Source organism: Gordionus sp. m RMFG-2023, chromosome 1 (assembly GCF_954871325.1).
Source record: "Gordionus sp. m RMFG-2023 chromosome 1, tfGorSpeb1-WG-v2, whole genome shotgun sequence".
Classification (NCBI taxonomy): Eukaryota; Metazoa; Nematomorpha; class Gordioida; order Chordodea; family Parachordodidae; genus Gordionus; species Gordionus sp. m RMFG-2023.
Genome location: NC_088775.1, coordinates 52,570,209 through 52,714,387, shown reverse-complemented (window position 1 = coordinate 52,714,387; position 144,179 = coordinate 52,570,209). Strand labels below are relative to the sequence as shown.

At 26.4% G+C, this 144,179-nt stretch overlaps 3 protein-coding genes and 1 long non-coding RNA gene across 5 annotated transcripts; 2 read left to right on the top strand and 2 right to left on the bottom strand.

Annotated features, from left to right (window-relative positions):
* Nucleotides 1-5,731: 5,731 nt before the first annotated feature.
* LOC135922501 (uncharacterized) lies at nucleotides 5,732-6,192 on the bottom strand. 2 transcript variants are annotated; one of them, XR_010570935.1, is made up of 5 exons: nucleotides 6,160-6,192; nucleotides 6,070-6,111; nucleotides 5,980-6,021; nucleotides 5,890-5,931; nucleotides 5,732-5,841 (listed from the first exon to the last, which is right to left on the bottom strand). It is a non-coding gene; the product is annotated as an uncharacterized LOC135922501 (long non-coding RNA). The 2 variants fall into 2 exon arrangements; XR_010570934.1 differs by lacking the exon at nucleotides 6,160-6,192 and having other exon boundaries at nucleotides 6,070-6,151.
* Nucleotides 6,193-19,066: 12,874 nt separating this feature from the next.
* LOC135927191 (uncharacterized) lies at nucleotides 19,067-19,633 on the top strand. The gene has a single exon (XM_065463147.1). It carries the CDS (start codon nucleotides 19,067-19,069, stop codon nucleotides 19,631-19,633), a length of 567 nt encoding a protein of 188 aa, XP_065319219.1.
* Nucleotides 19,634-53,484: 33,851 nt separating this feature from the next.
* On the bottom strand, nucleotides 53,485-102,598 carry LOC135927181 (uncharacterized). Its single transcript, XM_065463136.1, has 9 exons — nucleotides 102,574-102,598; nucleotides 101,495-101,686; nucleotides 101,206-101,402; nucleotides 95,501-95,621; nucleotides 85,821-85,861; nucleotides 75,443-75,670; nucleotides 58,621-58,820; nucleotides 58,199-58,277; nucleotides 53,485-53,785 (listed from the first exon to the last, which is right to left on the bottom strand). Exons 1-9 carry the CDS (start codon nucleotides 102,596-102,598, stop codon nucleotides 53,687-53,689), a joined length of 1,182 nt encoding a protein of 393 aa, XP_065319208.1. The 3' UTR covers nucleotides 53,485-53,686.
* Nucleotides 102,599-110,595: 7,997 nt separating this feature from the next.
* LOC135927173 (uncharacterized) lies at nucleotides 110,596-111,141 on the top strand. The gene has a single exon (XM_065463129.1). It carries the CDS (start codon nucleotides 110,596-110,598, stop codon nucleotides 111,139-111,141), a length of 546 nt encoding a protein of 181 aa, XP_065319201.1.
* Nucleotides 111,142-144,179: the final 33,038 nt, after the last annotated feature.

Genomic DNA, 144,179 nt, shown 5'->3' with positions numbered 1-144,179 from the left:
AAAATTATCATTTGCCTAAAAATTTATTAAAAATATAGTTATCATAAGGAAAGAAATTAAACTCCTCTTTATTTATAGAAAATCTCAGTTATTGAAGATTCACAAATTGTATTATCTCCTCATCCAATCCCCAGTTCCAGTGAGGTGTTTACTTTATATGATGAGGTATTTAATTAAAATACGAATTATATGATAACTTTTGAAAGAAATAAATTATGATTATGAGGTTAATTAAATATTTCCAACTTTATTAAAAACTTAATTATAATGTAGTTTTGACTAAAATTTTATTAAAAATATAGTTTTTCATAAGTAAACAAATTATACTCTTTATAGCAAATCTCCAATATTGAAGATAATTGTATTATCTTCTCATCCAATCCCCAGTTCCAGTGAGGCGCTTACTTTGCATGATGAGGTATTTAATTTAAATACGAATTATATGATAACTTTTGAAGAAAATAAATTAGGACATTTAAATATTTCCAACATTTATTGATTAACTTAATTATAATGTAGCTAAGAATAAAATGACCATTTGGCTGAAATTATATTAAAAAATATTTTCACAAGTAAACAAATTATACTCTTTATTTATAGCAAATCTTCAATATTGAAGATTCACAAATTGTATTATCTCCTCATCCAATCCCCGGTTCTAGTGAGGCACTTACTTTGCATGAGGCATTATATTTAAATAAAATTTATATAATGACTTTTGAAGGGAATAAATTATGAGGATATTCAAAGTCCAAGTCTTATTCTGCTATACAAAAAAAAGGAACCAAATGACCCTTTTCACTTTATATTATTTAGGATGACAAATATTTTGATAAATTTCATAATTGCTGTAGGCCCTTGTCAGCCATGTACAAATAAATTTCAATATCCTGTTACTAACAAGAGGTTTTAAATAATATTTATTTTCATTAATTTTTACCCATCCATTATTTCTATACCAATATATTTTTTTTTACTTTTTAAACAGGAGCATGAATATAACCTATTATAGAAAGGTTAATATAGATGGTTCCCTCAACCCCAGAAATTGGCTATCTTATAGCACTACTTTAGACAAAGTCTTTTGTCTATATTGTATTATGTTTGGTGGCCCTAAGTCCAATACTTTTTGGACTCAACATCGGGTAAATAATTGGAAAAACATAAAGCGTGACTTAGAGAGACACGAAGCATCTTCTCTTCATAAAGATTGTGAATATGCAAACATGACTTGGCTTGCAAATAAACGCATTCAAGATCATTTGCTATCAAATAAGCTTGATATAATCATGGAAAATCGTAATATAGTTCATAATATTATCAATGCCATTATGTACCTTATAAAATGTAATATAGCCTTTTGGGGTTCTAATTCGAATGAAGGTAATTTTATGTGTCTTATAAAATTAATGGCAAAAACGGTTCCAACTTTACGTGCATACATGGATAACAACGAAAAATTGCGGAGAAAAAAATCAGATAAAATTTCGAGACCTTATATAAATTTACTGTCATATGGCCACGTGAAAAAAATAACTGAAATTATTAAGATAAAAATAACAAAAAGCATTATTCAAACAATTAAAGAGAATCGTGCCTATAGCATCATATTAGATGGAACATATGATCTAAAAAAGAATGCATAGCTTTGCTTGTACGGTATATAGAAGATGATCTGCATCCACATCCTGTAGAAAGGATCATACATGTTTTTACAACATCAGAAACCACTGGGGAAAATATAAAGAAACATGTTTTTTCTAAGTTTAATGATCTTGGTCTTCCTCTTGATTATTTGGTTGGACAAAGTATGGATGGTGCAGGGAATATGAGAGGAGTATACAAAGGAATGCAGGCTTTAATATTGAAAGAGGCTCCAAAAGCCATTTATATTTGGTGCCATGCACATCGGCTAAATTTAGTAGTTGCTCATGTTTGTGGATGCAAAATTTAAATGAAAAAGGCAATGGGAATATTAGATGAGTTATATAATTTTATGAATGGAGTTAGACGTCAAGGTGTGTTTGTTAAATATCAAATGAGAAAGTCCAAGAAATCTCTTAAAAGAATTAAAAACACAACAAGTTAAATAAAATATTTTTAATGAAACTTGAAACTTAGAAATTGGTCATCATCCTACAAATCTGTAGAAATCTTTTTAGATGTTTATGAACATATTTTAGCATCATTAGTTGAATTAAAAGATTCTAATGACCGAACCTCTTCCATTGCCGATGGGTTATTATCAAGAATTAAAGATGAAAATTTTATATTAAGTCTTTTTATTTTGAAAGAAATATTGAAATGTACACATGAGGCTTGTATTGAAATGCAGGCAGTTGGTAATGATTTGGCTTTGGTAACCAAATTAATACAACATACAAAAAATAAATTACAAAACTAAAAGGTTAATAGTTACTATTTCTATAATAATTTTAAAATATAGCTAATGGAGACAATATATTTTTAAAATTACATTCCTTATCTAATAGTTTTTTGAAAAAGAATAATGTAATAACTGATTTGTATAATATGAAATCAATATTCAAATTGGATCAAACAGAATTCAATAATTATGTTGAACAAAAAAAAAACAAGTTGAATAAATTAAAAAAATTTAAATTATTATTTATTATTATAGATATAGAACGGAAATATTTTTCCCTGTTCTAAATGCAATAATTAATCACCTAAATGATCGATTTAATTAGGATTGTTTAAATTTTTTATCACAGATATCCATTTTTACTCCCGCTGGAATTATGGATAATGAAAAAATAGAAGGATGGCAAATATCCGAAATTTGTAATACTTATCAATTGGATGTCCAAAACATTGTTGATGAATATAATGATTTTCGCTCTTTATATTTGGAGTCTCAATCAATCATTTTTTGCGAAGATCTTTTAAAAGTTAAAAAGAATGACGCGTTATATATTGATGAAAGTAATTTATTGATATTTTATGTGTAATTGTATATAATTAAAGGTATTGCAAACGATCAAATTACCAAAGAAAATATCAACAGCGAAATCATGACCAAAATAAAAAAATGGATAAAATTTTCTTTTATATTACCATACCGACCTTTAAATCAATTAAATTCTTATTCAAATTTAAATTTATTATATAAATATTTATTAACCCTTCCTACAACTTCCTGTTCAGCCGAAAGAGCCATGAGTAAAGTAAAAATTAACAAAACTCGAATGCGGAATAAAATTTCGGACCCATTTTTGGAAAATTTACTGTTAATATCCAGCGGAATTGATGTTTTTAAAAAATTTACAATTGATGATATTATAACACAATTTGCTTTAACATCAATAAGGTTATCCAAATTATTAATAAAATAATTAATGTATCTTTTTCACAGAGAATATAGGCTTTTAAATAATGTATATTTAATTTAACATTTTATAATTTCAATGCAAAATATACTATAATTCATTTTATTCTAATATTTTATATAATAGCTCTATTTACAATACATGTTTTTAATTATGTGGAATCAAGCTAAATATACCTCTTTAAATTTATTCGTCTTATATTTTTTACAATATTTTAGATCTTTTTCATAGAAATATTAATATGTTATCTCATTTAATTCCCTTATATATATTTTATGAAAATAAAGTGAATACCAAATTATGAAAAGATTGCATTATTTAAATAAAAGTTCATTATCACTTACAAATTTTTAAATTTTTTTTCCCTAAATAGGCTTGAAAGATTGTAAATAGAATTATGTTGTAAGGTTATAAATCGTGACAGATAAGATTTTTTAAATAAAATCACTATACCATCGTAGGTCTGTAAATTTCGCGGCCGAAGGCCGCAGGATTTTTTTAGGTGGGTATGGGTAGATTTTGGAGGGGTTTGCCTCCATCAAATTTTCTGCCATGTAGACGCTGCGGAATTCACATGTTTTTTTTTACATCTCCTTCATGTGATGATAAATCAATTAAAAATTACCTGACACGGAAATATCTTTAAAACAAATTATTAAGGGTTGAGCTGGGCTGGATAAACTTTTATAATTATATGCTTCCTAATATTGTGAGGGATCTAGCATGACATCTATCGTAAAAAAATGAATAAAAATCATATTTTAATTTTTTTTTACATTTCTAATGATATGTTAATTTCCTACTAGGAACTCCATTAATAAAATTTTTATCGTAGAGATCTATACTTATTATTCCTATAAATATCAGTTTTACTCATATTTTAACTTTTTTTAGATTTCTAATTATTAATGGGAATATGTTAATCTCTTTTCCTACTAGGAACTCCATTAATAAAATTTTTATCATAAGGATTTATATTATTCCTATAAATATCAGATTTACTCATATTTTAATTTTTTTCAGATTTCTAATGATTAATGGGAATATGTTAATCTCTTTTCCTACTAGGAACTCCATTAATAAAATTTTTATAGTAGAGATTTATACTTATTATTCCTATAAATATCAGATTTATTCATATTTTAATTTTTTTTTAGATTTCTAATGATTAATGGGAATATGTTAATCTCTTTTCCTACTAGGAACTCATTAATAAAATTTTTATCATAGGGATTTATACTAGTTATTCCTATAAACATGAGATTTATTTTGTTAGAGGTTTCTAGTCATTTATCTTACTAAGAAATCTATTTATCATACGTATTTATTCATATAAATATCTGATTATTAAGATATTACTTAAAAATATTGTTAAAAGGCTCGATTTGAGTCGAGTTTTTAAAAACGGCTAACTCAAATTTTCGCTAGCAAAATATTGACTAAGCCTCGAGATTTAGCTAATATATGCCAAACCTTTATGCCATCTCTGAGCAAGGTCTGCTGGCTTGCCTAATATTTTTTCGGATAAAATATTGAGTTAGCCGTTTTTAATCGGCTCAAATCGAGCCGTTTAACAACATTACTTATATGATATAATGAATAAGCATGCATGTTGTAAGAATAATGAAATATAAGCCTAACAACAATTTTATTATTACTTTTGCAATTATATCAATAGTATATATATAAATATTATAATTGATAAATATAAAATAATGATTGCAATTGTATAATAATGCTATATAAAATAATAATTGCAATTTATATATCAATATTCAATAGTATATAAATTTATATTTATTGAATATATTGATGAAGATATATAAAATAAAGATTGCAATTTGCATATCAATTATAAAATTATATTTATCAAGACTGTATATTGATGGTGGTGTATAAAAATTTGTATATATTGCAATTGAATATTAATTGTATATAAAATGATGATTACAATTTGTATATCAATAGGTGATATATAAAATAATGATTGCAATTTGTATTTTAATAGTAATATATAAAATTATGGTAATTACTTTTTGCATATCAATATTATATAAAATGGTGTAAATTTTTTATAAAAAGCATTAAAAAATGAAAATTTTGACAGCATGATCATAATATTGATAAAGAGTGATGTGAATTTTTAGGTAAAAACCTAATAATTAATAAATATCTATGTATGCATATAATAGTTTTCTCTATTTTGAGAATATAAATAATTATTAGAAAATAGTAGATTTTTATTAAATTTAGATTATTTAAATTTATATTGAGCATTTTGCTTTAAAAAAATTAATTGATTTATTGAATAATCTTCAATGGATATAAAAGATAATTTCCAGATAAAACTAATAGCATATTTTAAATTTACCTTGATTGGTTGGAGTTCCTGAATAGATTATAAATGATGCTAAGAATAAAATTTCCAGGTTAACAAGATAGCATATTTTAAATTTTCTTTGAGTTCCTGAATGGATTATATCAAGTGATGCTAAGATTAAAATTTCCAGGTTAACAAGATAGCATATTTTAAATTTACTTTGGTTGGTTGGAGTTCCTGAATGGATCATATCAAGTGATGCTAAGATTAAAATTTCCAGGTTAACAAGATAACATATTATAAATTTACCTTGATTAGTTGGAGTTCCTGAATGGATTATATCAAGTGATGCTAAGATTTAAATTTCCAGGTTACCAAGATAGCATATTTTAAATTTACTTTGGTTGGTTGGAGTTCCTGAATGGATTATATCAAGTGATGCTAAGATTAAGATTTCCAGGTTAACAAGATAGCATATTTTAAATTAACCTTGATTAGTTAGAGTTCCTGAATGGATTATATCAATTGATGCTAAGAAGAAAATTTCCAGGTTAACAAGATAGCATATTAGTAATATATTCTATAATTTACCTGGGTTAGTTATGGTCTAAAATGATGCTGGAGAAAATATTTTAGATAAACTTTCTAAGCAGGCATAAGCTATAATATGATAATTTTATATAAGATTAACAAAAAATATACCAGTGCATTGTTTGGATATATAAAAGATATTGTTTTTAAATATCCCTTTACCCACACATGATGGCCTGGTGCATTAGTAATACATAGTAATATTATAACTATCATATTTTCTAAAATGTGAAGGAATCATAAGGTAATATTTATATATTAAGTATATATTGAGCAATCAGCTTGTTATATAGATCATACAAATTTTAAGCTTAAGCAAAATTTAACAAAAAGTCACGCGACAAAACATCAAAACACAAAAAATCATAGGGCACGATACCAATGTTATTAACTGATATTGGTAAAGTTACAGAGCTATCAGCTGCCATGGATATATTGATTACAACTTCTTCATCTATAAAACTTTCGTCCAAAAATTGTAAAACATGGAGATCATCCTCTCCATCTTGTTCATGATTAATCACAGAAGTCACAATCTCTTCATTTCTTCCCATCGATTCTTAAGGAAAAATATATTTAAAAAATTTGATTAACTATAATAAAATTAAAAAGAAAATATTTTAACAAAATTTTGATTAACTATGATAAAATTAAAAAGAAAATATATTAACAAAATTTTGATTAACTATGATAAAATTAAAAAGAAAATATTGACAAAATTTTGATTAACTATGATAAAATTAAAAAGAAAATTATAACAAAATTTTGATTAACTATAATAAATTAAAAAGAAATATATTAACAAAATTCAGATTAATTATAATAAAATTAAAAAGATAATATATTAACAAAATTTTGATTAACTATGATAAAATTAAAAAGAAAATATATTAACAAAATTTTGATTAACTATAATAAAATTAAAAAGAAATATATTAACAAAATTTTGATTAACTATAATAAAATTAAAAATAAAATATATTAGCAAAATAAAATATATTAAAAAAATTTTGATTAACTATGATAAAATTAAAAAGAAAATATTAACACAATATTTTGATTAACTATAAAATTAAAAAGAAATATATTAACAAAATTTTGATTAACTATAATAAAATTTAAAAGAAAATATTTTAACAAAATTTTGATTAACCAAAAACACTTTTAGCAGCTTCTCTAATAGTATTGATCATCGAGGATATCGACTCCTGACCTCCAGGATTCCAGAAATCCTCACAGCACCTCCATCTTCTTGTTCATGATTAATCACAGAAGTCACAATCTCTTCATTTCTTCCCATCGATTCTTAAGGAAAAATATATTAAAAAATTTTGATTAGCTTTAATAAAATTAAAAAGATATATTAACAAAATTTTGATTAATTATGATAAAATTAAAAAGAAAATATATTAACAAAATTTTGATTAACTATGATAAAATTAAAAAGAAAATATTAAAAATTTTTTGATTAACTATAATAAAATTAAAAAGAAATATATTAACAAAATTTTGATTAACTATGATAAAATTAAAAAGAAAATATATTAACAAAATTTTGATTAACTATAATAAAATTAAAAAGTAATATATTAACAAAATTTTGATTAACTATAATAAAATTTAAAAGAAAATATATTAACAAAATTTTGATTAACTATGATAAAATTAAAAAGAAAATATTAGCAAAATTTTGATTAACTATAATAAAATTAAAAAGAAATATATTAACAAAATTTTGATTAACTATAATAAAATTAAAAAGAAAATATATTAACAAAATTTTGATTAACTATAATAAAATTAAAAAGTAATATATTAACAAAATTTTGATTAACTATAATAAAATTTAAAAGAAATATATTAACAAAATTTTGATTAACTATAATAAAATTAAAAAGATTAACAAAATTTTGATTAACTATGATAAAATTAAAAAGAAAATATATTAACAAAATTTTGATTAACTATGATAAAATTAAAAAGAAATATATTAACAAAATTTTGCTTAACTATAATAAAATTAAAAAGAAATATATTAACAAAATTTTGATTAACTATATATTAACAAAATTTTGATTAACCAAAAACACTTTCAGCAGCTTCTCAAATAGGATTAATCATCGAGGATATCGACTCCTGACCTTCTTCCAGGATCTCAGAAATCCCCACAGCACCTCCATCTTCTTGTTCATGATTAATTAAAGAAGTCACAATCTCTTCATTTCTTCCCAATGATACTTAAGGAAAAATATATTTAAAAATTTTGATTTTCATATTATTTTGAAAAATACTTCCTCTTCTTGCAGTCAAATACTTGCAAATATCTAGAAAATAATAAATTGCATCTTGTATATTAAAATCTTGCATATTAAATAATTACCATTGCATTCTGCTGTCATAGTAAATACATTATTTAATGTAAAACCTCTACCATGGCAGGTTGGAGAAGTACAAATATAATAAATTTTACATTTATAATTTTAGACTTTCGGTATGAAGTTGGTATCATTATTTATGATTACCACAATTACAGTATTGAAGTAAAGACTTTATGTAAATTTTCTAGGAAATTTTTCCAAATATTGAAGCGAAATGGTATAAGACAAAAGACAGACAAACGGATCGGACCGATACCTTTGCGATAATACATTTCGCGCTAAAATTTTCGCGGTATTGACATGTAACCATCTATAAGAGGGTGTTAAATGTTTAAATATGGAAATATATTCTTAGGAAGCCAGAATAATTATTGGATACCGCTTTTTTTATATTTGAGTGTAAATACATGTGAAAAACCTAAAAAAAAATGTTAAAAATATAGGTTTTTATGACATTTAATTAATGAGTAGGTTTAGAATCGAAAAATAATAGAAAATTTGTAAAGCACATACTGCTGGCGTTATTGATCAAAATCTCTTTATTTTTGGTTTATATATGTATATTTAGGTGTTAAGCGTTATCCTATAAAATATTTTGAAAATATTATGATTTGACCAAATGCCGAGCTCAAAACCGACCACTTACTAAATATTCGATTGACCTTGGTAGTAATATTAACTGGAAAGAGTTCATTTTTGGTTTATTTATCTATAAATACGTGTAAATCATTATCCCAAAAAATATTTCAAAAATATCGTGATTTGATAGATAACCGATTTGAAACCGGGCCAATGAATAAATATTGCATTGCTGGAGTTATCCATGGATAATTCTTCATTTTTGGTTTATAGGTGTACAAGAACGTGGTAAGCATTATCCTAAAATAAATTTTGAAAATATATGATCCGAATGCCGAGCTCAAAACCGACCACTTACTAAATATTCGATCGACCAAATTTGGTAGTAACATTAAATGGAAAAGGTTCATTTCTGGTTTATATACCTAAAAAATATTTTAAAAATATCGTGATTTGGCCGATAACCGATTTGAAACCGAAATACTGCATTGCTGGTTATCCATGGAAAATTTTTAATTTTTGGTTATACGTGTACATTAACGTATTAAGCATTATCTTAAAAAAATTTTGAAAATATTATGATTTGGCCGAATGCCGAGCACAAAACCGACCACTTAATAAATATTCGATTGACCAAATTTGGTAGTAATAATCATTGGAAAGAGTTCATTTTTCTGGGATAATGTTTTACACGTATTTATGATATATAAACCAAAAATGAACATTTTACAATTAATATTACTACCAAATTTGGTTGATCAAATATTTAATAAGTGGTCGGTTTTGAGCTTGGAATTCGGTCAAATCACAATATTTTCAAAATATTTTTTGGGATAATGCTTAACACGTTAACACGTATTAACCAAAAATGAAGAATTTCCAATGGATAACGCCAGCAATGCAGTATTTCGGTTTCAAATCGGTTATCGGTCAAATCATGATATTTTTAAAATATTTTTTGGGATAATGTTTTACACGTATTAGTTAAATAAACCAAAAATCAGCTCTTTCCAGTTATTATTTCTACCAAATTTGGTCGATCGAATATTTAGTAAGTGGTTGGTTTTGAGCTCGGCATTCGGTCAAATCATAATATTTTCAAAAAATTTTTTAGAATAATGCTTAACACGATATAAACCAAAAATAAAGAATTTTCCATGGATAACGCCATCAATGCAGTATTTAGTTATTGGCCCGGTTTCAAATCGGTTATCGGTCAAATCACGATATTTTTAGAATATGATTAGGGATAATGAAATAAACCAAAAATGAACTCTTTCTAATGATTATTACTACCAAAGTTGGTCAATCGAATATTTAGTAAGTGGTCGGTTTTCTGCTCGGCATTCGGTCAAATCATAATATTTTCAAAATTTTTTTTAGGATAATGCTTAAAACGTTAATGTACACGTATAAACCAAAAATTAAAAATTTTCCATGGATAAAGCTAGCAATGCAGTATTTCGGTTTCACATCGGTTATCGGTCAAATCACGATATTTTTAAAATATTTTTGGGGATAATGTTTTACACGTATTTATAGATATCTAAACCAAAAATGAACATTTCCCAATTAATGTTATTACCAAATTTGGTCGATCGAATATTTAGTAAGTGGTCGGTTTTGAGCTCAGCATTCGGTCAAATCATAATATTTTCAAATATTTTTTAGGATAATGCTTAACACCTAATAAAATACAGCTATAAACCAAAAATGAAGAGATTTTTATCAATAACGATAGCAGTATGTGCCTTACAAATTTTCTATTATTTTTCGATTCTAAACCTACTCATTAATTATATGTCAAAGAAACCTATATTTATAACATTTTTTTTAGGGTTTTCACATTACACCTAAATTTAAAAAAAGCGCTATCCAATAATTATTCTGGTTTCCTAAGAATATATTTTCATATTTATGCATTTAACACCCTCTTATAGATATATATTTGTTAAATTTTTTAATTGAAAAATAAAATTTAAGTTGTAATAAGCTAGTAAATATATTTTTTTTCTAATAATATTAAGTAAAAATAGAATTTTAAATTATTTGATATTTAATCTCAATTTTTTACTTTATAAAAAATTGATTTATGTACATTAAAAAAAATGTTTCTGAAAATTATTTAAAAAAAAATATTATATAATCAAATTTTGATTGATTATGATTAATTGTTATTTAGCAATGCATTTTAGCAATGCAGTTTATCAATGCAGTATTTAGTCATACATTATAATTTGTTTAATTAAAGATAGATGCAATAAAAATTAATTTACATATTTTAGAATATAAATAAAATTATGTTTGTATAAAAAATATTATGTTAGTGTAAAATATGAATATAAAGTATATAATTTAATTTTAGAAAATAAAAATATGATATTAAAATAAAATTAATAAATTCAATTAACAACGAGGCCGGTCACGCATACTACACATAGAAATATTCATATCATAATTTAGAGTTGTGGCAAAAAGGGTGAGAGATGAGGTTCCGTTTTATCATATTATTGGGGTACCCATTTAGTTGCATAATATTGTTATAATAGAATTATTTAGATTTAGACACCAGAAACCTCATTTCATTGATTGGGGGAAAGGGACTGAGAATACATTACATTTATATAAATTAGCTTGCAAACGTTACTTCAAAAAATAAACGTGTTTTTTCGTTATCTTAAAAAAATAAGTCGCGTTATCGTCATTAATTATATTTGGTAAATACGAACGTCTCACTCTTTATGCATAAAAGTAACGCGTCTCTATTAAATATTATATATAAAAAAAATTTCCCATAGATAATAAAATAAAATTTTACATAAATAATATGCTCAAAACAGCTTTCGCTATGCTAAACACTTTTAACTGGCACAGAGGATTGAAGGGGTGTATTATATTTAATTAATAAAAATTATAATTGAGGGAATTTATTAAAAATATTCAAAGAATGATATTTATTTTCAAAAAAACTTATTAGATCTCATCATTACAAGAATCTTCATTAGAACCACATGGTTTTCTATCTATCAGAATTAAATTTGAATTGACACTGATATATATTTGTATTTGTCAAAATCTTTAAACTGAAAATAAGACTTAATATTCTTAATTTTCTTTCGTATAAAAATGTTTTCATCTAGGGCCAGGACAAAGTTAAATCATCTTCCTCTGAAAAAATATGTGCTATTGACTTTAATAAAAGAATTATAATATTAGAGAGTATAAATTTACATACATTGATTGATTCAATATTAATTAGATTAACCATTTGACTATATAAAATTTAATAAATAAAGTAGTTATGAAGAACTTTGGGACTTATGTTGGTGTCAATGGTACCATAATAACAAATTTGTATTTAAATTTTTTTAGTTTGGATCGCTACTACCACATATGATTAAATATATATGTAGAAAATAGCAGATTTCGAAAGGCGTCTATGGCCTACTCGGTGAATACGTATATCAGTTACCTCTTCGGAAACTAACTTTGTGGTTGGGTGCTATAAAGCATGATATATACACTAGATCGGAAACGACCGTATGAATCCATTTGTTAATATATCATCAACTGAGAATTAGATTATTCTATATCCACTTTTTGTCAAAAATGACTTTTTTATATAAATCAAATTTACACAAAAAAATTCGAAATATATATAAAATAAGTTAGATTATGGCCAATATAAGGTTAAATATCCTATTGAAAACATTTTATTTTTGAAATTGTCCTGTAAAATTACAAAAAGTGGAGATGGAACAATTTAATTCTCAGGCGCAAGATATTGAAAATGGGTCTACTCTTATTACAATTTAAATAAATTTGGTCATTTAGCATATTACAATATGATAACTTGGCACCTCTTAACATTAGCTGAATTTTGGGTGGTTGATCTGAATTAAAAACTCTGGTTAAATTATTTATAAAATTTAGAATAATTTTTTTTTCCATATATTTAAAAAAAAATTTAAGGAACGAAATTTGCGTTACTGCTACTCAAAGAAATATTATCGCCATTAGTAACTATGTTACTTGACATCACTAATTAAAAATAATGACTATTAATAAATAAATTTTTTGAAAAAATTAGAAATACAAATTGATGGACACAACTTCTACATGACAAGATATTTACTGGAAGCAAACACCCTCATTATAAATTTTTGCCCACATTATTAAATTATTATAATGGTATTTCATACTTAAATTATCACCAACTATTAAAAAATTGTGAATATAAAAAGAAATTTTTTTAGAACATGAATTAAATATTAAAAAAACCTTCATTTACAATGAATGCATTATTATAGTATATAGTTTGGCATGAATCTGAGTTTGCTGATAGAATGTTTCCTTTTAAATTGCATTTAAAAAGATGGAAGAAAATTATCCAGAAATAAGTTTCATTTAAAAAATAATGACTTGGTATGTAGTGTTGCTAAACGACTTGATTTGAGCCGATTTTAAAACATGGTCAATTCAATATTTTTCCAGAAAATACAGGCCTAGAGATTTTGTTCATAAATGATACAAAGGTTTCGATATCTAACAGTGAAATCTCCAGGCTTAAATAATATTTTTATGGCTCAAATATTAAGTTAGTCGTTTTTAAAATCCGGCTCAAATCGAGTCATTTAACAACACTAATTGATGCAATTATGGATTTGGTCAATATTTAGTAATAGCATTGTATTATAATAGGTCTATAATAAAAGTATTAAATAATTTTTTGCAGAAATATTTCTTGTCATATTTCATCTAAAAATTTATTAGATAACCCTCCAATAAATGTATCCTATCCCTCGCCTACCTCTCTTAAATGGCTAACTCCCTATCCCCTCCATCTCCCTTTATAAAATAGGAAGCAAACTGCACTTACCCCTCCCCCTTCCCCTCCGGCTTATCTAGACACTGGATTTACAAAGATAAAAAGATAATAAAAATAAAGTTACCAAAATATCTCAAAAATGAAAAAATACCAATTGTTGAATATCCAATCCATAACATAAGAAAAAATGAATAAATATCATAGCCAAAGCAAAAATGATAAATAAGTACAAAATATTTTATAACATTTTTTACTCCAACATCTACCAATGGACATTTTTCTCCTAATAACTTTTTTACCCTAATAACTTCCTTTTAAAAAAACCTTGGTCCATAAAATTCAGACCCAAACATTAAAAACCAACGAATTCCTTTTCTTAAGACAATACATATAGAAATATTTAAATATAATTACTGCTTTTTTAGGGGCTCAATTATGTTTTCATTGTCCACCATTTTAACATAATTTAGCCTTTTATTTAGTGCTGTAAACGTTACTATAAAAATGAAACACTTTACCGTTACTCGTTACGTCTCAAAAAAGTTTCCTTTTTAAGAAAGGAAGGCGCGTTACTGACTATTCAAAAAAGTAATGGTTACGCGTTACTTAAAAAAATTAAATATTTTATACAAAAATAATATATTTTTTTTTTCTACAATATATAATAAAATAAAACTATACAAAATGAATATATAATAAGATAAGATCTTTTAAATAAAAATTTCATATATATAATTAAAATAGACATCTTTTATTAACAATTTTTCATTTATTTTTAGAACAACTCGTTAGGGGAATTTATTAAAAATATTTAAAGAATTATCTTTATTTTGAAAAAAACTTAATATATCATTTTCACAAGGATCTTCATTCATTTCCTCATCAAAAAAATTAATCTTTATCAGAAAATATTCTGGTATGTGTATTGGATAAAGGAAGATCTTGTCATATTTCGTAATTAACACTAACCATACAATATTCATCCATGAACGACTTGTCATTATCTGAAAATTTCTGTAATCAGATTTATCACAAGATGCGTCAAATTTTTTACAATTCTCCTTTATAAGACTATCTATTAATTTCACGGAGTTATAAAAAGAGTTCCAACTTGTTATAATCGGTTTAATCAGTGATCTTCCCATGTTTTCCTTAAAAATAGCTGGACAATTTGAAGATTGCCATATTATTTCACATAGAAGATGTAATATTTGAAATGGTTATAAAATGGACATTGTTACCTACCTTTTCAATGTCAATACTTGCAATGAGATTTAAAGTATGTGATGAACAGAAATGATGCTTAGTTAAGTATACAATACTATCATTAGTATTTTGATTTTCAAATAGATCAAATAATGGCAGAGGCTACAACATCCGATTCCTCTCCTTTTTCATACTCTAATAAATAAATATATTATTAATTTTTTTACTTGAAAGCTTTTATATTAGCATTGTCGGTAATGCATTGGGTCACTTTATTTTGTATCTTATATGTGGTAAAAATTGTAAAGATTTTTATGTCAGATAATCATATGTGTGTTTTTGTTTAGCCTTTTATAAGCTAAGCAGGGTGAAACTCTCTCAAGAGTGTCTGAGTGGAGCCAGTGTATCATCATCCCTAAATAAGAACTTTTTTAAAAGACAATATTATCAATCTATAAAATATATATTTTATATACCGATGATGACCAAGAATTCAGTTATACAGACAATTTTTGGGATACACAAATCCACTAATTTCTTTGTAATGGTGTCATATGCTTTGTTAATTTTTAATGCGAGTGTAAGCCTAGACATCACATTTTTAGTTGGCTGCAATTTTTTGATAATATTAATAAATGCAGTGCTTCCTACAATTGAAAATGGTTGTAAATCTTCAATTAAATTAAAAACTAATTCATCAACAGCTGATTGTGCTATTTTTATCTTTGATGTGGATGGATTTTGCATCTCAATGAATGTGAGTTGATTGGCTTCAATTATTTTTATTATTACTATTCAAATGTTCATTAATCTCTTTCATTTTTGAGGCAACAGTCAATAATTTTTTAATTAAAATATTATTAATTCCTGAATTTTATGCTAAAAAGAACTTAGCGTTTTCAATAATTGAAGATAAATCTTTTAAAAATTTAAGAATAACATTAAAAATTGATATTATGATTGCCAAATATAATTTTTCAATTTCTTATCTTTTCAGAATTATCATTTAAAAAGGAATCAGGAAAAATATATAGGTCCAGTTCTCTAAAACAATATTGCTTCATAGTTTTATTCTATATATATGTCGTATTGGGGTATGGAATCATGGGTTCCATGTCAATTCAGCGAAAATTTTATCGCGAAACACTTTTTCGCGAAACTTTAATCGCGAATGTCGTTTATCGCGAATGGATTTTATAGCGAAACTTTTATCGCGAATCCATAATAGCGAATACTATTCCGCGAATACAATATAGCGAAACAAATATCGCGAATTTTTTATAGCGAAACTTTTATCGCGAAACCTTTACTGTGAATACATTACCGCGAAACTTTTATCGCGAATCAATAATCGCGAAAATTTTATAGCGAAACTTTTATCGCGAAACATTTTAAGCGAATACATTACCGCGAAACTTTTATCGCGAATCAATAATCGCGAAAATTTTATAGCGAAACCTTTATAGCGAAACCTTTATCGCGAAACCTTTAAAGCGAATACATTACCGCGAAACTTTAATCGCGAAAATTTGAAACCCAAATCGCGAAGACAATGTAGCGACAATTATTTCGCGAAACATATATCGCGAAGATATTATAGAGAATTTAATATCGCGGTAATTGCTAATAATGACTAATTTATTTTGAATCATTTTTTTATAATTATATTATTTGAATAATATTTTTTTAATTCACATAGTTTGTAATTTTCTTATAACCTTAAAAATTTTTTACAATGATTAATTAACTTAGACTGGTTTATGAAATTTGTTATTGAAATACACTTTTTTCGCTATCCTATCCTTTCCTTCGAAGTTCTTATTTTATAATAATCGCGCACAAGGAACTCAGCTTTATCAATATATTAATCATTGAGTTTATTAGTTAAATCTTGATATTTATTGGCGAAATTGATATCTGGGTAGCATTCCTATTTATTGTCTGATGACTTAATATTTATAAATTTATCAATCAATTTTGGCCAGGGTTAGCAAGTCAGTCAAATGACCAGTCAAATGACTAGATTTTGACGGGTCAATTGAACGGGAGAATATTTGACCTGGTCAAGTGGCCATATATTCTATAAGATCTGAATATAAAAATATGTTTGAAAAAGAAAAAACGATATAAATACATGTGAAATGTGATCACAATGCTTATTGAGTTCCTAATATTAAGGAGAGCATTTTAATCATAGTGAATTTAATGAAGTATGTAATATAATAAAAGAATTAGGCATACAAGGTGGTGATCAAAATATTTCAAGCTATATCATAAATTTCAGAAATAAAAGCGGCTTGTTTAATAGAAAATCATGGGGATAGCAGTAACTTCCATAAGAAACAATCAGATTTCAAACTCAAGCAGTGGAATTAGCTTTGACCACCATGGCCATTAAGAGAAGTGACATTACTAACAATTTCTTGATCTACTTCTTCTTCAGAAAGAAATTGGTCTATTTGTGTCAATAATCTTACTAGATTTAGACAAAAAGAAAATTGATTAAAAAATATTAAAGAAAATGATGATATTCAATATAAAATAATATTTATTTGATTTTAACTATATTTGACCGGTCAAATGCACAACCGTGGTTTTGGCAGTCACTATTCATAAACAGTGTAGATGAATAAAGTCTACAACATTACTGTTTAGAATATCAATTTTGAATGGCAATTCAAAAATAAATTACATCTAAGTGAAATAAGGGATTTCCCCAATTTAAAATATTTATTAATTTTATTATTTTCAATCTTTATAGATATCTATTTATCTTTTCTGTTTATTTGAAGGGGGGGGGGAGGGGGCGTGATAAAATTTTTAGTTTAATAACTCGGCATTAATTTAAATATAATATTTTGATATGGGTTCTTATTGAATCTTAAATAATTTTAAAATATAATAAAAAAAATAGCTACACTAAAAATTAACAAATAATTAATGACATATTTGATAAATTAGAACTATTTAAAAAAAAAAGTATTGCCGAAATTTAAAAAAAAAAATTTTCCCGTCTGGCTGGTGCCATTCCTTTGGTTATAAATTATAAATATTTTCGCCATTCTTTCCTCTTTATTTCGGAGTCTTATAAAATATGTTATCAAGCAAAAATAAGGAGATCTTAACCTTTAAAAATTATTTGTTCCGCCTGGATAAAGTAGTCTCAGATACTAATTATTATAGATGTATCAATCAAGATATTTTTAAATGTCCCGTACGACTCACAAAAAAAAATGGTAAGATAAAAGATAATAATGAAATACACAATCATCCAGAAAATCCAATCGAAATGGAAACCAAGAAAATAATCAATTCAATTAAAAATGAAGCTTTGAATAATACTATGGAAACTCCAAACTTTATTGTGGCGAAACACGTATCTCAATTAAGTGATTCTATATCAATGGCACTACCATCACCGAATCTTATGAAACGTATAATTCACCGAACGCGGAGTTCAAACAGTTTTGCACCTCCGAATCCTAGCAGCCTTATTGAGCTGGTAATTCCGCATGAATATTCAATTACGGATAAATATGAGGATTTCATACTTCATGATGATGGTCCGGTAAGATTTTCTATAAATTTTTTGAACAAATATAACTAAATCCTTCATTTTTGTTGCGATAAGCTGCCCGATAAGAAACACTTTATTATAATTGCTTATTTATTTATCATGTGTGTCAGGTTCCCGACCGTGTTATCATATTTGGAACAAGAAAAAATTTGGACTTCTTAGCTTCATGCGAACATTGGTTTTCTGATGGTACATTTAAATCGTCGCCACCTTTATTTATGCAAATTTATACAATTCATGGGATTAGAATTACCTCTCATATATATATTGACCAATAGAAAGGATTATAAAACTTATAAAAGAACTATTATAGGTGACAACTTAATATCAACTCCAAAAAAAATTATGACGGATTTTGAAATGGCCAGTGTAAAAGCTTTCAATGAAGTGTTTCCCAATTCGCAACACAAATGTTGCTATTTCCATTTTGGCCAATCCTTTTGGCGAAACATTCAAAAATATCCAGAAATATCGCATAAATATAAAACAGATGTAGAATTTAATATACAACTTAGAATGATGGTTTGTTTGGCGTTTGTGCCACCCTTAAATGTAGTTGAAACATTTGAATTACTAATAAACTCCGAATTTTATTCTAATAATCAATTGTTACTTCAGCCTCTAATTGAAACTTTTGAAAAAGCTTATATTGGTAAAACGTTTGGAAGAGGCAGACTACCTGCTTTGTTTAATATTGAACTCTGGAATTGTTACCAATCAACACTGAACGGGGAAGCGAAAACCAACAACGCGGTTGATAGATTAAAATGCTATTTACGAGAACAAGCGTATTTGCGAAGTTAAGCGCCTGTATATTGGGTGGGGGGAGGGGCTTTGGCTAATAATTTATTTGATGAATTGAATTTCTCTCCACATAAAAATAACACAAAATACAAATCAATTTTTGATTATTAATTTATTAAAAACATAATTTAATTTTATAAAAAATTTAATTTTTATTTATTATAAATTGAATATAAACTTATGTATTCAGGAAATGAGTTTGGCCTTTGGAACAACATATTCTCATCATTCCATATGCAAATTAATTCCAGTGATATCAATATGTCTTTAAAATTAGAATATAATCCTTTAAGATTGCATAAGATAAGTTCTTCAATTGGCACTTCTCTGCTTTAATATTTATTAATATAAAATGGTTTTTATAACATTCCCAGTCTTTATAATATTTGAATTGGATAAAACACTCTTTTCCTTGACCAATTTTAGGCTACCCATGACATGAATTTAGTCGTAAAAAATTCTTCTTGTGGCATAGATGCTTCAGTTCCCTCCTAACAAGTTACCATCCAAACATGTGGAAATTTATATCAAGTTATCTTTATATCTATTATTTTAAAATGATTTAAAAAGTATAAAGATTTACTAATAAACTATATAATTTTTCCTAGGCTTAAAAAAACAACAAGGGTTGACAGAGTTAAAAATTGCTCAATATAATTCTGGTGAAACACCCTCTACCCCGAGAAAAAAATATCGAAATCTACATGCGAGAATAGTAACAATTGTTTCTGACTTCGAAAATCGATCAAGATTAGATTATCTTAAAGGAATCGCTATTAATATAACATTGAATGTTTAATTTTTTAAATTTTTATCTACAATAATAAAAATTTTGTTTGTTTTTATATAATAGTCTCAAAATTTTTATATTTTCATTATTTTTTTGTGACAAAAATATAGGATACTTTGGTATAAAATTTAGCTGGTTACATAAGACTCATTCATCAAGATATAGATTTTATGAGGGTATTTACAAATTCTTTTATATGTGTGTGACACATTCTTTATCTACCACATCAATCCCACGATTAATATTTCAAAAATAACTACCTTTCGTCATGCATTATAAAATTATTTTAAAATTCATATTCCTAGCCCTTGAGTCATATAGTTGTTTCCCCTTACAAATATGATCATTTTTGATGAGCAACATTATTAGAAAAGTACTATTAAAATAATACTCAAGTATTACACTAAAGGGCAAAGTTTAAAACGAGGATTACATTTTCCTTTTATTTATTAAAGCATATAAATTTATATCGGGGTGTTTTTGTCAGATTTTTTTCCCATGGTTATTTTTAACCAGTCTTTGTTCAAATCAGTGATTCTTTTAAAAATTTACACTTCAGTTATATATTTAACAAACAAACCTATTGGTTTAGACGATATGTTATGACAATGCTCTACTTTCATATTCAATAAAAAAAAAATTATTTTTTAAATAAATGATATCAACCCTCTCAAAACTTTTAACCTCCTGCCAAATATAAATAATTTTTAAAAAAATACCTTTCACCACTTTCCAATTTTTCAAATAATGATAATTATTTCATAACTAACTATCCCCCCTCTAATTTCAATGATGCTCCTCCAATGAGTTCGCAGTTCAAGTTACGATATTGACCTTGCTATAAAAATTTGGGAAAAAATTGGTTGTATTAATTTTGTTATATAGCTTTAAAATTCCTTAAGGTTATTAATTATTTAAATATTGGAATTTGGTTAAATTTTTTTAATATACTATATTTTCATTTGATTTGATAACAATGTAAATGAGCTTGGGTGGCTTCATGTCATGTCATGAATAATAAAATTAAAATACATCATTTTTTTTGGTTATATTTTTTAAAAATTATTTTCTAAATTTTTTTTATTAATAGCTCAACCTATTCGCGGCTTGATGAAAATAATTAGCTATCCTAATTGATTTTACCATAACCAATCCATCTCATTTTGATATAACATTTTCCAAAGTTGCCGCAAGTTATGTCATCTGTCGGAAAAGTTTCCAAGCTTAATTTTCTTTTGTATAAAATATCGAGTTAGCCTTTTATCTTTATCCTCATATTTTGAAATAAGGAAAAAAGTTGATTTTATAAATAATGATAATTTCATTTAATTTTTTTATTATAATTGCTTTCTTTAGATTCTTTGTTCAATCTAAATTTGATAATTTTTAAAATTCTAATAACTTTTGGTTCATACTCAGGGTTGCCAGGTCAAAATTTTCAAATTGAGGGAGATGTGGGAGAAACATGAAAATTGCGGTAGAAATATAAAAATTGCTAAAAAAAAATTTTTTGCGGGCGGCCTTCGGCCGGGATTTTGAATTGATTTAATTATCCGCCTATTATTTTTTATAATTAGTTATATAAATACGTCGGTAACTATTTTTCAAAATACAATAAAATCTTGATTTATTAAATTATATTAATTTATAAAAAAAACCAACGATCTTTTTTAAATATAAAAAACGATTTTAATTTTACAATTAAAAATATATTTTAAGCGAATGTCCCTCAAAACGACCGCAATTGGAAATCTACCGTGTGTGTGTATAACATTATAGGGATAGGCGCTTAATTATCAAGTATCACGTTTAAATACATAATAAGGTACTCCAAAATAAGATATAATACAGATGCAACTACAGTTGCGTCAATTGTACTTATCTTGTAGTACAACATTCACAGAGATACTTATCATCACAATGTTGGTAGAATCTTTTTTCCATAATATTTAACGACTCTAATATAAATGAAAATTATACTTGTAGAACAAATGAGCAAGGCTATCATTAATGTTTTAAGACCTAAATCCAGGAGGTCAATTTTTGACGATTTGAAAGATGGGCATATATATGCAATTCTAACAGATGCATCTAAAGGGATTTCCCTTGATCTTCCGCTATTTCAACAAAATTAAGGTCATTTCAATAAAACTATTAAATTTTTTTCCCTCAAATAGTGAAAAATCCAAAGACATAGCTAACCATATAATATCAGATTCGAGATGATCAATAAATTGCATGTCAGCTTTCTGATCTGTTAATGCCTCAGTGAATTTGGAAAAAACAGAGTGTATTTACAGAAGCGAGTCTACACAATGTTGGTTGAGATATGTTCCTAATATCGGCCATCGATAGAATTTTAAAATTTTATAAACCTTTAAAAATTATTTCTTACAATGAATGGCAGAGGTATATTTAGGAATGATTTTACATGTAGAATGTGCAGTTGCAATCGGAAGAATCTTAACAAAGATTCACAAAATTATGCTGCAGATGTGTCCATCTTTACAGTTAAAAATTGACAATAAATTTTATGGCGCCCTTGCTAAAACATAATTATATTTTATTTGAGATTTAAATAATAGAACTAAATGTTTATCGTCGTTATTGAGATTATAATATTCCTGGCATGACATATTATACATTATTTAACCATTAGCTCGTTCTCTAATGTTGTTAAATCCGATTTCTCTCCTTTTTTCCAAGCAGTCCTCTTCAGGCTAAAAATGCGCTCGGATGAGTAGAATGAGGTAAGGAGAAGTTTTGGCGAATCATAAAAAATAGAGAGAATTAAAATCTTTTCAAATAAGACATCAATGTCTTTCGGTATTTTTAATATATTTATTAAATTACAAAAACCTTAATTGATGGTTTCTGTTCCAAGGTCATAATATTTATACAATTGTAAATAGAGTTATTAAAATCAAATTTTGATTGTAAATATTCTAAAATTGTCTGAATAAAAATATCTGCATTATTTAAATATGTATTAATTAGAGTATTATTTGAACATTTTAATATAATATTTTTAGCAATAGCGCCATAAAATTTATTTTCAATTTTTAAATAGAGAGATGAACAGAGCTGTTAGCATAATTTTGTGAATCATTTTTAATAAAGAATATTCTGATTGCAACTGAATATTAACTGCATGCAGTAGATTTCTACATGTGAAAAGAATCCCAAATATACTTCTGCCATTTCATATTAGAAATTTTTTTTCAAATTTTAGGACAGCCTTTAAAATCTTTATTTAAGAAGTATTTTTTTAAGGGTTTGTAAAATTTTAAAATTCTATCGATGGCAGGTATTAATGACAACCACCTGATAGGTATATATCGCAACAACTCACACCATTCCAAGTCAGACCACTTAACCAACTCTTTTAATTCATTAACTCTTTTAGTTGAACTAAATTCGTTAAAATATTTCATCACAATTATTTCGACATCCACAGACAGTACATTCATTGCCTTCTTCATATACAGCCAATTGGTAATAATTCATTTGTGCTGCCTCAATTCGGTAACTTTAGTTTTGGCCCAAATTTACAGAGGCATTATCAGCGCAGAAAGCTGGCATGCAAATCATTGATAACCTTGAATCAGCTATATTTACCCTTATGTGGCTAGCTACATCGTTGGATTTTTCACTATTTGAGGACTTTTTTTTAACAGTTTTATTGAAATGTTCTTATTCTTGTTGAAATTGCAAAGGATCAAGGGAAATGTTTTAATATTTCCATGATTAGATACATTTGTTAGAATTGCATATAAATGCCCATCTTTCAAATCGTCTAGAATTGACCTCTAGGATTCAGGTACCAAAACATTGTGATAGCCTTGCTCATTTTTATTGCCACAAGTAAGGTTTGCACTTATATTGGAGTCGTTAAATATCATGAGAAAAAGATTCTACCCACATTGTAATGATATATATAGAGCTCTGTGAATGTTGAACTACACAATAGGTGTATACGATTTCCGCAAATATAGTTTCATTTTGAGAATATTTTTGTATTGCAATCGATGTTGATATACTCCCCTGTACTGACTAATATTAATGAAATAATGTTGATTTATCATTGGATAAAAATAAAACAGGATAGAAAGAAATTTACAAACTAGACATGTTTTTCGAATAAATATTTAAAATTTAATTTAAAAATATAAAAATAATCAATTAATGTCTCAAAATTATTATTTACATATTAAAAACGTTTAAAATACTTTTTTTTAAAAATCGCGGGAGAAATTAAATTGCGGTAGATTTTTGCGGGAGATTTCCAATTGCCGTAGTTTTGCGGGAGAGAGATATTTGCGTGTAAACTAAAAAATTGCGGGAGTCCCGCTGATGGGGAGAGACATGGCAACCCTGTTCATACTTAAAGGTTGCTACTGTCTATTTCTCTTATTAAAATTAGTTTTTGTTTATTGACTAGAAAAACGGATTGATGGAATAGTAAGTACTAATCTGGCATTTCTATGGTATGAGCTCACCCAAAAATATTTGTTTTTTTTCGCATGTTGCCAATCGTGGCAATTTTATCTTATTTTGTCGAAAAACTATCTAATGAATTGAATAATCAATGTAATAAATTTCAATTATTGATTTAAGTTCCAGATTAAATGCTTCCAGAAATTTGGTTGGTTTTACGCTTTAATGGGAGATATAGATTTTATTTCTCTTATAGTACGATTACCTTTTTGTGTGTGAAAAAAATGACTGAAGAATTAATAAATATTAGCGCAAACCAGCTATTTTCCATTCTATCAATAATGCCAAATTAGGCAATTTTTCTTATTTTGCTAATAAACTTTTTCTTTATACTGTCTCTTAAACGAATTAAATTATAATTAATACGGAACATCGATAAAATTTTCTGAATAAATTATTTCCGTCGCTTAAATCATAGATTTGCCAAAATTTTGTTACTAATAGTTTTTTCCTTTTACGAGCTACTATACTCGTTTAAATACTCAATTGGTACAAATAAAGCAAGAAATAATGATATAATTTACAATTAGTTCGTAGAACTATTCAGCCGCCAAATTTAACGGCGCTGATATTAAAATATATAAATCTTGTTTATTCCTCTGTGATACACAAGTTGAAGCATAAGTTACTCAGAATTATCAAACTATTATGGTAATTATAGATATAAATAGCTTAAACCTTTGATTTTGAATGATACGATCAAGTTAGAATATTTAGAAAGAATTAAATAAAAATGTAAATATAAGCCTAAAAAATATCTAAAAATTTATTTTTAATTCTACATTCAAATGCTGGCTCAGAAATGAGTTTAATGAATATGATTAGGCGAAAAAATTTTTCTTCGGTCTCATTTGATTTATTAGAGGCCGAATTAATGATAAAGCAGAATTTTGACATGAATTGCGAAGAGTTAAAATTTATTTCATATATAATAAACTTTTAAATAAAATAAATTCCTTCCGATAAATATGTAGATTTGGATCTAATTTTTATATATTTTGACTTTATATTCAAATTCAAAATTTGTAAATTATAATTTGAAAAAAATTATTCTACCGGGCGATTTCAATGTCGTTATATAAAACTAAATGCATCATATTTTTTTACGACTAATAACGGCTATCGAAATAATTTTGAACCCACAATATTATGATAAAAATGATTCGGATTTTTTCAATATCTATAAAATTAATTCAAATATATGGGTTAGTGATTATCATGATTTACTCGATTCGGCACTGAGTATAAATGTTTGGGCTGAGCAAATGCATATACGTGCATCAAGGGCAGCTCTTGCCGAACCAATTCATGTATTTTGCCCATCAAAATCATTAAAAGCTTTTAACGATATCCTTTATGGCAGGGGAGTAGAGAAAGCCTCATATTTTAATCATGTGGACATCTACCATATGTCCAAATGATATATTTAATTTGAGAATCAATCACTTTGTATCTCTTATACCAAATAATTATAATAATACATTATCTATAAAACATTAATCTAACAATACTATAAAAGATTTTTCATTTTCGAAAATATTCTAAAAAAACCATGTAGCAAAAGATATCCGAATAAAATCTTTACCATTTTGTTCAAACAATATTATAGCCGAAGGAGGTCGGTTTTTTTTAAACATTGTAAAATCCATAAATATTTTGCTTCCTCCTAATAATATTTTGTACGAAATACCTTTAGGTATAAAATATAATGTGTATTTTTTAATTTCTAATAAGAATTTTACAAATTGTAAGAATAAAAAATTATATATATGATTGTGGACCATGGACGGGTTCAAAATCAAGCTCAAATAAATTATATTATAATATATATAACGATAATGTGAAAGGTATATTTTTATAGATGGCCTATTTAGGCAGGACACTCACCTAGGTGGTTCTAGAATTTCAAAAAAATAGAACTTCAACCTTTTACCAAAAATATTATTGTTTTTTATAAATACTATAGTATTTTAAAGAGAAGTAAAGAGTATAAACGCCGCATTTTAAAAATTAATTTTATTGAAAACCCTAATCATGATGTTAAAGATATATATTTAGTATAATATGTAGGACAATGGCCCGGTCCCGCTATGGGAATTCCAAAAAGATTGTAAATCCTTATGTACGGACATCAAATAGTTATTATCGAATATTAAAAATCAAATAAAGGACAATCAAACATGTCGCAATATTTATAATAAATATATATTTCAAAAAGATCCTATTAAACCAAAAAATTTAAAACAAATTATAACTTAAATTATAAGCTCAAAAAAGATACAATAGTACCTCTAAATTTTGCGGATAATATTTCACACATTACTAATGATCTACATATTTCGCCATTTATCCAATTAATCATTCATATCAAAGACAAAACACCATTGATAATTTGCTATATTCATTTTAATATTAAAACTATAAAGTTTTTGTCAAACCAAGCTGACTTCTGTATATTAGGCGTTGATAAAACATTTAATTTAGGTGATCTATATATACCTTACTGCCATACTATTTAAACGAGATATAAAACAGACGAATCCCCAATATTTTTAGTAAAAAATAAAACTATAGTAAAACCGATTCGGGAAATATTTAAATTTAATACTCATTTAATATGCACGCGCCATTTAAAAGACAATATAAGAAAATATTTGTCGGAAAAACAAGGTGTAAATGCTGTTATGTCTAAAAAAATTATACAGGATATTTTTTCTTTTTTAACGGGCTTGTATTTTCTCGGAACGACCAAATATATAATGAAAAATTAAATGATTTATATAATTATGGTAATAATCAAAATTTAAATATATTTTTGCCATATATAAAAAATAAATTTCAAAAAGTAATTTATGAACATGTTTACATTCCCCTAAAAAACCAAATAATAAATTGTTTATGGACAAATAACAACTGTGAATCTATGAATCACGTTTTAAAATCATATATAAACTGGAAACAACGTCCTTTAAAAGAATTAATCGAAAAAATTAAAGATATAACAATGTTACAAGAAAAAGAATTTGAAAGATCCTTCTCAGGAACAGGAGAATATTTTTTAAATAATGAGTATTAACTATTTAATTCCCGAATCGATAGATTGTCATGATACATTAAATAATTTACTTAATAGTAAAAACAAAGATAAAATACATTCATTAGATAAAACTTTTTCTGTTTTAAAACCAAAAGGCTCAAAAAAACCACATCACCGACGTAGAATTAAAGCAGATCGAAAAAATTATATCAAATAAATAATATTTTTCTAAGGGATAGCTTTTTAGTTGTAAAATGATAACGTTTTATCTTTACATGATTATTAAGTGAAGTATATTATATGTATCATAACAATCTACTGATTCGGGTATTAGAAATTAGGATAATAATTATTTAATAAATATTCTTCTCACTCTCTGTCAAATTCATTCTCTTAGATCATTGTAATATCTTTAATTTTGTCGTATAATTTTTTAATTCATTTTTACAATAGTTGCATAAATCACGTAAATTTTTTATTATGGCCATCCATTAAAATAAAAATTATGTTATGTAATTTTTTAGACATAATAGCATTTACAATTTTTTTTTATTGGAATATTTCTCGAATCGAGTTTACTCGCTTAGGGGTCCTACACTTATCTGTTTAATGCTTTATTTCTTATCGTTAATTTATTTTATTATTTCACTTCATTAATATATTTAAAATGTTATGAACTCACTACTTAATATTTTTTAAATTTCGTAATTATGAAAATATTTATTAAAATTTTAATTCCCTATTTTTTCCTGATTTTCGCATGCCCTTCGCCCATTAAAGTAACAGATATATTTCATCAAGGTTTATAATATAGTCAAGTGAACTTGTTGTTTATTTTCCCGACCTTCGCCTGCCACTTCTTATATTTCTAGAATAACTAATATTATTTATTTCGTCAATTATAATTATATTATCTTAAATTTATATTTTAATCCTCTCTTCACCGATGCCGAATAAATTATATTTTATTTAAATAATCACTTATATTATAACAGCATTATTATATATATACTAGTTGTTAACCCATCAAGAATGACGGGAATAAAAAAATCAAGAACTATTACAGGAAAAATTTTTTTGAGAACATTCAGTGAATTTTCTAAAATTTGGAAGTAAATTCCATTAAATAAGGAGATTGAAAGTATTTCTTTTTTCCATTATCTATATAAAAATAGCTGGTATTAATTGAGGTATCGTTAATAGCCTGGATAACCTGATCAAACGCATGTCGCTGTAAAACATTTAGATTGGCTAACATTACCATTGCGACATCTGCTTCTATTATAGGGTCATATAAATTAGATTGAGTGATAGGGTCAGGAGATGGAAATGATTTATAATTATGCATCAATAAAAAGAATTACTCTCGTTATTAATTACTCTGATCAATGGAAATGGTAAAATTTAAAAAAGACTACTAATTAATTTACTAAAATATAGAAAAGAAAAAAATATTTCATCTAGAGGATAGAAAAATATTTTTTTACTATCATGAATGTAAAAAAATGAGTAAATTTTATTTTATAAGTGTATTGAAGCTATAATATCTGAAACAGAATTATAGCTTCTCTTAGTATTTCATTTTTGATAGGGAGGAACAGTCTCAAACTTAGTACAGTGGAAGGTTGATTTAGGAGGCCAACGTGGTAGTATTTCGAATTTAAAAAAAAATACATTAAACCCATTCATTATTTTTATATTTTTGGTAAAAATTACTAATATTAACGCCATCTAGCGGATAGAATATTATATTTTTTACTTTTATAAAAAAAAGTGATTAAATTTAATTTTATAAGTATTGATGCTAAAATATCTAATAGAAAATTTTTTATACCTGTCCAAACACTTATCCTATTTATAAAAATTAATAATTGTCAATTAATTTAAGAAAATGAAAGCTCACTTAGAATATTATCATAAATATAATATATTAATAATGAATATTTATAGCCGAGCTATATTTCTCAGCCGAGCGATATTTAGTAATAAATGATTTATTATGTCATTAGACATTTTATTTATTATGTGGTTAGCCGAGCGACATTTCTCAGACGAGCGATATTTAGTAATTGATTTATTATGTGGTTAGCCGAGCGACATTTCTCAGCCGAGCGATATTTAGTAATAAATGATTTATTATGTGGTTAGCCGAGCGACATTTCTCAGCCGAGCGATATTTAGTAATAAATGATTTATTATGTGGTTAGCCGAGCGACATTTCTCAGCCGAGCGATATTTAGTAATAAAATGATTATGTGGTTAGCCGAGCGATATTTCCTAGCCGAGCGAATTTTCAGCCGAGCGATAAATAGACCCACCGCAAAATTTATTTTAAAAATGATAGTTTTATTTTGGGAGAAAGAAACAAAGGGAGGGATTGGTTATTTATTTTCTAAAATAATAATTTTCAAAAAATATACAAAAAATTGGCGGTGCCAGCTAAGCGCTAAATTCATTCAAAATTAAAATAAGAAACAAAATAATAATATGTGTGTTGTGATTTGATTTGTGACTAATAAATTGAATTTAAATGTATTATTTTCCTTTAATCTTTTTTTAAAAATATAATTGTAGAATTTTTAGATTAGAAATCCTATTTCTGGAATTTCGATTAAGTTCATGTTAACAAAATTTCAGTTAAATAGAGTTTTAAATTCCTGAACCCGAATTAAATCCTAATTTGGCAATCTAGCAGATATTCTTCTCTTAATATTGTACAAAAGTTAAAAATAAAATGTTAAGATCTAAACATGCCCATTAAGAGAAATACGATGGTCAAAAATTTTATACGAGTAACCATATTTATTTTTTACCCCCGCTCCCAAGTCAAACTTATATACACCATATTTAGGTAGAACTAGACTTATTTGATACCAATCCATCGTATCAATAATTGGTGCCTATAATAATCCTAACCTACGTAGTAATTGCCATAGAGAGGTGGCTCTTGGTTTGCTAATTATTCAATAGTTCTAATTAGCTATCGATTGATGCCTCTAACATATATTTATATACCTTAATAAGGTCAAGAAAAAACAACATAAAATATATTGGTTGTGCTTGTGGTTTCTGCTCATCGCTAGTTTAGTCGATTTTTAGACTTAAGCCACAGATCTGGGTTTTACACAATTAATCAATAAATAACACTTATATACGCAATTGACCTTTGAAGTTTAAGTGATTTTTAACCTTTCTAGTGAAGGGTTAAATCGAAATAAAGTATTAAATTAAGCAATTAAATATAGTATTATGGAGAGGGAGCGCTTGGCTTGTTGCCTATTTGGTTTTTTAAATTATCTATCGATTGATACCTCTAATAACCATAGATTTATATACTTTAATAAGTTCAATAAGAAATATTAAAATATATGTTATATTTAAAAATGAGTTATTTTGAATAATATATATTTTTTTTTATATATAATTCATAGATGCTTATAATATAAATAAATTAGAAGATGGTGTTGCTTCAATAAAAAAAAAATTTCTAAGCGTAATGAAGTAAACCTTTATAATTAGTTGAACCGAACCTAACCTTTATAAATTTCTTCTCAAGAACCGTAACCATTATAATTTTTTACATACTGAACCGTTTCGGGTCCCTGCTTAAATGTTCAACGAAAATTGTTGCAATAATTCGGATTTTTTATAAATATATTTATTATTATTTTTTAAAACAAAATAGTCTTAACCTCATCCCTAAGATTCCATATCCCAATACGATATATATATATTTATTTTTTAAACAAAGTTTTTTAAAATCACTATTTTATTCTTTAAATTTATTAACAATTTGAAGTTAAACCAATACCAATATTCACAGCCCTATAATATATACTATTATCGTGGGTTTAGAGTATAAGACAACAAGAAATAAGACAAAATTTTATTTTGAATTTATTTATTCTAAAATACAACTATTCTATTTACTAAATTTCATGTCTATATATACTTTTCCAAATTCAATTTAGTGATAACAATCAATGAAACTATTAATATTATGTAAAGTGAAAGAAATAATTCAATAAGTTCGTAATGTAAAAATTAAGTTAATATAATTTAAAATATAAAATAAAATCAGTCCAAATATATTCACATTCTCCCCTTTGTTTTCTTTCTTCGACCTTCTCTTATGTTCCTCGCAATAATCATAGAACTTGCTTCCAATCGTTTGTTGTACGTCATCCTGTGATTCATTCTTGATCTCGTCGTTCAAATCATTATCATAAACCCGTCATTTGTTTAGTAATTAGAATAATTAATTGAATGTCGAATATTGAATGGTATAAGAATAATAAAAGGAATTTATCGAATATAGAATATAATTAGAATAAAAAAATGAATATGTCGAATATTAAATTGAATAATATGTAATTTTTTATATTAATAATGATTTCCACGAGGTTAAAATATGCAAATAGAATATTATGCACACTTCCCTCTCTATTTTTTAAAGTTTAAATTTAACACATTTGTTTTTTAATTTAAAAAGCGTCTTACTTCAAATTATATTTTGTAAAAAATAATTTCATTTAGAAAATGTCTCTTTATTTCCTCTATATGTGGTTTTTTGAAATTTAAATATTTAGTTTTAATATTATTTTCTATTCTCTTTTTAATACGTCATAAATTTTTTATCATTTTGAATATTAATTGAATCACCTATTTTTTTGGGGTTCCACGTCATTACAGAGAAACCATTACAGAGAATGTATTTTACAGAGAAACTTTTATAGAGAAATCAAAAATAGAGCACTTATAGAGAAAACAATTATAGAGAATGTCGTTTATAGAGAAAATTTTATAGAGAATGTTTTATATAGAGAATGACGTTTATAGAGAATGCACTTATAGAGAAAACAATTATAGAGAATGTCGTTCATAGAGAATAATTTTATAGAGAATAATTTTACAGAGAATAATTTTACAGAGAATGATTTTACAGAGAATGATGAATGATTTTATAGAGAATTACTATATAATGAATGTATTTAAAGAATTATTTTATAAAGAATGTATTTTATAGGGAATTAATTTATAGAGAATTATTTTATAAAGAATTTTATTTAAGAATATGATTATTTTATAATAAAATGTTATATATAGTCATTGGAAAAAAAATAACAATATTTGACATAATATTATATATTAGAATTACCTTATATAAGAGAATAATTGGGTAGTTTTTGAATTATTACAATCGGTAAATTATTTGTTTATCTTTGCACAAGGCTTTCGATTATTAGATGAATTAATGGTAGAACAAAATTTTGACATTGTAAGGAAAATCATATAGTAAAAGAATATAAAAAATTTTTACAAATTTAAATTTATTATTTAATTATATTTATTTAAATTAAGTAACTAGTTACTTTTGACAGTTACTTTCTAAAAAATGTAGCCAGCACGTTTTGTAAATGTAACTAGTTATAAATATTTTTTAGCTAAAGTGTAGCTAATTAAGGGTAACCACTTAATTTGACAAAACTAATGTAGAGATTTTCATTTATAAGCTTTTTTTATCTTCAGCAAAATTTATTTAGTTCTTTATATTATTATTCTTCCAAAAAATTTTCAATTATAGATGGGACACACACACCGATAATCCATTCTTAAGTTAAAAGTTATTTGTCACTAAGAGATAAACAAATTTTGACAAATTTGTAAGGAATTTTACGAAATTTATTTTAAAGATAAGAATACAAAATAAAATATATAGTGTTGTTATAATACTATTTGTATATGAAGTTTTTATAAGATAAACCTTGATAATATACTGAGCTTAGCAATATTCATTTCGAAATATCAAATAAATTTTTATTCATAAAAAAATCCAAATAAACAGTATAAATAATATAATACATGATTAAATTAAATATTTAAATTTAAATTATGGGATAAAGCTCTTAAATAATCCAGCATGGTTCTTAAATAGAAATTTTCAACAATTAGAAAAATCCTTTTGGATCTTTCGCGATATTCTTTCTTTGACAGCGGAGCCAATAGTCCTAAAGAATATTGTTCCAATTTGTAACAATTCAGGCTATCTTCGTCTTTGAGAGCTAAATATTAAAATGCTAAAATTTATAATATAATATAATTACTAACTCTTTATAAATTTCCAGATCGTTGGATGATGGGAACTTATATTAGACAAAAAACTTCTATGCCAGTCTTCTACTGAATTATTTGTATTCGGTTCACGAAATAGTGTCGATTCGTAGCAATTTCATAGAGAAATGCTAAATATTGGCGACCTCCTCTCCATCGCTATCATTTTTCCAATCCACGTCTCTTCAAAGTATTCTATCAAGGGGGAGAGAATATCCCTATTTTCTTGATAAAATTTTGAGAATCCATGAATTACATCTGAATTGGTACATATGCCAGTGACATTAACATTTTTATGTACATAGCAAAATTTGTTTCGGTTTTGTATGCGTTGCAAATTAGAGTATTTTTTTGAACCGTGAGCCATTTGCATTGAGACATATGAAACAGGCATCCGCGCAAAAGTAACTGGTTACTTAATTTATATGTATATTTCAATAAATATAATTAAATAATAAATTTAAATTTGTAAATTTTTTTAACATTCTTTTACTATATGATTTAAATCTTAGCAAATGAATTTATATTAATATAAATATATTCGATTTAACGTAATTTAATCGATCCGGCTAGCATGAATCTACTATCCACTAAAAATAAATGTAACTAGTGGCTAGTTATATTTAAAAAAAGAAAACTATTAACTGTAACTTGTTATATTTTCCCAAATTTAACTACTGACTTAACTAGTTGCATTCAGAGTTGTTAAACGCTACTTTTAAAAGTAACGCACTACCGCTATCGCTATTTGTTAAAAAAAGTAGCGAGCTACCGCTATTTGAAAAAAAGTAGCTCGCTATTAGCTACTAATTTGCTTTAGCTACTTTTTAAGCTACTTTTTATAAAAAAAATTTACAAACAAATTTTTTATTTTTTGCTTATAATGTTATTGTATAGTAAATATATAAAAATCAACATTTATAAATATTAAAATATAGTTAGTTTTGATTATAAAAAAATTTATGTAATAAAAATAAATATTTATGGTAATTTGTTGCATTTTAATAATAAAATCATTTCAATATTATCATCCCCAAGTCTAGAGAGACGATCAGAAAGTATAAGTGGGTAAGGGCGTATTTAATCTTATATACATATTTTTAATATAAGATAGATTATCAATAATTTAATTTGCAAGTACATCTTATGTCTGGCATCCTATTATCATTTTGAGGGCTAATGCCACAGATTTTCTTTTTAAAGTTCTAGGGTCTAGCCAATGGCCTGTGAATTTCAAATAAGCTCAAAAATATTTAATCAGATCAATTTATAAATATAAATAATTTTTACCTTCTGTTATGTGTTCAACTATCTCCCGTGGTACATATATATGATATCTCTGATAACTCTACTATTAGAGCATCTTTCATCATTTTAAAGTTATCTGCTATTTTATTCATTAGTGTTTGGTGACATAAAATTGTTTTACCAGGGAATAGAGTTTTAATCATCATGGTAAATCATGGATTATCAACTGACATTGGCTGAACTGTATAAATTATAAAATCAATAATAACTTTATCAGCCAATTTCTGAGAAATATTGTCATTTGCTTTTTAATTTGGTTTGAATTGAATTAGTTTTTCTGGATGTAGAGTCGCCTATACCAAAATTATTTCGATGTTTCTCCATCTCGTTAAAACTCATGAACAGTCTTATAAAATAAATATTATTAGAATGTAAAAATGACAATTTACCTTTAGGTGTTTCTTGAGGTATAGCTACTGGATTGATTGGAGGAAATATTTTTTTTTACATTTTAAACAAATAAATTTGAAAACAGTTTTGGTTATATATTTATTTTAAAAAATTTTCAAATCTAGGGAATGGGAAATTTGTATTATAGCTATTAAGAACATTTTCTTCCCTGGTATCTTCCATTTCATTAATATCATTGTCTGAATCACTTTCAACGATTTGGATATCCACAGGCGATGACATTTTAAATTATTAACACGTGATTTAGGTTTATAATACAAATGAAAATATAAATTACAAATTGAAATTATATTTTAATTTCAAAATTAATAAATCATAAAAATTATAATTAATTATGATATTATATTTAAATTTTCATGTTTACACTTACCTTCATAAAAGTAGCGAAGTAGCGGCTACTTAGCTACTTTCAAAAAAAGTAGCGTGCTAAAAAATTAAATAATTACAAAAAAAGTAGCCGCTATTAGGTATAGCTACCAAAAAAGTTAGCGTGCTAATTAGCGCGCTACTTTAACAACTCTGGTTGCATTACATTGCCAAAGTAACTTTTAACAAACACTATCTAATTTATTTTGTACTTATCTTTAAAAATAAAGTTCGTAAAACTTACAAATCATGTCAAAATTTTATTCTACCATTAATTCATCTAATAATCGAAAAACCTTGCTTATATAAGGTAATTCTAATATTTAAAATTATGTAAAATACTATAACTTTTTTTTCCTATGACTATATATACATTTTTTTTTATAAAATAATCATATTTTTAAGTAAAATTCTTAATAAAATAATTCTCTATAAAATACATTCTTTATAAAGTAATTCTCTATAAAATACATTCTTTATAAAATAATTCTCTATAAAATCATTCTCTGTATGTAAAATCATTCTCTATAAAATCATTTTCTATAAAATCATTCTCTATAAAATAATTCTCTGTAAAATCATTCTCTATATACGACATTCTCTATAATTGTTTTCTCTATAAAAAATTCTCTGTAAAATACATTCTTTATAAAATAATTCTCTATAATCGACATTCTCTATAATTGTTTTCTCTGTAAAAGTTTCTCTATAATTGTTTTCTTTGTAATGGTTTCTCTGTAATGACGTGATACCTTTTTTTTGTTACTAGTTTTACTTTATATTCTATAATGTGATTTATACATTTTAATTTATAAGACTTTATACAGTCTTTATATAAGAATTGTAAAAAATTACATTAAAATTTTTAGTTATTATTTTTAGATTTTTATATATTTTAGTACGAAATATGTCCTATATTTTTATTTTTAATTTCACAAAAAATTTCCTTGTTAAACTTATTAACGTCTTTCCAATTTTGATAAGAATCTGAATCAAAATCAGACATAAATAAACATGGTATTTTTTCTAAATCAACTAACTTATTTGTCTCAGTAATTTTAAAGATTTATTTTGAGTTTTGATATGATAATTATTATTATAATTATAAGTTTTAAATTTAAAATTATTATTGTTATTTTATTACAAGCGATAAATGTTAAAATTAATATTAAAACAATTATAGAAATGATGAAATTATTATCGAATTTCCCAAATTCAATAATTTTTATTCAATAATAAAAAAAACTTAAAATTTTATATCCAACTAGAATCCTATAAAGCAAGTCAATATAAGGACGAAAAATTTAAAAAATAAAAGATTTAGAAATTGATGAGATGATAAAAACTGGATGTGAGGCAGAAGACATCGAAACTAATATTACTTTTGATAAAGTTATCACTAAACTAGATACTATAGGTTTGGAGGATAAACCAAAAGAAGAATCAGAGCAGAGATACAAAAATATTAAAATCACTTTATTTATTTGTTTTTTTATTATATATATTATATGTCGTAATTTTTAAAGGGATCAGAAATATCCGAGATCCTCAAGGGTTTTAAAGGGATAACTAAAAAATTAGTGTTTTAAGTTAAGGAATGATAATACGGTATTATCACGTTTTAATCGTGATAAAGAGGAATCTTATTTTAAAACAGGGTTGGCAAGTCGGTCAATTGACCGGAAGAGTATATGACCTGGTCAAATACGGTCAAATACTCTAAAAATATCTAAAGAAAAAAATTAAGAATATGTTTAAAAAAGGAGAAAACGATATAAATACATGTGATCACAATGTTGAATATTTTTTGGGTCCCCAATATCAAGAGGAGCATCTCACTAGTAGTGAATTTAATGAAATATGTGATATATTTCAAGAAACCATTTTAGAAGGTGGTGATGACCAAAATATTTTAAGGGATATAATTAATTTCATAGGCAAAAACAGCATGTTTAATAGCAATTTATGTGGAAACAGTAATTTCCATAAGAAACAATCAATTCCGACCTCAAGTTAATAGATTAAACTTTGCCCACCATGCCCATTAAGAGACTACAATTCCTAGTTCTGCTTCTTCTTTAGAAAGAAATAGGTCGATTTGGGATAATATTCTTATGAAAATAGAAATCGATTGAAGATCTCGACATCAGAAATATTGATTAAAAAATATTAAAGAAAATGATAATATTGATTATGAATCAGAACAAGACTCTGCTATGGAAAGCTGAATGTTAGTTATTGAAAGACAATGAATTTAGAAAATTAATAAGTTAATATTGACTTGAAAAAACATATATTTGAATTTGACCATATTTGACCATATTTAACCAATAAAATATCGGTCAATTGACCGAAACGTATTTGACCGGTCAAATGCACAACCCAGTTTTAAATGCATTTTACGCGCGTTTCGTTTCGATTTTTAATTTTATTGTTATTTATTAATTTTCAATGTTGTTTTTAGGTCTTGGGGGGTCAGGAATATTTTTATCAACACAAAATATCGATATGAGTATCAAATAATAGCTAATTTTAATATCTTTTGTTAGTGCTGTAAACATTTATAAAAAAATCGAACGCGTTCGCGTTCAACGTTCATTGACAAAAATCGAACGCGTTCACGTTCGAATTCAAAAAAAGGAACGCGTTCAAGTTCATGAACGCGTTCAAGTTCATGAACGTGTTCAAGTTCATGAAGGCGTTCATGCGTTCAAAATTTTATGATAAATTTTTTTTAAAATTTAATTTAATATAAATAAATGCCTTATATTTTTCAACACAATATATTAGCCATGATAAAAAATAATAGTTTTATTTTGATATTATAATTATAAATACAATATAATAGAGCGATAAAAAAATAAATTTATAAAAAATTTTTCTTATTAATTTTTAATAATAATTGCTTTTCAAAATTTTCATCTGATAGGCATGAACGCTTGGCAGTTAATACAGCGTTAGCTATCTGGCTCAACAGGGGCAGATGAAGGGATTGCGGTGTTATACTTGATAAACAATTCTTTTAAAAAGGGGAATTTATTAAAAACATTTGAGCTATGTTATCATCTTCCTATCTGCCCTCTGCTTCCTCGTCAAAAAAAAAGGATATCTCGGAATTGATTTTAAAACAGTGAAATATTTTTGATAGGGCCATGGTAATTCTTATTCATCTAATATTGAATTTTTATTTTCAGAATCTGATGATGAAATATTTATATCCTCGCAAATCCTAATCTATTAAATTAAAATATAAAATATTCAAATTAATAAACTTTGATCTTATCTTCTCTAGCAGTAGCACATTGCAATATGAAAGAGGAAAGAGGAAAAAGTAAAAACAGCTGATTAAAAAATATAAGACTTTTTTGTTAAAAAATTGGATTAAATATTAATTTTTCAAATAAATAAAAATATAAAATTTTTTGTTAAAAAATGCGGATTAATATTAATTTTTCAAATAAATAAAAATAAAAAGTGTTTTTAAAATTGAACGAACGTAATTGAACGCGTTCATCAAAGAAAAGAAACGCGTTCACGTTCAAAGTTCGTCAAAAAAAAAGAACGCCGTTCATCACCTTTTTTCAAAAAAACGAACTTCGTTCACGAACCCTATCATTTTGAACGCGTTCGTTTACAACACTAGTAAGAGTTGGTCTGGGGAGAGGGGTGTAAAAAATAATTTTTTTTGATATGGGTATCAAATAAAAGGTAATTAAAATATTATTTTATTGTAATAATAATAATCGCCTATAGAGTGCCGGTCTAGGTCTTGGGAGGTCAGGAATATTTTTATCAACACAAAATATCGATATGGGTATCAAATAATAGCTAATTTACATATCTTTTACCTGAAAGTCTTCATTTTTGTTCTTGATGGGCATGAAACGGCAAAGCTGAGTCGTCTTAGCTGCGACTCGAGCCTAGTTTCTAGTCGATAAAACGACTTTGACTCGAGTCGACTGGTCGGCTCACTTAGTCGGCTCCGTTAGTCGGTTAGCTTAGTCGGCTCATGAGTCGACTCTTGAAGTCGGCTTGTGTAAGTCGACTCGCTGGGCCTTCTCAATTTTTTAGTTTTTTTATAAAATCTGGTAAATTGCTTAATTTTGGGTTAGTGATTAATGTGAACAAAATTACAATAAGAATATTCATGTCGTAACTAAAAATGGCTCAGGGCCCGAATTCGGCTTCAGGACCTAATTTTTATAACACAAAAGTGTAAAAATATAATTTATATTGTAAAGATGTTAAATTAAAATTTCAGTGAAGATGTACCTAGATAAGTGACAATTGTCATAATCGTTGTTTTTAAAATTTTTTAAATTTTTTTGACGTAAATGGGCTAAGTATGTTTAATTAAAATTTTAGTGAAGATGTACTAAAGATAAGTGAAAATTGTCATAATCGTTGTTTTTAAAGTTTTAAATTTTTTTGGTGTAAATGAACTGAATTAAGTATTTCTAACATGTTAAAATAAAACTTCAGTGAAGATGCACTCTAGATACAGGGTTTTCCATTCAAAAAAGGAAAATCGTATTTTTTTAAATTTTTTGTCAATTTTTCTTAAACTTTTATTTATTTTTGTTATCCCTTCTTAATTTATTTCTAAATTTTTGCGATTTCTTTACGTTTTTTTCTTACTGGATCTTTTCTCAATTTATTTCTAACTTTTTGCGATTTTTTTTACTTTTATTTTTCTTACTATATCTTCTCTCAATTTATTTTTCTTCTCATTTTGATAATTTATTTATATTTTTAAAAATAATATATAAATTTAGGTCCATTTTTTTAACAATTCTTTACGTTTTTTTTTCATCATACATACAATATCCTTTTTATGATTTTTTCATTGTAATCTTTTACATACATTTCTAACCTTTTCAATCTCGTCATTTTTAATCAGTATTTTTTTGAGCATTTCTCAATTTTTTTCTTCTCATTTTTGATAATTATTTTTGCTAGTTTAGTTCAACAGAATCCTAGTAAATATAATTTTGTTTATTAAAGACCATTTAGTTAAAACATCTATTTTATATCTGACTTTGATAAAACTAATTTAAAAATTTAAAAAAAAAATAAATAAGGACGCATTTTTTTTTACTATATATAATCTTTATCTATAAAATAACATACACTTAATAATAATTTTCTAATGCGTTTTAATAATAAGAATTTAAAAATGATTATATTTTATTAATTTAAATATCGTTTGGTATTACAGTTCAAACTTATTTAGTTTTAAAAAGGTACATCATTGGCGTACGCAGCGGGGGGAGGGGGGGAGCAGGGGGACAAATCCCCCCCCCCCCCCCCCCCCCCCCCAAAGCCAAAAATGCAGATGCCGGATAATTTTTTAAAAATATTATTGTTTATATTAATTTATATTTGTTAATATTTATTCCTATCTAATATTAAATATATATTTAATTACATTTATTATCACATTTATCTACTAAGTTATTTTATCAATTGATTTCGATTTCAAGTTTTCCGGCGTAATATATATTTATTATTTTCAAATTTTTAGTGGCGTAATATTTATCTACCATTTTCAAATTTCTAGTCAAATAATTATTATTTCTGAAACTTCTTGTCCAACAGGGAAAAAGAAATTGCAGCCTTGTCCAACGAGATAGAGTCTTTATATCAAGCAGTAACAGCTTTTAAGGAGTTAGAAGAGCCAATTATTTGCTATTACTGAAATATGACAATGGCCTGAAAGAAATATTTCCTTAGAAGCAATAAAATTATTGGATTCAATGCTTATTCCAAATTTTATTTCTCATTAGAATGTAATATTTAATTATACAACTATTTTAAATATTACTTTTCAAAAACATGACATTGACTTGATTAAGAAGATGAGAATAGCTTAGAGCATTTTATCAGAACTCAAGGAAATTAGGGCTAATGTTGATGAAGAATTTCATATTTTATTGTTGAGTCAAAAGCTGAGCTATACGTGTTTAATATTTGTCTCCCTCGACTTGTAGCAAGGCAAGCTCATCGTTAAAACATTAATATAGGATAGTATATCTTAAATATAGATACATTTATAACGCAAATAAATGAATTTTTAATTCATCATGCACCACTTACTAATCTGCAAATATTACTTCCACAAAAGCCTTCCCAACCTTTTTCAGATGGTGATAGAAAAAAAAATATTTGTTAGATTTTTATTATGAAGATGTTAAAGTATCTTATGATGCCTTACTAGCTGAATAACTTTGTTTATAAGATTAACAATGGTTGATATAGTCCCAAAAAATGCTATGGATGCTCTGCATTATTTCAAACAAATTTTAGATTAAATTCCCAATGTATTAAAAGGGTTTATAAACTCTTCCCATTAGTAAGCTAATGAGAGAACATTCTCTTTTTTAAGAAGAATCAGAGGCCTACAGAAGTACCATTTGCAGGGCACGGCCCGCATTTTTTTAAAGATTTTTTACGGCCCGGCCTGGGTTTTTTTTAAAAAATTTTCAGGCTTGGCCCGGTTTTTTTTTAAAAATTTTTAGGCTCGACTCGGCTTTTTTTAAAAAAATTGCAGGCCCCGCCCGGCTTTTTTTTAAATGTAATTTTCAGGCCCGGCTTGGGTGTTTTTTAAAAAAAATTTCGGGCTCGACCCGGGTATATTTAAAAAAATTAAAATACTGTCCACCCGGGGGGCCGGGCGTGCATGTCTCTAAATAACATACCAAGAAGTACAACTTCTGAAAGTAGATTGAAAGGTTTGGATCTTTTGAATATTCATAGGCATTTGACAACAAGCAAGGATGAGATAATTGAAAAATTAGCTCAATCACAATGAAGATTGGATTTTAATGCAATTATTCCTAGGAAACTTTTTGTGTAAAGGCAAAAATTCAAATTTCTATTTTGGGTCATTTAAGTGATTCTTTGCATATAATTTTTTTTATAATTCACATAAATTTAAAATTGTGTATTAGAAATAGTTATTAGTCCTAATAAATTTATGCTTGATATTTTTAAAAAACGATAATATTTCTTAAAAAATTTTATTTCCCCCCCCTCCCCCCCCCCAGACCAAATTCCTGCGTACGCGCCTGAGGTACATTATAACCAAACGATTAATTTATAATTTAGCAATTGTAATTCTATTGTCTGCCAAAAACATTAAATATAATTTTAAAAAATAATTATCAAAAATGAGAAGAAAAAAATTGAGAAATCTTAAAAAAAGATTAAATGACGAGATTCAAAATGTTATAAATGTATGTAAAAGATTACATTGAAAAATCATAAAAAGAATATTATATGTATGATGAAAAATAAACGTAAAGAATTGTTAAAAAAATGAACCTAAATTTATAAATTATTTTTAATACAAAAGAGTTATCAAAATGAGAAGAAAAATAAATTGAGAGAAGATATAGTAAGAAAAATAAAAGTAAATTGCATAAAGTTAGATATAAATTAAGAAAAGATAGTAAGAAAAAAAACGTAAATAAATCGCTAAAATTTAGAAAGAAATTAAGAAAGAATAACAAAAATAAATAAAAGTTTAAGAAAATTAACAAAAAATTTAAAAAAATTACGATTTTCCTTTTTTGGGACTTTTCCTTTTTTGAATGGTAAGACTGAAGTTTTATTTTAACATGTTAGCAATACTTATTTCAACCCATTTATGTCAAAAAAATTTAAAAAACTTTAAAAACAACGATTATGACAATTGTCACTTATCTAGGGTAATCTTCACTGAAATTTTATTTAAACATGTTAGCAATACTTATTTAGCCCATTTACGTCAAAAAAAATTTAAAAACTTTAAAAAACGATTATGACAATTGTCACTTATCTATGGTACATCTTCACTAAAATTTTATTTAAACATGTTAGCAATACTTATTTTAGCCCATTTACGTCAAATAAATTCAAAAAACTTTAAAAACAACGATTATGACAATTGTCACTTATCAGGGTACATGTTCACTGAAATTTTAATTTAACAACTTTATAATATAATTATATTTTTACATATTTGTGTTATAAATATTAGGTATATAATCCCTGAAGTCGAATTCGGGTCCTGAGCCATTTTTAGTTACGACAATTCTTATTATAATTTTGTTCAGGTTATTCAGTAACCCAAAATTTAGCAATTTACCAGATTTTATAAAAAAAAACAAAAAATTGAGAAGACCCAGAGAGTCGGTCGACTTACACGAGCCTACTTCATGAGTCGACTATACGAGCCAACTACATGCGCCGACTAAGAGAGTCAGCTCATGCGGCTCCTTGATTGGCTTGAGTCGGAGCCGTTTTTTTAAGAATTCGACTTTTTAACAACACTAGGCATGACTTGATCTGGGAGGTGGGGGTGGGGGTGTAAAAAATAATTTTTTTTGATATGGATATCAAATAAAAGGTAATTAAAATATTTTTTTATTGTAATAATCGCTCAGAGGGCGGACCTAGGTCGAGGGTCAGGAATATTTTTATCAACACAAAATATCGATATGGGTATCAAATAATAGCTAATTTTAATATCTTTTGACTGAAAGTTTTCATTCTTAGCCTTGATGGGTATGACTTGGTCTGGGAGTGAATGGAGGGGTGGTGGTTTAAAAATATTTTTTTTGATATGGGTATCAAATAAAAAGTAATTAAAATATTTTTTTATTATAATAATAATAATCAGGGAGGGTCTAAGTCTTGGAGGGTCAGGGGTATTTTTAACAAAATAAAATGTCGATATGGGTAACAAATAATAGTTAATTTTAATATATCTTGCTTGTAATAATTATACTCTAAGTAGAGGGAGATCTTAGGTGGTCAGGAATATTTAAATAAACACAAAATATTGTATTTTAAATATCTTTTGACTGAAAGTATTTATTATCTTAAAGGGTTGGACTTGATCTGGGAAGGGTGGGGGGGAGGGTTAAAAATTAAAATTTATTTTGGTATCAAATAAATAGTATTTAAAAAATGTTTTGATTATATTAATTTTATCAGGTTAAGCGTGCATCTTAAGATGTTATTGTTACATGTTTGTAACTTTATGGGATGTTAACTTGACTTGTACTTTAGAATTTACAGGAATTAGTCGGGATTTAGCTCAATATAAATAATTTAATTTAAATATAAGATCTTAAAAAGATTCTTTATTATAAAAAAGTTAACTGATTAAAAATAATATATCTTTTTTTTTTTACATACAACGTAAATCCTTTATCTAAAATTGTATAACATATAAAATCACATTATCCAATTTAAAACATATAATATAAAAAACTATCGCCTTAAACCTTCTAAAATAAAAAAGTATAGTAATGAATATTATTAACGCAAAACATAAAATTGGTATTAAATAAAAGTTAAATACAAAATATTTAGATTTCGATATTAAATATCATTATAAGCAGGGGTTAAATATAGTCATTGCTTTTTAAATACTCATTGTATCCTAATGATATAATTATTTGCTAGCAACTTAATCTTATTTGTAATATTTTTAAATTTAAAAATTTCGGCTATATTTGAAACCATCGAATCACAAATTTTAAAATGACATTATAAATTTTTCTTATTGCAGTTATAAATTATTAAACTTCTTTATAAGCAAATCATCTCTATTATATTTTTATAAGCCATATAAACAACACATATTTTATTGATTTTGATAATTGAAATTTAAAATATAATTTTGAACAATTATTTATTATTTACACAAATAATATTTAAGTGACATTTTGTGGAACAATTAAAGCCATATTTAAAACATTGGCATCTCTTATTGTTGCAACTTTTTTGGCAATTGCAAATTGATTTACAATTACCATAAGTAGATATACATCTTGATGCTGTTATTATGGAGATGGTCTTATTAGGAATGTTCAAATTGGTTATTGATTTATGAACGTTCGTTTTTAAAAATAGGGAATCAATTTTTCCCAAATTAGTTCCAACCCATAATTTCTCGCCCTCCATTTGGATAATTTCAGCTTCAATATTTTTGGGGCATAGATGTGATCTATCATTTTTATTTATTGAGATCAGTACGTGATCCCCAATGAAAAATTTTATTTTTTTAATTTTATTTTTGTAAACATTATCTTACTTATTTCTATCTCTTAAATATGCAATAAATGATGGCAGTCTAGCTAAAATATTTTCGATGCTATTTCCTATTGAGTTTGTAGTATTTTTATCTATCCATAATATTGTGTTTCCAATTTTTATTTCGTTCTCTCCAAAAGAATATATTCAATATTGTAAAATGATTCGTATAAATTTCCCCTTTTTATTTTATGAGCAATAACTACACCCTCAGGTTTATGAGTACTATTATTGTTATAAAGAAGATATAATTTATTGCAAATCGGATTAGAATCTGTGGTGAAATTTGGTTTAAAATAAAAATATATAAAAATGAAGAGTTAATTTAGTAGGCTAGAGTTAGTAAAATATTCAATAATTTTGTTACTTTCATCAGAAAAGGAATAATATCAATTGTCATTATATGATGAGCTTGGTATAGAATTTTGAATTAAGCCTTTTAATTTTAAGTTTAAAATATTTATTAGCATTTATTTTTTACTCATCTTATCGAGATTAGAATCGATCAATAAGTCATCATTGAACGGTGAGCTCGGTGTAACATTATGAATTAAACCTTTAAAAAATTTAGGAGTTAAAATTATATTTTAATTTAGCATATTTACTGATTTCATCAGGATCATATACTATCAATGAATTTTCGCTTGTTGTTAGTCTCGGAAGAGTATTAACCAAACCTTTATAGAATTAGGGGGTAAATATATTTAAATATAAAATATTCATTTTTTATTTAGAGATTGGTGGAGATGCGGAGGTTTAAATTTTCCGAAAATTATTCATTATTTTATAAATTTTTATAGATTATTTTTTAAACTGAGCCCTCTTAAATATTATGGTTTTTTATTCATTTCTTCATGATCAGAATCCACATTAATTATTTCTTGTGTCACTTCAGGTTCGCTAACCGAATAAGGTGTTCCAGCAAAAAAAACATTAAATGGGGTGTTTTTAGTTCTAGAATATCCTAGATTGATATTAAATGCAATTTTAGGGAGCGTAGTGGCCCAATCATGTTTTTTTGTCTCCAGCATGTACCTGCTTATTCTTGACTCTATCGTTCCATTTGCTCGCTCAATTAAACCCTTGGTTTCTGGGTGACGTGGTCGCGAATGTGCAAATATTACCTTTGGAAAATCATCCTTTAATATAGATTTAACTATTTACAAATTTTTTTTTAGACAAATCAATAATTTAATTTACTTTTAAATTCTCGTCCATTGTCACTTTGTAAAATTTTTGGAGGACCAAAAGTAAAAAACAATTTTAGTAACTAATTCCCCTTTTTTTGATATAAGAGGCTTTGCGTATGTAAATTTAGAAAAATGGTTTTTAAAGTGAATTATGAATTTAAATTCTCCATCAGGAGTGCTGCTAAAATCAATAAGATCCATTATAACTCAACCCCATACTGCCGTTAACTTTAAAGCATTACCAGTTGGAGCCTTTGGCAACGCCGTCTTCAATGAACATACCTCACAATTTTTTATATATTTTTGTGCAATTTTACAAACCGTATTTTTCTATTCGCATTATTAACTAATTCTTAGTACTCATTCGATTCGTTCATATTAATATTAATTTAAACAATTTGATTAAATAATATTACAGTTAATATTCTATGAATTTTGAACTACTGTTAGAATAAACATAGCATGAATATTCAAACGATAATATATTATTATCATAAAAATATTTAAAGAAATGGCAATGATATAAAAATTAATAAGTATTAGCCAGCCTGGCCCGAACCCTAAATTTTTTTTAAAAAAATTTACCTGCCCGGCCCAAATTCATTTAAATATAGAAATTAATCTTTATAATTACTCATAATAAAAGATATATGTTATATGGCATCTAGTTTCTAAAAATAAAATAGAATATTTTAAATTTAAATAAAAAATTAAACATAAAAATAATAAATTTAGATATATTTAAATAAAATTCTAAGGCCCGAAATTTTTTTTAAAAACTATTAGGCCCGACCCAGCCCGAACGTGATTTTTCTTATATTAATATAGGCCCGGCCCAAAGTCTGTTCGAACCGGGCCTACTTTTGAAGCTCTAACACACATATTATAATTTTTTTTTAAAAATAAATCTTCTTAAACTAATATTTTATATTTTACATGTCAATAAGTACACATGGTTCAGTTGAATTCAAGTTATTAGGCCAAAATTTTAAAACGGTTTAGTTATTGATTTTGTTTTTACATTTCATTTTGGTAATGATGATATTTATTTTATTGAACATAAATAATTTATTCTAGTGGCGAGTTATTATTTTTACATATATCATTTTATTAGTATTTATTTTTATTACTACTTTTTTAAAATTCTATTGAACCTGCTCTATACAAAAATTAACCTAGTTCTCCCGAACATAAAATAATAACCTTCATTTTATAGATTTTTTGTTGATTTAAAATTTGTCACTTATTCTGTCAACAAATTCCTAATTAGATCTTATTTTATTCATATAATGCGCGGATTGCTAATAAGATCTTATTTTATTCATACAATACGCGGTATTTTATATTTTTTTAAATAATTTTTGCACTATATTTAATAATTCCGCATAATAATGACAGGGACCCGTTAATTTCCCTATAACACTTTTTCAAATGATTTATATTTCTTTTGGGGAAATTGTTATTAGTTTTTTTTGTTACGTTTCTATTATAAGTTTGGATTTTTTATATTTTCAAGACAATAAAAACAGAATAAAATTAAAGATAATAAGCTGAAATTCGTTATATTTTAGTATAAAACTTGAAGAGAAGTAACAAATGTAAAAACCATTTATTTTTTAATTATATTATAAATAAATTTAATTTTAAAAACCTAAAAGTGTGTCTTGGTTCAACTCATTTTAGTACTTATTTCTTTTTATCACAGTTAGACAGGACACTCTATTTTTGTATGTTTTAAATGTTTGATGGCATTGTTTTTCCTTGTGTTTTTCAATTTGTTTCTTTCGTTTTTGTTTAAATCTTACTAAACTGTTTAGCCGAAGCTATTATAGTAGTCCGAACAGCCGGCTGTTTACCAATAAATCGAACGAAGACATACTTTAGGTGTCCAAGATACGATGCAACCAATTTTTTACCTTAAATTCCTAACCCCAACATAATTGACAAAATTCCAAATCAAATTAGAAATATAAAATAGATTTACCCTGAAATTTATTTATTTTTTGTATATTATTAGAAAATCAAAAATTATTCTATTATAATCTTTAAAAAAATATTCTAAAATAATCTAAATGAAAATTGCAAAATTATCTAACATTAAAATTATAAAATAATATCCATGATTTATTGATATTAGAGATCTATCAATTCATGGTCCCCCCCCCAGCCTGGCCCGGTGTTAATTATAATTTCGGGCTGGGTAAGGCCTAATATTTTTAAAAAAAATTTTGGCCGGGTCTGGCTGTTATCATTCAATTTAATGAAATAAATTGATATATTTTAAAATTCTTGAAAGAAATAAGTCGTAATATTTTTATTTGTAGATTTTTTTTTTTTTACAATTAAAAATATTAATTTTTTCTATATTTAAGTAAATTCCTACCGAGCCGGGCGGACAAATAATTTTTAAATGGAGTTGCGTTTTTCTGGACACATATAAGAAAGGGGATAGTAAGAGTCGAACAAATTTTTTAAAATAAATGGGTCAGGCTTAAAAAATTAATCATTAAATTTAAAATTGTAACGAAAAACCCACATGGAAAAATATATTTGAGACAAACTGAAATAAAAAATAATCACAATTTGACTGGTTGGGTCGGGTTTGGCTAACATCAAATAAACTACAAAATTGTTTATGAAAATAGAATAATATTCAAATATTTTTTAACTATGCTAATAATACTAGTGAATATTTATTTAAAAGAAATTATCGAATACAAATAAAATGTAATTCAATAAACATTTACCTGTATGATTCTTATCATTGTGATGTGTCTTAAATATTTCACCCAATTCGGATAATATAATAATTGGCTTGCTTTCTTTCTTTCTTTCTTTTTTTTTTTCTTTCTTTCTTTCTTTCTTTCTTTCTTTCTTTCTTTCTTTCTTTCTTTCTTTCTTTCTTTCTTTCTTTCTTTCTTTCTTTCTTTCTTTCTTTCTTTCTTTCTTTCTTTCTTTCTTTCTTTCTTTCTTTCTTTCTTTCTTTCTTTCTTTCTTTCTTTCTTTCTTTCTTTATTTCTTTCTTTCTTTCTTTCTTTCTTTCTTTCTTTCTTTCTTTCTTTCTTTCTTTCTTTCTTTCTTTCTTTCTTTCTTTCTTTCTTTCTTTCTTTCTTTCTTTCTTTCTTTCTGTATTATTTTTTAAATAAAAATGTCCTTTAATTTTAGATTAATGTATAGTTTTTCGTCAATAGAATTTTTTTATAAATTTGATATTAGGTTTGATTTTCAGGCAAAACTAATTGGGACATTATTAAAAATATTAATATTTTGAAATTATTAATATATAAAAAATAAATTTGAAATTAAGTATTAACTATAAAAAAAAATTCTAAATCTTAACTTTTTTATTTTCTTTTATAATAATTTTTTATCTTTTCATTCTATTACAAGAATAAAGTCTACGAAATATATTTTTTCCAAAAAAAATTGATATCATTAATCATTTCCTTAAAAAATAACAGATATCTTCTAATATAATGTTAAATTCCAAAACCTAGAACCCATTTAGAGTTTAATTATTATTACAATAAAAAATATTTTAGTTACCTATTATTTGATGCTTATATAATATTTTTTTTACCCTCCAAAAGATATTTAAAATACCTTTTATATGATTCCTATATCAATACTTTGTGTACCTAAGACCTCCCGCCTACTTAGATTTCATGTTTATGATATAGGATTTCATGTTTATGATATAGGATTTTATGTTTATGATATAGGACTCTACCTCGTGATTCCGTATACATATTAAATTAAATAATAAATGGGGGGTCATATTACATTTTAATAAATTTTGATCGATGTTCAGCAAATTAGGTTGATTTCTTGTCATAAAATTATTTTTCCAATTTCAAAATATGCCTTAAAATATTAACCAAAAAAATACAAATGCTTATTTAATAATTGTACATGGCATAATATAAGAGATGATAAATTCTTACTACCTCATATACTGCCAAGACTTCTCAATACCATATGAGAGATCCATTTTATAATATAACCATTTTATCAATGAAAATTTTTTTATCTAAACGATTAAATAATGATGATATTATAAATTTTTTCGCTTTTTCTTCCTCTAATTTGTCTAAATTATTAATTTAAAAATATTATTTATTAATTTATATTAAAACCATTTTTTCGAGTATTTAATAAAGCATAAAAGTAATACTGGTGAGTAAACCTTGCGGTGAAGGACGCTATTTTTTTTAGAATGAGGGGGTGGGGGATAGTGGTAGATTTTAGCGGGTGTTTGCGTCCAATAAATTTTCGGTCATGTTTACGTTACTTAAATAATAATTTATCATTGTGATCATATTACTTATGATTTGCTTTTTATAGAGTTGTTAAAGGATAGAATCTGGCCGATCTTGGATTCGATCCTATATTAGTCATTTTCACGGATTATGATCCTGACTTAAATTGAGGACCGTGATCGAAATCGTTTTTTTAATATTCGATCCCGATCCTTTTAAAAATTAATTTTTTTCTTAAAAAGCAATAAATAAAATAAAAATTTTGAAAATTAAATTAAAATATTATTTTTTTTTTAAATTATCTATCTACAACATATTTTTTCAACTACCATGCCACCATATTTTATATTTCAACAATTAAAAAAGCCACATTATATTGAAAATAATTTCTCAAATTCTTTTGTTTTGCCCATATATCTTGGGCAGGTAATATTGCAAACTTGAATTTTTAGAAACTTATATGACCCTTTTAACCACATGTAAATAACATACTTAAATATGTTTAACAAAATAGGTGTTGAACCCTTTATCATTTTTTTTGTTTATACAGGTTTTACATTCAGCCTATACATTTTTTTTTTTTTTTTTTGACGGGTAAATTCTCTCTTTATTTTAATAGTTGCTGATATAATATGTTATCAAAAGTTTATAGCAAATAATAAATTTTTTTATATTTGTCATTTTTAACTTATAAAGAATTTCCATCTAAAATTTTAAGACTGGGACTTGACTTATTTTCATCTAACTCTGATATATACTATATTTTTCTTTTATAAAGAGAAATCACAGTGATTCAAAAATGAGATTGCCAAACACTTAAATGAATTCTATACACAAACAAATAAATCTCTGTAAAACCAAAGTGGTTCTGGTAGCAAATCCAAACAAACCAAATTAAATTTTTAAAATCTTAACATGCCAGCAATATAGCAAAATGGAGTTTATTATTGACACCTTCCAACAGCGTCACTTGATGATGATCCTTCATTTCAGAAAATGATTAAAACATTTTCTCCAACGACAAAAATTATATTTCGTCAAACTCTGGGCAACAAAATATTTACTACCTTTACAGATATAACGACAAATCTTATAAGAGTTTTATCTGGTCTTAATTTAAAAAAATATTTATTGAATATAACATACCTTTCCCATCAAGCGCTCCTGTGAAGCGCTTGTTTAGTAAAACTAAGTGTGTGCTAATGAAGTGGATGTTTAAATGATAATAACTTCGAAAAAATTTTATTATTAAAGGCTAATTTTAATTATAAATAAATATATTCTAATTGTCATACTTATATTATTATAAATTTATACCATATTTAATTTATTTTTATATTAGTTAATTTTGAATCGATCAGAAATTTCCTTCAGAAATTTAAATTCGTATAAATCCTAACAGTCGAAAAAATTCGTTAAGCCTTAATACATTTTTTTCAAGATTGAATCCTTTATGTTTAAACTTCGATCAAGTCTAAGATGATAGTTTTCGCTTAAAAGATTGGTCGCCTTTTTAGAGTTGGCTCACTGTTAAAAATGGAGCTATATCACAACTTTTGTTGGTGGTGAAACTCACTCTATAATTTATATAAAGCAGATATAAAAATAATAAAAATAAAAATAAAAATAAAAATATTGATAAACAAACTTTTTGCTCAATATCTTGTATGTGGATGAAATTTTTTTTGACTATATAAAATTTCAATTTTTATATATAACAATAATATAGAGAAAAGAATTCAAATTTAACACTTTTGAAAAAATATTAAAATTCATCAAATTTATTGTCTCACCTTATTTACTGTTAAAAAATATATACTAATTTGTTTCTGCATAAATCAAAATTCGATTAACATTAAAAAATATATATAAACGTTTTCAAAAATTAAAAAATAAAATTTTAAGTAAAGTGACATGATTATATAACATAATGAATTAATGCAATATAGATATAAAATTAAAATGTATCATAGCACAGATTAATAAATAATGAAATGTGTTTCAAATTCCTAGCAGAATGCCGTTGAAATGTGAGCCCCTTTGAATTGTTATTGTAAATTTTGATCTATTATCTATAAATACTGAGGCATACTCTCCAGCCTTTTCGTAATTATATATAAACATTGAAAAAAAATTTATTCTTTGATTTCTCTATTACAAAAGAATAAATTACTATAACATCTAAAAAAAATTTACTCAAGGCGGGCATAATTACCGTAATTAGGATCACAAAACTTCATAATTAATTAAAATTATTAGTTCCTTTTCTAAAATTTGAATTTAGTAACTAATCGTTGAAATTGTGATTTTTTAGAGTAATTATATTGTAATTCTCTTTATCTTAAATTTTTTTAAAAATAGTAAAATTTGATAAATATCTCGAAAAAATGATTGATAAATTTAATGACTTTTTTATAATATTATGTTTTATTCTTTATTACTAATCAAAATTGTATTTTTTTTCGTATGATAAATGTAGAGATTTATCATAATAATAAAATATGATAACTATATATACTTAACCTACAATAAAATTTATGAATACCCCAAAAATACTAAGTGGCTTTTCACTTTGACAATCAATTAATTACCCCTCCCCCCCACCCTCCATGACTTATAGAAATTTTTTTATTTTGAATATTCTTTTATATTATTTGGTGACTATCTGCGTTTGATGATTTAGTAGGCTTAAATCTTATTTTATTGCGTTATTTTTCTAAAAGAATAAGATTTGGAACAAATTAATATTTAAATATACCTTATATGTTTTAGATTACTGGTTGTTAGATGATGGTATTTTATAATTTGACGTTAGATATTTTGCGCTTTCCACTTTATTTTTTTTTTATCTAATTGAATTTTTTTTATACTGAATATTGACAAGTTCTATTCAGTTCCTAATGATATTAGGATTGTATTATTAAATTCTGTCAGGATGTCATTGGATTCCAGAATAAAAAGCAAAGATTCAACACTACTCATATTACCAATGGATTATATAAAAAAGGAACTAATGATTGTAATATTTTTTTTCGTAAAAAATTACAAATTTAGTCATTAAGTAATTATTAACGTAGTTATAATAATTTATTAAATGTTTTTAAAATTTTCTTGGAGTTATAAATTAAATTTATTCGAATTCTTCCATATAATATAGTGGACACAACAATCAGTGAAACACAACCACCAGTGCATTTTTGAAAGAACTTGCCCGTTGACGCCAGTGACCAAAAGGAGACTTACTTTCTGCACAAATAGTTATATTTGAAACTAAACAAGCTTTATCAAGCCCAGCTCAATCCTTAATAATTTGTAAAAGATATTTCCAAGTCAGATAAAACAACTATAACAATGACTAATAATATATAGATTTCTAATATGACATCCAAGAGGATTGCAAATTTATCAATAAAAATTTATGAATATTTAACTAACAACATATTAGATGATACAGTCTAAGTGATATGCCAAGATTTATATAAAGGTCTGTATAATTTTTTTCCAAACAACATTGAATATTGAAGACTCTAGGACTATGATGGTATAACTTCCAGGATTGTTGTCATATATCTGCTTCAATTTGTAATCAATCTCCACCCAATGCAAGATATAGAACAAATATAGATTGATCTTTTAAATTAATTATTGAACATGGGATTGGATACAAATATTTTCAAATTATTTATTTTTTAAACCTAAATATTCCCCAAATAATATCCACTGCTTATATATATATAATTGCCATAGAAGCTTACCACCAAGATTTCTTTGACTCATTCAATGATGAAAATACTTATCTCAATCATATAAAGTTCTAAGTTTATTTATCTATTTGAATATTACATTTATTTTAAATTAAAAAAAAAATCTGATTTTTAAACATTCCAATTTCACAACCATCTAACCCCAAATTTTAATACATATCTTTCAAAAATATAGATTTTTTTTTAAACATTACTCAATATTAACAGAATTAAATTTTTAAATTTTATAATCTATAAAAATTATTTTATTTTTTTTAAATAATTTTGGAATTTTAGAAATAGGTCATTCATTCATATTTATCCCCCTTCCCCCTTCTCCTTTTTTTTCCCCTTCTAAAATAAGTATGTCAAGCATTTGTAATGCCTGCCATAGAAATATAACCTTAAAATTTTTATCCTGATTTTTATGATAATTTTTTAAACCTTAATCCACCTACCCCTTAAATCAAGGTCTTTAATTTCTAATTTTTTATCAACACATATTACGGAAGTTAATTCAAATTTAAATTCCCTTAAAGCTTGGGAAAATCTTTAACCTTTCCTTTTTAATTAAACCTACAGATAAAAATAAAAAAACTATTTTGCACGAATATATAAAATATAAAATAGACCATTTTTATGACTTAGAAATGGAAAATTATCTCAAAAAAAATAGACCAAGGGGACGTATGTGGAACTCTTAAATTAGCTTCATCTAATGATAAATTGGCTCCATTTGATGAACATACTTTCACTTTATTAAAAGAATTGCATACTCAGGCTTTTCCTGAAGATCTTCCCATCCCTATAAAATCTAATTTAATCGAAATAGGTAAGGAAGAACTAATTAAAACAGTTTTATCTTTTAATAAAAACTCTGCAGGGGGAATTTGACGGTTTTCGCCCCTCTTATTTCCAATTTTTAATTAACCCTAAAAATCCTTATCAAGATTCATTTGTAAATTCACTGGTAATACTTAGTGAAGTTCACCAAATTCTTTATGGCGCAAGATTAATTGCTTTTTCTAAGCCTGATGGTAGAGTTCGGCCAATTGCAATAGGGTCTTTTTTTAGGAGACTATTAGCTAAGATAATAGTTGAGCGCATCAAACCTAATGCTTCAAAAATGTTCCAAACATATCAACTAGGCTTTGGTACTAAAGGGGGATGCGAAATAGCCGCTCACTCTCTTCGCATATATATCGAAGATCTTCCTCCAGACGACGTAGTCTGTAAGCTTGATTTTAAAAATGCTTCTAATTCTTTATCCAGAAAAGTATTTTTGAACATATTTTATGATAAATTCCCAGTTTATGCAAGATTTATTGAACAGTTTTATGGCTGTAGAACCCCTCTCAAATTCGGGGAATATACAATTCCATCTGACGAAGGTATTCAACAACTTTGGGCCCTAGTTTAGGTATACATAACCTAGTTCTCTAAAATCCTTTTTTAATTTATAATTTTAACATATGGTATCTAGAGGATGATACCATTTGCGGACCTTCTAAAAATATTCTTTCACGATAGAATATATAGAGAAGAATTCTCTAAACATAGGCCTTACTCTAAATAAATCTAAATCTGAAATATGCTTTTTAAATTCAAATACTCTCGAAGTAAAAGGGTTTAAAATCATTAAAAAAAGTTAAAATAATATTCTAGGTTCACCTTTAAGCAGTTTTTCCAACTGTGAGGTGTTCGTTTTAAAAGAAATTCCTTCACAGAGCTTTTTTCTAAAAAAATATTTATTTTTACCAAAGATTTTATATATTTTTAGATCTTCTTTCTTTTTTTTTAAATTGAGGTTTCTCACAATTGCCCTCGAAAATGGGTGGTTTAGATTTATATCCATTAAAACTTATATCCCTTTCCTCATTTTTGGCATCGCGTTTGATGAATAACGCCATGATATCTTCTTTTATCTCTCCTAAAGATAACCTTTAAATTCAGCCTTGACAGTTTGGGTATCTTTAGCTCCACCTGAAGCTGTTTTACCCACAATCTTAACACACCAATATATTTTCGAACCTTTAATTAAAAATTTTTTTAATACAATCTCATCATGCAGCAATTAATTTAGCTATTAGCCGTTCTCTTACCAGGACCCGAATACCAAACATCCTGGAGCCTACAAATTTATCATTAGATGATGGCTTAAGACCAGATGGCTTAACTTCCGTGCTTGGTCTTTAGGGAAATCCTTAATTTGGGACTTCACATGCGTATCTTCTTTTCCAAGAAATTTAAATTCTAATCCGTTGATATAGCCGAGAAAAAAAAACAATGAAATATTCCAAATTCACAAATTATATTTTTATACCGATCGTTATCTCTTCCCTTGGACATATGCCAAACGGAACTTTAAAATTCTTAAAAAATATAGACGATAAGATAAGAGCCCTTACATCAGAACCAAAAGAATACTATTTTTTAAAACAAAATCTACAAATAACGATTTTAAAATATAACTATTCATGTTTTTTGGGAACTTGTAGTCCCACCTCCGTTTTTATAAAATAATGTTTTATTTTATTTTATATTTTATATTTGATATGTTAATTTTAATATAATTTTATTTGATAGTAGTATATAAATTAATTGTGTAAAACAGACAATTTATTATAATTATTAATACCTTTTAAAGAAAAGTTGTCAATTACAGTTGTATAAAGAAATGTAATTAGGTAATTAAAATTATTTCTCAACATTACGGCAAAAAATAATAATATGGACGTTAATAATATTCAGAAATTTATTTGGAAGTAACCTGCATTTGCAATAATCCAGATACTCCGATGGTAAATATTTTTGTGTTACTTTCAAAGCCCGATATGTATTCTAATGAACTATAATGATTTTAGATAATGTATATTACAAAAAGTATCCATTTTAATAAAAAATGTTATTATACCTAGATAAAAGCCTTTAATTTGCTATGAAAAATTTAGAGCTAGCTAATACCTCAAATTTTAATAATATGCCGATAAAACTATAGAAATATTGCTCATCTGCACTCATTTATCAAAATTATGTAAAATTGTTTAGTTGCATATAAAAACCTAATAAACTAATACACTTAAAAAAATAGTTAATTAAACTATTTTTTAATTTAGCAATCAATCAGTAAAGACTAAAGGTTATATTAATTTTTTTAGTTAAAGGGATTTGAAATTTTTTTTATATCAGAACCTTTGACTCCTGCATTGTGAATTTAAACATATGAGCAAACGGATGTTGTCCGATTGTTTTAAAATGCGTCTTTTTTTCCCAGGCTTATGTATCACGTGAACATAGCATATAAAGTGGTAAATTCCTCTCATTTGAGCTATGAAACGACCATTTAGTAGATCCATTCCTTGTCCCCGATTAAACGCCCCACTCGAAAATGGCTTTTCAATTAATTTTTTTTCACCTTTATTAGTTATTTATAATTTAGAGGACTTTTATGAGGCCGATTTAATCGGCGCACGCTTCCGCCTAATTTAAATCGACCACGGCATATTTTATTATTGTTAAACTTATGATGAGAAATTCCGTTAATAGTTATAATTATAAATTGCATTAATATTTTTAATAATTATTATAAATTAAAATGGCAAAATTATAAATTACATTATAATAATTATAAATATAAGACTTGAAATTTATGAAATATTATTTTATTAATTCACTAATTCTTCTCGCAACTAAGTTAAAAAAGGAGTTTGAATTATAAAAAGTATTTCCGAAAATAATTTATTATCAATAAATAAGTTAAAGCAATTTTAATAGTAGAATTTTATATTCTTTCTTGATGTATCTCTTTAAAAAACCCAATAAATTAATTTGTCTAAGAAAATTCGGGATAGGTTCTAAATCGCTAAAACAAAAATCGCTAAAAATTGGGAACATGGCTTATATCTCCTAGAAAATTTTTAAAGTAAATTTGAAATTAATATTAATAGATACTAGGGGACTAAACACTTGTATTTAAATTGAAAATTGAAAATTTATTTGTAAAGAATAATAATTAAGAGAAAGAATTAATTTATTGAAAGAATATTTACATAAATAAAATATTTTAAGTATAATTAAACATGAGGACTAGTATTTTTTTATGGAGTTGAAATATTTATTTACAAAGTATTTTATAATTTATTAAAATAATTATTGGTATATTATATTAAAGCAAAATATATTTTAAAATAACCTATTTTAAAAAATAATATATCATTAAGCTTTTGCCTTTATGGAGTTTTAACATTGTGCCAAAACTGAATGACCTATCAAATGGGGTTGATAAAGGTATTATAGTATTATTTTAAAAAATATTTCTTCACTGGAAGAATAATAATTAAGTGTTCTAAGGATTTCTACAATCTTTAAGATAATTCAAAACTTCAAGTCAATATATTTGTTTGACTAAACTCGGAAATATTTTTCATTGGAAGAAAAATAATCCTCATCTTGGTTATTAATCTCATGATGTTGTAGTGATTATGTACTATTACATTTGGGGATTCTTTAGTAAATTTTGAAGCATTTTTTTGTCAAGTTTAAAACTTCTTATCAAATTTATGAATCCCGGAAAATAATTCCCCGGAAAAAAAATCCCGGAAAAAAATTCCCGGAAAAAAAATCCCCGGAAATTAATTCCCCGGAAAAAAAATCCCCGGAAAATAAATCCCCGGAAATTAATTCCCCGGAAAAAAATCCCCTAGAAAATAATTACCCGGAAAAAAATTCCCCAGAAAATAATTCCCAGGTAAATAATTCTCCGGAAAAAAAATCCCCGGAATAAAATTCCCCTGGAAAATAATTCGCCGGAAAAAATTTCCCCACTATACATTGAATTGCTAATGCATTGCTAAACTGCATTGCTAAAAGCCAATCAATCATTATCAATTATAAATCAATCAAAAATTTATTACGTATATTTTTTTAATGATAATTTTTTTTTAAAATATATTTAAATCATTTTTTTATTATAAATGAAGAATACTGATTAAATGATATAGTATATAATTTTATTTTTATTTAATATTATTAATAAGAAATTTATTTTTCTAGCTTATTAAAACAAATATACATTTTATTCAATTTTAAAAATTAACAAATATATATCCGTAAGAGGGCGTTATATGTTTTAATATGTATCATTTTAGGAAACCGGAATGATGATTGGATAGAATTTTTTTTATACATATGAAAAACCTAAAAATTAAAAATTTTTTTTAGGTTTCTTTAATGTTTAATGAGTAGGTTTAGAATAGTAAAATAATGGAAATTTTTTAAAGTAAATATTGCTGGCGTTATTTATCAAAATCTCTTTATACGTGTATATTTACGTGCTAAGCATTATTCTAAAAAATATTTTGAAAATAATTTGATTTGACCGATTGCCGAGCTCAAAACCGACCACTCACTAAATATTCGATTGACCAAATTTATTAGGAATATAATTTGAAAAATGTTGATTTTCGTTTTATATATCTATAAATACGTATAAAACATAATCCTAATAATTCTTCAGAATTAATTTTATCAAAATTTTTAAATATTTTATTTGAGAATTATTATTTCGTTGATTTATTTATAGGGAATTTTTTCTCCTAATTTTGTAATTTTAATTATCTTAAAAACGGAGATTTTTTTTCCGGGGAATTATTTTTCTAGATTCTTTTTTAATATAGCTTACATTTAATATATTTATTGTAGCTTTCATTCTCTTCGCTACACTGCACAAGGTACGATTCCCAAACAATTTATTTTAATTGAAATAGTTACATTTCTCATATTTAAATAAATATATTATGCTAAGCTAACCTATCTCATATTTTACTTTTAATAAACCTTTTATCGGTCCGTTGTCTCACCCCCTCCTTCATTATTATATAGGATTTAACTTGTAATATACAATAAATTTATTGAATTTAAAACAAATTAAACAATAACATAAAATTTATCGAATTTAAAAACATTTAATGGTAAATCTAAATATATTTCCGCGAATATGAAGTTAATGATTTATTTTCAAAAAAGATACTCCAGCAGTAGTCCGCCAACATATTTATACGATTCTTGCCGGGAATTTAAATTGAAAACTTAAGACCCCCCAAAACGAAATTCTTTACCATTTTTCTCAAAAAGCAATCGATAAAAAATTATAAAAATTAATAAATTTATAAGGAAATATAAATCTAACACTATCACCAATTTTCAGGGATTTTCATTTGATACTTTTTAAAATATATCCGTATTACCATTTTTGAGATTTCGAAAAGTTGCCTTTATACGATAATATTTTTAAAACTTGACGTGAAGGGAAAACTTAGAAAACGAATTCGAACTCAGTGTCAAATTCTGCACCAAAACTTGTTTTTATTTATTTTTTCTCCCATTTTTCTTGTCACACAGTACAATTAATAAAAATTGATAAAGACATAAATATTAAATAAAACCTATACAATAATTTTAATATATATTTTTTCAACTTTTAGGTAGAGATATCAACATCCAAGGATGTTTTTATCATCTAACTCAATCAACTCATAGAAAGATTCATTAATTGGGGTTAGAATCATCATATCGGAATGATCCAATGTTATGCTTATTTGCAGCTATGATCGATGGATTAGCATTCTTACCTATACACGATGTCAAACGAGGTATGGAGTATTTAAAAACCATTGTATCGGATGAAAACAATGAATTATTGTTTTATTTTGATAAAAATTATGTGAATGGAGAATTGAGACATGGGAAAAACTCTCAAAGGCAAGTAGAGCCATTGTTCCCACCAGAAACATGGAATGTGTTCAATGTTACGATTGCTGGGGAAAATCGAACAAACAATGTATGTGAAGGATGGAATAACCGATTTAAGCATATTGTAGGCAACAAAAAACCGAAGATATGGGAACTACTCGAAAAAATAAGGATGGAAATAGCGGTTGATATGGGAAAAATCGTCCAATGGAATATTGGGACATACACTCCCAAAAAAAATCGTATTTATGCAACGAAACAAACTATTTTAAAAAATTTATGCATTGATTATTTAGAAGAGAGAAGGGACTTGCCCAATTTTCTCTCTTCAATTGGAGAACATATACGTTCTAGAATTGTTTCTTTTGAATAATATAATTTATTATTCTATATATCATTTAATAAAATTATAATTATTTCTTTTCTGTAACTTTTGAAAAAAATTCATAAGCAAAATAATAATTGTTAGATTAGAAAAATATAATACTCACTGCTGATAATCACCTCTGGATGTATTTTGATTAAAGTGGTCAGCATTTTTCATTACTTTTGGCAGTATTTAATTAAAATTGGGCAGTAAAAAATATAATTTTGCAAGTTTTATAGTGATTTTGTATTCAGTCAGTTAAATTCTTAAAGTAGGTAAATACTTCAGTAAAATAATATTTATCAAATAGAGGGTATCAGATTGAATTGCTAATTTCCTATTTAGCCACAAAATTTATAAAATGCTATTATTTAATAGCTTATCCTTGTAAAAACAAAAAGGGGCGCTATTTAAGAGTCAGTAAACTGTGAAAAGCCTTTTATCATATTTCTAAAAAAATGATTAAAATTTGTGTAAAAATAATTTTTCAATAAATACCTAAAAGTTGATGAAAGTGTGTAAAGGTGAACTAGATTTATTTAACTTTCGTTTTATTATTTAAAATCTCAAATCCTCGAAGAAATTTGACTTTAAAAAACATTTCTATTTAATTAAATACTGCAGAGCAGATCCGGGTCACGGGATTTTTTTTCCGGGGAATTATTTTCCTAGATTCAAATTTACTAGTAATATAATTTGAAAATTGTTCATTTTTGTTTTATATATCTATAAATACATATAAAACATAATCTCAAAAAATATTTTAAAAATATCGTGGTTTGGCGGATAACCGACTCGTATATGTTTTACTCGTAATTATAGATATATAAAACAAAAAATGAACATTTTTCGAATCATATTACTAGTAAATTTTATCAATCGAATATTTAGTAAGTGGGGTTTTGAGCTCGGCAATCAGTCAAATCAAATTATTTTCAAAATATTTTTTAGGATAATGCTGAGCACGTATATATATACGCGTATAATACAAAAATGAAGCTTTTTCCATGGATAACGCCAGCAATGCAGTATTTGGTCATTCGGTCGGTTTTCGGGTCAAATCACGATATTTTTAAAATATTTTTTGGAATTATGTTTTATACGTATTTATAGATACATAAAAAAAAAATCAACATTTTTCAATTTATCTTAATAGCAAATTTGATCAATCAAATATTTAGTGAGTGATCGGTTTTGAGCTCGGCAATCGGTCAAATCAAATTATTTTCAAAATATTTTTTAGAATAATGCTTAGCACGTAAATATACACGTATAAAACAAAAATGAAGAGATTTTGATAAATAACGCCAGCAATATTTACTTTAAAAAATTTCCATTGTTTTACTATTCTAAACCTACTCATTAAACATCAAAGAAACCTAAAAAAAATTTTTAATTTTTAGGTTTTTCATATGTATATATATACCCAAATATAAAAAAAATTCTATCCAATCATCATTCCGGTTTCCTAAAATGATCCATATTAAAACATATAACGCCCTCTTACGGATATATATTTGTTAATTTTTAAAATTGAATAAAATGTATATTTGTTTTAATAAGCTAGAAAAATAAATTTCTTATTAATAATATTAAATAAAAATAAAATTATATACTATATCATTTAATCAGTATTCTTCATTTATAATAAAAAAATGATTTAAATATATTTTAAAAAAAGTTTAAAAAATTATCATTAAAAAAAATATACGTAATAAATTTTTGATTGATTTATAATTGATAATGATTGATTGCCTTTTAGCAATGCAGTTTAGCAATGCATTAGCAATTCAATGTATAGTGGGGAAATTTTTTCCGGGGAATTATTTTCCAGGGGAATTTTATTCCGGGGATTTTTTTTCCGGAGAATTATTTACCTGGAAATTATTTTCTGGGGAATTTTTTTCCGGGCAATTATTTTCCGGGTATTTTTTTTCCGGGTAATTAATTTCCGGGAATTTATTTTCCGGGGATTTTTTTTCCAGGGAATTAATTTCCGGGGATTTTTTTTCCTGGAATTTTTTTCCGGGATTTTTTTTCCGGGGAATTATTTTCCGCTTACCCAAATTTATAAATTAGGGCCTTTTTCGAATCATAAAGACCATTTTTTTGTCGCATTAATATGAGCTCCTTTAAATTTAATTCCTTCGCCTTTAAATTAATTTCTCTCCAAAACTAATGAAAATTATCATCTATAATTTTAATCAGGATTATTTAACATTTTGAAAATATAATGAAAAACTTTGATTTCAGCATTTAAAACTCCTATTTCCTCAATGATTCTTTTATCATTCTTTTAAGAATTAAAAAAGTTTTCGAAAAGCTTTATTTGGTGTAATAAATTTTTTTCCCTTGTAGCAAATTCTCGAGTAAATGTATTATAATTTCTAATTAAAGTTTTATGATTATTTTATAATTCCTTTCTATTAATTTTAAAGATATTATTCACATACACCAGCGTTAGTTGAACTATCATTTTCATTTTGGGCGAAACAAAATATCTCCATGCTTTTGAGAGAATTTCGAACAAGAGAATAAATCTTTCATTAATATTATAAAATCATGAATTTTCGCAATGGTATTAAATAAATCTTGTACCACAAGATTTAATGTATCTGCACAATGTTTGTAGATTTCTCTAGACTAGAGGTCTGCAATGGACGGGATTTAGCATTGTTTAATAATTTTTTAACCCGCCTCTATTCATGGTTTTTTATAACCCGTCTTTTATCTAAAAATTTAGTTTAACCCGCTGGCTTGCACTATATTCTAAAATTATATTAATGGCTGGTTTATCTTATATTCTTTTGATTTTTAATTAAACTTATAAAATATGCAATATTATCGAACAAAAAAATCTATTTATTTCATCCGAATATAATTTAAAATTCACACGCCCTTTTTTTTAGAATAGAATCGCATTATTCGGGTCATTTCTATTGATAAACTATTAATCTGACAGGTAATAAATAACAAGATATTCATCAACTGCTTGTGGAAAGCTTTTCTTAGTTGAGACCAATTTTCTGTCAAAATTATACATGTCTCATAAAGAAGAAACATTAAGAAAAACTCATTGAAATGTGCATTTCAATAACATCTTGTTCAGATCACATGTTCTTTATCGTCAGATTATTATTATATTTCAAAAAATTCTTTCAATATATTTTCGAATGAATTTTTTATAATATTTTAAAATAGCAAATTATTTGAATCGAATACAGATAGTAAATTTTATCATTAGCACGAATAAGAATATTAAATTATTAGATTCATTTAAAGGAATCAAATACGAATAATGCACTATTCGATTCGCTTTTGCATAGAGGCCTAATAATTTGTGAAAAACAGATTATTTAAATTTCCATTTAAAAGCATTACCATTTATTTATTATTACATTATATATAACATTAGTATAAAAGATAGAAATGAAAAATGATAATTTTTATTTCTATAGTTGGACTTTACAAAGAAAAATTGAAGCAGTCCAATATCTTCACGATCCCTACAATTTACTATCCCAGTCCCTTTAGAGCTCTTGGTTGCAAATTTAATTAACAGACATATAGTAAATAATGTCTTATTTAAAAAATTAGTCCTTTATGGGATGCTTAAAATAATAATCTTTGATTTATAATATATTAATAACGGATAGGAGATGAGGAGAAATCCCCTGCCCATCAAGAATTTTTGAAAAAATATAAAAGGGCTTCATAGGTTATTTTCTTTTTTAAATATTAGTAAAACAGGCGCGTACGCAGGAATTAGTCTGGGGGGGGGGAGGGGATAATAAATTTTTTAAGAAATATTATTGTTTTTTAAAAATATCAAGCATAAATTTATTAGGACTAATAACAATTTCTAATACACAATTTTAAATTTATGTGAATTATAAAATAATTATATGTAAAGAATCACTTAAATGACCCAAAATAGAAATTTGAATTTTTGCCTTTACACAAAAGGTTTCTTAGGAATAATTGCATTAAAATCCAATCTTCGTTGTGATTGAGCTAATTTTCAATTATCTCATCCTTGCTTGTCGTCAAATGCCTATGAATACTCAAAAGATCCAAACCTTTCAATCTACTTTCAGAAGTTGTACTTCTTGGTATGTTTTTCAGAGAACTGACCCGGCCCCCCGTGCTGGACAGTATTTTAATTTTTTTAAATATACCCGGGCCGGGCCCGAAATTTTTAAAAAAAACACCCAAGCCGGGCCTGAAAATTTCATTTTAAAAAAAGCCGGGCCGGGCCTGCAATTTTTTTAAAAAAGTCGAGTCGAGCCTAAACAGGGCCAAGCCTGAAAATTTTTTAAAAAAAACCCAGGCCGGGCCGTAAAAAATCTTTAAAAAAATCCGGGCCGTACCCTGCAAATGGTACTTCTGCAGGCCTCTGTTATTCTTCTTAAAAAAGAGAATGTTCTCTTATTAGTTTACTAATGGGAAGAGTTTATAAACCCTTTTAATACATTGGGAATTTAATCTAAAATGTGTTTGAAACATCTTCATAATAAAAATCTAACAAATATTTTTTTTTCTATCACCATCTAAAAAAGGTTGGGAAGGCTTTTGTGGGAGTAATATTTGCAAATTAGTAAGTGGTGCTTATGAATTAAAAATTCATTTATTTGCGTTATAAATGTATCTATATTTAAGATATACTATCCTATATTAATGTTTTAACGATGAGCTTGCCTTGCTACAAGTCGAGGGAGACAAATATTAAACACGTATAGCTCAGCTTTTGACTCAACAATAAAATATGAAATTCTTCATCAACATTAGCCCTAATTTCCTTGAGTTCTGATAAAATGCTCTAAGTTATTCTCATCTTCTTAATCAAGTCAATGTCATGTTTTTGAAAAGTAATATTTAAAATAGTTGTATAATTAAATATTACATTCTAATGAGAAATAAAATTTGGAATAAGCATTGAATCCAATAATTTTCTTGCTTCTAAGGAAATATTTCTTTCAGGCCATTGTCATATTTCAGTAATAGCAAATAATTGGCTCTTCTAACTCCTTAAAAGCTGTTACTGCTTGATATAAAGACTCTATCTCGTTGGACAAGGCTGCAATTTCTTTTTCCCTGTTGGACAAGAAGTTTCAGAAATAATAATTATTTGACTAGAAATTTGAAAATGGTAGATAAATATTACGCCACTAAAAATTTGAAAATAATAAATATATATTACGCCGGAAAACTTGAAATCGAAATTATTAGTAGATAAATGTGTTAATAAATGTAATTAAATATATATTAATATGAGATACGAATAAATATTAACATATAAATTAATATAAACAATAATATTTTTGAAAAATATATCTGGCATCTGCATTCCCCCCCCCCCCCCCGCTGCGTACGCCAATGTAGTAAAAGGTTAAAATTAATAGAGTAAATAAAATGTTCAGATATCTAAATAGACAAAATTTGCTGTATATAATTATTTCTGAGACTTGAAATTGCAAAAAGCCAGTACGACAAGATGGAACCTTGGACATTGAGCTGTTAGAGCATTTTTTGGATCTAGAAGAGCCTATTTTGTATTCCCTTGGGGAAACAGAATCATCTGAAACACATATTTTATCGAAAGCTTATACATTATTAGATTTAATATGACAGCCGATTTATTTCATTCGAATATATTAATAAATTATTCATTACACAACAATTTTATGCAATATTTTTTTAAAAAATGTATTTGCCTGAAGTTATGAGATTCTCTAATATTATATAATTACAACTTAGAATACCAAGAAATAATATCGACCTGGAATTTCTCGAGATTTATATGATTGTTGAGGTGAAAGCGAAATTATATAATTTTGAGATTCACAAGCGTCAATTTTACTGATACAAATTGTATCAATATTATCTTTGTTTTAATTGAGGATCATTATAAAATAAAAATTTTTATTCCACTTTTGGATTTAATTTTGACTTAAATCAATGAACGATTTATGCTTTATCAAATTTAAGGTTTCGAACCGTTAATCATAGCGGTCCGGTTTGTTTCGGTTTTTAATTTAAAATTTTATAAAGGTTTTGTCATTTCGGTTCGGTTTAGAATTTATAACTGTTCTTTTTGGTTCGTTCCGGTTTTTATAAATTTGATTTATTAAATAAACTAATTATAAACTATATATATATTAATCTTAGAGAAAAATCATTTTAGTTTATATTTTTATAATTCCTCATTTATTTTAGCCACGAAGATATTTATTGTCTATAATTTAATCTCTATTAAATTATAAAGTAAAAACAATAATCTTGGCGTTGAATGATATGAAAATAATGGGGATTTAATTGTATAAAAAATTTTAATTTGAAAAATAATCACGAATTTAAATTGTCCCAAGGAAATTTTAAATTAAAGTTAATAATTTCAAATTAATTATTTTTAAAACCGTTATGAACATGTGTAAAATATTTATAACAGTTCCGCTCTTTTTATATTTTCCTTATATTGGTTTGGTTCTGCTCGAAGCCCTGAATGGCACTATGCAATTTACAAATAATTTATTTTATAACTCCCTCTGATCTGAGGATATAAATGTATCTTAAGGCCAATAATTTCAGAATTTAAAAGGTATGAAAGATTCATTTGCAGATAATCCTACAAGAAATACAGCGAAAGAAAGCATTGCAGGAAAGGAAAACTTTAATATATTTTATAAGTTTTTCAAATATATTTACTTTAATATATATTTTATAAGTTTTCCAAATATATTCATTACAGAGAATAAATACCTATATCAAAAGTATGATATCTTAAAATTGATTGAATAAACTAGCTTTCCTCACCGAGATATATATGGCTCAATCGAACAAAAGATTAAATTTTCATTTATGAACTATTTTGACTCTTTTTAAATCATTATAAAATGTTTAATTTTATATTTTTTTGTGATTTAAATATCGGTTTTTATAGCTATGATTTTAACCGTATTATATTTGCTCTTAATATTTTATATTATTTTATTATTTGTGTTTGAAATTATCATATTTTCAAATATGATTGGTTCTAATAAATTTTATGATGATTAGTTCTAATAAATTTTATGATGATTAGTTCTAATAAATTTTATATGATGATTAGTTCTAAAAAATTTTATATGATTAGTTCTATTGAATTTTTATAAGCTCCAAAAAACAATATAAAAAAATTATCTCCCCTCCTCGTAGAAAATTAATGACTACGCGTATTAGGGCAATGATTCGATTTTCGGGCATGCAGGACTTTAGGTGTGTCTTGATTAATTTAGGCTTTGAAAAGCTAAGCGTACTTATAGCTACGGTGATCAGAATTGGGCTAGCTTATTGTTATGAAAAATATTTAAAATTTGTTTAGAAGTGTTTATGGTATGTGTGGATAATATATTACGATCATGAAATCTTAATTCATTAATTTCACTTACCAGCTAATTTTGGTTTGTATGTTATATTATTTTATTGTTTATAAAATTATTTTCATGTTTCTGGGTTAATTCTACTTTGTTTAAATAATTTTAGGGGTATATAAATAAGAAATATCGATAAAAATTATACGATATATATTATATAAATTTATTGGGATCTTAATGAAATAAAATCGCGTCACAATAATCTTGGTATTTAGCGCCGTTAAGACATTAGGAAAGACACTTGAAATTAAAATATGTTCACAACCAATGCCCTGATTATAAGATCCCAAATTTAGAAAATAAATAATTCTAAATATAGAAGCAAAATATTTCAGTAGTTAAATGTATTATTACGTAATGGTATTTTTATCCATAATTAGTTTGTTATATTTATTGTATCCTTAACTACTTGCATACATTTTCTTGTAAAAATATTAATAAACTTTCTAAAAATTCTTTTTAGTATATGTTATAAAAATTAAAATAAATAAAAATTGAAATAAAAAATATAAAAATACCAATTAGAAAGAACGGCGATAAAAATGAATAAAAATTAAAATATAAAAACAATTTAAAGTTAATTAACGAATAGGTTTAATCACAAACACTATTAAAGTTTAAAAATATATAGAATATGGTAACCAAATTCATGTGAATAATTTCTTACGATGAATATGAATTTTGCTTATCGGGGTAGTTTATACAATATGGAGGAAAAATGAATTAAAAAAATATATAAGAAAAACATGTGGGAGAAAAGGAAAAAATAATTAATGATATGATTAAATTTAAAGAAAGTTAATGGAAATATTAAAAAAAAATATCATTAGCGATATAGAAAAAAAGATAATATCATTAGTGATACTGAAAAATGGAAATTGTAAATAATGACATTAGAGATAAAGGAGGAAAAAAATTTAAATTAATGAAGTAGGTATCATTAGAGCTATGAAGGGAAAAAAATAAAAATTATAAATAATAAATTGGTAAAAATGGAAACATAAGATTGGGAATTGGAAAGAGTGAGAAGGAAATGGAAGAAATAAAATTTAGAGAAGAAGTGGAATTGGAAAGATTGAAATGGAAATAAATGAAAGGGAAAAAAGGGATGAAAAGGAAAAAAGAAAAATTGTAAGGAAAATTAGAATTAGAAAAAAGAGAAGAACTGAAATTGCAGGTTAAAAATTATAAGAGACAATAGTAATTCATGAGTCAAGAAATAAAAATGCAGCGCATACCCAAAACCAAGGACCCTGAATAATAATAGAAATCAAGGAGAAAATGGTTTAAGGAATATGTACGGAGAGGAAAATAAAATGGGTTAATCAGTTGGAATGGGAAAGAGTTGACCATGTTATACTTGTGGAGAATATGGACACATCAGTGAGAGTTGTAATAATGCAGTAACTCAGATGAGAGCGCCGCAAATTAGTTGTAAAAGTGGAAGTATGGGTCTCAGTTTAGAGAATTGTTAACCATTATATTAGTAGAAGATGCATCTAGTATAGCATATTGTGAAAAATTGGAAAATGGGACAGAGCCAGAGCAAATGTTATGAACAAGTAAAAACATTAGCGGTTAATACATAGTACTGAATATGAATATAAGAAGTTTACCAGCTAGAGACAATGAATAAGAAACATATGACAGAATGCATTGGATATAACATTTAAATGCCAAAATATTATTGTACATTATGCAGTAGATAGCCCAGATATGTTGGCGAAATGGAAAAAAATAAAGATTAATACATCTGGAAAACCTTATGATCAAATTAATGATATGTTAACTAATAATAAATTAGAGTATGATAATAAAATAAAATTTGAAAAGAGGGAAAATGAAAATATAATTATCCGATATATAAGAATGATTTAACGGATGTGTAGATGTTAAAAATTATAATACACCAATCTTGAAGTTAAAAGGAATATGTAATATCAGCAACGCCTAAAATAATTAGAGATTTTTATAACCAGAAAAATGAAATTATGGAAAATAAAGCTCCTGTAAATTTTAAAAGGGAAATTGTAAAAAATAATATTTTTGAAATTCTGGAAAATATAAAGTTTGTATATTTAGAGATGAATCAAAGGCTCACAAGGAAATTTATATATAATTGGTAAATACTATTTCGGAATTTTGTGACAAATCAGGAGTTGCCTGAAGTCTTAAATAATAATTGCAACGAGAATATATTAACTAAATTAAAGAAGATGAAGAACTTGAGTTAAAAACGATATATAATAGTTTGGCACATAATAGGGATGATATAAATTGGAAATTGAAAATGAAATAAAGGGAGAAAATCCACCTTGATGAAATTCAATAAAATATATATATAATTAAATTGTGAGAGGTGATATGTGAACGAGATCATGGAATAAACAAAAATATATGAGTGAAAAAAATTCTAAGCTTAAGGATGCATAATAAAAAGAGAAAATTAAAGCCTGAAGGTAAAAACAGAAATCGAAAGAACTTCAATGTTACATTTCTGATCATTCTGATATTATATATGTTCTACCGTGATATTTTATTTTAGGAAATTAAAAATACCTACAAAATGGTATAAAATATTTAAAAAATATATAAATATTTTAAAAATTAAAATTGCAAGAAAATTAAATTAATCATTTAGATAAAAGAAATAAAGTGCAAACGTTTATAATAATAGCAATATCTAATTGTAAATAATTCCCATTGATAAAATTCATAAATTAATAAGAAGAAGATTTTTCATCATGCTTTGATGTCGTGATTTAATTAGCTTAATCTTGCTCTTTAAAAGAGACCGGGATCTTATAGCCCAAGGTTCTTATGTGCCTAGAGGTTTTCTCTAGAGTATTCAACTCTAATGGTTAATTTTTTTTACCAAATATGTATAAATGCGGCTATTATTTTTTTCAATATCAGATCATATGTAAAATTTTTATAACACAATATATGATTTATAACCTAGAGTAACTTTTTTAAATTAACAAATATAATAAAGGTTGTAATTATCCAACAACTATATTATATAAAAGATTAACCCTATTCTATATAAAATTATTCTTTATTTAAACAAAAAATATGTTAAAGCTACCATAAAATTAATATTTAAGATATTGAGGGTCTGGGGCTACTTTTCAGAGGTTCATATGAGCTTTTTGAGCGTTATTTTTAAAATTTATTTTTGCTTATTGAAATTCGAATATGGTAAGAAATCATATTAGAAAGAAATAATTATATTAATAAATTTAATAAGCTAACCATTATGAAGAAAACAAGTTAAAAGATATAAATCAAGTTTAATTAAACAACAACATAATTTTATAATTCATCAAACCACCAGCTGTCCCTGATTGAATCTTAGATAAGTTTTGTTTTGTATATCAAGAATCTTCAATATAAAGTAACCTTTAAACATAATCATACATAACAATAATATGAACCATGGTGATATGTCCCACATGCCTTAAGAATGTTTCCTTAACAAAAGGAAATAAAATTATTTGTCATGGTAAACGAGCCAACAGATGCCCTTCATCAGGTGCTGTCTTTAACAACAATGAACCTGTTATGCCTCCTTCTTATCCTGCTCTTATTAATAGTATTAATTTGGAACCAATACCTACTACAACATCAAGCTCCAACAATACCTTCAACACAGAAACAATCCCTTTAACTATATCTTCGTGCCCAGAAAATAACACTAATTCAACCTTTATTGCTGAAGCACAAGAATGGCTAGAAAAATTTATGAAAGAAAGACACCCCCCCCTTCCCCCCCACAATAGCTCGTATACCAAAAGGTGCCAGAATTATATTTTCACAAAATTTTTAGCTATTTTAACCACCATAAATAAAAATATTAAAAGCTTAGATAATTGGATTAAATTATTATCAGTTATATATTTAAATCTACATCTTCCAACATCATCAAACTTAACACAAAGCATCAAAAAAACATTAAATTCAAATGATAATAGTTACTTTGATATTCCCAAGCAACCTCCACATTCTTTCAATAAGTTTAATAGATAAAAAAAAGGCCAAGCTTATTGAAAGTAAAATAAACCTATGCTATGTAAATTCAGCTATCAACATAGCCTGTTCAAACGATACTATGGCCTCCAATAATGATATAACTCTCATGGCCATGCAATCTAAACATCCTCAAGATTTTTCACAAATCATCCTTCCACTATCTAATAATCCCATTCCACTAACCGAGAGAAATATTGGAAGCAATAAAGACATTCAAAAAAGATTCTTCAGGAGGCATCGATGGCTTTCGAGACATTTATCTCCAAGATATAATTAAACCAACTATGCCCCTATATCAAAATAAAATCAAATATTTTTATTTGACATAAAAAATTCAATATAAAATTGATAAATTTAGATATATTTAAAAAAAATTCCAAAGTCAACCCGACCCCCGAAGTTTTTTTTAAATATTAGGCCCGGCCCAAACCCGATTTATTTAAATAGAATTAGGCCCGAGGGGCCGGACTCGGGCCGGGTACGGGCCGGACCTAACTTTGCAAATCTCTAGTTTTAATTTTATTGACGTTTGCCTTTTCGGGCTCGCATGCTCCCCGGTCTCCCTACTTCTTCTTTAATATTTATGACATCACCATCAAAGGATATATTGTACCATTTCTGTATACTTTAAAAATCAACTTATAACATGTAAGTAAATCACATAACAAAAATTTAAATATTTTATGCTCTATTCCCACCATTACTTGGTTTTGCTATCTTGAATTAAGTTTTATATCCTTTAAATTTAAAAATAATGGTAGAAATTTTTTTTACATTTAATTAAAATAGAAATGGCTCACCTACTATTCTCGTCAAAATATATGAATTATATATGAATGCTATTACAACTTCATATTTTTTTAGCCTCATCAAAGTGGAGGGATGAATGTTTTTTCCATGTTCAGTCCATTTATCATACCTTTTACTTTGATAGAGATATTGATTTATTGAACAACTATTTTCTGGTTAATGTTTTTAGGTATTCTTTGAGTTTTATATGAAAATAAATACGAAGTGACAAAATGTCCAAAGAGGAAAAAAAACCCATACATTTTTTCTTATATAAGGAACAAATGAAGCTAAAAGTCCTATGATATTTTGTTTGTAAATTTGAAATAAGTATAACATTCTATTCTGCAATCAATTTTTTTTAAATTTCTATAAATCTGTTCTAAAAAAATAGAGTGGGTACTTGAGAAGGAGAAGGATCAAGGTAAAATTCAAATTACCCCAAAAATTTAATTTTTAAAACTTTTAAATAATTTCTTCGTAAAGCTTTAACCAATGTAAACAAGAATAAGAAAAGTGAATGAAAGATTGTTTATTTAATATTAATGTTTTTAAATTAGCGGAGGTGAGTGGACTATAAACACCAACCAAATCTCCTTTAATCATTTTAAATTTAATTTTTAAAAATTAGAATTTTTTTTATAATAGTAATAAAGAAATTTACTGTTTTGAATGTTTTCAATTCCAATAAAGTTTTTTTGGCAATCGTGATGTAATTTTGAAGTCTGCAATGGAAGGCCGAGCTAATTTTGGGGGTTAAAAGGCCTTCTTTAGGTATGTAATTTTTATTCTGGTTGTAATGTGTATGAGATAATGATGATTTATAAATATGCGGATCTAACGCTACATTGATATGGGAGGAATTCTTGAACGATACATACGATGTTAGAGACTTTAATCAGTGGAATATAAATTATAAATATTAATTAATCTCATAAATAAATATAAAAAATATATCCCTTTTCTTCCTTTTCATTTCCATTCTTTCTTCTTCCTTTCCTTTAACTTCCTTTTAACCCTTCAATACTCTGACTGAAAAATACGTCAGGTGGGGTGTAACAAACCAGAATTTTAAACTAATATATCTCCATTTCTTTTCATTATTATGTTTTTTTAAGAACCACCTTTTCTAACATCTCAAGGTTGTTAGTGACTATTGGTATAAGTGTTTGTGAGGCCAGCGTATTTTTTTAACAACTTCTGCTTTTTCGATGGTAGAAAATAGAGATCAGAATTCCCTGCAAAATTAAAATGTATTCCCAGGTTAGTGGGAGACCGTTCGATCAGGGGACAAAGGATATGCCACCCAGGCGTGGGCATTATCATTTGAGGTCTAATGATTGAAGAGTGAATCAAGTATTAATTTTTTGAGGGCAGCTAGGAGAATATTATTAATGGTTTTATGGTGGGTTTGATGTATTCGGAATAACTTGTAATACAAGAGTTCGTAGGCATTTGATTCGATGGGCTGGCCACAATCGACGCATGGAGGGTAAAACTGCATGCGAAGAGCGATGGATATGTGTAGTGATTTACTAGTAATGAGGAGACAGAGTGTTCGAAATGAGGTATTCAACGTAACGGGTAACCAAAGGAGAATCTCAATATTTTTAAATGTTAATCAATATGATATGGGGACAAGCTGTTGCTATTCCAAAAGGTAAAAACCAGAGATAGCTCAATATCTTTAAAAGGGAGAGACTGTGGATAATATCTTCAACGGCTAGGTGGGATAAAAATAAAGGCTTAATGTTCCGGCTAGGGAGTATGGCATGAAGCTAGGATGATATTAATGCAAGAACTTTAAATAAATTGTATTTTGTTATTTTGGTTTAAGGCTACACTTTATGGTAATAGATTAAATTTATAAACGATTTTGTAAAAGTTGTAGTTATATTTTCTCATATTTTACATATATTAATAAAAACCACATTATAAAAAACCCACTGGCGGCGATTATTTATAATACACATATTAAATTAAAAGGTTAAAATTATACTAAGCCTAACGAGGACTGATATTTCAGAAGAAAAACTAAGAAGCATCATCTCAGAATTCGTCAAAGAAAAAGTGAATACAGGACTATGTATATAATTTAGAACTCATCTTCAAAGTAAAAAATATTGTCGATCAAAATAAAAAAAAAGATTTGTTATTAGCATACATAGGTACGGATAACTTAATTAAAATAAAAAAAATTTCCATTAACCAATTAATTTAGATAGAATTAATTATATAACTTTACTTGATAGTTTGGAGAAAATATTTAAGGGTATCTCTAGTATTCCTACATCGAAATAATTTTTATACTTTGAAAAGAGGCGGAGAAACTATTATAGATATTTCAATCAAATAAAGTATTTGCTCATTATGTAATTTTAAATGGCCTGTTGATAAACTTTTAAGAGATATTTTTATCTTAGGAGTAGAGCTGCCTGAGTTGGATAAAGAACCTCGGTCAATATATACCGAAGGCAATATCACTTTTGAAGATACTGTGTGTTTAGCGATCGCGCTGTCTTCATTGGAAAAGGAAGCATAAGCCGACGGAAGGTTCCAAAAACACGTATTTTAGGAATAATAGTTATAATAACATTAATAAATTCAATAATAATAATAATAGTTATAATGCCAACAAATTCAATAATAATAATAATAATAGTTATAATGCCAACAAATTCAATCATAATAATTATATTCCTAATAATTATAAATCTAGTTTTAAACCTAACTTCATACAAAAAAAGTTATATGCTTTCGATGCTGCAAGGCAAACCAAATAGCAAAAGATTGTAGAGCTCATGCCATACAGATGATTCTACCACGGACACCTCGCCTGTCATTTCCTAATAAATCTACCATTGATGCGAAGATAAATGGTTTGCAGTTTACAATAAAATTTGATACCGGTGTAGTGTGATAGATGAAGTTGTCTGGGCAAACCAATACTATCGCCTGCGTATAAACTAGTGGGATATAGTAATATCAAAACCAAAGTCCTGTGTAAATGTACAGTAAAAGTTGAAGTAAAAATCATTTCAAAATTTTTACCTATATGAGTAATTAAAGGTTAGAGTTCTCTTATATTTGGAATGCCTTTTCTTAGAGATTTTGATAAAAACTTCCGGAAGAAGTTCCGATTAATAATATAAATATGAATGTTTCTACTTTAAATACTATTGCTTCGAAATTTCTTCAAATTTTAAAAAAAAATTTAGTAGAAATAAAACTCCAACAAGCAGTTATTCGTATTAAACCGAACTCATTACCGATAGTTTTACCAGCAAGGAAAGTTCTATTTCCGTTGGGTCGAACTACTAAGTTGGACAGACTTTTAGATGAAGGCGTTATCGAGAAGATGGATCCAACAACAACTCCAATCACTTGAGCTACGCCAATGGCTAATATCATAAAAAAAATCGGGTGCCGTGGGGATATGCGGAGATTTTCGTTTAACAATCAACAAATATTTAGCAATAGATAATTCACGATGAACTTTCGTCGATCTGACAAATAGGATCGTGGCTGGTAAAATATTTTCGACTATAGTAAGAGATGCATTTTACAATTCAGAGTTAGTCCAGAATGTAGGGGCCTTTTAGTAAAATCGACTTATGTCGGTTATTACCGCTACAAAGAATCCCATTTAGATTGACTAGCGTCCGATAATATTTCAACGCTTTATGCAAAACCTATTAAAGGGAATTTCTATGGTTAGTGTATTTTTAGACGACGTAATTATTATAGGCGAGAATAATTTTGATCATATAGTTAATCTAGAATTAAGAAGATTTGATAAGCTGAACTGATAGCGACGACGGATAAAATTAAAATTGGAGAAAAGTCAGTTACTTATTTAGGTCATGTTATTGATGAATTCGGAATTCACCCTATAGAATATAAGATTATTGCCATAAAAAATTGTAAAACACTGCCAAATGTTAAAAAATTACGTTCGTTTCTTGAAATAGTGAATTACCATGATTCGTTTATAAAAAATTTACATTCTATTTGTTCGCCTTTACACCAACGAGTAAAAGTGTGAGATGGATTTGGTCAGCTAAAGAAAATGAAATATTTAATAGTTAAAAAATTATTATCAAAAGATACAATAATTTCTTATTTAGCCGATATTCCTGTCATTATTTCTTGTGTAGTCCAAAGATGGTCTAGGAGATGTTATTGCACATTGATTTCTGGAGAAACCGATTGCTTACGCATCGAGGACACTTTCGGCGGCTGAGAAGAATTACGCCACCATTAATTGGGGAGGTTTCGGTGATCATGTTGGCTATCGAGAAGTTTCATCAATATATTTATATAAGACATTTTATTTTGGTTACAGATCATAAACCTTTAAAATATATCTTAGGTGATAAAAGATACCTAAATAAAATAACAAATAACCGTGTAATAGGGTGGGTGACGAAGCTTTTAAATTACGACTATTAGATAATTCATAGACCTGGTAACCAAAACAAATTGCCGACGCTCTGTCCCATTTTTGGGGTAGAAAGAGCAAAAACCAATGAAGTTACAAAAAAATTCGTAGATAAAATCAGAGAATTAAAAATTAATTTATTACAAGATTTATCTTTCACTCGCAGTAAAGTCGTAAGTGAAACAAGCAATGATATCAATCTGAAAGAATTATTAAATTAATTAAAGATCATTGGTATATTGATAATATAAAAAATAATTTCGGAGATTTAAAAAAAATTTATTTTAATTAAAGATAATATTTTGTTCGAAGAAGGATTATTATTTTATAACATAGGAGTAGCCAGGGGGGGGGGGAAGGGGTCAGAGATTTATCACTTTTATCTTAAAAAATAATTTGAAAGAAAGAATATAAAAGTTGATATTTTTTTATAAAACTATTCATCATAATTTATACATTTTTGGAAAAAATCATTTCAAAATTGTTTTTTAAGAAATGGAATATAAGCCAAAGATAAGTCTTAAGACAAAAGTGAAATGTATTATAATTATTAATAATAGATCCATAAAATTACTAAATAATATAATATATCAAATATAATTTTTTTTTAAAGTGAGTAATTTTAATTTATTTATCTTAATAGTTAAATATAATTATAAAACTATTGATAAAATTAAATCATAAATTAAATCAAAAAATAAAAGCACAATATAATATACGACATTTATCATATAACAATCAAGTAATTTTTACCAATATAGCGAATTATATATTTTACAGAAAACTATAAAATATTGATAAGGACATCAGAAAATATCTCTTAAAGACATTGTGGGATGAATAATATGAAGATTAATTTTTAATATCATTTTTTATTTAAAATAAATAGATGGCGTTAAATAATTGAATGCAAATTGTTGCTATATTTATTAATATTGATTAGTAAAATTTGTTAAAATATCAACTGTAATATATTCTCTAACTGTCAAATATGTCTGTAAAAGTGGAATTTTACCTAGTTTTTGTAATTAATTCTATATAATAGAGGAATATCAACTATATGTCTACTTACATTTTATAAAAAAAATTTTTATACTTGTTTGGAATAAAGTATTACCATGCTTTTATATTAATGTATATACAAGTAATTTGTTATACTTTATATAAATTAATAAAAATATATTTCATATTTGTTCCAGGCTTATATTTTTTTTATTAAAATTAACCTCCTATTTTGTAAAAATTATGACTATATATATAGACTAAGGTAAGCCGGGAAGGCCGGGTAAAAGCGGGCCAAAGGCTCGCCCAAATAGGGTCTGGGGGCGAAGCCCCCTATAATTTTTTAATTATTCCTCTCCCCCCCCCCTTTAGGAAAATCCTGGCTATGCCTTTGTTTTATAATGATAGGATTATTAATCCCGATAAAGAAAGAGGTTTTGAATGTTATTCATCAACATTCTATGATAATGGGGATAAAATTATTATGTAGATATTATGTTTTTTGGGCGATCGTGATGCTGAAGATTTCTTTAAATGTTGCAAGAGTTGTCAGGAAGGAAGGCCGGGAACCAGAGAAGTTCTGTCATACAATTGGAACATTCCTACCTGACCTTATGAACGAATACACATTGATTCTGACAGTCCCCGTACCTTGAATGTATTGGTTAATTTGAGTAGACGCTTTCATCAAATGGGTTGAAGTTGCAATTTTAACACATATTAATTCGGCGAGTTTAATAAATAATCTGCGAATTATTTCGCTAGATTTGTGCCTCGCTACATTGTCTCAGATAACGGTACTCAGTTTACTGGATCTGAATTTAAAATGTTTCTTTTTAAAAACAACATAAAGCATTTTAGATCAGCCCCTTATAACCCCAAATCGAATGGTTTGGCTGAGCGTTATATACATATGATAAGGTCGCGTTTCTATATAGAAGGAGATGTAGATTCCGTAAATTTAGCGAATGTTTTAATTACTCCATGAAATACTCCAAATGCAAATACTGGTATATCGCCTGCCGAAATGATGTTTGAGGCCGCTCATTACCACGTTAGATCAATAAAAATTATCTACTAGCGAAAGGACTAAAAACGCATTATGGAAACAAATAAAGATATGAGTCCCGTGAATTTGAAAAGAAGCAAAAAATTTGGATAAACAAAAGGACTGTGGGATGGCATGAAAGGACTGTGGGATGGCATGAAAGGACAATGGTTAAAAGGAAAAGTGCGATATTGTATGATGTTGAGTCAGAGGGTATTGTAAAAAACAAGCATCGACAACTGAGGGATGCTCAAGTATAAGCTAAGGAAATACCAATAACAATAACTAAAGATTTAGACAATGCAGAACATAATGAAAATACAACTCTTAAAAAAAGAGCTTCCAAACCCCCATTAAGATATCATGATGAATTCAATTTGTAGTGGGGAGAACTGTAATGTATTAACTTTAAATAAATTGTATTTTGTTACCTTTATGGTAATATATTAAATATATTAACGATTTTGTAAAAGTTAAATATATATTTTTTCATTTTATTTTACATATACAGACAATACTTTATAAACACCACAATAAGGATTTTATATTCAACATATTTTCGAGGAGACCCATAATTTGAGTTTCATGAGAAACTTCTTAATTACTACATTTGTAGATTGGTGCAGATCTCAGGGCGTAAATGATTTTTGATATATAAGTACTCGTTAATTAAAAGGAATGATACTTGGGAATATAATTAGATAATGCACTAAATTTATACAAATCATTGAGGAATTGCTTAAATATGTTTTAATAATTTTTACTCCCCCATTGAGGGCTCCGAGATGTGTCATCTCATCCCTGTTGATGGCGTGGTATGTGTTTGATGAAGTGGATATAGGAAACATATCTCACGCTTAAGGTGATTGAGTGAAAGACCTGTAATATGTGAGAGTTTATCTACTATGGTGTCAGCAACAATGTCTGTCCAAATACAGGAATTTAAGGTGGGGTTAGACAGCTAGATTGAATTTCCTGGATTATTTTGTGGCCAATGTAAAAGAGATAGGGTCCTACTAGATCTCATTGTTATATGCTTTCTTAAGATATGATTATATTATTTATAAAAAAGTTGGAATAGCTGTGATAATTTTATATTGTATATTCTGAATATTTGTTACAGAACAAAGGAACAAAGGAACAAAGTGTTGTTGTTTTAAAAATTAATATTGAGATAAAATTTTAAAACTATGTCATCGGGAATGCCATTTGATCGAGATGAGCGAACATTTCTACGCTCCAGGAATGCTAATCTGTAATTGGACTAGCAACAGGAATGAGGAAAGAGATTTCTTGATATATGTAGCAATGATTTTATAAACAGTTCTTCGGAGAAGGATCTTCTGAGATTGGACAGATTTCTCCGTCCTTTTTTTAATGCTATTAGACTTTAACGAAAGTAGAACCATTATTTATATTTATTTATTTCTATAACTCATTTAATAAGTATCAGTTTTCATTGACATTTTATTCAGTATAATTAAACATAAGGTGCAACTTAATTACAAATGGCGATATATTATTACACGTTAAGAGATTGATGTGTACATAATACATTAGGAAGTTAAACAACACCTATTATATTAATCGTAAATATATATATATATAATCATATCTAACTGTCAAATATAATATATAATATGATAAAATATTACAATAGATTACTTCTTTACTACATTTCCCCCTACGTTAATAGAGAGATGTCTATATCTCTTCAATCATTCGTTTCGGGGGCTCATGTGTCTGCCCTCGCCTTGGGGTCTCACACTCTCTCTGATCCCTGTCAGCGATCACGCGCTCCGTCGTATCTTATATTAAACGGTCTCTTAGCTGGTCAGCATGCTTCCGTATTACACGATCTGGGGTCTTGACTACATAAGAATATAATCCCTTTCTATCCTGAATCACCCCTTCTCTCCAACCCTTAGCGCTTTCATTCCTTACCCACACATGCTGACCAACGTCAAATTCCCTAAAATTGGAATGTGTATCATGTTCTTGATTTTGTTTATCATTGGTTTTATCAATCTCCTTTCCCTCCTCTGGTCTAGCCCATTCTAGATTAGTTCTTATTTGACGACCGAACATAATCTTCGCTGGTGACCTACCCATTGAACTATGTTCTCCCAGCCTATACGCTGCTACCGTTTGAGTTATCGCCTCTTGCGGGTCATTAATTGATTCTCGACTGGCATAATACCTCCCTTTTAAGGTTTGAATGGTTCGTTCCGCCTGCCCATTAGTCTTCGGGTGGTACGGCGTTGAGCGAATGTGGCAAATGTTGTTTTCTTCACAAAATCGCTTAAATTCTATTGAATTGAGGTCCATTATCCGTTACAAGGCTTTTAGGTACCCCAAAGGTAGCAAATCGGTCGGTGTCCAGTTCTTTAGTCTTAACGTTGCGTCCCAAAATTGGAACCAACGTTGTATAGACCCATTAATTTGATATTTTTCTAACTTATCAATAATACTAGTATTTTTGGACTGAGGCATAATTTATAAAATTAATAACTATTTTCATACTTGTTTTAATTAGAATATTAGAATCCACGTCGTCGCCACTTTAACGAAAGTAGAACCATTATTTATATTTATTTATTTCTATAACTCATTTAATAGGTATCAGTTTTCATTGACATTTTATTCAGTATAATTAAACATAAGGTGCATAATTACAAATGGCGATATATAATTACACGTTAAGAGATTGATGTGTACATAATACATTAGGAAGTTAAACAACACCTATTATATTAATCGTAAATATATATATATATAATCATATCTAACTGTCAAATATAATATATAATATGATAAAATATTACAATAGATTACTTCTTTACTACATAGACAAACACCTAATATAATAGGAATGATAGAGGCTGGAAGAATTATATTTAATAACCTGATAAGGTTCCATAAAAGTGCTATACCTGGAATATGAGGTTTCAGGGTATATTGCATGAAGATATCACGAATGCTATCTAGGCCTCCATAAAGTGTTTTTAAATAATCTAACAACTTTAATTATCTCAACGATGCTAATTTCAGAAATTGTATTATAGTTTTGTTTTGAAAACTCGGGGTCGCCTGAGGGATATTTTTATAACAGAGCATTCCAGCGTGGACTCATTGATAGAGCAAAGAAGAAGTCATAGAACAAAGGATTGAGTTTATACTATACTAAAGCTATTTTTTTTGAACTATTCTGGCCCTACGAACAGTAGGAAGTGATTTAGGTTGGTGAGTGTGGAGTGAGGAAGCTAGTATGCTATCAGTACTTTAGAGGGATATTGAAGCCTTAATAAATTTGGATAAAGGAATGGTTTTTTCATTTGTAATGAGTGAAATTGATAAAACTTAGTAGAACTTTTTAATTTGATGGATTCTCTGGATTGATTACAGTTAAAAGGATTAATTTATTAAAGGATTCCGCAAAAGAATTAGGTGCTCCCTGAAGAATACAAGAGATAATTGGAATGTTGGGCTGGGATATAAATTATCGGGCCCAAAATTGTGGGTGGTGCTGTTGTGTTTATGATCCATCAGTTACAACTGGGGGTAAAGATCCGATTATTAAATATAATAGGCTGAATGAAAGAGGATATAGTTGATAGCCCAGATCCTCGGAACCTAGAGGAAGAGTCCGTGAATTTGTTAGTTCCTTTGGTTTTAATTGTAAATTTATTGCAGACCAAATATTATTTGCCTTTACAATATACAATTTCTACTTCAAATTCTTATAGAATTAAATATTTAATTAAACTTTAAAGGATAATAGGGATTCTTATAATTTTAATATAATCAATAAATTCTAGATATTGTTGTTAATTTTCCAAGGCCAATTCTCAATCTTAAAAACTTTAAATAAAATACAGCTAGGCTGGATGATTTGGTTTTATCATTTTAGTGAAAACTTAATATTGGAAAACATATTATTATTGCTAAATTTTTATTGTAATGAAATTGTCAACAAGATTAATTTAAAGAAATTTGTTTTTAGATAATTTATTCAAATAATATGATTTTTAATATTATTTTAGATACTATTAAATTATTCAAAGTTGATGTGTGTTATTATAGTTTAGTGTTACTTTATTTTATAATTTTAAAAATATCTTTTGAGTAATATTTTTATTTAATAAAAGAATATTATTATACTTAAAAATTTATTAATATAAAACTAATATATTTTATAAATTTAATTTAATCTAAAAAAAATTTTAAAAATGTCTCATTTTTCTTTAATAAGGTCAAAAAGATATACTTAAGTAGATTTAAATACCCATACATTTAATATCGTTAATATCTTAAAAATTACTCAACCAAAGAAAGCAAAATTTGGTATAAATAATCTAAATAAATTTAATGAAGCTACTGAAGATTGCAGCTCATTATAATTAATCGTTTATGACAAATCAATTTTAACAATCTTTGGATGTCTACACCCCACCTGAGTATTGAAGTTTCAAGATATTACATATTTATCTATTTATATTTTTAAATAAGAGGAAATGATTATTTAAGATGTTTTTATATAAAATATAATACCTTTTGGGTTTGAATGAACCTAAAATGGTTTTGAACTTCTTCTGCTCGATGAGACAATGTATGTGATCGTTTGAAAATGTAATAAACCAATATGCCAATAAAATATTAATTGTAGATAAATTTATATAAGAATAAAAATGTTAAAGGGATCATTTCCTGAATGATGATGTTTAACGATAAACTTTAATGATTTTTTATGTGTTTTATGTTCATTTTTTTAAATATTAATATTGATTTGGTTGTTTTTATTTTATTTTTTTAGAAATTTTTAAAATAATTGACAAAGGAGAGAAAGAGACTGAAAGTTGACGCGAAAAAATATTTCGTTTTTTTTAAAAAAATTTCTCTATTTTATAACTATAAAAACAATATTATTAAATATCAAAAATATAAAAATACGGAAGTGCTATGAAAAGAATATATAATATTTTCCCTAAAAATTTTGAATTAATCGTTCTATATTTTGTCTATCATGACATTATATAAATAGAATTATATTTTTATTTGTTAACTAATCTAAAACACCTAAAATCCTTGCACTCTAACATATTCTTGGGGTCGTCACAAATGACAGCCCAAGATACGATACCCGGGATTAGAAAGCCCCTTATACATGAGAATTATAGTGAACAAACTGATTTTAAATTTCTTAATAAAAAAACTAATAGTGCATTCATTCAGTTTAGTAGAGAATGAATCATTTTAAAAAATGAGCTATCATATAAATAGCCATTCTACATCAGCGATGGCTGGGATATTATCAATTTAGCTTTGGATATGATTCATTCCCCATCTCTATACATGGGAGGATATATCATGACTCATGATATCCTTCTTATAAGATTTTAAATTAAAAGATAATATCATAAATCACGATAATGGCCCTAACGTAGTCGAAGCATTAATTAAAATATATTATGATTTGAATTATCAGACTATTTTATACGGTCATCGTTGTATGGCCCATATCTTAAACTTAATTGAGGGATTTATATTTTTGGAGAATAAATTATTAAATATAGAAAATTTAGCTTCAAAATTACATATCTCACCAAATTATTGCAGTCATATCAATCTTTAATGGGTCTATAAAAATACTTCTTCCTGTTAAAACAAGATGGAACAGCATATATCATATGATAAAAGCCATTAATAAGGTAAAAAATATTTTTGTATATTTATTATTTCCAGTTTTTAATTTTTTATATTTATTTACAAATAATATTTTATTTTATTATTTTTTTTGTGCAATAATAGAATTGTAAATATATATAGAAATAAAATTAATATTAAAATTAACGTATCAAATATAAAATAAAATAAAACAATATTATATAAAAACGGAGGTGAGACTACAAGTTCCCAGAAAACATGAGTAATTATATTTTAAAATAGTGATTTGTAGGTTTTGTTTTAAAAAATAGAATTATTTTTATTTATTATTTATTTACATAGAATATCAACATAATATTACATCATAGTTAGCTTGGTTTAATTGAAATCGATTTGACTAACGAATTTCTAACGCCATTTTATAAAATAGCTGCAGAAATAAGCACATAATCTCCAGTAATAGGGATGATAATAGGATAATTAGAAAAATCAGGAGATAGGGAAATCAGATGGTTCAATAAGAGAAAAAAAAACAACAGCCAACATATAATAACATCTTTAAATTTTGCTGCATCAATACTAGATCCTAGGATTACAAATACTAATTGCTAATTTAAAGGAAGATTAGTTATGGGTCTGAACTCCGCATCTAAACTCCTGGTCTGAACCCCGGATCTGTCTTTGGTGGTATATTATAACCAAGCAAATTAACAACACTAGGTTTATTAAAATATTAGATAGCGTTGTAATTTTATCCTTATATACAAAAATAATTAACATTGAGTAGTGTCTGTGGCCGTGGTTCAGTACTTGTATCAAATCTGATAATTCTGGGTTCAAATCCAGTAAAGATCATGTTTTTTTCTAAAGTCAACTAGGTGTTCCTCCTTGAGCAGATGATATATAGAAGATCAAACTCTAACACGAGTTTTAATATGGCTCCAACAAATATGATTATGAAACAAAATAAAATTTTCTTTTTCAATAATTTACTTATTTTTAAAAATAACTAAAGATTATAAAATCTCAAACCCTAATTTAATAAATCTATTTTAAATGACCAAAACAATTACTAAAATTAAAGAAGGTTGTTTTAGTAAGGCGCATTTTTCATGAAATATTAAAGGCGAGAAATAGTTGATATAACGTGGACGCCATGCAGCACATATGAATGTGTAAATAAATATTTATCTACTATTATTTTTAAGATTACTTTTTGCAAGTATTAGAATTATAAGTTTAAAATATAAATCGAAACATAGTTGAGCATATACAAAGTCGATAGAGGTCGGTGACCTAGAACTTTTGTTTTGGAGTTTTCAACCGAATTCATATAATATTTTTGTACACGTTGTCCTACTTAGCTCATATTGCCTAATTTTAAGCTTTGAAAAAATTCTAACAGCCGGCCTGGTCAGAAAATCTTTTTGTACAGCTTTTGAGCCAAGCTGCGTCGATCTCAAATGAATAGTAGGGGTGATGCCCCCCCCCCCAACTATGGGATCTCTTTTGAAATCTTCCACGGGGTTTTTAGTCTCCCAGTCCGCCCCAAGTTTACCCTTAAATAGTATAGGCTAAGTGCTCACATAATTTTATTTCTAATAAAAAATCTACATCAAAAGTTTAGACAAGAGATATTTTATTAAATAATAATTTAGGGACTTGTTATTATTTATCTCTGCAGAAATATAGGTTCCGATATTTTTTGTTTCATGTAGAATTTAAAAACCGGAAATAAATTGAAACCTGAACAAGCACGTACTGACTGTACTGTTTTATATTGAAAATTTTAGATGGAGCTGAGCATTGATTTAAAAATTATAAACACTTTAAAAACTCGCTTTAGGGCTAAAATTCTTTAAATTTATCATTCATATTTAAAAATATATTGGAAGTCCTGAAATCAATCTGCAATAAAATCAAAACTTCCTGATAATTCTTAATAAATAATATTTCATTTTGGTACCCTTATATAATTTTACATCATATAAAAAATTAATTTCTAGAAAGCCAAACCTGGGAAAGCCCCTTAAATATTTATGTTTGCATATAAAAATTATACATTATTTATAAAACAATTATTTATGTAAAGATGTTATCCAAAAAATTTTAAAATAATAATTTCTGGTTATATTATAAATATTAAAATTGCGATGTAAACGACTCGTACTAACTCTTGAAAACTTCCAGGTTTTCTTTATCTCTAAAATATAATTTTATGGTAGTTTAAACCAGTGTTGTTAAAAGCTACTTTGAAAGTAGTGCGTTATCACTACCGTTATTTTACAAAAAAGTAGCTCACTATCGATACCGCTAGAGTTCAAAAAAGTAGCGCACTTATAGCTAGTTTTTTTAAAATATTTTTTTACGTATCTCCATTTCCACAATTAAAAAATATGACTCTAATTTCAAATATATATTTATTTATTTTTTACTGCATCTTAATAATAATAACATTTCCATATTGTAATCCCCAAGTCTAGAGCAACCATCAGATTGTATTAAATTTAATATACATATTTTTTATATAAGAAAAATCATCAAAAATCGAAAAATTTATCAATAGTAGGTTGCTTTTCGATCTTGCTAGGGTAAGTCTAAAATAATAATAGTAATAGTTGGAATAAAGATTATACAAGGGATAAGTGAGTGGCCATGTTTGCCAACTGGCCAGGCCATCACCCTTTAGCTTTTTATCTATTGAACCAATTTCTTTCAAAATTGGTAAAATGTGAAAGGATTGAATTAAATATTTTTTAGCATGTTTTGATAAAATTTAGTGGTTAATTTTAATCAAACATCCAGATAATAATTTACAAAATATTGACATTAAATAGATGAGTCTGATGATAAAATGAATGAATATTAATTATTTATTGTAATTTTTAATTTATAATATGTTCTTAACTAATATCTTATTGCAAGTTGAAACATACCATGACTGGGCCGGAAAATCAACATTCACATAAACTAATCTAGCTCAAAAACTATAATAGATACACCTTTGATTCAAATTTTATTTTAAAGATTAAGGATTGTTTAATATATTAAGTTCAAATGTTTTCTCGTTGAAGCTACTAGTCTTGTTTGATGATAAAACCTTCCTGCACACCTTACAATGAAATTTGTACCTTGTGTTAATTTTTTTATCGAGATTAAAATAATTTGCGAATTCAGGAAAAAAAAATTCCATATTATCATCATTTTCCAAGGAAATTATTTTGTTAATATAATCTGTACCAAAACTTCTTCAATATTAACCTCTATTGTCGACATTTTAAAATTATTTTGAAAACTAGTATTATAAGGCAGATTTTTAAATATATTTCAAAATAAATTAAATGATTATGATTTTAGAATCAATTATAAATATATTTTAACAATTATGATACTTTTTAAATTAGTAGCTAGCTACGGCTATTTTTTTTAAATACGTAGCACGCTAAAGCTACCACTATACAGAAAAAAATAGCGCCCTACTTTAACGACATTAGTTTAGACATAATTTTTGTTCAAATAATTTTAAATAGAATAAAGTTTAATCCTTTATATAAGGTAGTTATTAGGTAATTATACCTCTATTATTTAATTTTTTATTTCACCATTAATTTTTTAGCAGGGGTCAACCCAATATGATTAAACTGATTCCTAGGTAAACTATAAATGCCAAGGTAAAGTGCAAATGCTTAGGTAAAAATTTTATACTTATACTCTATTAAGTTTAGTTTCATTTTATTATGATATAAACAAATTATATGAATTATATTACTATACAATATATATTTAAAAATAAAGTAATGGGCCACCATGTCAAATCGATCAAAAAAGGCAAATGGCCGGCCTCTTTTAAAATTGTTAAAAATTTCTGGAATTATTTAGATAGGTATTACGCTAGCATACCTGGTTCCTGAGATATAGGGGCTCATAGGTGCATGGAATCCGTAAAATTTTTAAAATGCTTATATCTCAAAAACTATTTATAGTATATATATATAATATATCATATTGTAGGTAAAAAAAATCTCCTAAGGGTTATCAATAAACAATAAAATTTGGCTCCAATCTGAGCAACTTCCGGTTTACCTATATTAGTTTAGGTGTGTTTTTAAGCAAAAATGGGAGTTTGTTTCCGAAATTTTCTTTTGCTTTTTATTTAGACACCTTTTATAAATATATATAGATGTCAAAACCTTGGTGACTCTATTGACTCTTCCGAATTACATATTTTTGCCAAAAATTGACAAAAAATAGATGGCGCCAATGGTTATAAAATATTATTCTTAAGGAAAATGAAAATAATGATACGTTTATAAGAAATGTGTTACATTTCCCAGTTCTGCCCCCCACCCCCCACCATCCTTAAAAAGTTATATATTTTTTAGATCTACTTTGCTTCTAAAATGAATGACTTATTAGCTCGATAATGTATAACAGCTACAGTAAAAACGAATATTTTATTAGGCATATTATCGATTATATTTTACTAGCATATTATTTTAAAAATAAACTGTTTAAAACGATCTCTCTTTCTGCCTAATATTTTTAACTTGTCCGTTCAGATTAATAAATCAACCCGTCTGCAGCTTATTATTTTATCGTCTGTCTACCAATAACATTCAGGATTTGGAGAGTGCAAAAATATATATTCTAGGTGCAGATCAATTAAAATTTTATTCTATATCACAGATAAACGTACCAAATATTAAAATGTTGTAACCCATTTAATCTACAAAGACATGTGTATTATCTCACCCTGGATGACCCAAAAAAATTTACCATTCAATTTAGATATGTTAATATGCTCTTCATGCCGACAAAAATTAGCAAACATTCCTTATACTTCAAATGACAATGTAGATATTGATTCTCCTCCTTATATAATTAATCAAGAGGCTATTGATAACATTAATATATCCCTACAATCAATAGGGGAATCCCCCATTAAAAGAAAACGCTAATGTGAAAAAAAATATCCAAAGAAAAAAATATATAGAGTAAAAAAAGTTTTAACGACTAAAAATTATACCATTATCTTCATCAAATGATAAAAAATTCGATGAAATTCTAGATACCTTAAAATTCAATTTCCTACAGTTGTGGATTACAAATAAATATAGATTATTAACATTATTTCCATCAAATTAGACAGTAAAAAAAATTGTAAAAGAATTTAATATTTCTATCATATGGCGTTAAAATCAAAAGGTTTAATAAAAGAAAATGGGTTTTTTCAACACCGAATCCCAAACCCGGTAAGACAATAGATTCCGCCACCTTTGCTATTGTTAAAACTTTTTATAGCAATGATGAATATAGTAGTTCGATGCCTGGGAATAGGAATTTTGTTTCTATAACAAAAAATGGTAAAAAGATTCAAGTCCAAAAAAGATTTAGTTTAATCAATTTACGAGAGCTTAAAAGATATTCATTCAAATATTAAAATTGGACTAAGTAAATTTTATTTCAAATATTTTTTAATTTATGGAATGAATATGATTATCTATCTATATTTCTATATTATTATTAAAAATGAATAATAAAAAAATTATACGAAACATATTTATTATTGGAAATTTGTTACATTATTAAGTGTCTATTGGGTATTTGCCCACACTGCACCTCAGTTAAATTAGTATAATTTGAAATTTTTTAGCATGAAAAGTGAAAATATCCTATTATTGGTAAGTTAGCAACAAAATTTAACCATAATTCGTAATTTCATATAGCGCCATCTGTTTTCCAAATGTTGGTAAAAATGTATATTTCGGAAGAGTCGATAGCGTCGCTAAGGTTTTGACATCGTATATATATTTATAAAAGGTTTCTTAATAAAATGCAAAAAAAAAATTTCGAAAACAAACTCCCTTTTTTGCTTAAAAATACAGATAAAGCAATATAGGTAAACCGAAAGTTAAAGACTCAAATTGATTTTTATATATTTTGATAGCCCTTTAGAAATTTTTTTTACCTACATTATGATACATTATATTTTTTTTACTATAAATATTTTTTAAGATATAAGTATATAAAAATTTTACAGATGCCAAAATGGCTCTTTTTTGTACCTAGAGCCCCTATATCTCGAGAACCAGGTGTGCTAGCGAGTTAAAATAAACGGCTTTCTTATCTAAATAATTTCAGAAATTTTTAACAATTTTAAAAGGGGTCGGCCGAATCGTGATCGATTTGATGGAACATTCCAATCATAGGTGGTTTGTTAGTTGTTTAGATTATCAATTTAATATTTTTTATTAGGTTCATCAGTGTCCTTTTGCCAATACATCATTTTTTTTATTTAATAACTGATGTTGACAATAATAAAATATTATGTAAGTGGCTTCATGACAGAAATTTTATTGGGGCCAAATTCCTATAAAATCTGCCCCTATCCCTTAAAAAAAATTTGCCGTTGGCTGCGATATTAATCACCCATTAATATTATAACCCCACGACATTCATTAAGATATAATGAGCTATCATTTATAACCTCCAGACAATTCTAATTAAAATTTTGCAAGGCTCATGATTATTTAGACCAGGTATAACAAATAAACATTAGTTGATGATTATCAACCATTTATTACTAACCGTATCTTAAATATTATCCATGAGCGTGTAAAACTTCCTTTACCTAAATGCTGTCTGAGAATGAATAAGAGATAAATATCTTTTAGTAAATTTATAATAAAATTTATCATTAATTAAAAAAAATCCAAAAGTAGTAAGATTTAAAATAACTAAATTTAAAATTTCTCTAGAAAGCATCATGCAGTCCCGTCTAATGGCTAGTAAAAACTAGGGCAAAATGACTTGAATAAATTTTAATAAAAATATCTATTCATTTTATAAATTTTCCGATACATTCTTCCTTTAAAAAGAAACTGGCAAATGAGTCTAAGATTGGCAAATGAGCCTAAGATTGGCAAGAAGCCTATATGCCAAAGATTCAAATTAAATAAATATGAAATGATTTTACCCTATATCGATGAAGATATTCCTAATAAAATATTTAAAAAATTTCTTAACTATGTGAATACTTTATCCTGCAGTATTTCCTTGTGTGAAAGGGACTTTCATCAAATGATTTTGATCAAAGTAGTTGTCAGATATGGAACGAGTTAAGAGTAAATAATACATAAATAGTAATGGAGTTACGATATAGGAATGAATTCCAGTCCACCTATCAAAATAAGGAAATGGATTCATCGCGAACGAATGATATCTTTCAAAGAAAAATACAGCTCAAAAAATAAAAGAGTTGAAGGATTTATAGAAATTTTTTTGATTTATATTTATATATTTTTTTATTTATATTTATATATTTTATGATTTATATTTATATATTTTTTAATTAATACAGATGTCGGTGGTATTAAATTTCAAAATATAATATAAATAGGGAATTTATTCATATTCGTATTTAAAAAAATTAATTATATATATGTCATAGTTTTTGATATATAAAATCTCCCAGCCTAATTTTTAAGAAATTCACCACTGCTTACAGCCCTTTTTTGTTAAGTTTAAACATAAAGCTTATCTTAGATCATTCAAACACACCCTCTATATCTGAATATTCAACTGCTATAATGGCCATAAATTCAATTTAACACATATCGATTAGCCATTGATTGCTTTCAAATTCTCCTCACAATTTTAGTTTAATAACAAATTCCCATCAACTTTGCATAAAGCTTCTGCAAGAGATCGTCATCATCAATTATTTGTGGCATCTAAAGATGTGCGCCGACTAGCATTGAAAACCTTAAAAAAGTACAAGAAATATCAAATATTTGTCCTATCCATTTTTGTCCTATACATTTTAAACTTTTAAAAAATATCACTTTAGCCAATATTAATCTGTTCAATATTAAATATATCAAAATTAAATAAAATAATTGACATTTTATATTAAAATAAATTGATAAACATTTCTATTTACTTAAAAATGAAATATCATTAAGCATTTTTACGCTAAATGTAACAGAAATTATATTTTGGATTAAATTTTTATAATTTTGTTATATCTATGTAATGTAATAAAAAAAAATACAATATTCAAATTTGCTATATTGTTTCACATTATTAAATTTTTTATATTATAAAAAATTAAATCTCATAAATTATATTCATTTTTTTTCGCGTGGTTATGAACGACGGATAACATTAGAAGATGTTTCTCTATAAATATGGTCGTTAAAAATAAAATAGGAATCGCACCCCCCTCCCCCCATTTTTAAAAAATATAGTTTATAAAGAAACGAGATTTACTGGAAAACTTTTATATTTACTGAACAAATAAATTTTTTACTGATCCATTTTTTTTTAAATTGATCAAATATAATAATGATCTATTTTATATTTGATACTAATATTATATTATTTATACAGAGTAAATATTATATTTAATCTGATAAAATGGAAAAAAATGGTTAATCAAAAAATAATTAAGGTTTTAATTATTCGCCTTTTCTACCTTTTAAGAAATCCGGATAGATCGGATTAAAAATCCACTTTTTCCTTTGATTTAAAAGGAATTCAACATAATATATATATATTGCACAAACCTTTAACCATTTTTTGTAATTGGTCTTGAATAATTTCTTTAGCTAATAGCTCTCTTTGTCTCAAAAATTTCACGCAATCTCTCCGATATTTACATTTTTTGAGTCTCACCTCATTACTCATCTAAAATCAATGTGTAAAAAAAATAGTCTTTAAAATAAATAGATAATAAAGTTAAAAATTATAATATTATCAAATTAAATTAAATATAGTGAAAAATAATATATTAATTAAAATCTAAAAAATTATAAACTATATTTAATATTCGATTAAAAAATATAATGAAAAATAGAAGGGGTAAATAATGTTAAATCAGTTTAGGTTTCGTACCGCCTTTACTATTTTTTAGTTATAATTAGGTATTTTGTCGGCAAACTTTTCGCTAAATTTCGCTTAACCTTATAATTTGTATGCTCAAATATTAAGCTTAAAGTTTATATGCTCAAAGCTTAAAGTTTATTTATCTCAATTGGCACAGTATAAAAAAGATGCTTTACTACATTTAATTAAGCCAAATTACAGTAAAACTAGCCTTTATAATTCAATAATCCATAAATATTATTTGCAGCTCTTTATCTTCAATTGGCACAGTAAAAAGAAGTTCAATATATAAGGTATATTTTATTCAAAAAATGGGTATATAAATTAACTATAATTGTAGATGCCAGTATCATCAAATTTCAGAATACATAAATATTATAATGAGTCAACCTCTTACTGTGTATGCTCAAAAGAATCATGTAAGGGGAAAGGTATTCTCAAATATAATGTATTTAGTATATCCAAAGAGTGTACTGGTAGATAAAATATTTTTAAATAATATAAATTAAATGTATTAAAGATCCTAATTGCTACTTGCAAAAATTTAAATCAACATCAACACAAAGTTTATGATAAATAGAAATATAAAAAATTTTAATTTATTTAGCTGAAGATATAAATTCCATAGATAAATTTACTCAGACCGAAGGAGTAATTTATATTTCAAATGAATGTCAAAGTAAACTTTTATCTACATTTATATTCATTATCCTAAAACAAAGCTAATAAAAACTCTGCCTTGAATGATAATGAAAACTTTGCTTTTCATGATAATGAATCTCTTTTAAGTAAAATATAATATTACATACTAATCATTATAATAAAAATTTCAGCACCTATTAATGAAAACTCTGCCTTGAATGATAATGAAAACTTAGCTTTTCATGATAATGAATCTCTTTTAAGTAAAATATAATTTTACATACTAATCATAATAAAAATTTCAGCACCTATTAATGAAAACTCTGCCTTGAATGATAATCAAAACTTTGCTTTCCATGATAATGAATCTCTTTTAAGTAAAATATTATTTTACATACTAATCATTATAATAAAAATTTCAGCACCTAATGAATTTATTACTGATAGAGCAATTTAAGGTACTTTAATATATTATTAATAATTTATATTCATTATTTTTAAACAAAGCTAATTATCAAGAGAACAGTAAAAAAAAGTGCCCATATAAATTTATTACTTCTAAATTTAATAATAATTTAATATATTCTAATAAATATTTATATCTTCGTAATCGAGAACATTATTATAAATGTCGTTTACATAACTGTAAAGGAAGGGGTGTATTAGGTACTCATTTTACAATGACTAAGCAACATAGTCATGATAATGATGAAGAGTATTATGAACTTTTACTAACAGTAAATGAATTAAAAAATCAAATAAAATTAAATAAATATTTAAGTTTACATAAAGTATATAAAAAGGTTATGCGCAAAAGGAAATTAGATTCCTTTGCGATGCAACACCCTAAAACCTTACCGACATTTTTGTCAATAAAAACAATTATGGCGCGCGTTACTCAATCAACGCGGCCATCGTTACCTCGCACAAATGCTGATATAGCGTTGCTTGATGAACATAAAGTTACCTTGAATAATAATAATTTTTTAGTTTGTAATGATAATAATAAATTATTTATTTTTTCTACTCGTAGTCTTTTATCTCACCTTTGTTGGGCAGATAAAATATATCTAGATGGCAGGTTTAATGCCTCCCCTAAATTATTTAAACAATTTTATTCCATAAATATTATTATAAACAATACTTTAATTGTTTGCGCGTATATTCTTTTACCAGATAAATTTAAAAATACAAATATTCGAATGTTTTATTTATTAAAAAATTATTGTTTATCATTAGGCTTAATTTTTTCGCCACCAAGTGCAACAATAGATTTTAAAATTGGCGTATTTTTAGCCCTTAAGGAAAATTTTCCTAGAATTATTGTAAAGAGTTGCTACTTCCATTTCTGTCAATGCATCGCAAGACGCATTCAGGAATATCGCCTGACCCAACTGCGCAGACGAAATCCTAATATTTATAAATTTTTTCGTATTATAATGGCCATCCCATTTTTATTAGAAAGGGATGTGCCATCTATAATGATTGAGTTAATTCGCCAAGCTCAATCATTTCAATTGAGTTCTATTTACGATTTTTTAAATTATTTTGAAAATACTTGTTAACAGTAATGCCAAGTTCAAATATGAAATGTGGAACACATTTGATGTTAGAGGGGTAAGGATGAATAACCACGTGGAAGGCTTTCATCGAGCTTTAAAGGAATACGTTCCTTATCCTCACCCCAACATTTATTTATTTATTGATATCATAAAAAATAAAGAGCAGGATATGGATCTTGTATTAATGCAGTGATGGGCGAAAAGTTTCCGAAAGAAAAAAAAAATATATCATACTAGATGATAAGATAAGAGAGATAATAATCATATAATGTGGAAATTTGTATAGCCCTATTGAATATTTGGGAAAAATATCATGATATTTATATTCCAAAAAATTTACTGGCATTTAGCCCATTTTTTTTATATTACTATACTGGTGACTTTTTTACCCATCATCTAACTCTATTTGTTTTATATTTTTTATGATATCGGTAAAAAAATATCATTACTGTTGATCCAAGTTATTTTATTGTAGTTGGGTTCGGTTGAAGTGGTATATGCCAATTTCAAAATCTATGTTATGTTCCTCAACTAGGGCTATATCATCATTTGTGGAGAGCTTTTTAACTAAAAGTTCATAATACTACTAATCATAATTATCATTCGAATGCTAATAGTACACTAAACCCTTCCTCCATATATTTTTTTTATCAGTTTATATAACTTATATTTATTGTCGATATTTTTTTATATATTATTTCAATTCAAAATAATCATTTTTCATATTGTAATACCCTACCTATCATAATCGTTTATACTATTGTTGCGTGCACCATTAAAACATTATTTTTTTATTTAACCTGATATAATATAATTAATTAAATCCTTATAGAATACTTTATAATATTGTCTACGCGAATTTTTAGAAAATTTCATAAATAATAATTGAATGTTCATTGTCAAATTATGCACTTGAAATAAACATAAATTTTGTATGTATCCATAGTTATATTGTATAAATACCTACGGTAAAAATTTTATATAAGGAGTTCTTAGTAAGAAAAAAGATTAATCATCAGAAATCTCAAAAAAATTAAAATATATACATAGAAACATACTGTAAAAATTTTATATAAGAAGTTCTTAGTGAGAAAAAAGATTAACAGTCCCATTAATCATCAGAAATCTCAAAAAAATTAAAATATATACATAGAAACATACGGTAAAATATTTATATAAGGAGTTCTTAGTAAGAAAAAAGATTAATCATCAGAACTCTCAAAAAAATTAAAATATATACATAGAAACATACTGTAAAAATTTTATATAAGAAGTTCTTAGTAAGAAAAAAGATTAACAGTCCCATTAATCATCAGAAATCTCAAAAAATTAAAATATATACATAGAAACATACGGTAAAAATTTTATTTAAGGAGTTCTTAGTAAGAAAAAAGATTAATCATCAGAAATCTCAAAAAAATTAAAATATATACATAATAACATACTGTAAAAATTTTATATAAGAAGTTCTTAGTAAGAAAAAAGATTAACAGTCCCATTAATCATCAGAAATCTCAAAAAAATTAAAATATATACATAGAAACATACGGTAAAAATTTTATATAAGGAGTTCTTAGTAAGAAAAAAGATTAATCATCAAAAATCTCAAAAAAATTAAAATATTTACATAGAAACATACTGTAAAAATTTTATATAAGATGTTCTTAGTAAGAAAAAAGATTTACAGTCCCATTAATCATCAGAAATCTCAAAAAAATTAAAAAATATACATAGAAACATGGTAAAAAAATTATATAAGGAGTTCTTACTATGAAAAAGGATTAACAGTCCCATTAATTATCAGAAATCTCAAAAAAATTAAAATATATGCATAAATCTGAGGAACGAATAATTTGATAAACCCCTTTACCCTCAAATTTATTTTTATTTCCTAACCAGCGACAAGCCTCATGAAATTATATTCAGAAAACGATGCAAGTAAATGGCTCCTAGTTCTACAACTCTTGGTTATTTTTTTAGAATAAATATTACAAAAAAAAATCTATATTTTTTTTATTAAATAGATAAGGTATATCATGTTATTTAAAAAATATATATATATTATTTTACTATAGATTCATTAAATATATTAATTATATTAATCAGGGTTGGCAAATTTTCAGAAAATTGTATTCGGATACAGATACTTTATACAATTTTGTATTTAAGATACAAGATACTTTGGAAAAATTTCAATAAGATAAGATACAAGATACTTGTATTTTTTTAAAAAAAGGTATCTAAGATACAAGATACTTTTTAAAAAAAAACTTTAAATAGTCAAAATCATAAAATAAATTGTAGAAAATAACATATTTATTATAAAAGATAATGCGATATTCCATTTAATATTTATATAATTAGTAAATAATAATAAATCAGCATTATTTTTTATATTATTAATTTTTCAAATGATTTATCGTTCAATCTTTGATGATTTGGTCTATTAACCATATTAGCAAAGCTAAATAATTTTTCAACGGGGGCTGAGGAGGGTAATATTGTGTTATATTTAATAAATATTTCTTCTATATATTTATAACTATTTAACATATTTATACTACGCCTGTCATCTTTCATATAATTTAGGACCTCTATTTCAATATCATTTATTGAATTATTAGAATTGGATGTGGTACTTTTAAGGCAAAAGTAATCATCATCTTCATCAATTGAAGATTTTGTTGAAGTATTAATTTCAATATTATTTTTAAAAACAATTAAAACTTCATGTAATAACAAATCCTGAAGGTATTTTTTCTCTTTTTCACCATCAATCCAACGATTTTTAAATTAGGGATGAGAAATAGTTGCCAACACTTTTAAAATGGTTATTAAAATCATATATATTTTTAAATCTTTTATTTAAAGAATTTTCTATGGCAATAGCTAATGGTTTGCAAAATTGTAGAATGGTTTGAATTAAATTTGTAATTTTTTTTAACGACATTTAAAATTGGAGCTGATTCTCCATAATAGCAGTTGATTTCACTCTGTATTTTGTCAATAGCTATAGCCAATGGGGCCATTATATTGCAATATTCTTCTAAATATTGAATTTCAATATCTCTTAATTTAGGAAATTCTAATTTTTGACATAATTTAGGAAGTTCGCCTTTAAATTTGAATAAACTATGAAGACTATCATACAAACTATTCCATCTAGTGCAACAAAGTGTAACTAATTGTTTTCCTAAAACTGCTTTGATAAATTCTGCAGTTTTAGACCTATTATTTGCATTCCATAGCTTAGTACATTTAGCTATTGCAGGATGATGAATTTTAGAAATGTTAGGAGAATCCTTAATAGCTCTCTCAACATCTGTTGTGGCAATTAGACTTATCGTATGAGGCAATGTTATTGAGGCTTCTTTAGACCCTTAAATAAACAAATAAATAATTTTATTTGAATAAAATTTTTTACTAAATTTACAATATCATAATAAATTTTAAAGAAGTATTAAATAATACTTTCAATGATTTCGAATTCCATACATTCATCATCATTGATGTCAAAGTCATTCTCTAAAGCTTCCATAGAATATCCAAACTCCTTGATAGCTTTCTTAAAGTTAGAGCCGTTATCTGTAACAGTTGCTATAACTTTTTCGTTAATACCAAAGTCACGATGAATAATTTCTTTATTATGATCATCTTGAAGTACTTCAAAAAATTTGCCATTAAGTATGCTTAGTTTAAATTTATTGTTATAATTTTCGGTTGAAGAATCATCTGAAGACGAAGATAAACATATTTTTCTATTTTCTTCTTCAATAATTTTAAAATAGACAGATATAAAACGATTCAAATATGGTAGTTCTAATTGTTAGCAAATTGCTATATGACGACCAACGTTATATATCAAAAATTATCTTAAAATATCTAAATTTTGATTAAATTTTTCATTTAAATATTAAAACAATATCATTTTAAATTTTAATACTATTTAAATTAACCAATATTAATTTTTTTAAAGTATCTGTATCTTTTTGAATACAAAGTTGGTTAAGATACAAATACTTTTAAATAATATGTATCTTAGATATTGGATACAAGATACTTTCCAAAATTTTAAAAAAGATACAAATATCCGCGATACTGCCCAACCCTGATATTAATTATCTAAATTTCTTTATATCACATTAATTTAATATTAATTATATAAATTTCTTTATATAACATTAAAATTGCTTTAAAAATTATATTATAATTATATTAAATATTATAATTATATTAAATATTATAATTATATTAAATATTAGAATTATATTAAATATTAGAATTATATTAAATATTAGAATTATGTTTATATTATAATTATATTAAATATTAGAATTATATTTATATTATAATTATATTAAATATTATAATTATATTAAATATTAGAATTATATATATACTAAAATTATTAATATTAGAATTGTATATTTTCTTAAATTTATATTATTAAATTTTTAATTACATAAATTACATAAATTACTTTAAATAGTAAAATCTGTCTAATCTGTAAAAGTTAAATTTTTAATATTTTTAAATCTCTCGCTTCAAACCTATAGGGGCCATTTTGACAGCCATTTTAGCTTATTTGCTTTTTAAACATTTTTTAATAGTAGTAATAGCGGCCTATAACCAATTGTTTATTTATAAAATATATTTTACGTAAAAAAATTAATAAAATATATTTTACGTAAAAAAATTAATAAAATATATTTTACGTAAAAAAATTAATTTTTAAAATAATTTATTTGAATTTACATATAATGTTTACAATAAATAATATATTATCAAATTCTGTCAATTTTAACTTAATCCCAAACCTCGTCTACTATTTAAAGACTCAGAAAAATATGCAAATATTTGAGTAAAAAATCGATATAGTTAGCAAAATATTAAATGAAAAGGACATCGCTAAATACATTTAAATGTCTACAGAGTCAGTTTATAAATTTAGACGAGATTCATTTCCAGAAATAAATGGAGATCCTCTAAATGAATACACTATTCAAAATAGAGGAAGTAAGAAAAAAAATCAATATCATTGAAAGAAATATGGACTTATTAATGACAAATAATACGTTTACGATACAAGTCATTATTAAAAGTTTACAACCTGGTCCCAAAAATAAGGTAGCTATAAGAAAATATATTAAAAAATATTGAGTGGTCGAAAAAAAGACTGACAAAGAGCCTGACAGAAGAAGCCCCTTATAAATATTCGTCAAATTTAATGTTTAAGAGTTTTAAATATATCTAAAAATTATTTTTCCTAGATGAAACGGGAATCAACATGCATCTGGTAACCAGCTTATGCCTGGACCCCACATAATGTTCATTCGACTATAAAGATCCCATCCTCGAAAAATATATTCTTTTCGCTAGTGGAATCGGAGGAGTAATTCATTATTAAATGGTAGAGGGAGAGCTTATAATGGTGTATTATTTTGAGATTCCATGTGAGAGATTATTGATATTTTGCCACTTGAGTAATTATTGTAATGGAAAATGCATCTATTCATAAATCCATTTAATCGCGCCATATTCACCGCTTAATCCCATTTAATTTTTGAGAAAACTACTACCAATATTATTGAGCTCTTTCGTGGATTCATTCCATATGATTTTGCGAACCTTTACAATCAATGCAACAATATCTAGAGGTGAGTTATCGCGGATAGTCGATTAATTAGGTAATCCCTAATAATTAATTTATATTAATAAATTTAATTTTTACTGTTTTTATTCTAAAAAGGTATCATCTTCTAAGTCGAAGAACATATTGAATGATTTTATAATATTTTGATCTTATACATAATTTTTTTATATAACTATTAATTTATCGAAATTATTTAAAATGGAATATATAATTTTATAGAAATAAATTGATTTAAATTTGAGATAGGAAATCCTAAAATATATTAAAAAATATTTGGAGTTCTAAAAAGTTAATAAATTTAAAAATTTATTAAAAATTAATTTTTTTACGTAAAATATCTAGTGCTGTAAACATTTCTAAAAAAAAATCGAACGCGTTCACGTTCACTTTCAAAAAAAAGGAACACGTTCACGTTCGTTTATAATTTTTTAATAAATTTTTTTAAAATTTAATTTAATATATATAAATGTCTAATATTTTTTAACACAATATATTAGCCATGTTAAAAAATATAGTTTTATTTTGATAATATAGTTATAAATACAATATAATATAGCATAGCGAATAAAAAGATATATATTTTTATTTATAAAATTTTTCTTATTAATTTTTAATAATAATTGATTTTCAAAATTTTTATCTGATAGACAGGAACGCTTGGCAGTTAATACGGCATAAGCCATACTATAAACTCGCTCTACAGGGGCAGGTGAGGGGATTGCGGTTTTAGACTTAATAAACAACTTTTTTACGAGGGGAATTTATAAAAAACATTTATTTTTTGTCTTTTGCTTCAAAAAATTGAGATAAGTTATCCTCCTCCAAACCATCCTCTACTTCCTCTATATTAAATATTTTTATGATATCAACAAATTCTCTATCTATGCATATAATATATAAAATTTAATGATTTTTACTTAGAACAATCTAAAATAATTTATTAACTCACTAGTTATTTATAATATAAGATAAAATAATTAATATTAAAATCAAATGTCGTTTTAATTTGAACTTAAAGATTTTGGAACTAGTAAATACTTTTTGGGCACATTTTACATTTAGTAAGTATTGAATTAGTTTCTTCAATATACTGTAAAATATTTATTATATTTGGGCCATGGTAATGTTAATTCATCTGATTTTGAATTTTCAGAATCAGATGATTTTGAATTTTCAGAATCAGATGATTTTGAATTTTCAGAATCAGATGATGATGATGAAATAATAATATCCATGCTTATGCTAATCTATTAAATTAAAATATAAACAATAATATTCAAATTAATAAACGATAATAATGGCTTGTTAAAAAATTGAAACGTGAAAAAGAAAAATTAAAAAATAAAAGACTTTTTTCTTAAAAAATTTGGATTAATATCAAATTTTTCTAATAATTAATAAAAAGTGTTTTTAAAATTGAACGAACGTTTTAGTCAAAAAAAAGGAACACGTTCACGTTCAAAGTCGTCAAAAATAAAAGGAACGCTTTTTATCATTTTTTTCACGCACTTCATTTTAAACGAGTTGTTTACAGCACTAAAAATATCTTTTATAAATAAACAATTGATTTTTGTTTTAACATAATTTACCCCTTCTATTTTTAATTATATTCTTTAATTGAATAATATATATGTTTTATTTTAATTAATAATTTACATATTTTTAACTGTAATATAATATAATTGAAACGATTTAGCTACTTTTTAAAAATATAATGAATACTATAAACATGAAAATTTGAATCTAATATCATATTTAATTATAATTTTTATTAGTGAAAAAAAAGAAAAGCGTTACCGTTACTCGTTAAGTCTGAAAAAAGGAACGCGTTACCGTTAATGGTTACCTTTTTAAAAAAGGAAGGCGCGTTATTGACTATTCAAAAAAGTAATGGGTTACTCGTTACTTAAAAATTAAATATTAAATATAAAAAAAATATTTTTTTTCTGCAATAAATAAAAAACTATACAAAAAGAATATATAATAAGATAAGATATTTTTAAAAAAATTTTCATATATATAATTATACAAAAATGATATATTATAAAGATAACATCTTTTTGTAACAATTTTTTATTTATTTTTAACAACAATTGATTTTCAAAATCTTGATCAGACAAACAAGAACGCTTAGTGCTCAACACACATTGGCACAGAGGATGGGAGAGTTGTATTATATTTAATAAATAAAAATTTTAATTCGGGGAATTTATTAAAAATATTTAAAAATTTGTCTTTATCAGAAAATATTCTGGTATGTGTGTTGGATAAAGGAATTAAGTCTGCTCTTTCTTTATCAAGATTTTTTCTCAAATTGAAAATAAGTTCTAGCATTCTTTCTTTGTTAATCTCTAATTTTATCCAGGGCCAATTTAATTTATATAGCGATATTTCTTAATTAACACTAACCATACAGTATTCATCCATGAACGACTTGTTTTTATCTGAAAATCTCTATAATTTAGATTTATCATAAGATTCGTCAAATTTTTGGCAATTCTCCTTAATAAGACTATCTATTAATTTAACGGAGTTATAAAAAAAGTTCCATCTTGTTATAACCGGTTTAATCAGGTATCATGTTTTCTTTAAAATGGCTGCATAGTTTGAAGATTGCCCATGTTTATTCCTCAATAGCTTAATACTTTTGTTATTTTTATTTTTGGAAACATTAAACTTAGAAAAGTGTAATTTTTGAAATGGTTTTAAAATGAACATTGTTATCTGCCTTTTTAATGTAAATACTTGCAATTAGATTTAAAGTGTGTCAGGAATGATGCTGGTATGTATACAATACTATCATTAGTATTTTGATTTTCAAATAGATCAATTAATGGCAGAGGCTACATCATCCGATTCCTCTTCTTGTTCATACTCTAATAAATTTTTAATAAATATATTATAATTTTTTTACTTGAAAGTTTTATATAATTTCTAGCATTGTCGGTAAGCATTTGGTCACTTTATTTTGCATCTTATAAGTGGTGTAAAATTATAAAGATTAATTTTGCTAGATAATCAAATGTGTGTGTTTCGCCTTTTACAAGCTAAGCAGGCTGAAACTCTCTCAAGAGTATCTGGATGTAGCCAGTGTACCGTCATCCTTAAATAAAGAACTCTTTTAAAAGAGAGTATTATCAATCTATAAAATATATATTTTATATACCGATAAGCTGACGAAGAATCCACAGTTGTACAGACATGAGATACACAATAAATCCACTAATTTCTTTGCCATTGTATCATGATGCTTTGTTAATTTTATAATAGAGGGTTGGTTTTAACATGACATTTTTAGTTGGCTGCAACTTTTGGATAAAATTAATAAATGCAGTGCTTCTTACAATTGAAAATGATTGTAATTCTTCAATTACAAGATTAAAAACTAATTCATCAACAGATTATTGTGCTATTTTTCCTTTGATTTTGGCTTTAATTTTTTTTTATTACTATTCAAATGTTCATTAATTTCTTTCATTTTTGAGGATTGTACCGTCTATAATTTTTTAATTAAAATATTATTAATTCCTGAATTTCTTTATTTTTAATAATTGAAGATAAATCTTTTAAAAATTTAAGTGCATTTTTTTAATCCCTCACTAAGCTTATTATCTAGGAAACATTAAAAATTGAATTTATGATTGTCAAAGATAATTTTTCAATTTCTTATTCTTTTTAGAATTCAGAATTATTATTTAAAAAGGAATCAAGAAATGAATATAGGTTCAGTTCTCTAACTACAATATTGCTTCATAGTTTTATTTTATATATATTTATTTAAAATACAAATTTATTTAAACAAAGTTTATAAAATCACTATTTTATTCTTTAATTTATTAAACAACTTGAAGTAAACCAATAGCAATACTAAAACAAGAATTAGAAGATATTGTTTAAATCCAATTTTAACCAATATCAATATTTTCTTAATCTTGGGTTTTTAATGTTGGTTCCCAGCCCTATATTATAGTATAATTTATTGCTTATATTTTAATTTCATGATTAAGCTTTTCAATATATTATGAAAGAGTACGTCTTTTAATGTTATTTTATAATACCCAAGATTTAATATTCTATTTAAAATAATGTTTAAAATAATAATATATTAATTCAACTTTTACCTTCATTTGCTTTTTAAAGTTTAAACTGCTGGATATTGAGGTTGAAATATTTGCCTTGGGACATAATTTACCCTTACAAAGTATAGACTTTGTACCCATTTTTTTTATTGGTGTAAAATATATTTCAAATTTGGGCCAGGGAAATGTTAAATCATCTTCATCTAAAGAAGTAATTATAAGTATACTATGTACATAATATTCTTAAAATAAATTATAAAATAGAATATTAATATTATTAACATACTTTGAATTTTGAATGAATATTAATTAGATTAACATTCGACTGAAAATTTAACAACGAGAATTTAAAATAATAGTGAAGGAATGGTGATTGATATGAATTAAAAACTCGGCTTAAATTATTTATATTATAAAATAAATAAAAGAAAATTTGTAGTACAATAAAATATGTTTTTTATTAAAATATTTTTTAAGAAAAAATTTAAAGTAACGAGTAACGTTTTGCGTTACCAAGAAACCCATTACCGTTACTCGTTATCTCTAGAAGAAGGCGAATAGAGTTCCTTTTCTTTAAAAAAGGTAACCAAGTTAGTAATGACGTTAATTTTTGAAGTTACTTTACAGCACTATTTTTTATGATTTATTATTTAATTTTGAAATAGAAATAGAAATTTATATTTTCAATTTGTATTATAAACCTAAATCATCTGGTGTAATATTTAAAATGTGATCGTAAAAGGATATCCAAATCGATGTAAGTTAGTCAGACAATGATGATATTAATGAAATGGAAGATACCCTGGAAGAAAATGTTCTTGATAACAATAATACACTTTTTTTCATCCCAAATTTGAAAAATATTTTCAAATATATGCGTTATGTGGAATCATTCTTTTTATATTAAATTGTGGAGTTATTCTTTTTATGTAAAATTGTGGAGTCATTCTTTTTATGTTAAATTGCGAAGTCATTCTTTTTGTGATGAATATTATTTTTTGATATTAAAAATTGCTAATTTTAGATCAATTATATTATTAATCAATTTATATTTATTTTATAGTATAGATAAAAACGAAAAAGCCGTTTTTCCAAATTTTCTTTATCATTTTGATTATTTTTCTTGACAAGATTTTTGGACTGTTGAAAAAAAATTAATATTTTTTTTAAAACCCATCAAAAAGGTAAAAAAAAAACAATATTTGATTTAAATTTAACAATTAAATATATATATAATTACTAATTTTGTGGAAATAAAAATTTAATTTAATAAAATAAACTGCCTTGGTTAAAACTTAAAAGTGGTGGACAAGACGTAGTTTACGGGATAATAATTTTTGTTAAATAACGTTAAAAACCAATTAGTAGGGAAAGCGTTGTATATACGGAATAACGTTGAAAACCAATTGGTAGAAAAATCGTTGTATATACGGAATAACGTTGAAAACTAATTAGTAGGGAAAGTGTTGTAAATACGGAATCACGTTGAAAACTAATTAGTAGGGAAAGCGTTTTATATACGTAACGTTGAGAACTAATTAGTAGAAAAAAGATACGGAATAACGTTGAAAACCAATTGGTAGGAAAAGTGTTGTATATACGGAATAACGTTGAAAACTAATTGGTAGGGAAGTTGAAGGATTGTGGAACGCGTCTCTTTTTTTTTTACAAAGGTACACAAGAAAGTGCTGCCCGTTTTTGCCGAAAATTTTTTTTTTAAAAAAAAAGTGCTGCCTAAATTTTACCAGATATAAATCTATTATATTGAATTTATCCAAATTTTTGTCATATTAACGTGTTACACGGAAGTGCTGCCCAAGCTGGATAAAAATATGGCCGGAATAACCAGTATGTTGAGACCGAATAATAAAGTGGAAATGCAGGCCTTTCTAGGGATGGTGAATTAATATCACCCGTTTGTGGAAGGTTTTGCGCAGATAGCGGCGCCATTGTATAAATTACTGAAAAAGGGAGAACGATTTGTATGACAAAAGGAACAGGAAGTAGCGTTTGAAGAATTAAAATGTCGAATTAAGAGAGGACCTATTCTAGCATGCTTTAATAATGATTTGGAGGTGATTTTGGCCGTAGATGCTTCTAATAAAGGTGTAGGAGGAGCGTTATTACATTGTTTAGACGGTCTGGAGAAACCTGTTTTTATTTTTCTCAAGAATTTCTAGGGCGGCGGACTAGATACTCGGTTATCGAGCAAGAAGCTTTGGCCGTTATTTTTGGATTGACAAAATGTGGAGAATACTTAATAGGGCGTAGATTCATGGTATATACGGACCACAAACCACTGGTGCATCTTTTAAGAAGGATAATAAAGAGCTAATGTTGTCGCCTAGACTACAGAGATGGCTATTACTGGTGGACAGTTTAGACTTACAATTTAAATATCGGCGGGGAAGAGAGATTTATTCACTGGATATTTTTTTCTAGATGTGGAGCGGGAGAGAATATCGAAAAAATTATGGAGGAGGAGGATGAGCACGGATTGATTAGGGGTATGGCAGGAATATCTAAAGGAGGACCGGTAACGTGGGAACAACTCAAAAAGGCGTATCAAGGCATGCATAAAGGGGCGGAAGACATGGCGAGATGGAGTAACTTACAAATATATAGAAAAAGATTTGGCCATTGTAGATGAATGTGTGGTACGAGTGAATAGAGGTGAATTGCTGCTCAAATTAAGGGATGCTGTGTTGACAATGATTCATGCGGGGCATCAAGGTGTGGAGAGGATGAAGCAATGGGGCCGAGAATATTTGTGGTGGCCAGGGATGAATAGAGATATCGAAAATATCAGTAAGAGTTTGATGTGCAATACGTGAGCCAAGATGCCCCATAAAGACAAGAAAAATGTTTGGCCAAGGGCTACCCAGTCGTGGGAGCGGATACACGTTGACTTCTTTGACTTTGAAAATAAGATTTATATACTCATGGTAGATGCTTACTTAAAGTGGGTGGAGTACGAAGAAGTAATGGGACTAACGACGCAAGTGGTAGTGAAAACGTTAAAAAATCTATGGGCCAGGTTTGGAGTAGCTCGAACGATAGTATATGACGGAGGTCCAGCTTTTATCAGTGAACAGTTTAAGATGTTTTGCGTAGAAACCGGGGTAAAGCATATTAGCGCCGCCATATCATCCCAGTTCAAATGGACAGACGGAGAGGATGGTGTCAATTGTCAAAAACTGGTTAAGAAAATCAAAGTATGGAGGTGGGAAATTTGGATAACTGTATCATATTACAACAATAGTCGAAAGGAAGAAGAACAGTCTCCGGCAGAGAAGTTTTTAGGACGACGAACCAGGATATTATTGGATTTATTAAAGCCGAAACTACATCAAGAGGTGGAAAGGGAGATAATGGAGAGACCTTAGTTTGTAGTGGGGCAAACCGTGTGGGCAAGAATATATGGGCTACAAAAAGGTGGGAATCTAGGGTGATCATGGAAAACATGGGACACAAATTAAATTGAGTAAAATTCATCGACGGAAGAGAGGGAGTACGGCATCGAGATCAATTGAAAGGGGAGTGGAACCTGGGAGGTTACGACCGGGATTATAAATAGGAGGATATAATTGATCGAAAAAGGGTGGAAAAATATTCATCTTAGTATGGTGCTCAATGTATCCGAAGAAAATTGAAGGGTACAGTTAAACAGAGATATGCTAACTCAATACCGGGGTGATTGATAATAATAATAAAAAAGGAATCAACCATATAAGGGTTAATGGGATAAAATGGCTAATAGAATGTGCAAATTATAAATGAAGCCAGGTCGAACTAAGATGATTTCTGCAGGAAATCGACAATAGCGACACTCAAAGGGAGGAGACTCAAGAAACTAACCACCGTATAAATTTCTTGAAGACACCATAAAGGGACGATAATTATGCCGGGTGCAAGATCAAGTGCGAAGTTTGGTTTTCAATTAGCGGGAGCGTGTTATGTGGAATCATTCTTTTTATGTTAAATTGTGGAGTCCTTCTTTTTATGTTAAATTGCAAAGTCATTTTTTTTGTGATGAATATTATTTTTTGATATTAAAAATTGCTATTTTTAGATCAATTATATTATTAATCATTTTATATTTATTTTATAGTAGATATATATATAGATTAAAAAAACGAAATAAAATAGACAGTAGTTTTCCCAGATTTTCTTTATCATTTTGATTATTTTTCTTGACAAGATTTTTGGGCTGTTGAAAAAGAATTATTTTTTTTAAACCCATCAAAAAGGTAAAAAAACAATATTTGATTTAAATTTAACAATTAAATGTATATATAATTACTAATTTTGTGGAAATAAAAATTTAATTTAAATAAATAAACCATCCTTGGTTAAAACTTAAAAATATGTAAAAACAAAAGGTGGCTACAAATTTATTTATTTATAATATAAAAAAAATATATCCTCAAATAAATACAGTAGCTATAACTTCAAAAAACACAAAAAGGTGATGTCATTTTTAAATTCTAATAGTATTTATTTTACAAGAATGTTCATGCCAACAGTTTTAAAGAGATAGAAAAACATCGTAATAATAGGGGAGAGACTACATCCAAAAAGATCAAATCAATTCAAGCGAAAGTGATTAATAATATTGCGCGTGCCAATATTTCTCAGATACTGGCTGAGTCATTGTCGATTTTATAATTAATACAGCTTGGCCAATGTCCTTAGTTGATAATCCATCATTTACATTGATGATTAAAACTTTACCCCTGATGCAAAAATTTTATTTCACCAGACATGAAAGATGCTCTAATAGCAGAGTTATATACCACGGCAGATATTTGGACACATAACAGAAGGTAACAACTTATTTATATTTATAAATTAATCTGATATCAATGTTTTTAGAGCTTATTTGGGAATCACAGGCCATTGGCTAGACCCTAAGACTTTAAAAGAAGATCTGTAGCATTAGCCCTCAAAAGGATAATAGGATTTCTTACATATGATGCACTTTCAAATAAAATTTATAATTCATCACAATTTTAAATTAAACTGGCCATATATCAATTCCGATGATGTTAAAGATCAATGTGGCTCATTGTAAAGCTGAATAGTCTCATATCAAACAAGATGCTCTAGTTACAATCACAAAAACGACTTTTATTGATAATTTTTTTGAAATAAATGATACTAATATAATAGAATTTTTTTTTAAATCTAAAAATACTCAAATGAGTATTTTTGATGTGTATAAAATTAAAGACTGCCCTCAAGTGCTAGTGTTGAGAGATCATTTAGTTAGGCGAAACTTACACTTTATGATCGTCGCTCTAGACTTGGAAGCGATAGTATAGAAATGATTTTTTATTAAAATGAAATAAAAAATGATATTTTTATTACATAAATTATGGTCTTTTTACATAAATTTTTTTATAATTAAAATTAACTATATTTAAATATTTATAAATGTTGATTTTTATGTATTATATATAGACCTGTACGCCGACAGCATGCGGCGACGTTTCTTTTTTTTAAATTATAAATTTATTGGAAAAACTTTTAAAATAAATTTATGCTTTATATAACTATAATTTCCATTTTATTAAGTTATAATAATCATGTATAAATATTATTTTATTTAGATTTATAGGACATAATGATAATCTTTTAGAGTTCAGAGTGAGCCCAGCCTATAAAAAATAAACGCTCGCTGGGTGTGCTTGTAGATGGAACGAACAGGATCTAGCTAATATTGAAAATTTAGGAAGATCTAATGCTCTTATCTTCCAAAAATCTAAGACATCTTTTATCTTTAAATTATAAGGTTAAAATAATGAATGGCACTTTTTTTCTAGACTAGTTAAATAGTCTTGCTGTTTCAGATTATTGTTATAAATAGATGAATGTTTGGTAATAAAATGTAACTTAAGAAAAGTTAAATATTTGTGATGATTAAAAAAAAAGGACTAAATTGTTTCGAATTGTGTGAAAAAAAAAGTAGACAATGACTTGATAATCAAATTCTGATGCAACTGTAGGTTTCACATTCGGTTAATTCGCCCGTGAAGGCAACAGAGAGGTATTGCACTGGAGTAATATTTTTTCCTTTAAATATTCATTTACCATGTTTAGGACACAAAAGTGTTCCTAACACCTAAGTAATGAAATAAAACAAAGAGAAATAATATTAAAAAACTCATTTATGTATTTTAAAATACTATCGGGAGATCGGTTATTGGAAATCTATGATCAAATTTAGTAAGCATATTGTTTAATGGAAGCTATGGGAGGACTACCATATTCTTTACGCTTTAATGATTTTTAATTTCACTACGAATTAATAAGGATAAATTTTAGTAAATCCTTTTGGGCGATAAAAATTTAAGTTATTTAAAGGTTTTAAGAAAATTTAAAAGTTCATGCACCAACTCCCAATCGGAGTTAAATAATATGAGATCCGGTTTCTCCATTATTTAATTGAATATTTATAGGATTTTTGTTAATGCCACTCACACTTTCCAGCATTATTAAAATACTATGCCAACGTGTAGGCACATTTAATTTTAAGGTTTTATGTATTTTCACATATGATTTTTGATTTGCACTATCATCATCAAACCCAAAACGATCTTCATAAAAAGGATTACTTTTCTGTAAATTACTAGCCTAATAATAACATATCATCTTGTTACAAATCAAATATTTTTATAACAAATAATAAATTTAAAAAAATAAAATCTCATTTTTTAATAATTTAAAAAATATTTAATATTATTTTTCTTCTAATTACAATTCAATAATATATTAAATAAATATTATTTTTAATAATAAAAAATATGTATCACGTCGCCACGCTGCAAAATTTTTATATAGTTGGCGACCAGTTGAGCGCCGTCACTTTAATGGCAGCGGTGTCAGCGTGGTCAAAAATTACTGGCGGCTGCGTATTTGACCGGCGGCGCACAGGTCTAATAAGCAAAAAATAAAACAAATTTATTTTAAATTTCTTTTATAAAAAGTCTAAATAGTAGCCAACTTTAAAAAATAGTAACTAATAGCGCGCTACTATTGATGGGTAGCGATAGTAATAGCGCGCTACTTTTTTTTAACAAATAGCGATAACGGTAGCGCGCTACTTTTAATGATAGGGCTTAATAACTCTGGCCCTCACCTATAAAACATACAAATTGGCAGTGCGAATAAATCATGGTAGACACGAATAAACAAATAATTACAAGAATGAGATGAAATAGAGACATATTTATCTCTTAAAAATTTCTGTATAGCAGTATAAATTAAAGATGAGATATCCTTATTTCTAACTAGCTTAGAGCACAGAACCAAGGATCCAAACCAAACCTAAACGGAACCATTAAACCGCTAAAAACTGGTATTTTCTATCGAACCTAAACAGCTAAAAAATAGCCGAACCTGAACCGAACCACTAATATGCCTCTGAACCGGTTCTAGCCGCATGTTTATGCTTATAAAATAATGTGTAAGTTATTATTAGTATATTGCAAAAATTTTAATTATATTCAATTTTTTAAAAGATTATTATCAATCACATTGATAAGTGTCAGTCATAATTTTTATAAACTTTAGTATATTGCATTTTACAACATTTTTTAAATATTTTAAGCTTATAAATTATAATGCCTAGAGAAAAATTAAATTGAATATATAAATTATTTACATATAGTATTATAAATAACACATCAAATCTGATATCATATTGACAGTGCCGGCTACCCAAGTTAGTGTGGAAAGATGTTTTCAACAAATAAATTTATATTAACTCCTTATAGATGTAATTTGAGTGAGACGAATTTTGTAAATATATTAATTGTACGGCTTAATAAAAATTTAAAGTAAATAAGGTTAAATATTGTTCATATTAAAATTAATCATTGATATTTATTTATTTGTCATATTTATAAATAAAATAATGTGCAATTAATAAAATGAAGGTTTTATATATGTGTTTTTTATTTTAATTATGAAATAAAAAAATTATATTCTTCCCTATTCATAATTCGAATGTAGGTAAGAAAACAAAAGTGTTCAAACCGGTTTTTAGAGGTTCGAACCGAAACGATATTTTTCTTTTTTATGAACCGAACCTGAACCTTGAACCGTTATTTTTAACCGAACCTGAACCGAGCCTATATTCGTTTCGGTTTGGATCCCTATATAAAACCATTCAATACTACACGATATTTGTGGTTCCATGTCAATTCAGCGAAACTTATAACGCGAAACACATTTTGGCGAAACTTATCGAGAATGTCTCGCAAATTTTATATCGAACTTTTATTGCAAATCCAAATTAGCCAATATTATTCCACGAAGACAATTGCAAAACAAATATCGCGAATTTTTTACAGCTAAATATTTATCTCGAAACCTTTAAAGCGAATACTTTCCAGCAAAACTTTTATCGCTATCAATAATCGCGAAAGTTTTATAGCGAAGTCATTATCATGAAACCCAAATCACGAAGACAATATAGCGAAAAACTATTTCGCGAAAATATTATATCTAGGTCAATATCGCGATAATTGTTAATAGTGATTATTAAATTTTGAAACATTTATTTTATGATCATATTAGAATAATATTTTTAAAAAAATAGGTACAAGATTAATTCAATGATAGAGTTTATAATTTTCTTTTAACCTAATAAATTTATAAAATGATAAATGAACTTAGATTTGGTTTATTAAATTTATTATCGATAAAAAAAATTTGTATTCAGTTCTATGCTTTTCCTCAAAGTGTTATTAAGAATCACGATCACGAGAAGGAACTAAGTGTTTATTAATATATTCATTGAGTACATTAGTTAAACCTTGATCCTTACTGGCGAAATTGATCTGGGTTACCCTAATATTTAAAGTCTGTTGAGTACTTAATATTAAACTATAGCATCAATCATTAGACTATTTTCATCGAATTTTGAATGGCGATTCAAAATCAATTACATCTTAGTGAAAAAGGATTTGCCCAATTTCAAAATATTTTTGAATCTTATGATTTTACGATCTTTATAAATGTTTTTTCTTTATCTTTTCTGTTTACTTAGATATAAAATATTAGTTATATTTTCAAAAATTTTGATAGGAATCTGAATCTAATATTAAGATGTATATTAAGCATGAAGATAGCCAAACTTTGGCAGGCACTAATCCTGATATTTAGGCCAATATATAATGTTTAATTGCAATGCATGTAGGTGCTAAACATATAACATAACCCCCCCCACCCCCTAATTACTCAGAATTAAAACAACTTAAAGTAATTTTATTGAATTCTCAAAAGATGATTTTGCCAAGTAAAAATTATGATTTTTACAAAATTGAATTTTTTTAGAAAATATAATCTATCGCTCAGAAAAATTTTACTATTTTTTTTTATTTTTTAAGTGGGTAAGCATAATTTTTTTTTTCAAATTATTCATTACTCTATATCTTCTGGTTTGTGACATGAAGAGGGTAAACATTTTTCTAAAAAAATATCTAGACAAGGGAATCAAATGGAAGCTAATAAAATGATTTTGTGTACACTATTAAAATTTAAAATTACGCATTATTCTATCTAGGCTCTCATGTCAAGGTTTGGAGGGATTTAAATATTTTTTACAGAAAATATCCGACAAGGACATCAAATAAGAGCGAATAAAAATAATTTTTTTAAATTATATTATCCCTCTAGGTTTTTTGATCTAGCATTGATAGGGATGAGGAAAACCTACTTTAAAATAGAGTATTAAATTAAATATAATTTAAAAAATATATTTAATTCATATTTACAACTTTGTTTCAAGTCTGAGCCTGATTGGGAATGGCTAAGATAATATATCTATAACAAAATATTTTCTCATAGGTATCAAAATTAAAGCTCATAAAAGGATATTTTTATATTGTTACTCATCTATATGTTTTTAGGGTAAATCTGGTGGATAGGAGAGGGGGGGGGAGAATAAAAATTATAACATAATATATCCCAGATGAATCTCAAATAGAAATATCTTTCGACTGTTTTGTTAATCATCTTCATCACCACAAATCATGAGGAACACCAAATTTTTTTTAAAAGAAAATTGAAACTTATATCTTAGCATGGAAGGGGGGGGGGTGTGTTATGACAAGGGTTTATGATTTAAGAAACTTTTGTTAGTAAATTAATATTGAATATGTTATTTTTCTTTAAATAAATGCATTCACAATATATTTATTGTTTAGCGGTAATGCACTCGCGATAATGACTTCGCTTAAATACATTTGCGGTAAAAAAATTTGCTACGGGTTTACGATAAAATTTCGTTAATGTATTCGCTCTAAATATTTGGAGTTAAGGCTTCGCAGAAATAAATTCTCGATAATGGGTTCCCAATACTGTCTTCGCTATAAATGTTTCACGGAAAAAAATTCGTGAATTGTTTTCGAGATATTCGCTATAAAATTCCTTCGCGATAAACGACATTCATGATAAAAGTTTCTCGAAAACTGTTTCGCGATAAAAGTTCTGCTAAATTAATCTGATACCGATATTTGTCGCGATATTTGTCGCCTAGTGAACCAGAACAAAAAACGTTAATTGAGGTTGATAAAAATTCTAAATAAATACCTGGGTCCTAAAATCAACACAAAATACATCAGTGGAAATTAGCTACTTTCAAAAAAAAAGGAAATAGTATATATACAACAATTCGCACAAAAACTAAAGCATTTAGCAATTACAAGCTTGTTTGAGGATACGCTATACCATTCTCTACACAATCGGTTCATTGCAGGTCTGACAAACATTGTTATTATTTTACGTTAATTAGCCACTGGCAATAGTATCTTTAATAAAGCTTTAAAAATGGATAATCGGGTATGGAAAACTGTTAGACTTTAATCAACATCGAATAAAACTGGAATATATTAAATTCGTAGAAATTACGTTAAAAATTACAATATTAATACGACATACTAATCTAATTAAAGCAATTTGGAGATTGCATAGGATATGAAGGAGCTAATTTTCATAATAGAAGCCTTTTCAAAGCAACCATAAAGTGGGGCTCATTGCTAAAGTATGTAAAAATAAAAGTTCGGAATATGAAGACAAGTAAAACAGATCCACGCAGAATTCAAAATTTGTATTTCAAAGAAAAATGAATAGATACGGTACATTCTTCACATTTATCCATAAATAAGACAGATCCATGCGAGATTTAACCATATGATATCCATGAATTACCATGAATTACGACACAAGTTGTAAGATCATTCAAAAATTTCATGAAAATATGGTAATCACAATCTTTTGAATTCCTTATTGATACGGTGCTGCAATTTCAATTATTAATTGGGATACCTACAAAATAATGTAATACAGCTATATCATCACCCACTATTCGCCACAAATAATACTCAGGAAATTGCATAGATAATTTAGGAAAAACTGAATTAATAATTTATACAATACAATCCAACCTCAAATTTTTCATATATCATGGTAACGAAATCTGTAATTATTAAAACAATGCATTGCGGAAATCAATGAATAAGGTGAGTGCAAACATACCAAAATTATTCTATAATGAGTTTCCTAACTTCAAGAATTTTAAAGCTCATATACAATTAAAAACACAACAGGGAATAATTTTTTCAAGTTTCGAGAAATTCACTACACTTATAAAGATAATTATAAAAAGAGTGGTAAATCCAAATAACACAATAGACTAATTATTCAAACAACACTTCAACTGTCAAAAATGCACATAAACACGGTAAGATTGATAGCTTGTACATTATGATATAACAAACAATGAATCTACAATATCTAATAATGAAATACAAAAAATGGTTTACGAAAAAAAAGTTAATTAGAAATAAATAAATCAGTGTTAAATAATAAAATAAGTAATAGTAATTTTACCACGGGTCAAGTAAATATAAAATTACACGTGCGACTAGCGAGACAATGGAATTATCCAAGAATATTTAGCCAGAGATGGTCATCTTTTTTCAGAAATATGTGTAAAAGATACAACATATACACTCGAATAGTGCTCTACCAGCCACGCTACAATGGAAAATAAAGAAATTAGAACAGATAAGTATCCAAAGACAATCTATCCAGGGGAAGGATGTAATATTGGAAATTAGAACAGACAAGAATCCGAAGAGCACATGAAAGATTCACTCCAGGGGAAGGATGTTATATATTTGAATGATCTTAAGTAATTTTAATCTTGTAATACTCTCTTGTTTTAATCATTTAAATATTAGTTAACTAATTTGATTTATATTATGTTTGAATTGTAAATTCGGGTTACCATTTAAATATACTTTTTTAAAATTGATTTTTTTGAAAATTAACATTATTCCTTTAGACTATAAAAGAATCTAAGATTTATAATAAACATGATAAATTTCAAATTTATGTTATAATTCAATTTCAGTTTAAAGTCATTTGTTAATTTACTAATTGATAAGTTATAATATAACAAACAATATTAAATAATCATATCAAAAATAAAATTTTCCATTCACCTATAACGTACCAAACAAAATACGGATCCACTTTAGTGTTGTTAAACGACTCGATTTTTAAAAATGGCTAACCAAATATTTTAACCAAAATATATTACGCGAGCTTAGAGATTTTATGAATAGGGTTCAAACCTTTGTTCAAACCTTTCTGTTATCTATGAGTAAAATCTTCAGGATTGCATAATATGCTAAAATATTTGGTTAGCTGTTAAAAATCCAGCCGTTTAAAATATCTTAGAGAAATATCAGAATGGCCTAATCCAGATATTTCACCTGCAGATAGATTTTTATATTAAATACGATATCCAATTTTTTGCATTGAAATTTATATAAATAAATTGAACTATCTTTTAGTGCGAACAAATTGAGCTTTACACTTACAACGCAGCGAAAAACAAATAATGTATTTTAAATGGTCGAGTGCTAATTGATATTTTTTAAGGCAAGCGTTAAAAATAATTTATAAAATCGCAAACTAGGTTTTTCTATATTATTTTGCCCCACCAAAATTCGAAAATGGATACGAATTATAAGTATGAATTATTTCATATATTAATTGATATTATTATAATTTTAGAAGGAAAAACAAGGTGTAAATTCTTTTATGTCTAAAATAATAATACATGATATTTTTTTTAATAGACTTTTTTTTCTCGAAATGACAAAATATATAATTAAAAATTTATACAACTATTGTAATAATGAAAATTTAAATATTCTTTTGCCATATATAAAAAAGAATTCAACAAGTAATTTAAGAACATGCTCATATCCCCCCTAAAAATAAAATCTACGAATCACGTTTTAAATCATATATAGACTGGAACAGAGTCCTTTAAAAGAAAATCTACCAAATATAAGATATCACACAATGTTACAGGAAAAAGATTGAAAGATCTTTCTCATGAAAAGGAGATATTTTTTAAATAATGAATAACGTAATTATTTAATATCCGAATCGATAGATTGTAATTATTAAATAATTTACTCAATAGTCTAAGCAAACATAAATTACATTCATTAGATAAAACTTTATCTGTTTTAAAAACAAAAGGCTAAAATCACATCAGCGACGTAGAATTAAAACAGAAAGGACTCAAAATGATATGTATAAAATCAAACAAATAATATTTGTTAACTGGAATTTAATGTTTGAGCCTTTTAGTTTTGCAGGGACCCGTTACGGTTCAGTATATAAAAAATTATAATGGTTACGTTTTGGTTACGGTTCTTAAGAAGAAATTTATAAAGGTTTTCGGTTCAGCTAATTATAAAGGTTTATAAAGGTTCATTACGGTTAGAAATTTTTTTTTTAATGAAGCAACACCATCTTCTAATTTATTTTTATTATAAGCATCTATGAATTATATATAGAAAAAATATATAAGATTCAAAATAACTCATTTAATATATTATTTGAACCTATAAGTAATATATTTTCTAATATAAATTGATCCCTTTTTGTTCGTTGTGACGATAACACAAATTTTAGCCCCGAAAAAGCCCTTTCTACAGAAACTTGTGTATCGGAAACCGCCAGTACTATAAGAGCATATATAATTCTGGATATTCAAATTATTTCCATTTCTAAAATATAAAAATCTAACCGGTTTAACCGTTTTTTATAAAGGTTCTTTTTACTCCTTCAAAAATTATATCGGTTCGGTTATGGTTCAGATATTTATAACGGTTTATAATGGTTTAAGGGTTCGTTACGGTTCACTCCGGGTCCCTGTAGTTTTGTAACATATAACGTTTTATCTTTGCTTCGATTGTTAAATGAAGTACTAAATGTGTAATTTTAATCTATTGATCCAGGTATTAGAAATTAGGATATTGATTACTTAAAAAATATTCATCTCTAATAGAGATATAATTATTTCTATTAACATTGTGATATCTTTGACTTTGTCGATTAATACTTTTAATGGGCATTTAAAATTTATTATATATGGCAAAAAATATTTAAATTTTCATTATTTTAATTTTTTAATATACATTTGGCCATCCATTAAATGAAAAATTTTAGTTGTTACGATCGATATTCTTTATTTTATTTTAACAAATCGTTGCGACTAGAAGAAAGTATTCATTATTTTATTTTAAGACACAAATTGTTGAGATTGTTATAAATTATTGAGACCGGAAAGTATACTTTATTTTGAAGACACAAATTGTTGAAACGAAAATTATAATATTTATTTCAAAAACAAAAAACGCGAATGATAATTCATTTTTTTATATATGTAAAGAAAAATAAAAAACTATATATTGAAAAAACACAATTATTTTAAATGTCCTTGACATTTTATCACAAAAATACTTTTAAAATTATGTAAATACAACAATCTTATAGGTCCGTGAAGTTGGCCCCACACTTTTTGATTTTCAATGGTATATCAGTTGGACTGATTTTTACCCAATTCGTACCGTTTTCAGTTCGATTCGTACCATCACTGTTTTTGAGATATTCAAAAAAATGGGGGGGCCAACTTAACGACAGCCCCCCCCCCCCAACTTTTGAACTTAAAAATAAAAAGTGCATAAGTCGATAGAGAATGATTTGTACCATTTTCAGTTCGATTTGTACCATCATCGTTTTCCAGCTATTGACCGTTAAAAATATGGTGCCAAAAATAAAAATCACTCAAAATTTTTTTTTTTTAAATTTCTTAACTTACAACGATAGAGAATTTTTTTCTCTTCCTAATGATGCCTCAAATTATGCTTCTTCATTATTTATTTCGGAAATCAAATTTTAAACCTTATATTATAGCATGAAGTTAGCCCCCCCCCCTCCCCGATATTCAAAATTTAAGATTTTTCAAATTTTTAAAACGGGATTGATTTGTACCCAATTTATGTATTTTTTTAAAAATATTTTTTAACGTATAAAGATAAAGAATCTGTTTCTCTTCCTAATGATGCCTCAAATTAAGCTTTATCTTCATTATTTATTTCGGAAATCAAATTTTAAACCTTATATTATAGCGTGAAGTTAGACCCCCCCCCTCCCCCCCCCCCCCGATATTCAAAATTTGAGAATTTTAAAATTTTTAAAAAGGGATTGATTTATACCGATTTGTACCGTTTCAAACTCGATTTGTACCAATACCGTTTTCCAGCTATTGACCGATAAAAATATGGCGCCAAAAATAAAAAACACTCGAAATTTATTTAAAAAAAAAATATTTTTTTTAACGTACAACGATAGAGAATTTTTTTCTCTTCCTAATGATGCCTCAAATTAAGCTTTATCTTTATTATTTATTTCAGAAATCAAATTTTAAACCTTATATTATAGCGTGAAGTTAGCCCCCCCCCCCCCCCCCCCCCCATATTCAAAATAGTTTGCTTATTTATAAATATTTTTCAAAAATGGACACATAATATAGAATATTACTTTATTATATATATAAATAAATATATTTACAAAAATAAACACAATAATATATGATTTCGTTTTAATTTAAAGGTGTTTCTGTTGAATTTGTAGGTTATAATTCAACAGTAGTGTTTAGATTCTTTGATTGCTCCATCAAAGTCTCACATTTGAAAAAGTATTTACTTCTGCTATGATTGTAGATACAATCTAAAATAATATTAAATTTATAGATAAAAAAAATATATTTTACTGGCTTCAGATGGCACCCTTTCCAAAAGAGCCAAAAGTTTATCATCCAAGGGCGCATTTATTTTTTAACTAATAACCTTTGGTGTAATTTCTTTTATCATTGTTCATAAATATTTACTAATTTTTTGGTAACCTTGTCCTATTCTAAAATGATATAATATCAATTAATATATTATAAAATGATATAATATAAATTACTATATTCTAAAATTATATAAATATAAATTAATATATTTTTAAATGATATAATATCAATTAATATATGAGATAAATTATACATAATTTTTTTTAACTTTTAAATTATTAAAAACCTCCCATACATTAGATCCGATGTGATGTGGCTCACACAATAAAATTAGTAACTATGTGGAAATGTCTTAAAGGAAAATCACGTCGTATAAGGGAATTGTAGGCCAAATGATATTAGCAGAGGATATTGAAAATCTTCGAAAAACTTTATATTCAATATTTGTTATAACATTAAGTGAGACAGAAGGAAATAATATTCACAATCCTAAAGAAATTATTCAATGTGAAATCGCAAAAAGTTGGCTTAAAGAAATTTGGAAATCTTAATATAGACTTTTCAGAATCAACCAGAATAGGAGAATGATAAAATTGAGGAGCCCTTATATGATATAGATTGTTTCATTGATTCCCAATCAGGTAATAATAAATTCGCGCAATGGTGTTCTGATCTTCTAAAAGAGGCTAAAAATACGTTAGAAGATCAAGGAGATCATGACAATCTTCAACAACCTGATATAATTACCTCAATTTTACACCATCTAAAACTATTACCCTTGTGGACTGCGATATTGATCAGATATTATAAAAATGCAAACATCACAGCGTCAAGTGCTTCATCAGAGAGCAACTTTAATAATATTAAAAATAGAATATTTGCTAATAAAAGTCTTCCAATAAGAATAGATGATTTTGTATTACATCATATAACCTCCCTCAATGCTACGATGAAATTAGCAGCAGCTGGAGTTAAAGATATCCTAAACCTATCTCAACCAACAATAGATGGAAATTCATCTCTTGACGTTGTAAATATCTTTTTTTATAAAAAAACATTTTTAATATATGACGCTTATTTAAATATTTTAAAAATGTTTGCTTTAAAAAATTAAAATGTAGGATTGCAAAGTTTTTCCTTCATCAGTTATTGCATCTATGACCTCTAAGAATCCACAACAGAGTTAGAAAATATTTATTATATAGATTAGAATTTTAATATTGTTTTTTATAGAAATTATCGACAACTCCTTCCGAATTTTCTATAAAGCATATAGTATAATTTGAGGCATCATTAGGAAGAGAAAAAAAAATTCTCTATCTTTGTACTTTAGAAATTTTAAAAAAAAAACTTGAGTGTTTTTTATTTTTGGCGCCATATTTTTAACTGTCAATAGCTGGAAAACGGTAATGGTACAAATCGAGTTTGAAATGATACAAATCGGTACAAATCGGGTACAAATAAATCCTGTTTTGAAAATTTGAAAAAAATTTTGAATATCGGGGAGGGGGGGGGGGCTAACTTCACGCTATAATATAAGGTTTAAATTTGATTTCCGAAATAAATAATGAAGATAAAGCTTAATTTGAGGCATCATTAGGAAGAGAAAAAAATTCTCTATCGTTGTACGTTAAGAAATTTATAAAAAAAATTTGAGTGTTTTTTATTTCATATTTTTAACGGTCAATAACTGGAAAACGGTGATGGTACAAATCGGTACAAATCAATCTCTATCGACCTATTTTTTATTTTTAAGTTCAAAAGTTGGGGGGCTGTCGTGAAGTTGGCCCCCCATTTTGTTCTTTGAATATCTCAAAAACGGTGATGGTACAAATCGAACTGAAAACGGTACAAATCGGGTACAAATCAGTTCAACCCAACTGATAAACCATTGAAAATCAAAAAGTGTGGAGCCAACTTCACGGACCTCAATCTTATGTAATTTTCTCAGACATATTAGCATTTACATTTTTATTGAAATATTTCGCGAATCGGGTTTACTCGCTTAGGGTCCTACACTTCAATCTTTTAATTTGTTTTATTTCTTATCGTTAATTTTAATATAATTTTATTATTTGAAATCGAATTTATATATGTATTTACTTATACCACTTTATGTTTATAAATTTTGTTATTATGAAAATATATTTTATAAATTTAAATTCCCTATTTTTCCTCGATTAAGGAACGGATATATTTCTTCAATACCCATAATTATATTTACAATGCATTATGAACTAATATGTTTATAAATTTCATTATTATGAAAGTATTTTTTATAAATTTTAATTCCCTTAGTTTCCCCGATTTTAACCTGCCCCTTTCTAATATTTATAGAATAAGGAATATATTTTGTCAATATATATATAACATTACCCTAAATTTAGATTTTAATCGTCTCTTTGCCGATCTCGACCAAATTATTTTATGAAAACAGTAAATTATATTAAAACATAATTATTTATATGGTAAAAATAATAATTTATAATTATGCATCAGTAAAAAGAATTTGTTATTAAATATGATTAATACAAATTGTTTATCTATATTTTAGTAAAAATATAGATAACAATAGTATAAAAAAACTCTTAATATATTAGTGTATTTTGGTAGAATAAAATAAAATTAATAAAACATTCAATTAAAAATAATAAATACGCCATCTAGCAGATGGGATTTTATTGTTTACTTTTATAAATAAAAGAAATTTCCGAGTAAATTTATTTTATAAAGGTATTGAAGTTAAAATATATAATAAATAATTTTTTATACCTTTCCAAACATTTATTTTAATTTTAAAAAGTAATTTATTTTCATTTAATATTAAGAAAGTGAAAGCTCATTGAAAAATAATTGGAAATATTAGCCAAATGATATTTCTAGCCGAGTTATATTTTGTAATAAATTACGTATTATATCGTTAGCCGATCAATATTTGGCAATAAATTATTTATTATGTGGTTAGCATTGCGATATTTCCCAGTAGAGCAATAATAAGATGCTTACAAGAAAATTTCTTTTTTTATATATCATATAAATTATGAAGTTAATGATTAATAATTTACATTTTTAAAATATAATTCAATTAGCTTTAAAATATTAAATGAAGCGATCGACCAATCGGCATGAATATCCGTATAATAAAATAAACATTTAAGATAATATTGTTTTTAGGTAAACAAAACTTATCCCACAGTGTATTAAACCACGATTAAACACTCAGCAATTATAAAAATGAAAATCAGAATTATTATAAATTTCTTAATATTATATGAATTTATTTAAAAAATGATACTAGGAGACCACTTCTGGAGGGATTCAGGTAAAAAACGTAGAAAAAGAGAGCTAAATCTTTCTGATAAATCAACAGAAAAGGTTTTCTAATGAGACATCCGTTAATAAGGTTATTATTCTGTTCTAAGTAAAATTAGGAATTTTTTTAAAGGAAGATAAAGCAATAAATTATTTAGTTTGAAAATATATAGTAAAGACATTAGCTGATCTTGACAAATAAAATAAAAGAAAAAATCGAAGACTCAAAAAATAGTGAAACAAGGGGTAGCTCTCATTATTTTCAAGCTAAAAATTTAAATATTTTATCAGTTTTGAAAATAATCGAAGATGTCAAATCTTCTGTATCTTTTATAACATTCACATCCATTCTAGAGCTATAAGTGATAACTAATAAAAATATTCCAGATTTAAGCCAATTAGCATTTGGGCACAAAATGGAATGCTAAAAAATAGAATAAGTTGAAAAGGATCTAAAGTTATGGATGTAAAGTTATGAATATAAAGATGAATGCCCATAGATCCATCCGATTGACTTTTACACATATAATCGATCCAAATAAATAATATGACAGAACGGTTTTTGGTGAATATAGAGCTTATAACTATCAAATACGTGTATTTAGATCTGTGCGCCGACAAAACTATCAGCGGCCGGCGTAATTTTCCAAAAATCTAATCGACGACCGGCGGCGCGCCGATTTTTAGCCACCTTCAATAAAATCGTCGTAAATCGGGGCAGTTATAAATTTTTATAACATAAATTTTTTTAATTGCTTATTAATTTTAAAAAAAATATATATACACTATTCTACAGATATCTCGGCATATTTTTTAATATTCATTTAATAGAAAACTTATTATATCCAAAATCGATTTCGTAATTTTATAATTATCATGTATAAAAATCTTGTGAATGTTGTTTTCCAAGAAAACTGTGGCATTCTTGTTCTAAGTCACTTAACTTGAAATCATAATATATATTTGTTGAATGTTTATTTGCCAATTTTGTCAAATAACTTGAATTTAATAATTCATCTTCATCTTCATTAGCTATATTTACTAACTGATTATCATCATTCTCTATAAGTTTAAGATGTTTTATTATAAATTCTGAAGCTGAGCAATTTTGCTCTATTAAATACTTTGACACAATTGTCAATTTTTAAAATCTTGGATCTAAAAGAAAAGCCAATATCTAGATAATTTTAAATAAAAAATAAAAGAATATTATATATTACTTGCGGATTACAAACCGAGAATAGTAACGCAAGTTTTTTTAGCATATTTTCCTTAAGTGAAATATTTTAGAACTATCACTATAATTTACTATTAAATGTGTTTCAATTTCACTTCTAAAAATTTACGCCAAGTTTAAAGTAGGCCCTTTTTGTACTGAAAGAAATTCGACAGTTTCTTTAAATTTTGAAAGAAATGCTAATAGTTCTTCTACCAGATCAGATTCATAATTTGAGAAAATGCTTCCCAATTATTTTCAAAACATTATTAATTAAATTCTTATTTAATCCATATATGCTTATTATCATAATTAACATACTATGCCAACGTGTTGGGATATTTAATTTTAAGGTTTTCATATGCGTGGAATTATTGTTACTATTATCATTGGAATAGCCAATTTGAAAACGGGTATCCGAGTATGGATCAATGCTGTCAAGATCTAACATGTCTTATGTTAAATCTATTGTACTGGCATTTTCTTTGATATTCCTCAATTCAAGTTCAACCTCTGCAGTTTTAAATCTTAGAGCAGTAATAATTTCTCTTTGCAAAAAATTTCCAGACTATGGATTTTTTATAAAATTATTTATAGAATTATTAAATGTAGATGCATCCATTTTAAAAATATGTAAAATTATGGTAACTTTTGGAATTTTAGATTTTTGATTGATTGAATTTTATAATGACGTCAATATAACTATGATTTTAAAATAGTAGAAAATAAAAATTCATCAAAATCCTGATTGACATTAAAAAATTACAAGAGTGATGTTGACCAATTATTAGAATAAAAAGGTATAAAATATGAAAGAAATCTCTGCGTCGGCCGTGCGCTGCCGATATAAAAATCGGCGGCGCGCCGGCGTGATTTTCTTAAACGGCGGCATTTTAGGCGTAACCAAAAAAGGTACGGCCGGCCGGCGCACAGGTCTATATATAAGTAAAACAAAAAGGTTATACATTTAATCAAAAATGTTTAATAAGTTATATGAATAACATACATTCAACAATTATGAAGTGATGAGAAAATATACAAAACTATGGAATGCATGTAAAAAGGCATCTTCAGAAAAAATAAGAGAGATATTCAGTGAAATTTGCATGAATAACATGGAATAGCCTATATGAAGCCAATAATGGCAAAATTTTAAAAATATCAGTTATGCTAATGGCAATTGAGTTGTATTAAATAACAAAACCAAAATCTGCTTCCATAATAAAAATTCCATTGATTTACCAAGTTGCAAAATTACAGACCTAAGATATTTCATAAAAGTGATAATTCATAAAGCATGGCTTTTAATTTAATTAATCCATCATCAAATTAAGGAGAAAATTCTAATTTTTTGTCAAACTTGATGATCTATCAGTTAGTAATCCTAATCATATAAATGCAAATATTTACTTATGCATAAAAATTACCTAATTAAAAGATATATAATTGTATGAAATTCAAATATATCCATTCTTCATTAAAATCTATATTGTAAGAAATATTTGATAATTTAAACATTGATACTGTGAAAATCTAAATATTAACCCTCTGATAAAATGATTAGGCTATATTTTTTGTCTTCTGGTGAGATATCTTGAGTATAATCATCATTAAAAATATCATATATAATCAGATGCCATTATAACACATTGATTTACAAAATTGCAAAATTACAGATCTATGATTATAGATAGATAGATAGAAGTTATTATAATGTAATCACGTGATCAAGTCCGGCTTCCTATATATCACATCCCTCGGGATGGAACCACCAAGTTGGATTTAAAAAAAATGATCTTTGCTGGGATTCGAACTCAAATCCAACAGATTTTTAAGTGACGCTCTTGCCGATTAGGCCACAGACGCTTTTCAAAAAATAAATTTCTCCAAATGAAAAATAAACAAATTACAAATTTGATACTAAGAATTCTAGTATATATGTAATGGTAGCTAAAATAAACGAATGTTTGATATGTGATATTAACATTGGACCGAATAAGCTATGGTTTATTATTGGACCGAATAAGTTATGGTTTAAGAATAATATTGGCTATTACGTTGTGACACTGTGACTATATACTATAGATTGATTATAGATATTATCAACTCCCCAAGGATTATACCACCAAGTTAGATTTTAAAAAAAAATTCAGATTTGTAAGCGATGCTCTTGCCGATTAGGCTACAGACTCTTTTCAAAATTCACGATTTTTTAAATACTGCGACACGGCTTTTATATATTATAGATAGATAGATATTATCGTCTCCCCAAGGATGAAACCATCAAGTTAGATTAAGAAAAAATAATAATAAAAAAAAATAAATTGTTAGGATTCGAACCTGTCTATCAGGTTTATAGGCGACGCTCATGCCGATTGGGCCACCGACACTTTTCAAAAATAACGATTTTTTAAATATATATTATAAATTGTGAAAGTGTGACTGTTAGATATTTCGTTTATTATAAAAATATTCCAATGCTTTTATTTAATTCTTATTAATATTTTACTATAAATATTTTGTTAACTTATTCTTTTTTCTCAGCCTTCCATATAAATAAAAAAATAAAAATATATATAAAACAATTAAGATTTAGTAAATATATTACAAGAAATAATAAGAATTATGGAATTAACCCTACTATAAAAAAAATATGGGAAGATTATTTTAAATCATTTATTAATTACAGATTGGCTTGTTGTCGGCCATTAAATGAAAGAAATAATATATATAATAATCACAAAAGTTCATAAATTAACGAAGAATAATGCATTCAACTCAAAGGACGAGTAATTCTTTTAAATGGATATTAATATTAAAAAGATAAAAGTTATTTTAAATTTTAATACAGTCTAGTAGATTTCAAATAAAATCTTATAATTAACGGCAGCAGGCCGGGCAAAAGTTGGCCGTAGGCCCGCAAAAAAGGGTTTGGGGGCGAAGCCCTCCAACTATGGGGCGTCTCTTAGAAATCTCCCACGAGGACCTTAGTCTTTCGCCCCTGTTCGGATGAAGATGCTATAGCTTGATTATCGGTAGCAACAATCCATAGGTATGTTGGTTTGGAAAAAAAAATTTTTTTTTCACTTTTATAATTCTTTACTTGCAAAATTTTTTATATTCGAAATCACAAATATTTAATTCTCTTTGATTTTAAAAATTATAATATATATTCTTGCAACCGTAAATATTTAATATTGTAATCAGGGATCCAAACTGAACCTGAACTGAACCATTAAACCGATAAAAACCAGTATTTTTTATCGAACCTAAACAGCTAAAAAATTACTAGCCGACCTGAACCGAACCGATAAAATGCCTCTGAACCGGTTCGAGCCTCATGATTTTATGCCTATAAAATAATGTGTAAGTCAGGCACGTATGCAGCGAGGGGGGGGGCAGGGGGACAAATCCCCCCCAAAGCCAAAAAATGCAGATGCCGGATTATATTTTTCAAAAATATTATTGTTAATATTAATTAATATTTGTTAATATTTATTCCTATCTCATATATATTTAATTACATTTATTTATCACATTCATCTACTAAGTTATTTTATCAATTAATTTCGATTTAAAGTTTTCCTTGGCGTAATATTTACCTATTATTTTCAAATATTAGTGGCGTAATATTTATAAAAATTTCTAGTCAAATAATAATTATCTCTGAAACTCCTAGTCTAACAGGGAGAAAGAAATTGCAAACTTTCCAACGAGATCGAGTCTCCGCCATCAAGTAGTAACAGCTTTAATGGAGTTAGAAGAGCCAATTATTAATGCTATTACTGAAATATCATAATGGTTTGAAAGAAATATTTCCTCAGAAGCAAGAAAATTATTGGATTCAATACTTATTCCAAATTTTTTTCTCATTAGAATATATTATTTAATTATACAACTATTTTATGTAAAACTTTTCAAAAACATGACATTGACTTGATTAAGAAGATGAGAATAGCAGAGAACATTTTATTAGAACTCAAGGTAATTAGAGCTAATGTTGATGAAGAACATATTTTATATGATTGTTGAGTCAAAAGCAGAGCTATACGTGTTTAAAATTTGTCCCCCTCGACTTGCAGCAAGCAAGCTCATCATCAAAACATTAATATAAGATCAGTAGAAAAGTATTATAAAACAAATGTCCCCTCTCTTAAATACAACTTACAAATCCGCAGATATTACTTAACAAAAGTCTTTCCAACCTTTTTCAGATGGTGATAGAAAAAAAATTATTTGTTAGATTTAATCATGAAGATGCTAAAGTATCTTATGATACCTTATTAGCTGAATAACTATGATTAATAGATTAGCTATGGTTGATACAGTCCCAAAAATGCTATGGATTCTTTGCATTATTTCAAACACATTTTAGATTATATTCCCAATGTATTAAAATGGTTATATATATATTAGCAACTCTTCCCATTAGTAAACTAATGAGAGAACATTCTCTTTTTTAAGAAGAATAACAGAGCCCTGCATAGGTACCATTTACAGGGCACGGCCCGGATTTTTTTTTAAAAATTTTTTCGGCCCGGGTTTTTTGAAAATGAAATTTTAAGGCCCGGCCCGAATTTTTTTTAAATAAATTATATTTATTTTTGATTTTTATAGCTAATAGGCGATATAATTTGTTTTAAAATATACAGCTCGGCATTTTTAGACCCCCGGGTGTTTTTTTTTTAAATTTTGGGCCAGGCCTGGGTATGTTTAAAAAAATAATAATACGGTCCGGCCCGGGGGCCGGGCCTGCAAGTCTCTGTAAAACATACCTATGAAATACAACTTCTGAAAGTAGATTGAAAGATTTGAATCTTTTGAATATTCATAGGCATTTAACGCCAAGCAAGGATAGATAATTGAAAAATTAGCTCAAAACATACAAAATACAATTATTCCTAAGAAACATTTTGTGTATTAATTTATATTTCCAACATTTAAATTTTTTATACTTTATATATAAATTTTAAAGTCTCAAAAAATTCAAATTTCAATTTTGGGTCATTTATAAGTGCTTCATATCATGGTTATATTCACTTTATATTTTATAATTCACATTTTTTATTGTTTTTCAATGCCGGTTTATATATATATTTTTTTGTAATTCACATTAATTTAAAATTGTGTATTAGTCCTAATAAATTTATGCTTAATATTATTAAATAACATTAATATTTCTTAAAAAATTTTATCCCCCCCCCCCCCTTAGATCAAATTCCTGCGTACGCGCTTTAGAAACTTTAGTATTTTGCCATTTTACAACATTTTTTAAATATTTTAAGTTATACATTATAATGCCTAGAGAAAAATTAAATCGAATAATAAATTATTTACATATAGTATTATAAATAACACATCAAATCTGATATCATACTGCAGTGCCAGCTTCCCCAGTTAGTGTGGAAGTTTTTCAACAATTAAATTTATATTAATTCCTTATAGATGTAATTTGAGTGAGACGAATTTTGAAAATATATTAACTGTGACGCACAATTGATATATATTGTAAATAAAGTTAAATATTGTTCAAATAAAAATTAATCATTGATATTTATTTGTTATAATAATAAATTAAATATCTAATATATAATCTCCATAAATCAAAACATGAACGTTTTCGTATCTTCCTAATGTATTTAAAATTTAAGGAGACTATATAGTGTAATGTTAATTTTTTGCTCTCTACGAGAGTCGAACCACAAACCTCTCGTTTCAAAGGCGTATACAGCAACTTGAATATAATTAAATTTAAAATATTAATCATATATATTCATTAATAGCTGATATTTTTAAAATTTTGCCGTTTATTACCATACTAGCTGACTGGTTTGAAGGGTAATTATTTAGTTTGTTTATTAAAATATTTTATAAAAATATTAAAATTTAAGAAAAAAAGAGGTAAAATTGTTGCAATGTATATCGTGAGCAAGAGTATTTGAAATTTTTTTTTTTTCTCTTTAGCTTTCACCTTTTCTGGTGGTAAGCTCCTTCAACATCTCTCATGTTATTCATACAATCTCTTTTATCTATTTTATACTTCTTTATATTGGCTCTAACTTTATGGCCCCATCTTTGCCCATCACTTCCAAAATTTCAACTTTATTTCCTATGTAGTTCAAGGCCTTCTCATTGTGTGCCCTATCCTTTCTTGTTACCCCAGCAATCATCCTCAGCATTCTCATCTCCATAGTTCGTAGACTTCTCTCGTCTGATTCTTTGGTTGGCCATGTTTCCGAACTCTTTATCTCTTTTTCTATTGTGCCGTTTGTTTGTATAGTGGAGCCCAAATATTTGCAGCTTTCAATTGCGGATATCTGCCAATCATTTATATCAATACTTTCCTTTTCATCTCCTCCTATCACCATCGTCTTTTCTCTATTTACTTTTAATCCGTGCGTTTCTATCAAATTCACTAACCTTTCTTTCATTCCTTGGATTCGGCAAGTATCACAATATCATCTGCAAATATCATATTCCACGGGACTGTTTGAGGTATAGACTGTACATCTATTACTGTAATGAAGAGAAGTGGGCTGAGAGCCGACCCTTGACGAACTCCTTCGGCTATTGTAAAGCCTGCTACCTGTTGTGGACCATTGTTGTATGTCTCATATACATATCCTGTATTATTCTTATATATTTTTCGGGAACCTTTTTGTGGCGTAGCGCCCACCAGATAAGTTTTCTTGGGATTCTATCGAAGGCCTTTTTTACATCGAGACTTTTTGTTCTTTTCCCTGTATTTTTCACTCATTTGCCTAATTGCATGGATAGTCGGTATTCATTATTTCTTTTTCTTTTATTATCAATTTCCCATCTTTATTTTTGATCGGAGCTCCGTTTATATCCCTAGAGTTCTTTTCTCGCTGTTTGGCTAATCTGTATATTTTATTTTGCTAGCTAATCTCTTGGATTTTTTGTATCTTGACTTGTCATCTGCATTTTTGGATTTGTACCATATTTTATAAAGGGCTTTTTTCTCCTGTATAGTGGTTTGTACCACTTGATTCCACCACCATAGTTCTTTGTGTGATTTGTTGCCTCCTCTTGTCAAGCCTAGCGTCGATTTTGCAGTGTCTATTAATCTGTATGAAAGGTCTGTCCAGATTTTTTCACTGACTTGTGAGCAATTTATTGTTTCAATGTTTGCATTGATTGCAAAGGCTCAGTCATTGTTTTTAATTTGCCCCATTTGATGCATGGTTCCAGTTTTATCTTATTTTAAGTGGATTTATTTGAGATTTGTAAATCCATGATTAGTAGCTTGTGTTGCGCGGCGATATCTTCTCCTGGGATGACTTTGCAGTCTATTACATCTTTTAATCTTCTGCAAGAGATTAGCATGTAATCTATCTGTGTTTTCCTAGTACCACTTTCATATGTTATTCTGTCTTTTTTCCTATAGTAGGTGTTGGTTAAGGCAAGGTCGAAGGCTTGCGCAAATTTCAGCCACCATTATGCCTTTAGGGATTTCCATTACAGCTTCATCAAGGATAGCTCTAAAGTCATCTTTCTCTTCTTCCTTGCAACCCGTTTGAGGAGCATATACTGATAGGATGTGTAGTATTGATTGGCCAATGCAGAGTTTTATCTTCATTAGTCTATCAGAGATCCTGTTGACTTCTACTACTGAAGAGGTTAGGTCTTGGCTGAGGATGGTCCATTATAGTAAAAGTTTTCTGTCCTTTCCATTTCGTCTCTTGTATGCACGCTATATCAACTTTTCTCTTGTAACATTGATGCCAATTCTCTTGTCTTACCTTTAAGCGTCCCAATATTCAAACTTGCCAGTCTTGTCTTCTTTGCTTTGACCTTTACTTTATTTTTCACAGGAGGTCTACACCCTGCGCGTCGCATGGAGGGAACGCCCTAGCTTTCATATTCATATTTTCATTTGTGTCCTTCATTTTTGTTTATTGGACAGGTATCCTTAGCACCCGGCTGTCCAGGCCTGTCGGTGACCGTGGTGTCATCCTTTACAAATCAGTCATCGAAGAAAAACTTGAAAGTTTTTATGGTTCTTACCAGGATTGAACCCGCGTCCTTGTTCATACTCGTGTTTCCAAGCCTACATCTTACCCATTAGGCCACCCCGGCGATATTAAGAGTATTTGAAATATCAAAATTTAAATTTGTGATGGAAATCATATTGGATAAAATTTAAAATAGAGATGCTTGAAGATTTTTGAATTTTAAATATGGGTTATACATTGGCCTGAACATTTTTTTTTGCAGACATATCAAGGCCTGATCAAAAACCAAGTCCCATATAACTTTCATAAAATTTTGCCATAATTTAATTTTATATTTAGAATAAAATTTTAGAAATCATATTGGGTAAAATTTAAAATAGAAATGCTTAAAAATTTTTTAATTCTAAATATGGGCTAGACATTGGCCCGAAATTTTTTTTTGCACAGGCCTGATCAAAAAACCAAGGCCCATGCAACTTTCATATTCTGATTTTATTTTTAAATGAATTATAACTTTTATATATTTTATTTCAGTTCTCAACTACCAAAATTATTATGGTCTTTGGCGGGCTTGAGCGAACAATATGGGTTTCAGATATTTACTATCTCCAGGCTTGGGAAAAAATTACAAAATTATGATGGGTTGGTCAGGTTTAAGAAAAAAAAATTTAGGCCAATGTCTGGTCCATATTTAAAATTTAAAAAATTTCTTACATCTCTATTTTACCCAATATGATTTCTATCACAAATTTAAATTTTATTCTAAATATAACATATTTTTTTTTAAATATATTGTTATTAAATTACAATAGAAATAAATGGAATATAAAATTAAATTTAAGACATTGCTATTATATTACAATAGAAATAAATGGCAAAATTTTATGAAAGTTGAATGGGACTTGGTTTTTTGATCAGGCCTGGCTATGTCCGCAAAAAAAAATTCAGGCCAATGTCTAGCCCATATTTAAAATTAAAAAATTTCCAAGCATCTCTATTTTAAATTTTATTCAATATGATTTCTATCACAAATTTAAATTATAAAATTAGATTTAAGACTTTGTTATTTTACGCCAAAATTTTGTGAAAGTTGCATGGGACTTGGGTTTTTGATCAGGTCTAGCTGTGTCTGCAAAACAAAATTTTGAGAATAATGTCTATATTTTAAATTCAAAAATTTTGAAGTATTTCTATTTTAAATTTTACCCAATATGATTCCTAACTTAAATTTTGATATTTCTAATACCCTTGATGCTCATGGGTTACATTGCAACAATTTAGCCCCTTTTTCTCCTAAATTTTGATATTTTTATAAAATATATTAATAAATTATATTTAGTACCATATACACAAACTAACCAATTACCCCTCAACCCCGTCATTCTTGGGTTATTAGCTAGTTATTTTATAATGTGAAATTAATAAAAATGAAGGTTTTATGTATGTGTTTTTTATTTTAATTATGAAATAAAAAAATCTTCCCTATACAATACATAATTCGAATGTAGGTAAGAATACAAAAGTGTTCAAACCGGTTTTTAGAGGTTCTAACCGACCGATATTTTTACTTTTTATGAACCTGAACCTTAAACCGTTATTTTTTCCTGAACCTGAACTGATCCGATATTCGTTTCGGTTTGGATCCCCTTCTATTTTACTGCTTCCTTGCACTGGTTTATAAAATTATGATTTTATGCACAAGTTATAAAAGTTTCAAAATTAAAGGAAAATAAAAATGCATTTGGTCATCCGATGACATATCAATAATAGAGTAGGCCTCGCAAACTGGAGTTGGTGGTGAAGTCCATTAGGCTTGGAGCCCTCATTAAACTCACGAGGGCTGGCCTGCCAATTCGTCCCAACCGAGAAAGGAAATAAAAAAGAGATTAAACAAGATTAAATTATGAAAATTTAACTAAATTATTTAGTTAGAAATTATGTAATATCTTGGCATAGAAGCTAATTTGGTGTGTCTGGTATAGAAGAAGCAATAAAATGTAATAAATAGATAAATATTTTGTATTAAAAAAATATTATCTTTATCAAATGTCTTGTATTGTTTTACCTATTATTTTATGCAAGTAAATATGTATGCATAATAAATGACAAAATATGAAATTTGAATATTAGTTAAGAGTTTGAGAATTTCAACTTTAAAAGTATAATATATCTTTTAAAAATTCCGCCGAAGCCTAGGATAAAGAGCGCAGAAAGTCCACAAAATAGGCGATATGTAGTGTTGTTAAAACCAATTCGGGTTGATTTTAAAAAAAGGCTCGATTAAAATTATAACCAAAATAACATTATGTAAGCCTAAAGATTTTGTTCATAGCTGGCTGAAATGGTTGGACATCTATTCGCCACGATGCTTGCATAATATTATTTTAGCTAAAATCTTAATCGGTTTGTTTTAAAAAATCGACCCAAATTGTGCTTTTTAACAATACTAGCATGGGAGCTGTTTATAAGTTGAGCCCCCTGGGATTGTTAAAACTAGTGATGCAGTTGATGAATATCTTGTTTAAATTTTATTAGAAAACATAATCCAAATAATACTAATATTCGATTAAGTTATTAGAATAATTCGATGCAATTAAAACGAATTATCAAATACTTTGTCGATTATTCAAATAATTAGTCGATTATTCTATAATTTTATTTTTGTATTCGATCAAATAAATAATTTACTATATTCGATTGGATTATAATTATTAGACGGGAATTTAATAATCCATTAGTTTTTTTAGGAATAATTATATATTGATCATTTAAAATAAAATGCCTATTTGTATTGGGCAATGAAAATCAAGGAAATCCAATAGAATGGGTAAAATTTCTTCATTTTTATATATTTATGCCATGCTATTTAGTAATATCATATTTTTTTTTCTTAAATAATCTCTGTCTAAAAATTTATTAAAATTCTATTGGTGAAAAAATATTTAAAATATGCTTGATTTTATATGTGCAATAAATCTTATTCTCGGGTTTTTTATATATATACTATTTTATATGCACAATTGCGATATATGGGCTTTTATATGTGTAGGTATGTTATTATTATGTGTAATGAGTATGATTTTATACAATTCTTAAAATAAAATATGTGGTTATCATGTCATTATAGTCTTTTTCTTATTAAAAATGAAACTGGTTTAACCCATCGTTTTAAATATGTTTGTGTCCAAAAATGCAATGAATAATAAAAACAATGTATAATAAAAACAATAAGGGTACCAAACCGAAGGCTAGATAAAAGCAGACAGGAAGATAGTAAAATGAGGAGTATTAGGGCTAGGCCGCTAGAAAATATTGCCCACGAGGCCGTAACATTACCTATCCACCAAGGCCGATTTTTAAACAAAGTTTTTTTATTCATTCCACACTGCAATGCGGTATATTTAGTCAGGGGCCTTGTTTCGGAATATGAATCTAATATTTCAAAGTCGTTTTAAAGAACTGCATGAATATCAACTTTTTTAAGGAATTCAGGAATCATTTTACTTTCTTTCCTCAGGCATAATTTAATTTATTATGATATCTTCTTTTGCTGACATTTTTAATTTACAGAATTGTCGTTTAATTTTTCGGGTGTTAATAAAAGGCTTTCTAAATTCTAATTTGTTTGATAACCTATATTTTGTATTATAATTTATGAATAGTAAAGAAAATTGAATTCCAACACACTGGCAACCTATCTAACTTTCTATTTGAATTGAGGGTTTATATTTTATCTCATTTTTTTTTAAAAAAGTGACTCGATTAAATTCTAAATATTTTGTATATTAAATTCAATATTTTGTTTAATAAAATTTGTTGTAGAGTTATGAAGATTACAAAATGCTACGTAAGCCCTCTGATATAATCATATTACATAATTTCTATATTATTTTGATATATTATCTTGAATTTTAAAACGAATATTTTGATTTTAATGAATACTAATTCAAAATAAATTATAATATGCATATTTCTTTTTATTTTAAGAGCTGTCTAACTAAATTACTAAATCCATATAATATAGTAAATTCACAAAATATTAAACAACTTATTTATGATATGATTTAATCAACAATACAGTACAGATACAAAGACAATTGATTTAATAGAGGAAAAATAAGAGCCTTAATTGATATTGGGAAAAAATTAGATATAGATATTAAAAATGTCTGAATAATTCGTATAAAAATTTAAGGAGTCGGTAGGGACCTTTCATAAAACTTTAACTAGCCAAGCCTGACTTACAGTTTAAACCGGGCAAATTTTTGGAAAAATAATAACGGGTCGAGTCGGGAAAAAAACTATAAAGGGTCGAAATGGATCTGATATAATTTTTTTCAGCGCTATCAAAAAAATTTGGAAAATTCTTATCGGTCCAGGCTTTGCAGACGGTCCTAATTTTAATTAAATATTTTTTTTGAATGTTAAAAAAATATACAAATAAAAATTATTAGCGCCTTGTTTCTCGCAAGAATTTTAATATATATCAATTTATTTGCTAAAGTGTAATGATATCATATTTAAAAATATAAGCTCGACCCGGCGTGGCCCGAAATTTTTTAAAAAATATCAGGCTCGATCCAACCCGAACCAAAATTATTTTAAAAATAGACCCAGCCCGTCTCGAAACCAGTTCAGGCCGGGTTCGGGTCGGGTACGGGCCAGACCATGATTTGCAGAATACATTATATTTTGGTATAACTTCGGAATTTGCTGTCAAAGTCTCCAAATTTTGATAAATCATTTGCCTTTTATATTTCCGGGGTCTCTATAAACCATTAATATTATTTATTATTATATTCTATAATATTTAGGTTTTATTAACAACTGATTTCTATGGTACCTATACTTATTTTAAATGGCCCTGTTATATATTTTTACTTATATTATACTATTTAGGAGTATACTCTAGAATTGATATGAAAATAGATAACATAATGCTTCTTCAGGTGGGGGAGGGCGTTGTCCCCTTTTTGCAGGCTTTTAGAGGTGTAAATTTAAAATGATTTTGGTTTTGCACTCTTTTTTAAAAAAAATATATCTGAAAATTTTAAATTATAGATTCTAATTGAAAAAATTATTAACTAATACTTATTATTTCAAAAAATTATCGTTAATAGTTATTTAATTCATTTATTTTTTTGAGAGAGGGGTGGGAGAGGGTTCATAGGTCAATTAATTATTATATTCCTTAAATTGAAAAATAATAAAAACTGTCAATCTTATTTTGGTGATATATTCTTACATAATTTGCAAAATAAAAAGAATACATGTTCACAAATTTAAGTTATCAAACTAACCTTGATATGTCTGAATCCGAAACAGTTATTATAAGATATCACACCTTCACCTTTATTAGATATCAAAGTATGGTTTTTCGAGAAATCGCTATATAATATGTCGTTTGCTGATTCGAAATGACAATTCATTGTTGATATGTTAATATACATAAAGGTAGCGTATAATACAAGAAATATTCGGCGAAAAGAAAAATATTTATATTTGAAGTATATAATGAAGGAAATCGCTAGAATAAAGATAAAATGGAAACGCCAAAAATTTGACGTGTGAAGATAATATACTTCGTACATATATTTTTATTTTTGAAAATTAAAATTTTGCTCAAATTATATTGGGTATTATTTCGTTAGAATTTTGCAGTAAAAAAAATCAATGATTGAGAAATATAAAATTGTAAAATCTTAAATTTAAAAATACCCATTTTATGATATAAAAATTAAATCTGTTACACTTTTATTAGTATATTTTTTAGTACTTTAGAAATTATGTGTTTGCATAAAAATTAGATCAAAGAAGCACGTCTCATTGTAATTTTTATAATGCATTATATCATTTACCAAAATATCGTTTCATTATAAATGCCATTCATAAAAATAAAGTATCGAATGCAAGTCAGCAGCCTATGCACAAAATTTAAATATACAACTTATTCCTCTAGTGAAATTAAAAATATAATGGGGTAAAGGGGGGGCAAAAAATAACCTTACTCTATTTAGTGTAAAAAAATTACCCTTGATGAAATGAAAACTCAGAAGATAGTCACTTTAAAGAACAATTTTTTTTTTAAATTTGAAAGTCGGAGCCTAATAAAATTACCTTTTAAAGTTGGTTTACCATTTTTATATTTTGTGTGAAACTAAAAAAATGATGATTTAGAATAGATAATTTTATGATTAGGTTATAAGGAAACTGTAGAGTGTTAAAATAAACTTCTATTTTCCAATTTTTATCATTTTTGTCTAATATGGGATGAAAACAAAACTTACTAATATTACTCATTTAGAATACTTTAACGTTTTAATTTGGAACTCATTTTTACAAAACCTTTTTTTAACGTTTTAAATTTCTGGTACCCAGATAAGCTAAAATATGTTTTTTAAGTATAACATTTTTTAAAACCAAATTTCTACTTTTATAAAAAATTTCAAAACGAGGAAGATCGAAATTAAGTACTAACTATATATTTTTTCATTAAAAACAAAATAATTTTTTCTTAAAAAAAGTTTAAGGGAGATTTTTTAAATTGAAAATATACTAAAATATTACATTTGCATCTTAAATTTAAAAAAATGAACATTATATTTATAAGCAACAAAAGGAAAAAACAGAAAAGATGAATATTTTAGGCTCCTTCAAAAATTAGATGGCGTCTCATCACTCTCTTTATCCATTCATGCTATTTTAAAATAAAATGTTTATCGTAAATCCATTTACATAATATTGTTTTTATGAAAAAGATTAATCTTTGCGATTTTAAAGTTATTTATAATACAATAAAGAATTTTTCCATCATGTTTGTTTAAATACTAAATAAATATATAAAATTATTTGTTTTGTCGTTTTTTTAAATGACCATTTCATTTTAACTCATCACCAAAGCAAAAGTATTGGATTTTGATAATTTCATATCTTAAAAAACTCTTTTTTTTGTCATATAATGATAAGGAAAACTACTAACACTTTCAAATGTAGATAATTATATTTGATTACGTATTATAAAATATAGATGATGCACAAGATTAAGATGACTAGGGGGGGGGGCAAATAAAAAATAACAAAAACCCTAACCTTTGAGTACTATGGCATAGCAACACCAAGAGAATTTTAAATTGTTTCTAAAAAATCTTTTGTTATATTGATTTGGTTTTTTTTGTCGTTCCCTATTTTATGGAAACTACTGAAAGTTTTATGCAATTTTATTGAGTGATTTTTAAGATTAACATTTTAAAGAGTTTGCAAAAATTTTTTTTAAAAAAAGATCAAATTACAAAAATGGATTAAAATTTAGGTAAAAATAGATCAAAAATTTTGTTTGAACATTCTCAAAAAAAAATTATTTTAACGAATCTTCGAAGATCAAACTTTGAAATTTTTTTATATCTATGAGCATTTTAAACACTCAATTTTTTGAAAAAAATAACATTTATTTTTCTTATAATTTTAATAAAAATATTTCAAGTCAGGTTTTAACTATAATTTAAATACTAATTCACGTGCAATGTTTGTATTAGAGGTATTTTTTATTCACGACCTGCCCACCTACTTTTATACTAATAAAAATCACTCCCAATCACTTCTGATATTATTCAATTTTTTTAGCCCGACCCGTCACTCACAAAAACTAAATATTTTATCGCCCTCGTCACGCAAGAAAAATTAAATAATTCTATCTTATTTATTTATACAATTTTATAGAAATAACAAGGTTTAATACATCATTTCAAT

What these genes read in the sequence shown, in the direction of transcription:
- LOC135927173 (XM_065463129.1), top strand. Translation starts at nt 110,596, where the DNA reads ATGCCCCATAAAGACAAGAAAAATGTTTGGCCAAGGGCTACCCAGTCG.
- LOC135927181 (XM_065463136.1), bottom strand. Translation starts at nt 102,598, where the DNA reads ATGGCTGTCAAAATGGCCCCTATAG. An exon ending in CAGTTTTAGGAAAACAATTA is followed by an intron (nt 95,622 to 101,205) that starts GTTACACTTTGT and finishes CATTGATTTTAG; the next exon opens with ATGAGTAATGAGGTGAGACT. An exon ending in ATTACAAAAAATGGTTAAAG is followed by an intron (nt 85,862 to 95,500) that starts GTTTGTGCAATA and finishes CTCATCGAGCAG; the next exon opens with AAGAAGTTCAAAACCATTTT.
- LOC135927191 (XM_065463147.1), top strand. Translation starts at nt 19,067, where the DNA reads ATGGGATTAGAATTACCTCTCATATATATATTGACCAATAGAAAGGAT.